The sequence below is a fragment of the Vidua chalybeata genome, chromosome 3 (assembly GCF_026979565.1).
Source record: "Vidua chalybeata isolate OUT-0048 chromosome 3, bVidCha1 merged haplotype, whole genome shotgun sequence".
Taxonomy (NCBI): domain Eukaryota; kingdom Metazoa; phylum Chordata; class Aves; order Passeriformes; family Viduidae; genus Vidua; species Vidua chalybeata.
In genome coordinates, this window is record NC_071532.1 from 64,333,883 (window position 1) to 64,478,061 (window position 144,179).

Sequence of the window (144,179 nt, forward strand, 5' to 3'; positions counted from 1 at the left end):
TCACTGGAGATCTATGCATCGTATCTTAAACTGTGAAAAAAATCAAACAATTTAAACTGACTATGCTAATTGGATGCACTTTCAGTCTGTATGCCTGAACTTACTGAGTTGAAACTTGAACAAAAGATAATCTGTAGCTCGAAAATCTTTGTGATGGACACTGTAGATAGAATTCCAGCAAGGTGGTTGAGAAGTGCAGTTTGTTTTTGTAAAGGCTTTAGGAGCTTTGTTTTAAGTGTGTTTAAACCATAAATGCTACTAAGTGTTTGTTTTATTGCTGTTCAGCACATTCAGGGTTGCATTGGGAAATGGGGACATGTCACTTTGACTTGATTACCATGGAAAACTTTATTTTGTACAGTCCTTCAGGCAGAGCACAGAAACATGAGTTCTGTGCTGGTGAATATACTACAGAAGTGAGGCTACCATGCTGTGTAATGCCACCACCAAGCAGTAAAAAGATAGGGAAAATACAATCTTTTATGACTGAACTGATGGCACTCAGTCACTGGAAAAAAAAAAAATAAAGTTTATGGTTCTTCTCTTCAATGTAATTTTCACTGCTACAAAGTGATTCTAAGCACTTTAGGAATTGTGATAAAGATTTGCTCTCGGTTTTAGAGTGGTTCTCTTTCGCTACAGTGACCCAAACAATCCCCCAAAATCAGTGTATGAACTTGTGTAGCTGCAGTTATTGCAGTTTTAGAAGGCATCAGGCTTTATTCAGAATCCTGCTTTCAGTCTCCAAAAATTCCAATTCTGTCGGATAAGGAAGGTGCTGAGCCAAAGCCCTTGAGCCTATCTTCTTGGATCTTTCTAGGGTAGTAGCTCAGTGTAAAGCTTCAGCCAGTTCTGCTCAAGCAGCTCCCCCCTACCCTTTTACTGGGAATCATTTTAGCTGAGATTGTTGGTGTGATCAGCTAATTAAGCCAGACAGAAGCAGGCAGAAAGCCAAGGCATGATTTTTCACTTGCAGCATCTAGGTCTTGAGAAGGAAATTGTTAACATGCGGTTGCTATCTTGCCACTTGGAAACGAATAGTTGTGCTTGAACTGTGTTTCACTGTGGAGGGGGACTCTGTAAATGGAATTGCAAGCCTTCCTAACAGGAACAAGGACAGATCACAAACAAGGTAACCAAAGTAACTGCTTGATTGTTGATATTAATGCCCAGAAGGGAATATGTCTATTAGTTTTTTTCCATGGCTTTCTGTTTTATCTTTCTCTCATTTAACAATGATCCATATTCAAGTAAGAGTAAGGACAATGCAAATTGAAGGAAGGAAATAACTGTCCTTTTGCTTTTGGACTAGCTGGGATTGATCTTCCTCGTTCTCAGAAATCCCGGTGTATAGACAGTGAGCAGGGTTGGCTGCTTGGTTTGAATTTCTCTTTGTTTACGGTGACAAAAAAGACCTCAGCTTGTAAGCAAAGCCCTGAGCAAGGATGTGTCCTGAAGGACAGGAACAGCTGGGCCTTCTGGAAGCTCTGCTGGGTTGTGTGGTCTCCAGGCCAATTTTGCTTACAGTATGTGAATTATCTGCATATCCAATTTTATAAATTATTCCAAAGAGGAATTAGTATAATGTTACCTCCAAACTTCCCTCCTACCCTCTCCAAGATGAAGCAAATCTGCAGGTTTTCAGAGTTTTCTTCTCACCCTTTTTCTGTTTCTCCTTTTCTCCTTTCTTTCTTTCTACTCCCTGCCCGGACTTCATGAAAGCAGGGAAGAAAAGACTTACCAAGCTACTTATTTTTCTGCCTAAAACTTTTACATCAAAGAAATTTGAAATAGTTTCTGAACTGAAGAGTTTTTGAAGAGAACATGAAAACTCCAAAACCTGATACTGTCACATTCCTACTACTTCATGGTACATATATATGTTTCTGTGTAGCATCCAGAACATTACATTTGACTGTTGCTATTTAGTGAGAACTGACAGTGCACTTCATGCTGTTCAAGAGGCAAATGAAAATTCAGACCTCCTACCAGGAGCCTGTTCCTTATTTCTGAAAAAACTAACTATGCCTGAATTTTAGTCTGGGAGTTAATGTTATTTCAGAATTGTCTTCTTAATTTCCATCACTCCTATTCTGCAGATGTGGAAAATCACCTTCTTTAGTATTTCTCCCATGTCTCTCTTCATTACCATCTGCTAAGGATCCAAAATCTGTTATGAGCTTGCTGCTAATTTCAACCCCCCTTTTTTTTCTTTCAGGAAGAAAAACAAAACCAAAACCAAACACCAAATCCCCCCTACCAAGACCCGAAAAAACAACCCCAAAAAACAACCCAAACAAAAAAACAGTTCATCTCTATAGCTGCTGAACAACTTACCAGCAGTAAGAAAGAACAACTTTCAGAGACCCAAGCCAATACTTCTGCTTAGGTCAGCCAAGAGGAATTGTCTTTTCTTGGGTACATCCTATACCTGTCTCTTCTTTCCAAGGGAAAACAGTTTTCACTAGGCAAGCTGATACTCTGACAGCCAGAAAAACCTGTACTGTTTGAAAAACTAAAGCTGTCTTTAATAAAAATCTTCTGTCTAATATAACCATTCTTTCTCTCTAAGCCATCTGGGTAGTATTAAAGGGTTCAGACAATAGTATTTAATTGTATTAAGAAAACAGTAATTTTCTAAAAAGTGCATTATTTTTAAATTTTATCTGTTCTTTGATACTTTTTCTAACAGCCATGCACAGTGTAGAGGTATCTGAACTGCTTGGATTCTCACTGATTATTTTTAAAGGAATTGAAACTGGTTAATAATAGTGACGGCACTGTTACAACAAAATCAATTTTAATCAAAATGTCAGTTCACCGAGCTATGAATAAACAGATCTATGGCTAGCAAGCACATTTAGCACTGTCTAACAGGAAAACATTAAAATTGGAGAGCCCTGGACTCCCTCCCTAACTCTCATAGTGGGCTGCTGTGTGCTCAGTTTTCATCATCTTTGAAATGGCCACAGCAGGACTTACTCCCACGAGTTTGGAAGACATGTCTGAAACTGCAAGGCAGAATAAGAGTGAAAGATTTTGGGGAGAGGCTCTATACCATGAAGGCCTGAAGGAACAGATATTTTACACCATCTCTTTGAAAGCCTCAACACACACCCACACACGGATTGTCATGAATAACTCTGATGATGCCCTTGCCAGCTATTCTGCAGATACAAGCAAGCCAGTAAATGAGTTGCCTACTCATTTGCAGTGGTTGAGCAGGGCTAAAACTGTTGGCAGTGCCTGCATCAAAGCTGAAATATGATGGAAGGATTTGTGTCGTGTCCTGAACAGGGGCAGGCCTGTCCAGCAAACGCTATTTCCTGACACTGTGACATGCTCGCAGGGGCAGGTCTCCCTCTTTGCTGTGCCGAGGAGTAAGTCCAGCCAAGTCTGCTGCTCTTCTATTTAATCTGTAACTGTGTGACCAACTGTCAAATCTCAGGAGATTCTATGCAGCTAGCTTTGTATTTAAAAATAGAGCTGATAAGAGTGTGGGTGAGGGAAGAGCACATTCAGAAATCTGGCTTTTTGTTCTTCGTGAGAACACTCTCTCTCTCTCTCTCTCTCTCTCTTCTGACAAATTTTGCAAAGAGCTCAGCATATGGGGGCTGAAGGCTTGAGAAAACCTTACCCTGAATTCCTTCAAAACTGTCCTCCGCTGGGGTAGCTAAGTATATGATTTAAGCTGCACAACTGAGTGGATAATTTGTTCTATGGTCCTAATGTGCTTATTAATCCTTCATACAATCATTGGAGTCATTACTGAGGTCCAGTCAGTCATATTGATAGGACAAAGGGTGATGACTTTAAACAGAGGGCAGGTTTAGATCAGATACTAGGAAGTGGTGGATGCCCCATCCCTGGCAGTGTTTGAGGCCAGGTTGGACAGGGCATTGAGCAACCCAGTGTTGTGCAAGGTGGCAGAAGGGCTGGAACTAGGTGATCTTTAAAGGCCCCTTCCAATCCAAACCATTCTGTGATTCTATGGGTCTATGAAATTACTTTTCAAGCCTTTGCAAGTGGGTTTGCAAACTTGCAAAGCTTCCCCACAGAGCAGTGCCACAGGACCTTGAGCCCTTGTCCTCTTCAACATGCAACTAGTAACTCTTCTATTGGCCCCTTTTTCTCTGATAATCCAACCACAGAACTTCTAAGTTCATATTGTGCTGCTCTGTATGGAATCACCACCAGGCAGGGAGGACCTGCAGTATGCAGCCTGAGGCCTGTGCTGTGGAAATGTTTGATGTGGCTGAGTTTCAGGGGCTGTAAAACCCTATATTGCAGTACTACTTGGGACAGCAAAAATAATTTCTGTGAGAAATCCTTGTAGCTGGAGATATGGTTGATCAGGACTCTACAAAAATCATCCATTTCAGTGACTGTTCACTTGTATTTTAAATAAACGAGTCTTTAGCAAAGAGTCTTTTACCATATGGTCCAGTTTGAGTACCTATATATACTTCATGTAAAATTATATTTGAAAGTCATATGAAAAATTATGCTAAAAAAAACCCCAGGGAAAATAAGGGACTCATTAGATAAGGAAACACAATTCACAGCCTCTCAAATTAGATATCTGGATCTACTTATCCAGTTTGGCTCACTTGCCAGCTCCATTGAAGTTACTGTATTTACTAAGTTATCTGCTCTTTATAAAGATGGAACTAATCTTGCAAAATTTTATTTTCTTCTCTGTTCATACAAATTTGAACTCCCAACAGATTCTGTTTCATTCATGATGGTGAGCTCCAAGAGTGTTTCAGTATATTCTTTTTCTTTGTATTTTTTACATGCATGGAGCATGTACCTGATGGAAACAAAATGTTGACAATTAATCGGTATTTTAGACCTTCTTTGTGCTTCAGAAATGAGGTGTACATTTTTCAAGGTGAAGTTTTATTCTGAACATTCAATGTGCCTCATAATGGCATATTTCCTGGTGATTTTTTAATGCTTTTGTAGAGGCAGTTTCAGCAATCAAAGCATAGCACAGCAAATACTAAATATAGATTTGAGTGGAATGGTTGGTAGTTTTTGTTTTACACAGCTCGGTTTCCTTATCTCTGTGAAAGGGAGACAGGTTTACTTAAATTGGAATGCATAAGCTCAAAGATATATACCACTGAGTACATATGGTTCTGTTGTAGAGCCTTTAGAGTTTGTAACACACTTCTAGGCTTTAGATATTTCAGTTTACTCTAGAGGTCTGTTAGAGTTAACTTTCGGAGGTTATGTGTTCCTGCTTACCAGTAACATCTGAAAGCAGTAACATAAAAATGCAGCAAATGTATTTTGGAAATACTGATTCAGTTTATAATTTTTAAAATTAGCTCCTGATTTCTACCTTAATATGATGCAACATGCATGGGGTTTTTTTGTGTTTCTAATCCAAATTTTGAGAGTTTATCCTTGCTGCAACCATCTTGGTGAAAGACAAGGAGTATTTTCATGTATTTCAAGATAATTCATTATAGCTATCTTCTTATTTCTTTCTTGATTTTCCTGTTCCATCTGTTAACTGCAGTGGCTGTGCTAAGTTAAGATCTTGTCATGGTGACTGCTGGGGCTGTGTTCCAGCAGGGCCAACACCATGAATGGCTCAGTTAACATATTGTCAGTGGTGTCATTGAACAAGGACTTCCATGAATGAACTGACTTCATGGAGCATTCGCTGGGGTAGCGTGCAGATGGGAGTAATGTGTATGACTGCCTCTTGCACTGCCTTAGTGCATTTCTGTTGCTCTCTATTTTGGCTTCCTGACTGCTTGTCATCTCCTGTTTCAGTATCTTTTTTTTTTTTTTTTTTGTAATTTTCACATTGGAAGCTTGTGCATAACGTTATTTTGGAAGGATGCAGCCAGATCCAGATTTTTAGTTAAGCTATTTATCTTTTCCTATTAATGCATTTTGTTTGGGTCTTTCAAGCTTCTTACCTTGTGAACAGATGGCAATTACTTTTCCTTCAGAAGCCTTGGAGACATTCTCATGTTCTGGGTTGACCTTCTGATGCTTGGCTCAGAAGATAACAAGACCAAGAACTAAATGGTCAAAGTATAGAGCATATTTGTATCATATTGTCCTGCACTAACCAGAAAATTGCAACTGTGATTCTTCAGTTTCATTTTAATTGATCTAACCAGATATTCTTACTCATAATATTAGAATTGTACAGCAACGCACTACATGATGTGTAATCCTTAAACCATGGGATTCCTAAATGAGTGGGACTGTCCCCAACAATTCCAGCAGCAATACTTAAACTTCTATGCTTCTTTTACTCATATATATTGAAAGTTACATGCTCACTTAGGAGCTTGATTTCTTGTTGTTTTCTAAGTGACCAAAGATCAGGTTACATGTTTACTCCTCCCAGAACAATTTGGTCACTCAAGTAATGTGTTAAAAGTAGAATGATCTTACAGCCAAGCCAGAGCTGCAAAGTTACTTTTAATAAGCACTCTTGTCTGTGTTAATTTTAAGTCAAAAGCAAAACAGTCTAAGGATACTGTGGTGGATTCATACACGTCATATACTAACTCTGAGGTCCCATAAAACAAATAGGCACTGATAGGCACTGTTGGTCAGTACAAACCAGTACAGCTCAATTTGTGTGTTTCAGTCATTTTCTACCTTCTTGGGTAAAAAGGGTTTATCTAAAAATGTGCGTTTATTAGTTTACTGTGGGAAAGATACAAGGCACAACACATAAGCAAATTATGCTTTACAGAGCCAGGCACATCAAAACCAGAGTGTTTTCTAAGGCTGCCTGTCCTGCACACGAGGCAGTTCCCAGCAGTGCCTTGGCTGATGGCTGCTGGTCCTTGCGTGTTGTACAGGAAACAGGCTGGTTCTGAGACATCTGTGACATCTTCTGAGACATCTGAGACATCTGGTTGGGTGATGGGTGGGTATAGAAGTGCCCAATTAAACTAGATTTTATTCCAACAGCATAGAATACCTCATAATTTTAGTTATGGAATTCTCACTGCTGAGAGAAAAAACCAAGTATTATAATTGTGATACATTATTGTAACATATAGTACATAATTAATTATTCTAGAATCAATGTCAGTGATTTTTGTAGAATAAAAGTCAATGGAGAAAAAATGGGGTAGGGAGCCTCATTAAGTTATAGTATTTATAGTTACAGCATGAAATAAATTTTTCCATCTGACTTTTACGTATGGGCATATGACAGTACTGAGCTGACTAAACTAAGCACTGGCATAACTCCATTGACTTTACTGAAATTTCATCCCTTTGCAGCAATATTGGGTTTGGCTCAAACACAAGAGACCAGATAATTTTCTGACTGGTAATGCTCATAGCTTGTATTTGTGACTTGGAATAAACAAACAACATATTTCAGGCTATAAGCAGATAATGACGGCCACTTGGAAGAAATTTCCATTTTCAAGTATTCAAACAATATTGCATTGCTGGCTGGTTGTGCTGTAGCGTGTTTGGCCTTCCTGTAACAGTTACTTATAATTTAAAATTCTGATTTACTGCAAAGTTATGTAATTCATCAGGGATGTTTGTTGCAAAAGGAAAACAGGACTTACACCTTTGAACACTGAGGTGAAAAAAGGCCAGGAGCCTGAACTCCATGGTCTGATCCTTTGTTTCAGTGACTGCATACAAGGGGTTGCTTTTTGATTAACCTTTAAAGCAGGTAGGTTTAAACAGGTCAGGCTAAATGCTGGTTTTATGCTTCTAATACAGCAGTTACTTCGTATTTGAGGTGGAGTTTAACATACATAAAGAAGCTTAAGAAACCCTGCAAGTTATTGTGTAGTGACATCATCCAGTTTTGGATGCATCATCCTTCTGCACTCATTTGTCTGTGTGTAACATGGAGTAAAACAAGTCTGCCTTAAAGAAAATGCCAGCTATAAAAATTGGAGCATTGTCAGTGGCAGTGGGATCAAAACCCTGAACTGCAGCACTGCTGGGGCTTCCTGGGCTTTAGCATAAGTTTTAGCACAGAGAAACAAATACTAAAAGTATTGGTGCTCCTAAAATCAGATAGTATGTTCACAGAAAGTGAGGGTGACTCAGGGGGGTTCAAGAACAAGAGAACTGGAGATTCTGTGAAAAAGTCATGCAGTAGAATAAAATAAACAATTTTTAAAAAATATTTTTTTGTGAAAGTATCATGTCTTGCAAGAAAGCTGGATATGTTAGTGAGTCCAGGGGGAGAGGCTCCCTGGCTGCTCTGGCACAGGCACTTAAACTTTATAGGAACCAAACTTGGAAGCCTGGGAAAAGACCTGCCTCTGACCTGTTGGTTTTTACATATTCTCTCCATCTGCTCCCAAACCATTTATATTTCCTCTTCTTTTCTACTCCCTTTGGGAAGAAGGAAGGATGGAGGAAAGGGAAGATAGAAAGCAGAACTCAAAAAATTTCCCCTTGAGAAAAATATACCTGGGAAAATCCTGTTTATCTTCATAAGTTACTGGTTAGCCACTCCACTGGTTAGCCATCACTGGATGCCACTCCTGCATTTGTTCTTCCTGTACTATCTGAGTTGATAACACAATGTTGATTTAATTCTCTGCTATTTATTTTAAATTAATGTGATACACACACACACACACACAAAAAAAAAGGTGAAAAATTCCTGACACCAAAGGGTCTTTTAGCAATGATGTAAATAATGTTTTAGGTGAAAATCTGACTCTGAAAGCTGGAACATGAAGAAGAATCTGCAATTTCAGAATGTTGGTAATAAACCATAGCTATGTTTATAGGTATGGTAACAGTAAGCTGCTTGGTTTGACTCTCTCCCATGGTGTAAGCTGTTAGCAAAAGTGCAGTGCAAAGCAGATTCAAACTGGTATGAACTTGAGCTCCTCTGTGAGACATGTGCACTCTCATTTGCTTGTAGAAAAGGCAAAAATAAGAACATTGTATACATAGTGTTATTTCACAATGTCTACTTTGCAGATACTAGATGACACAAATTATTGTTAATGGTGTGCAGTGCACTCTGTGTACTTTGAACAAAACATTGCAGTCTTTTATAGGCCAGCATGCCCCTACCAGCACGTGTGCAGTTCCTCAGGTGAGCTAATCTGTTCTTAATTATAGTCACTCCTAATAAGTTTAACATCTTGCTTTGTAACATACATAGGTTTTTTTTTGGGAAACAGGAGGAATTGTTCTAAGGCATCTCAAAGGCTGCTAAGACTTTGCTAGGACACAGTGTTGAACTGAAAAAGTTGTGGGTGGAGGGAAAGAATTTCTGTACTTAGTGAAGCAACTCAATAACTGAAAATTTGTGATTTTAATTTCAAAGTAATTTACAATGTAGATATGCTTGCAGAAATACCGCTGTTGTTTTTTGATAGAATGCACACATGCCTAATGTCTTAATTAGATAGGGGAAATGGTCTGCATTCTCTTAGAACGATGTTTAGGTATTTGCATTTGGGTTTTTTAATAATATTTTAATTTTATTAAATTTGAAAGCAAGTGTGTAGAAGAAACATTGAACTTATTTTTGGCTTTAATCAAAGGAAAATGCTGCTTTCACAGGTTATGCTTTAGCTTAATTCCACTTCAAGCACTATGTTTTTACTGAGGGGGAAAAAAAGGGATGTGATTTCTGAACCTGGATCCACAGACCATTGGATAAGTCATGTTCCAGCTGACTTTAGTGAGACAGCATCTGCCTAGCACCAGTGCTTACGCTGTTACTTTATATTGTCGTTTTCCTCTGTTCATTCTGCCAAGAAGGTGGAGTTTGTGTCAGAAAAAAAGAGGTGGGGAGAGGGACACTGAGAAATTGAGTCCATTCACTGTCTGGAGCATCACATTCCACAATAATTACCTGGGGACGCAGGCTGTTTCCACTTAGAATTTTATTTATGTGTAAGGTTACATGAGTTTCCCCTCATATGTGCTGCTGCTTTCCATGAGTATCAGCACCCTGATGCCCCTCTTGACTGAGGCAGCACTGGAATACAGATTGTCACGCTCCTAATTCTTATCAACCCAAGAGAGGTAAGAGGTGACAAGCTTAGCAGTTGAAATGGATGATCTCGGGTCTTTTCCAACCATAATGACTCCATGTTTCTACTCTCATGCAAGTCACCTTAGTGTAGGTATGCTCCCTTGGGACAGGGGGACAAAGGCACAGGAACTGGACCAGAGCCACTACATCCCACCCCTCTGCATGGTTGGGCCTTGAAGGTAGGACAACAGACACTTGTTAAGAAGAGGGATTTGGGGTGTCCTTAGGGCTCACTGCATTGCCAAGCTGATATCTACATGAAAAGAGGGGATTGCTTCAGCAGCATTAAATGGCACAAGCTGGGGGTTTTTTTTGTTTTTTTTTTTTTTTTTTTTTTGTGTTTTTTTTTTTTTGTTTGTTTTTTTTTTTTTTTTTTGTGGAAGGTCCAGACCAGTCATCATAATTTTTCCAGAGATTTTTGAAAATCTAAAACAAATACTGCTCTGGGTCTAGAACTGTATACAGAAGCAGACTGCAGCTATAAAATATTGCTGGATAAAGAATAAAGCATTAACACGCTAAAATTTATTTATAGAGTAAAACTATTGGCTTCAGTTTGGCCTGGTTTCCAGACAGATACACTGTGGTCATTTGTAGTGAAAAAGCTTTATTAATTACACTCAGTTTCTATAAAAATAACTTAAAATCCAATCATAACAATGAAAGTGTCTCAGATTTTGCTATCTGACTGCTTATACTTAAGCACAGTTGGTTTTTTCTTTCTGCTCTGAGCAGTAGCACTGTCAAAGCACAGATGTCCCAGTGGGGACAGCTTGGAAGACACAGCCCCGTGGTCGGAGGGGATTCAGCCAGGCTATCTGGCTGTGTTCTGCCACCCTCATCTTGGCCATTTTATCTTTTTTTTAATCTGTGGTATTGTTTATGGCTAGACAGGAGATACCTAAGAAACTAAAGCTTCCATGAATGGCAATACAAATCACATAAAACCACAGCAGTGACATTTATTAGAAGATAGAAGAACAGTTACCACACCTTTTCCACGCATGTAGCTTTCTTGCAGTCATGATGTGCCTCTGGATTTTTGCAGCTGCATTTCAGGACAGCACCATAAACCCCAGAGCTCAGCAGTCATGAGGCAATTTTTCTTCTCACCTGCAGCTAGATACCTTCCCCATCTTAAAATTCAGCTTCCTTACAGCTCATCATATCCTCCTGTAAATATGCTAAGTACTCAAGCTAATCCAACAAAATAGTATGCTACAAATGTTACACACAGTCAAGTCCTTTAAAGAGGTCTTGAACTAAGCGGTTTATGTGTTTCTTTGTCTTCAAAGTTTTGCAACATACTTTAGCTTTTATAATTTCTTCTAATGTTCATGTTCACCTATCATGCATCTCTTGCAAATATTCTTCAATATTGATGCTGGCTGGATGAAGCCTGGACACTTTCACTGAGGTGTCAATGAAAATTTAGTTCCTGCTTTGGTGTTCTGCTGTAAACCAGTGTTTGTGGCTTCTTGAAAATGCTTCTGACCTTTTACCATTCAAGGACTTCTAGCAAGAGTCTGAAGGTTTTGACAGGATCTCCTGCAGTTTTACTATTTGCGTTTTTTTATTCAGTATTTGGTAACATTTAAAGTCTGTGTTTCTACAACTCTGCCTACAGAACACCCACTGACACTCTGAAGTTAAAACAAGCTGGTGAGGAATGCACATCACATCAGGTCTTTGGTGAGTGTGCAAGGGCTTTATACAGATAAGAAAGAGGATGAAATAACATGCAACATATTTCTAGATGCTCATGCCAGTACTTCTGAGGCCAGTTTTACTGAGTACATTATGAATACCAAGCTAGACATAAATAAAACATGTCTTGTGCTGAAACAAAATATATAACTTTCCAAAGAGATAAAAGCTGTTCTGTGATCACCAGCTACTAATTAAAAATGCATTGGGTCAGCAGGAAATGTTTGAATACAATTTTATTTATTGATTGTGAATGTCTCCACACAAAACCAGAACCAATCCTGTCTCACCTCACCTCCCTAAACTATTGTGTCCATCATAATCTACAATGCTGTCTGAAGCATTGCTTTTCTTGTTTTGGTGGGTGTGCATTTTGTAATCTTGGTATAGCTATGCTGAAGTTAAAAGCGGTACAAGTGCTTTCTCCTTCTCTTTGTTTTTATCTGATAATGTAGCTTGCTGATTGAGTCAGGGTCTTTTTCAGAAAGTAGTCTGCATGGGGACCACTGGGCTGCAGTTGCAAGCAACAAGAAAGGCTGCTATTGCAGAATTATCTTTTTAAGTATTTGGAGCAGACTCAAAGCAGCGTGGAGAGGGGATGCGCCTCTTACTGGGTTTTAGTTATTGCTGACGGGAGCATTTTGTTCCCAGTCCTGCGGCTTAAAACTTTTTGATGTTACTGTGGTTCTTTTGGTGGAACTGATCGTTCAAACGCATGTCATGATTCTTTCTTTATTTCCACATCGTTTTCTTACTAAAACAAACATAAGCAGGGGAAAACAGTGATTTTATTATGAACTCTACTTACTAAGGTCTGGGCATACTGGCCTTGGGTATTTCCAATGACTCTGGAGTCAGGCATTTCACTTTCCTTTTCCGATTACCTTTACACCACGCTAAGTGCTGTCAGTTCAGTGCTTTCCCCGGGGACAGGCACACTCTGCTGCCCACCAGCCCCTTCCCAGAGCCCAGGGTGAGCGGGCAGCGAATACACGTCCAAACACGAGCCCAAAACCACCTCCGGGGCCTGAGCGGGCCGGGCCGGGTGGCCGGGCGGACTCGCCCCCCGCCGCAGCCCCTCGCTGCAGCTCGCCCCGTGGGCCGGGTTATGTAAGCGGCTCGTCCCCGAGCAGCAGCCGCCGCATCTGCGGCGCTCCCGCCCCTGTCCCCGCCCCGCTGCCAGCGCCGGAGAGGCAGGAGGCGGCGGCGGCGGCAGCGCAATAGAGCAAGTTTTGTCTCCGGCGAGGGGGCGGCGAGGTCCCACCGCGCTCGGCAGCGCCGGCAGCATGGCCGCGGCGCCCCTGGGGCGGGCAGCAGCCCCCGCCGCGGCAGCAGCGCCCCGCTGAGCTCTCCGGGCAGCGGGAGCGGCCGCCTCCGCCACCCTTCCGGGCCGCCAGCCCGCCCGCCGGAGAGCGGCGGTCCCCCGGCCCGGCCCGGCGCGGCACCATGTGGGGCGGGCTGCACCCCCAGCCCGGCTTGCGCGGCTACAAGGCGGGTAAGGAGCGCTAAGGAAGGAAGGGGCTAGGACGGAGGGGGAGGCACAGGGGCCCGCGCCGCTTCCCATCCCCTCCCCCGGCCCGGCCCGGCCCGGCTCCCTCCCGGGTCCCCGCGGGAACGCCGGAGGAAGCGGCTCTGTCCCCACCGGGCGCGGGAGGCGCGCGGCCCCTTCCCCGCGCCCGGCGCCCGAAGGGGGACGTGGCGCCCCGAGGGGGCGCGGGGGCCCGCCCGGTGCCGCTGGCGCCGAATCGGCCCCAGCCGGGGGCTCAGCGTTTCCTTAGCTGGACCTTGAAGCGGATGACAAAAGCTGAGCTTAACCTACATAATCCGTTTCCGTGTTTTGAGCTTTCTCTTGCATCCCCGATTTATGTTAGTACACCCTTAAGCAGAGTCTGGAAGCGTGCTGCTCTTGGTGCTTTTTCGTTGTAAATTTAGACCGGAAAAAATGGGTCGAGTCCTGGTTTGTTTTTTTTTTTTTTCTTTCCCTTTTTTTCTCCACCACTTTTCTGTCTCTGGGTTAATTGGAGCCTAGCTCCTGCAGGCTGGCAGGGATGCGCTGAAATGTTAATGCCTGGAGTTAGATTGTTCCAGGGGAAACACCTCTGTGGCAAGCGATGGGCTGACTTCCCCGTCACGGCTGTCAAACCGGCACAGCAAACCCGGTCCATTGGCTGCAAAGCCGTGTGAGTGTTGCTTTTGGGCAGGTAAGGCAAAGTACCGGCTCTGTAGGATGCAATGCCTTTTTTAGGATTTGAAAATACTACCGACTGTATCACCTGTCTTACTCTGGCAGGGCTTCTGCAAATATTTTGTCACGTTTTGATTTATTGAAGCAATTGATCACGAGTGGAGGTCTGTGGTTTGGCCATGCCATTGCAAGTGCAAAGTCGTGCTGTTGGAGTAATTTCTCTCCTCTAGAAATTTGGATTTATGTTTTAATTTTGAGTTCACAAAAGATGACTGTATAATGTGTATACAGTTAGCTGATATATTTAAATGTCGAGATTGTTTTGCTTACGACTGACAGGGTTTTTCTTGCAAATACAAGAGCTGCTAAGACATTCTCAGCAGCTGCCTGAATCTCTACAAGTAGGCTAATGTTCATCCCTATAAGGTGAAAGAAGGCATTGTTTTTTTTTTTTTTTGTACTGTGATTAAGTTATGAATTTCTGTGTATAATACGTTTGCCTTGTTGAAGCATTTTAAAAAATTATTTAGTGCTTCCTGCAGAAGAATGGAGTTATATTAGCTTTGTACTACAGCTTGCAAAGATAGTGGGTATTCTGAACAATAGGTGTGGAGATTTCAGTTAATGTGATGGAAACTGCAGGAATTTAGTGTGTTTCAGTTCTTGATTATTTGTCTTTGGGACAGGAATATTAAAAGGTTATATCAACACCATATACTCTGACACTAACTTCAGACCATTACAAAGGTTGTTGGTGTTAATTTTTCACTTGTTTCTGAAAACTTTAGATTGTGACATTTGATACATTGTTTTCCCTTTTGTTTGGGGTCAAATAAAGTGTTTTATTATTGCGTTGAATTTATCAGCAATTTTAGTGAATTACTGGATTAATGTTTTGCTTTGCTTGTTTGTCAGAATTGTCTGTAAGACTCGAGAACAAATTATGTGTATTGCTTCTAGTTCTTCCCCTATCCATTCTTTTCTTTTGAACTTGTATTAACACTGAGTGTTTAAATATATGTCTCTGTAAACAGTAGAAGTGTAAGGTAGCAAAATTGGTAGAAAAAAAGATGTAATTTGAGGTAAGATAAACTAACAGAAAGTGATGGTTAATTAGAAGGCAAGTAGGTAGAGGTTTTAACCTTGAGGGATGATGTGTGCGTTTTAATTTCCAACTAGAGAGTGCCCTCCCTCATCTGTCCTACTGGGAAGCAGTTGAGAAGCTGTTTTGTGTGGTTTGTAATCTGTCTGAAGATGTGCAAGTTAATTAGCTCCATGCAGGTATTTTTATTAAAAGAATGACAGCTACTAAGATCCTGTGCTAATGTTGCTACCATGTTAGGTGTTTTTATTTTTTTTGTAAGGAAGCTGTTCATGGGAGAAGTATTTTGTAGCAGAACACTAGTGTCCTACTAGGAAGCAGGAGTTTAGGCACTTATTTCTTAAGCTGAAGGAACCTTTCTTCTGCCAAGATATGTTTAATATTTCAATGGCAGCTACTTGATGTAGAGTCCTGTTGGTATGGGAGTTAATGACTTGATAATTCTTGGTAAACCATATTTTTATACTGAAAAGCCTTCTGTTTTGCTAGTTGTACTTTAATTATCTATGCATATGGATATTTAAAAGTCTTACTTTTGAAAATCACTGAAAAGCATACAATTCCCTTACAAAGCTAGGTGCTTTACTGAGCCATTCTATTTACACAGGGGAATTACCAGTTTTTTAGTAATAGATGCAGATTAATTCTGGTTATCTTAAAATGTAACAGTCAAAGGCACTTCTGGAGCATATTTCATTTGTGACCTTCAATTTTCCTCTTTTTTCTCATTTCTACATGGTACTTGCTTTTTGGTTCAATAGGAGTGCATTCTCTGAAAAAAAAAATTGCTATCTTGTTTGAATCCCACTGAGATTTTTTTTAGATAGCTGCTGCTTGTATTATCAGTGAATTTAATGGCAAAGTTTGCTGCTCATGCAAAATAATTTCAGCTCCTTACAGTCTCAGTGCCTGTCCAGAAAAATTAAATTGCTGAAAAATTAAATTTGAAATGTATATGTTTGACTTAAGTCTTTCAATCTTCTTGACTGTTTATGAAACCCTTGCAACATAGTTTGTACCTCTGTAAAGACAGCAGTTACATGCTGTAGGAATTTAACTGCAGTGAAGGGCATACAGAATTTTAATCCCTTTGCTTATTTATCTAGACAAGCCTTTGAAATGCACACTTGGTTAATAACTTTCAAGACTATGCAAGTGCTCATGTAGATGTGGTTGGGCCATGTCTGTCCAACAGATGCCTGTGGAAAGTGAAAGAAGCACTCTTTGAAATTAAGTGACACGTATTTATTACTTTTAGTAAACTGTGCCACCTCTAGTCAAGCTTCTTTCCATTGTCCCTTATTGCCTGTTGGTAATACTGGACATCAGAAGGATTTTATTGACACTCCCTAGCAATAGTAGCCTGCACCCCTCTGCTCCTGGAGCCCTGGCAGTGTGATTTGCCCTGCTTTCCTTGTACTTGAGCCTCACTTGCCAGCATGACACACGTGGGTCTGAAAGATTATTTAATGATGTCATAAGCAAAGTGGTAGCAGCAGTAAGGTCCCAACACACTGTAATGCCCATGGGGCACTGCCTTCTTGGGGTACATGTGGGCTTCTCAGGCAGCTTCCTAACTCAGCCAGGGTGGGGAGGATGGGGCTAATGACACTCGTTTTCATCCTTTGAGGTGGAGGAAAAGACAGAAATCTGGTGCTTTTGTTTTTGTATGAAGTGTTCTTGCTCTGCTATTGGAGATGTGCAGCCAGGGATGGTACAGCTTTGGAAGTATCTTGAAAAGGCAGGTTTATCTTTACAGGCCAGGCAAGGCAATAAATGGTGAGTTAGTCCAAGTGTAGATTTCAAATTGGTTACCAGTTTTAAGTGTATAAATGTGTTTGTGTGTGGTGCATTATAAAGTTTTTACTTAAAAATGTAATGATCCAGCTGCAAGACTGGCTGTTAAAATGGTCTCTGCTGTCTTTCATAGATCACTATGGGGTCAAATGACATTCTGTGTTTGAGTGATGGTGAACAGGAGCTACTTACTTCCCTTCAAAAACAACGCCTTTATTTTTTCCTCCCTCCAGGCAACTCACTTTTATGGATATAGCATCTACTCTTTTAATGTGTGCAGAACACTTATGTCTTTACTGCTTGGCAAGAATGATGGATGTAGGGGTGTATTATAGTGTTGGGTTTGGAGGTTAGCAGTTATTCTCCTGTATGTTACACATCAACTATCTTGTGGTTGCAGTAATTCTTTGCTTTTAAAATTTTAATTAGAGGAAGTAGTTATTACTTTAATCATTTTGGGAAGAATGCATTTGTTTTAAGGAGTTTTACAGAATAAATATGTAGTAAAAAGTAGCCTAAGCCATTCTGTCTGCCCTAGTGGAAGGTGGTGAAGGAAGTGCTAATAGGATTATTATATAGATTCTTCAAATAATGTCTAGAATTTATGTCAATCAAATATTGATTCTTAAGGTGCAAAAATATTTATAGTAAGATTTTACCCAGGCACTTAATACGTGTTAAAGAACCATGTATTTCAAAATATGATGCATGGTGGTAAGAATAGCTGAAGGCCTCCTAAACTGCATGCCTTGAGGTTGTAGCCAGAGGTGATAATCTACCATTGTTAAAAGCAAAGCTAGTTTGTTGCAGACAAGTTAGTTAAAGAGAAGAGAGATAGTACTATTCTTGTTCAATATCAACTACTCTGTCTTCTGTACTCTTTGGATGCTTGTTTTTAACATGCAACTTGCCTGTGGTTTAATAGTTAGAGAGTTAAACTAATTTCCTGTGCTGGTGGTCCTTTGGCTGAAAAAGTGCTGACTTGCTTGTAGTTGTCGGTAATCTCTTGGGTGGCCAAATGTGTCTTAGAATTGTACACTTACAGTGAAACAGTCTCATTGTGGTTGTGATTAGCCTTAAAACACGTTCAGGCGTATTCACTGTGATTCAAAAAGTGGCTTTCTTACTGGCTTTTGCCATGGGTTAGCCTTGGCTCACTACTCAGCTGCTTGCTGCTCCCAATCCTCAGTGAGATAGGAGAGAAAATAGGATGGAAAAGCTCGTGTTGAGATGAAGACAGATTGCTTGCCAGCCACTGTCACAGGCAGAACAGACTTGGCTGTGGTGTCAGTCCATGTCGCCTTCTCTTCACACTCCTTCCTTGTGCTGTTGCCCTGCTCCATCCTGGTCTCTCTAGGGCCTTGCAGGGATGTCTGCTCAGAGCTCCTGCTCCTCCTGCTCTTTCCTCTGGGTTCACAGGGCTGTTCCTCACACTCTTATTCTCCCTCACTCATTGCTCATGGGGATTGTTGCTCTTTCTGAGTAAATGCTTTCCCTGAGGCACTGCCATCATGGCATCCGGGCTCAGCTGGACCCTGCTATGGCTGCCTTGGAGCTGTCTGGAACCGGCTGTGTCCATTGCCTGGCAGCCCCAGACACTCCTCACGCAGGCCTCCCTGCACCCCCTCCGGCATCTGGGCAGCTGCACTCCATAAAACTTCTTCAGGAGGAAGCCATTATATTTTGATACTTCTTTTCTGGAATAATACTAAATATAGTGTCCTGAAGTTTATTCCTGCCAGCACTGAGGGAAGGTGTACTGAAGTATAATAAATTCTGGTTCCTGCCTTAGGCTCCTCCATGAAGTTTCCTGCTGTCTTGGGCAAGTTGAGGAGGCACTAAACGTGGCCTGTGGGACACTGCAGATCAGCTGCAGAGGCCTAGCGGTGGATGGCTGAAGAAGAGGAGGAGAACTTGCAGCAGGGAATAACTCATGTAAATATGCTCACAAGTGTGTTAGTCCTGACACATCATCCCTCATATTCCCAGAAGCTGCTGAGCCCTGTGGAATTGCCTCTGAGGATGCTAGCTTTCCCCGGGCACTGTGCTCCACAGCATCTGGCTGGGTTGCCTGCGTGCGAACATCCTATTGATTGCACAGCCACGCTCAAGTGACCTATTTCTCTGCAGCCGGCTGTGCCGTAAATGACACTGCATCTTTCTGTTCCTCATTCCCCAGGGAGCTCTGCTGCGTTTTGAGATTCTAAAGACCCATCTGTAAAAGGAGTCAGTAACACAAAGAAAAGAAGAGTGAGTTTTGAGAATTTTAAATTCTTTTTCTTTAAAGGTGTGATAGTCTCTGAAATATGGGAAAATATGTCAGGTAAACTCCTCTTTTTGCCTGAAGCGATGTATGCAGGTGGATTGCAGGGCATGATTTCATTTTGCAGCTAAAATAATCTAGTGGGTTGTTGCTCCCACTTTTCTGTGTACCTCCACTCATATGCCTCCCATGTACCACTCTAGCACTTGCTCAACCTTACAGCAAACTAACTGGGGAAGCTGGACCAGGAAAATACTGAAGTTAAATACCGAATGAAGGATTTACTGTTGCCTGGTGTCAGGCACCTGATAGGAATCTGTCTGTTTCACTGCAGGAAACATCTATCCTGTTGTCTGGCAGGTGTGGGATATTTAGAGTCAAATAGACTAGCTCTTCAATCAGCTGGTGGACAATGGAAAAATCTCCCAGCACAGTCTTGGTTTGCTGCTGCAGATGACATCAGGAAGTATATAGTTAATCCCCAGACTTACCAGGAAGGTCAAGGAAGGTTAAGTGAGGATCAGGAAAAAGTGACATTAATTCCATTGGACAGTGTAACTTCCACCAATTAGTGGACTCACAGGTTTAAGCAAGTCCAGAATAATGGATAATGACTGAAGAGGTGGTAGGAGAGTCTCTCAGTCTGGCTAAGGAAGGGCAGTGCAAATAGTGTCAAGTAAAGGTCTTAACTGCCTCTTCATTTCTTAAAATACCTGAAATAGACCTAGCAAATGCAATTAAAAAAGAAAAAGATGCTTTCAGCTTTCTGATAAGTTAGAGACCAGTGGTGTGGTATTCAGACGAGAAACATTCTTGGATGATCCTGGAGTCAGATCTGATCTTCCTTATAAGGTATCCTTATGTTTTTAATGTTTGTTTTACTCCTTTCCTAGCATAGTTTCCAGATGGTGTGGAAAGCTGCAACTTTTTTGAATGTTTCAAAACAAATTAACCTTTTTTTTTTTTTTGAGCCTGTCTTTCATGTAAGATGTTGTCTTCTCTCCCGAATGCCTACCTTCAGCATTTAGACCTTTTGGCAATTCTCAGTGCCTCTAGAGGTATTATAGTTGAGAATTAGTGCTTTGTATAAAAGTTCAGTGGCTAACACTGATCAAAGACCTGGTGGTTCTACGGGTAATAAGAAAACAAAGTATGAAATGTAGTAACCTAACTAAAAGCACAAAAAGACATTGGAAGTACCATTGCTCAAAACTTCATCATTTTTGTTACTTAGCAAAACCAAAGCTAACAGTTCCAGTCTTAAATCCTTTCTGTTCTCTTCATCATCTAAAATTACCAAACTGATTGAGTAAAGGCTTTTGTGTGGTTGGTAGAATTATTGTAATGCAAAGCTTTACGTTGAAACTGAAGACAGAAACACAAGAAGTGCTAGTTTTGATTGAAAGTGTCCAGAATAGAGTTGATGGTGTATTGTGTGAAGGATTTTTTTTTAACTACTACTTCTCAGTTTCCAGGGTATTGTCCGTCCTTATATTGAATAGGTGTGTGAGAGGAAGCTATAAAGGTACGTGTGGGGAGAAGTTGTGCTCTCTGGTATGGGCACTGGCAGTTTGTAAGGAAAATCTCCTCATTTCTTACATGAAGACAGAATTTCATCCTTTCCACTGAAATGTAACTATGTGGGAACTCCCTTACATAGTTGTGTTATTGTGTGCATACTTCTGTTGGCATGCACTAAACCTATAGCTGGAGACTCTGTAGGTCCTGTTGTGTTTGTAATGCACATTAGACCTATTTAACTGTGCTAAGATTTTTTCCTTCATTTTTCATACTTGAGCAAAATATTTGAGTGAAATTTTATTTTGGGGGAATCTCTGTCTTCTCCATTTATTTTAGTGTCAAGGATATCTTTAGAACTGATATGTGACTACAGAGGGGAGAGAAATTATGCACTTTTCTAAAGGCTGTTAGATTCTTATTTGTTCCACTTTGCAAAGTGTGGGAGCTACTTAAAATAATTTAGTATTTTTTGACTCATTTTAGCAGTTAGGATTACTTCACTTTTCCCCATGCACAGAGGAGATTGAATTAAGCCTTTAAACACAGAGAGAGAGGACAAAGTTAATTCTATAAGAAAAATGTTAGCATGACAAACAGCTTGGAGAACAACTTACCTGGTTTTGAATACCAATAAAGCTAAACTGTAAGAAGGGGTGAAACAGATGATAACCTATGAACATTACTTTTTTTTTTTGATAGGAGGATTCAGTTGATCAATTACAAGTGCACAGCTTTTTTAACATACCCTGGGAACTGACTGCATGTCCTGAGGGCTTGCTGTTTAAAGTTTATATTAACTTTAAGTATAACTTAATGTGTTTATTTTCCTAGGTGTTCCCCTCTTCAGCTGATAAACTCCCCAAGTTTAAAAGGTAGCCTTCTCCTCTGTAGTTCCTATATGGGAGTGAATAGAACCTAGGAATATAATTTTGTGTTTCCATGGGGTGAATAGTGCATTGAGTCCAAAAACAAAGAGGCAAGCCAGCATAGCAGGCATGAGGTAATAGTTGTAGTCTGTGTGCCAAACATGAAATAAGAAACATCTGCAGTTTGTATTTTGAAGTTCTGTTTTATGCAAATGTTCTATCTGGAAGCAAAAAACTCACAGGAGTGCCCTTAACAATTGGTTTGAGTTTTTGGTTTTGCTTCTGTCAGTGATGAAATTAGAGCAAACCTCTTTCTTTCCTGTCAAGGTTGGAATTTAATCATTAGTTTGATGCTAAATAACTACAGCTAAATGCTGTCTGTATATGAATTAAACTGTGTTATGAATTTGTGTTTGGTTTACATGCTTTCTAGAGTAGAAGTCAGGGAAGGCAAAGCCCAGTATTACATACTTGTGTCAGTTTAAGGATTTTGCCACCTTTTTAGTTAACAGTTGAACATGGGGTGTTCCCCACAACTCTCTGCTAGCTGGACAGATTTTGTCCTCCTCAGTGAAGGTAGCTAGAGATTTATGCGTATCTCGCTCCAGTTTAGAATCTGCCTCAATGTGCAGTTTGGCAATAGGATAAGCCTGGTTGCCGCTGGGCATCAGACCTCTATGTTCCCACTCCCTCCCTGGCATTGCTTCTTGTCTGACCTCTTGCTGAGCAAGCTTATAAAGTCAAATTAGCAGATAACCTTTTCTGTGAGTGAGGACAGTTTGTTCCTGAGCCACTTGCTGTAGGCTCTGGAGTGGCAGGGCTTACGCTGGGGAAGCAGGATGAGCGTGTGTCTGGCAGGGTGAGCAGCCTTTGTGTAGCAGCTGACCAGTAGGTCCAATTAGCTCTGATGTCAAACAGTGTTCCCTGCTCAGACCCATTTTAGCCAGTGCCATAAGCTGGCCAGCTGGACTCTCTGATGGAAAGACAGAGCTGTTCTCATCTTACTTTCTGTAGGCTCTGGTGAGGGGTTATAGAGAGTGAGCTACCTGATTGTATCTTTAAACTGCCATGGCAAGATTCTCAGAAGGTCATTCATCCAATTGACTTATTTATTAGTTTTTGTTGCCAATATTCCTTTAAATGGCATACTTTCCTTCATGGGATGCCTTATAACTTGTTGTATAGTCCTGTGCATGTTTGTAAAGTCATAAAAATCAGACCTTGTGATGGTTCACTTTGAAATACTGTTTTGTGTAGAAGACAAATGTTTTATAGTTGTAATTATCTGTGATGAGAGGTTGTACATTTAGCCACTTCTGTGGGGGAAAAAAATCAAAACTGTTTAACTTTTACTAAGGAATTTGAGAGGCAAAATTGGTGACATAATCTACTTAAAGTTTAGCTCTCAGGAGAGAGCTAAACTGAAGCACAAGTTTATGATCCTTAAAATATAACCATAGCCTTTTTTTTTGTAAAGGCAGTTTTAATACTGCCAGGATTGTATTGAGGATTGTATTTTGAGTATTTTCTTTTTAAGGGTTCTTTCTTCTACTTAATTTTTTTTTCCTCTAATATTTTATGTTTTTCCTCTAATTTTTTCCTCTAATATTTTATGTTTTTCTTTTGTCTAGTAGATGAATTCTTTTACACATTAGTAATACGGAGGACAGGTATAAGCCTTTGTATACCAGGCAGTGTTATCAGCCTCTACAAGTAAAAATGTTGATAAAAAGGTCTCTCTCAATATTCTTCTGTTTAAACTCTCACATTCCTATTTTTCTTCCCGTGTTTCCCTCTATATCTGTAAATTTTTATCTTTCTTCATGCTTAGGATTGTTCTTATCTGTTTGTAACTGGAAAGCTGTGAGAACTTAGTTAAATAGCTTGCAGGCTCTGTCAAGAAAGCACGCTAATAAAGGATATGAGTCCTTAGGATGAATCATACTTCAGCTATCTGACACTGTAAAGTACTTTTGAGAAACTGAAATGTAAAAATTAAATAGTTCAGGTTGTCATTTCATCCCACTTTAACCTGCTTCTTATTGCACTTTGATTAAACTGCATCATCCACCTACTCTCAGCTGCATTCGTGTGAGAGGAGGGACTGGGACCTTCTGGTATCTTAGTTCATGGCCAGCTGGTAGAGCTGTGAGTTTCCACCACCTCCAGAGCATTTGTAAAAAAAGGATCCTAAAACTGTCATCTGGCCACCTTCCCTGAAAGCATTAGAAACCTCTATTTCCAATGTTCTGCTCAGCCTGGAAGAGAAAAGTCTGCATTGAGGACCTGGAACTTGTTTTGGACGTTTATATTAATAAAACTTGCATTTTGTTTTGCAAAAGGACCATGGAGATGAAGTGCACCTAGGAAGTATATGTCTAGGAGGTTAGGGTTGGGATGCCATTTTTTAAACACTATTTTTGAAAGAATTTATGAAGTAGTTACTTACCGAAGTAAATTTTTTTTTGGTCTGTGTCTGGAAGGAGCACTGACATGCCAGGATCTTTTTATTTTGTCAGAATATCAGATTGAATGCCTGCACCTTATCATTCGCTTCACCTTAGACTGAAGGAGGCTGCTGACGCATCATTCTATTGCTAACTCTCAGCTTTTTTAAAAGCCCTATATATATGTGTTGAAGTATGACATCTGCTCTTGTGTCTACTTTTGGAAAGGCTTTTTAGCATTTTGGGTTCCCCTGCCTCCATCGCCTTTTCTCACTGTGTTGTCTTGTCTTTTCAGCAGTTAAAAAAAAAAAGAATATTATCCATGAAGTTTTGTTGTGCATGAAGCACACTCCAGAGTGAGATTTTCTTTAATCTTATGGCAGTAATGATCTTGCAGGTATGATGAGTAAACAAACATTTTCCAACTAAAGTAAGTTTTTTCCTACAATACAGCAACTGTGTCCTTGAGAGACCATTTGTGGGTTTGTTTGTAGATATTTCCTTTGGAAAGGATATGTGGTTGTGCAGCCCTATGTGACAGGAGAGAGAGCCAAAGAGAGGCTATGACACCTTAAAGAACTTAGTGAGAAGGGAGGTGTGTGTACAAGATGCAACTGGAGTAAGTTCACTAATGTCAGGGGATTATATGAGTGGATGTGGGAGAACTGGGTTGAAGGTGGGGTGACTTCTTTTAAAATACTGTCATGTGATCTTTGTGCATAATTAGCAGTGTTTTGGGTAAAGGTACAGATGGTGAGGGTAAACTAATTAACTGTGGCAGTGTCTTTGGGCTGAATGCTGACTCTCTCCTTGAAAGGGCTTCGGGCAGACTTCAGTGCCATCCTGGCGTGAAATACGATTGTACAGCCTGGTCACATCCATGATGACCAGAATGAGCTTCACGTAGTTAATTTTGATAGTACTGTAGAGAGATCTTCTTCAGAATCCTTTGACTGTATAAATTTGCACTGGCTGTCATGGGTGATTCACTTCTGGTCACAATCCATGTCAGTCATAGTGTGGAATAGAAAAATCAGTATTCTTAGTTCAGGATGTATCTGCTGTGAAATCCAGTTAAGTCTTTTCCTGTTGCTTTCCTCAGTGTCTAGGTAAAATAACAGTATCATAGCTGTCACTTAAAATAATAATCTTTACATTCAAGCATATTAGAGGTATTTTAGGAACCAAGTGTAAAGAAAGTAATGTTATTATTTTGTGTATGTACATCATAGGAGATCTGTGCATGCCACTGAAATTAGGCATGGTAATGATCCAGAATTAACTGTGAGTCTTTCTGTCAGCAATAGATGACAGCATTCTGTAACATACAGAAAAAGATACATGTTTTTCTGGAGTGAAATTTCAACAACTGTTCCCTTTTAATAAATAATCTACTTCCTGCCCGTTATATACTTAGTTGTAAGGGGATCTGTTTTAAATGCCTAGGCTGGAAACAGAGGACTGTGTTGGTATATTTAACTGACCAAATTTAAGGAGGCATTCAACCGTTTGTATAAACAAGGCTTCTTTTGAGATTTTTTGTGATCTTATGTGTATTTTGTCATGTTTGTTGGTGGAAATTGCAGCCTGGTAGGATGGCACTACCTTTTTCTCTCCTAGTGAATCCCATGAAAGGTAGATTTTTCTAACCCAGTGAAGAATGATCATAGACAGATGCTAGTATACAATTCAGCAGCACAAATATGGATTAGAAATTTTTGCTTGCTTTTCTTACAGCACTCTGTACTTTGGGCAGATGGATACTGGCTGTTGATTGGCAGGTTTGAGATCAGAGCAGCAGGGTGGGGCAGGTGTGCTGGCTGAGCAGTGTGGGGACTCCTGTGTATCTTCCCCTTTTACACTTGGTTCTTTTAGTGTAGGCTGTTTGCCGTGTGAAAGATCATGCATTTGCAGAGAGCTGTCCAAAAATAAGATGGGGAGCATAGAATGGGGTGCAATTGGGGATTCCTCAGGACTTGGCTCAGAAGGTGAGTTTCAAATAAAGAAAGTAATATATTAATTTTTAAATAATGTCTTGGACTAATGAGGTCTATAAGGTCCTATATTATGGGTTACTTACTGTTCAGGCTTGATATTTGCGTTAGTTTCTACTGTCTTGGTGGTTGTATTTGGCTGTTTATGATACAGCTTTTCAAAGCTGACTGAACTCACTTTCTCATGCAGACACTTTCATATCTGTAATGGCTTTCTTTGAAATAGAATCTCATTAGGTCTGCAAGGTAACACAATTGTGTGGATGTGCCATGAAACATTAAAAACTGTAGACTCCTGGATTATGTCATTAGCTATCCTTTTTAGGAAAAAAAAAAAAAAGGAGTATGCTTAATGTCAGGGGGCAAAGAGAAAGCATTTCTTGAAGGACACACCTGGGGTTTGGTGTGTCCCCAGGCTGTGTGTAGGTGTAAAGCTGAAAATAGATTATAGCAGGGTGTTTTGTGGTGCCTGTTCCTTTCTCTACTTACAGTACCTGCAGAGATCCCAATGGGAATGACCGTCTTCCCCCTCTAGTATGTTAACCCTGTTTGTTAACTGAGTCTAGTTGCGCTGGGTTGTTGCATCTTTTGGGGTATATTGCAACAATGTATTTGGAACGTGAGAGACTCTCGAGTTGTTTGGAAAATTTTCTTAGAGTGGCGGGTGGTAAAATGCTGAAGGGACCAGAGAGGTTGTGAAATCTGTGTCCTTGGAGGTGTTCAAGAATCAGCTGGATGGGAGCCCGAGTAGTCTGATCTAATTATCTTGCTTGCAGCTGAAGGTTAGAGTACGTGACTTCTGAAAGTACTTTCTTAAGTTACTCTCATTTGGTGGTATTTTTAACTTTTATTCCTCAAAGTTTTGCCAGAGTGAAAAGTAACTCTCCCTTTTGGGTGTTTGTGTGTGGATGGTTGTAGTTTCACATGCTGAGCGTTTCTCTAAGGGATATGAAGGGTTTGACACTTAATACTGTTTTAATGCTACCACTACTCCATATTAAATTATCTGGTGTATTTCTTTTAGTACCTGTGTAACGCCATAATAGCTGAAATGTCACCAAAGAGTTGTATAGTGGAAAATGACATAATAAAGGGTGAATCAATCTAAATTTCTCTTCTATAAATGTATTTTAAATGTCTTCTGAATCAGAACTGTCCTGATTTAATTAGCTTGGCATTCCATAAGTCAGTTTTACTCTTGCTGGAATAGCTAGATGCAGCTTGAGAGGGATGAAGTGGAATTCTTCTTTAAAGTAGCCCTGTTCAGAGGCAAGTGTGGTAAAATTGCTATTCCCAAAGCAGCCAGAGTATTAGTAAAAAGTGTGCTGGGTGGTAAAAGAAGAAGAAATGTCCCAGTTTCCCACTAGCTGTATGCAAAACTGTCACACTTGAGTACATTAGATGATGACACAGAGTGATATGAAGGATGACACCTGGAGTGGTATTCTCCACTCACCCACATGGGCAGGTGTGTTCATGTCTGGCTCTCCTGCTCTTCCCCCTCAGCCTTGGACTTGAAAGATACTCACTGGAATAGTTAAAGAGACTTCTGGAGAGGCAAAACTAAGTTTAAGGAAGAGAAGGAAATACATTGCACAAGATATGGCTGAAGTAGAATGAAGGGGAAGGAGAATTGGGTGATTTTGAATTAGGGGGAGAAAAGGTAGGCAAATGTGCTAAAGGGAAGAAGAGGTGGTAATCTCAACGGAGAATGAAATTGTGGCAAATGAGATGGACAGGCATATTTAAGGCCTTCAACCTGCAATTTTGTTTTAGATGTCATGTTACAGTTCAGTAGGACATGCCATAAGGAACTTAGTGTGTAAGTATTTACTGTGCTCCTCAATTTTCAAGTGGCTTGGCAAGCAGCTGTCACCACTCCGGCTACTAGGTCTGGTGATTTGGCTGCTGTATGGGAGCCCAGTATCTATTAATGTATGGAGGGGTGGGGTTATATATGTACCCACATATTTAATTTTTGCATTGTTTTCTGAACTATTTACTGGAAAACAAGTACAGCTGGAAATAGCAGATGTCCTTGCAGAGGCAAATTGCTCTTATGACTTCAGATGGACACTGTTGAAAGTGTTTAAATGATCTAAAAATAATTTCATTGTAGCATAAGAGACATTATATGTGAGCTGATACTTCTTCATTAATCATTTCCTGCTGAAAGTGCTATACAAAGCTAAGTGCTAGAGGGGGTGTATGTATGTGATTATATATAAATGAAGAGCAGCTATGCTTATTTCCATGGTTCTTTATGTGCCTGTGCTGGTTCAGAGTATGAATGTGGTGATCAGTATTCTGCTTTTAAACAATGCTCAGATTTAGTTACTGGCTATTGGAAATTGTAATGGTCTTCTGGGATTGTACTCTGATAAATTTTCCCTTGAGGTTGGCTGTGAGAATATGTGGCCTACTTTAAAAACTCCTTGAACAGAGGAACTAGTTGCTTTGAATTGTGTTTTAAAATGTAATATTTTAACATTATTTAAATTAAAAAAATATCCAAAATGCAACAAACCACTAGATGGATACATGTCTCACAAAGGCAGCTTGTGTTCAGCTACATAAGGAATTACTTTAGATATAGTTTTGACGATTTCATTGCTGGCTTTATCACCTAGGTCATGTGGTTTATGCACAGTAGAAAAGGACTGTATCTCTGTGGCCAAATCTTCCACTGGTTTCTGTCCTAAAATTGCTTTATATTTGAAGGCTTACAATGCAAAATTCTGTGAATTGAGAGTGAGTTCTAGGTTAGGAATCATATGATAAGTGTCTTGTTAAAGAGTGCAAGACAAGTTTAAAATAGTAAAAATACATGTGCCAGAATTTTGGGGAAACTTTATCAAAAGGATTTTACTTAACCAAAAAAAAAAAAAAACAAAAACCCAAAACTGCCATGACACATGCAAAGTCTGGCTCAAGTTTGCTTTATGAAACATAAGATTCAGTTTTCATCTTGACAGGTATTTTGTTGCTGACTTTTGTATTGTATCTCCAATGACAGACTTCTGGCTTTCTCTTCTATAGGCTCGGATTATTCCTCAGTGGGATGGTTACCTGGTGCTGAATCCCTGTGGCAGTCCTCAACGATTTCATCAAGCAGTCAAAACAATCCTGTGAGAAGACACAGCATAGCTTCTGACAGTGGGGACACTGGGATTGGTACCTCCTGTTCTGACAGTGTGGAAGGTGAGTTGACACTGCTAAGTTTTGTATGTTTCTGAGAGAGAAACAATCCAAAGGGTTTTGTAGATGTTTTTCACAAGCTAACCATACTTTTGCAAAGCTGTTGAGCGCGTGCAGTTTTTTCCTTGCTGGAGCCAAGTAATTGTTTTGGTGAGGGTTGATTAATTTAGTTCTGCATGAGTTGTGTGCATTAACTTGCATCTCTGCCACAAAGGGGGTGCTTGTGTTATGTGTTTTGATAATTACAGTTGCAAGAAGTGCCAGATTTATACAGAGGAGTGATGTCCTGTACTAGAGCACTTGATAAACAAGTGGGGAAAAAGCAGAAACTTTTGAGGGAGTTGATAAAAGGACAGTGCTTTTTGGTATTCATTGTGTGTGTCAGCAAAGAAAGTTTGCTCATCTTGCCATGAGGAAAGCATATTGTCTCTTCTCATCTCCACTTCTGGTGGGAAGGAATTCACATTTTATTGCATGGCATTTGACACATAGTTAACGATCTTTGAGAAGAATCAACAGTATCTAAAATTTGTCAGAACTTAGTTTGGATTAAATCATGATCAGTCAAAGGTGATCTTATCAGGGAGTGGTACAGCCTCTACAGTGGCAGTGTTTCCATAACACTGTCACCTTCCCTATGCAACCTGTCACTGGAATTAAGCTGGAATGAGAGAGAACTAGACTGTAGTAAAAACTGAGGTTTTCTTCTTGCATTGACTTACTTCCCAGTAAGATTTTCAAGGCAGATAATGAATGACACCAGGACTGTGACATACTTTCCTCTAGTATCTTTCTATGCCTGATAAATTTTGCAAAAGGGGTAGCTGCAATGAGGAAGAACAGGAAGAATTAGTAGAAATGAAGTATGGAATGTTGAATCAGTGTAAGACAGAAGGCTCTCTGGAGGTCTGAGCATTCCTGAGGAGAGGTCCAAATGCCACAGTTAAGTCTGTCAGGCCTCTTCTGCACATGAGAAAATCCTTTCCACCCTCTTTCTGTTGCATCTGTCAGCTCATAACTTGCTTTCTGCTTCCTTTCATTTGTAAACAGTTGTTGGCTTTGGGAAAATAAAAGTTTTGCTCAGATATTCAAATTCTTGGATGTAAAACTGAAATAGTAAATGGTTATTAATGCAGAAGTTTTTTGGTATTTTTTTCCCCCAGAGATGTAGGGGGGATAAAGCATTCTCATGGTGTGTATTTATTTACAGCTTTAATCACTCCCAACCAAATGCTGGACAATAGTATTTTAAGATGCAGCATTTGAATTAAAACCATGCCCTCCCCTCCCCCCTTTTGAGGGCTTCCCCATTTGAGTGGTGGGATGAAGGAGAGGAAATGAAACAGCAGCTCCTCATCAGATGTTCTGTTCTCCTCTGTAAGCATGAGAATAATCTGTTCAGGGCTGGGTGGGGGGAGACTGTGCTGTCAGGCAGAGTAAAATAAAGAGGGGAAAGGTTGCAACAATAGATAGTTCATGAGGTTTGTCTTTGGCAGTGCTTTACAGTGGTCAGTTCTACTGCATCCTTAATGTTATACATTTCCCACCACCTTGTTTGAAAAATTTTTAAGTAGCAGAAAAGAAAGTGTTAAAGAAAAAAGGAGGGAAACCTAATGGTGAAATGAAGATTAATGGAGGCATCATATGACAGGCCTGGAAATTGGTTGTATATGTATATTTTTAGTGGAAGGGGTTGTTGCCTATGATACCTAATTGTCTGCATCTCTCAAGCTGCCCCCTGCACACATCCACAAAAAGAAAAGAGTATCATTATCATCTGTGGAACTGTCAGGCTAGACTGGTAATTGCAGACTTGATGCTGGCCATCTGCTATCGATGTGATGTTTGGGCAGAAGCTCCTGGGGCTTTTTCAGAGGGGAATTTTTTTCACAAGTTGGAAGATTATTACACTTTTTAACGGTGCTCAGATAATGAATTGTAGCCTTGCTATTTCCTTTCTGTTATGCCCACTAAAACTAAAAAACTTAATTTGAGAATTAGCATTAACATCTCCTTTAATTCTGAAGGTTGCACCTGAGTTTGTTTGTACAGATGTATAGTTGCTAATAAATACACTCATGCAGGGAATGGACTGCAGGTGCATTTAAAATAATTTTTAATGGGATTTTTTCATAACATCTTAAGTGTTCTTTCAAATTAATCTTCTTATGCATACTTATTTTGGGCACATTCATTCTCTTTGAAAATGCAGGGTTTAAAAAAAAAGACAAGTATCTTTTATGTTTGGCTCAAAACTGTGTCATCTGGAGGGAGATGGGTTTTGACAAAGACAGGAGAAAGAAACTTTCAATGTTAAAATGTATTCAGTTGATGGTATATTATGTTGTGCAAAGGTAGGAAAATTAGGAAGTGAAACAGGCAATGGAGCTGAAATTGCATGATGTTGATGTGCCCTGTGGGAGCTGAGGACAGAAATTTATAAACCTTAAATGTGGGGATGTTAGTTTGGGTAGATCTGACACATTTAATTCAGAGTGCTCTTAACTTAAAGATTAAAAGGTATTTTATATCTGTTTAAACTACAGTTAATGTGTTTGGGGTTTTTAATTTGTTTCCTGTCAGTTTGTGTCCTGTTCTGGATTGACATGAGCTTTTGCACTTCATTTTTAACAATTGTTGTGATACCTGTGTATAACCATTGTTTCAGTAGCACTTACAGAAGAAATACGAAGTTTGTATTTTATGTATTTTTGAGACTGTCTTTATTTGGGTTACCTAATTAGAGAATCAGGGACTGGGCAGAAATTAAGTGGTCTCTAAACCCCAGCAGAGCTCTTTCCCTTGTGCACATTCTGAGTTTTGCCTTTTAGAACAGGAGGGAATAAGAGCTAGATATTAATGTGGTAAGATACAGAGCCCATGATTCTTGCAGACCAGAACATTTTCCTTTATCAGATAAGCTTGTGCTGTGGAAAGTCCCCAGTTCTTTCTCCCATATTGTTACATGCAATTAATGATTTAATATTTCTGGTTGTAAATTAATAGTGTGAAAATTCATAGAATGTTGCTTTCCTAGAAGAAAAGAGTGCAGAGAATCAGTTACTACTTTTTTAGGAGTTGATGTTCTGCCAGTTTAATAAACCCCCTTCTCTAACAACCCTCCAACAACTTCTCTGGAATGCTTAGCTGATAGAATAGGAACTTGTTTTAATGTTATGAGACTCAGAGGAGTCTCTTGTCTATAATTTTTAAGGGAATATATTATCTTTTTAAGGAATTAAAAAACCCTAATTACTTCAATTGAATTATAGCATTTCTTTATATGCCAGGGAACATGGAAAACCAGAATCAAAGTTACTTGGTTTTGCTCTTTTTGCTCTTTCAAGTACTCTTTCTTCCAGCAGGTTCCAAGCATGGTATTCTAGTGCTTTTTTTTTTTTTTTTTTTTTCTTCATTAAGGAGAAAAAGAAAAGTTAATAACTATACTCAATATAGTGAAAGGCAGAACTGAATTTCAGGAGGCAAAATCTAATTATGAAGCATCTTGCATAGGGTTTTCTTCTGCTGCTAAAGATAACGGGATTGACAATGCGTAGGTCAGACATCTAGATTGTGCTATCGGTTTGGGTATCACAAAAGTGCAATAACACTAGGATATTAATGACAAGGATCCTAGATCTTGATTGCTGGCAGTGCTGACTGTCTACTGTGTTCTGTGATTTTGGAAGATGATGGATTTTCAGAGAAGTTCCTGATTTTAATTGAGTTGAGGTTAATCTCTATGCCCCTGGATCCTGGCAAGTACTGGCATATGTTTGGTGAAGTAGCTTGATTATTTGGAGGGTAGAAAATAATCATATTTGAAGCATTTTTCCTTGTTTCCTTCCTTTCTGCTTGCCAAGTCTCACATTATGAAGCGATGTCCAGCCCTCTGTGAGTCAGAGTTATTGTGTTACTTGGATATTATCTATCCTGACAATCAGAAATGTGCACTGCACTTAAGCCTGTATTAGTCTCTAGTCCTTGTAAGTGGTATTGCCATGGCTTGCTAGAATGAAGTGTCTGTATAGCTGATGGGAATATAAAGATTAATGCTCAGAATTTGGCTGTTTATTTTGGGGGGGGGAGGTTAGGATTAAAAAAAAAATAATAAGCATTGTTTTAGATTCTAGTCGCCTATTCCCAGGATTTAACGAATAGGAAAAAATTATGCTAATAATTTCCCACTAAAATAAGATTGAGAAATTGCTTCAAGCAACAGTGATATACTCCACGTGAACTGATGTACTCTGAATTTGAAACTGTCTTGAACTAAACCAAACTAGTTTCATACATGAATGTTCTGAGAGAGAAATAGCTGCTGCTTTAACTTCATACTTTGCCTTCTTTTGTGATAATTTCTCCATAGGAACAAGCTCTTACAGTATGCTCAGTTTTACTCACATAAAAAATACCAGCAGGACTTCTCTCCGGCTAGTGGGAGTGTTCTGCGCAGTGAACTTGGTGCATTTTGCCTTCAGCTATCAGTAGTTGTTTCTGAGAAAAATAACTTCCATTATTCTAATTGGAAATAACTCAGTGAGAATAAGTTCTACTTACTTAGAATTTAGTGGCATTCTCTTGGTTACTGTGCAAAAAGTAATTTCTCTCATATGATGTATTTTGGAGCTATGTCACTGAGTTGTACCAGAATGTTTAAATAGTGAGACTGGGGGGAGCATCAGAAGGGCAAAAAAACAAGAAAAAATTCCCAACCTTCAGGGTTGAGATAAAGACAGTTTAATAATGAAAGAAAAAACGAGTGAACATTGTTATGTAAAAGCACCACGAGGAGATTGATGCCCAGCCAGTCTCTGAACAAAAAATACTTTGGAAGAAACCTGCCCCTCAGTTTCATTGCTGAGCATGACATTATATAGTATGGAATGTCTTTGGTATTTCAGGTCAGCTGTCCCAGCTGTGTCTTCTCCCAGCCTCTTGTGCACCCCTCACTGGGGTGGCAGAGGCCGTGGTGCCCTGTAAGTGCTTCTCAGCTAAAGCAGAGACGGTGCTGTGTTACCAAAACAAGCACCATAGGGGCTGCTGTGAAGGAAATTACCACTCTCACAGCTAAACACTACAATTTCTGCCTCTTACTCCATGTCATTTGCATCATGCTCAGGTGAAATATCAGGGAGATGTTTTTAATGTCCTGTAATCTGTATTTTTGGAGCATGGTGGATATATGGCATTCTGATGAGGAAAACAAGGAGCATCATACAATTCTCTCACCTGTACTTAGGTTAATATCGTGACACCTGGGCATGCCAATCATTATGCGTCTTTGCTGAGAGATTTCAGAGAGGAGTTTTCACTTTTCCTTGTTACTATAATATCAAAGAAGACTTTCTGGCCTGCATTCAGCAGTTCAGTGAGTTCAGGATCTCACTAAGGGGAGCAGGAGTGAGATCAGTTTCAGAAAAGCCGCAGAGAGGAACTGTTGTAGCCTTAGACTATTTTTCTTTGAACACTGGAAACATTCTGTAGCTAGTCAGTATTTAATGCACATATTCAAGTAGCCTTTGCAGCCTTATCTGAAGAAATCACAGCACTCATTTTTAATACTTTCCATTATAGACAGAATAGTGCACTTAGTGAGAGACTGTAGGCATTTGGGATGTAGGCCACAAGTTCCTTGTAGTCAGAAAAAACCCATTGCCGCTGCTGCCTGGAGTTCTAGCCTGGGGCTTGACAGGGCAGATTATTTGTATCCCCCATAGAAAAGTTTGTAAATCTCTGGTTTTTAAAAGTTTAACGAGACTGTTTCCAGAGGGCTTATACTTTGTTCTTTCTTAGTTTTTATTCAGCAGACCTGTTTCTACTATAATGTATGCACAGATGAAACTTTTTTTCTTAGTGTAAAGTCCAGTTAATGTATTTAATGACACCCTTTATTTTAGCCATGATTTCAGTGTACTGATAATAAGTAATTTCTGTAAAAGCTCCCTTTGAAGTAGAACATAAAAGCTCATTGTTACAGAAAACCTTTTTCAGGGCCTTGCTTGTGTTCCTGTGATAAGTCAGATGGAGTTTTAGTATCAGTTTTGGCAGCATAAAAGCAGCAGTGAGGAAGAACAATGTGCAGAGACCACTTGTGCCTGAAGCATGGTTACTCCATCTCACTTCCTTAATCTCTGACTTTCTTCATATAATGGGAATTAGGAGTCTGTAAGAGGAAGTGAGAAATATGCAGCAAACGACAAGTCTGATCAGTTAGCCCAGGTTTGGGGTAGAATGAAGCAGTTTGAATAGTGGGGACTGGTAATCGAGGGGGCAGGGGTAAAGCCTCAGGAATGCTTGCCTGTCTGCTCATGGGGCATTTGTTTGCAATAACCTCACTTGAGTGGTAGTTGTTAACAGCTGCCCTGTTTTTTTCAGGCAGAATATGTGCAAGTTTGTTGCTTTTGATATGTTAAATTCCTTTGAGAACTGTGATTGGTTTGTTTTAAAAGCAATTACTATTATTATAACGGTGCTTTTTTCTTCTTTTTCCCTTTTTGCCATTTTAAATGCTTCTTTCCCCGTCAAATTTAGAAAGAAAACTGGTGTGGGTTTTTCCCAATGCAAAACATGGTGAAAGAAATCTCTTGGGTTTTTTTTTCTTCCTCTTTGAGGGCTGACAGATAAGATTTTGCTATGACAATGACTGTGTTTGTGTCAGCGGCAGTCATGAAAGTCAGCACTGTAGAAGTGTTGTCAGCTGCACAGAGGTCACTTCTTTGCCCCGGAGCATGTTCTAGCATAGTTATCCTGTACAATAGGTTAAAAAGATTATGCCTTATTCGGCTTATATAAGTAAATACAACTTATGCAACAAATAGCTTTGTAGTGAATGCTCAAGCTTTGTCTGCAGAAAAACACTTCTGAGGCATCCCAAGTAGGAAATGTTGGTTGTATACATCTAAACAGTATTTTCTGTGTATGGGTGTATTGTTTTTAAAATGTCTGTTAAGTAGCAAGATCAGAAAAAAACTAGAAAGCAACTTAGGTGTTTTTGTAGGAATAAAATGAAGTCTGTCCTTAAAGGCAGAAAGACGATTGGCTGGAAAAAAGGCAGTGTTCTATTCCCTCTAACGCAGAAAAATGTCTCTGACACCAGTCGTCTTTGCAGCTCTTTCTAAGTTTTTTGTAATAACACTGGAAACCGGAAAACATACTGGAGTAACCTTTCTAATTATATGTCAGTTTCTTCTTGGTTAATTTCCAGAATTGCTGTGATGTTCAGGAATTGCACCCTCTTCTGTTCCCTGTTCTCTGTGCTGCTGTTCTTCCCGGCGGTTAATCCTTGTCATAGAAAAAGTGGTGAAATGAAATGAAATATGTTTGGAAGGAATTAGTTACATTTATGAATGACATAAACATAAATTAGCACCTTCCTCCATGTTAACTGTTCTTACATTACAATTTATGCCTTGTTCCAATATGACTGGATTTTTTTTAAACTCTTATGGCATTGAGTAGAAAGTTTATAAGGATGTCGCTAACAAATGGAATGAATTGCAGAGGTTCCTGGGGTTTTTTTTTCCATGAGCTTAGTGTCCCAGAAGAAATGGCATTCCTGTTTTGACATGACAACATAATGCCTTTGATAATATGGCCCTGAAAAAGGGATAGAAGTGGAAAAAAATTTCTTTCATCTTTCCAGATAATAATACAAGTATGACATGGCAGTCATCTCTTAAATAAATGACACACCTAGTTCTGAATGCCAGTGTGAAATTCTACCTGGTTGTGGGTTGACTCCTTGCAGCTCAACTGGTATTTGATAATTTAAATGCCACTGCTTACCCTCATGTGAAAATAGGAAACGAATAGTTTAGTTCAGATATTTTAAATGCAAAATTAATAAGAATTTTAGCCTCCTGGGGAAAGAATTAGCGCTGCATATTTTCATTCTATTGAATCTTAGAGATGTGGTTTGGAAAAGACTGCAGGAGGTTTCTGTTTCCAGCCCTATGCTCAGAGCAGGATCATCACCAAAATAGACCAGGTCAGCCCTGGCTTTGTCTTTCTGATTCTTGAAAACCTTCCCAGGTACCTCAACATCTTTGAATAACCTTGTCCCAGTGCTATAAGATGTCCTTGTGAAGAATTTTTCCCTGATGTCCAGTCAGAACATACCAAGCCATAGTTTTTCTGTTGTTGGCCCTTATTTTTTCTGCTACTACCAGGAATAGTGTGTCAAATAAATGTAACTAATTTAACTGTCTTACATTTATGTATTTTGGGGCGGGGGGGGTGGGTGGAAGGTATGAGAGTGGATCGTTTTTGGTTTTTTGGGTTTTTTTCTGGCCAAAACTGTATACCAGTTCATATTGTCTCCTGTTGTTTTTTAGCAAGTCTAAAGACTATAAACCAGAGTTTAAATACATGTATATATTTTGAGACATCTTGAATTGAATGTGTCCCTGTGTTTGGGCTGCTATTCTTAAGCATACAGGATGATTTTAGTCTTGATGTTGGTCATTGAATCAGAACACTGTATTATGTGTATTTTTTTCATTTGTATAACTATCTTAAACTCTTAGTGGCCCATCCTTTTCTATCAGGGATTAGTCTATCCCTGTCAAAGGCTAAAATATTTTGTATTTTCAAAAATAGAATTGTCTTTCTTGGTTGATTTCAACAGTGGCATTTATTGTATGAACTGGCAGGAGGTTTTCAGTTTTCCCGTTTGTAAGTTTTGTTCTGTAGGAGTACCGAGAGATTCAGGACAGGATTATAGTTTATTGTTCTATCTTACATAAAAATTCTAAAGAAACAGACACTTTTTAACTGGGTGAAAGGTGTTTCTGCAGTAAGCTTTTCTTTAGAGAGGTGATATGGTTAAAAGTACTTCTTTCTTTCTCATTGCATCAGCCATCTGCATGCAGTCATACTTTGCTGTTGAGAGTGATGGCAAGGTTTTAATTCTAATTAGCTCAGCTAGAAAACTGAACTAAAAATATGTTCAGAGTGCATAGAAAGGGAAATGGATTCACCAGGGCATCCATAATGGAGTTGTGGTTCTTCTCATGTGTTAGAGAAATCTTTGTCGACAAAAGTCTAGTTGAAAAAATTTTAGACTGATGAGAATTCAAATAAGATGTGCAGAAATTTTGATTTTTTTACAATTATGCCCTATTTAGACTAGGAGAAAAAATGTTCATGGTAAAAAAAAAAATCTCATGTGAAGAAAACACACTTCAGAGAGGTTGGAACAAGATCATCTTTGAGGCCCTTTCAGACCAAGATATTCTCTGATTCTGTGAAAACAAGTGCAATTTTTTTGTGGTGGTTGCTTGGATATCTGTTGTCTGATACAGCTTCTGAAGGATTTTGAGTGAAGTGATTAATGGCTCCTGTAAAACTGGAAGCGTGCTCTCCCTGGGACGTGTCTGAAGGGGATCTTAGGTTGCTTTCTCACTCCTCAGTTCATATCAATGTCCCCCAGTTTGGTATTCCTTTTCAGGTCTTGTTATTCCCCCATCTCCTCTCTCCTAGTGGAGTTCAGGAAGAAGAGAGAGAAAACAAATCTGACTTCAGGCAGCCCACAGGATAGATATGCTTTCCACGTTCAGGCCTTTACATGACATCCTTCTCACCTTGATCAGGTATTCAGATGATCTTACTAGTTGACACCGAGGAGGCTATGACAGAGGACTTCAGTACAGTAGGCCCACATGGGTTTAGTTTTATGTACACAACTGCTCCAGTTTGTTATTCTTCTATTTTTTCAGTGTCAGTCCCAAAAAAAATAAGAAAAAAAATCAAAAAAAGTTAAGTACTATAAGAGTGTTCTGGCCAAATTCCTGTTCTAAAATCTCTAATTTCTGCTGTTCCAAATGGCTCAATTCTTGTAACACTAGGATCTTCACTTAAAAAGAACAGTATGTTATGTAAATAAAAGAAGGAACAGTCCATGATTTATACTGGTAGTATTTCAGCTTCTAGAATATCTTTATGGGATGGTGCAGTAGTACTTTCTTCCTTCTGTTCCTGCTGACTTTTTTCCTTATTTTCCTTTGTGAAATAAGGTCTGGGATAGTGGCATTGTTTTCCTATGTATTTAGAATGATATTAGTAAGTGATATAACCAAACCTTGTGGAATATGAAGAAGTGGTCTGTATGTAGACATGATGAGTGAACAACAAAAATTGAAGGTTTTGTGTTTACCCATGAGTGGAATTTAATTTTTTTATGGAAATTAACATTTATTTAATCCTTAATGGAAATTGTAATGGATTATTTTGGAAGGAGGTGAGGAATGTGAAAAATTCATAGTCTCTTAATTATATACTTCTGAAGTTTTGGAATGAAATGGGAATTCAGAAGTAGGTGGGAATATTATGACTATATATGAATATTTACTTTAGTTAGTTCTGGCAGGTAGCATAGTTAGTAGAATTAATAAAACATGTGCCTTCAGCCAAAAGTTCGTGTTTGTGTGGTTCTAAGAGTACAGTACTCCCATAAGAGTAGTATACCCTTAATTTAGTGTAAAAACTAAAGAACATTAATTAGACTGATGCTTACATGAGTTGGTTTTATTCCAGCTATTGAGAAGTAAGCGTGGGACTTGATGGAGCAGGATATTCTTGGTGGAGTTCTGTATTTCAGAAGTCTGATACCAGACTTGAAGAAGTATGAATTCTTTTTCTTTTTTTTTCCTGGTGTCTTCTGAGGCTTACTGACTTGTAAGGCTGGTTAAATAAGTTTATTTTATTACATATGCTTATATAAATAGATTTATTAATATGCTTTATACAAGATTTTCTGTTTTCATATATATATATATATATATATATATATACACACATAACAGTTACCATGCTTGTTTTTCCAACATCATTAATGTTTTTGACCTATAATTACCAAAGATATAAATGAAAATTTTAAAATAAAGTGCATTACTAAAAGACAGGGTAAATAAAGATATTTGGAGGTTCTTTTAAGAAGCCATTCTTGCATTCAGTGTTTATAATCATGATTGATACAGTTATTTCTGCTGCTTCATTGTTTCAATATTGTAATCGTGTCTAATTTGCCTGTAAGTGTTAGCCCAAGATGCAAAAAGGGAATTAAGCAGTGTGCAATTATAAAAATACTCTGCAAGGTGAAGCACGGTAGTTTTGATTATCAAAAATCATTTGTGTTGACCTCTCTTCTGAAGCTGAAGTGCATCATCAATAACCTTATACCACTTGAGCGGGGATTGAAGATCTGTGTGTAGCTTCTAAAATTGCTACCCTTTGCAGAGTTTCAGATTTCATCCTGGGATGTGGGCTGAATGCCATTACAGTTTGCTATGTTAGGGATTCACTGGTGCTATTGGGTAGCTCTGATGAACACTCTGGATACCGCATTGCGCAAAATTACTGTCTTGTGTTTCTCAGGGGTGGAAGATGACTTCACTTATTAACATAATTAGACAGATTTAATTTTAATTTTTTTAATTTAAATGCTTTCTGTAAGCATGCAGTTCAGATTTTCTTAGCTAGTGGTTATGGAACTGACTTTATTTCAGAACCAGAGATCAGGTGTCATGTCTACCACACCAACTTTTATGACAGACTTTGGTCCCTGCTTGTTCTAATCAAAAAAATAAGATCTGAAATTGAGTCTACCTTTTGAAAAGAGTTCTATTTCTGATTTCTAAATTGTGCTGTGCTAGCAATACTTTAACTGAGGTGTTTCTTAATAGGCTGGAGAGGGGAGAAGAAACAGTTTTGTTTTGTTTTCTTTGTGGGGATCAGAGCACTGCTAATGTGATTGGATGCCATAGTGATAAGTACTATAAATATCCAAATGTATGAGCCAACAACTGGAAATAAATTTGTAAACACTGAATTCTTTCCATTATCAAAGGCAGCAGTTGAAACATTTTCTGCTCTCCCACCTCTTGCTCTGTACTTTTAATTGTGCATGTCGCAGAAGACAAAAAGGGCATAAAACCCTCTGTCTTCAAGTATCCTGGGGAGCAGAGAGAAGTGATCGCTAAACCCATTGGAGGAAAATATAATTCAGATTGTTTGTGTTCAAGCTTGTTAGTTGTCTGTGAACAGTGAACCACTCTTCTGTTTAAATAAAGTTTAAAACTGGGTAGCAGTACAGGTAGTAGCACCTAAAATAGCTGCAGTTTTTATGTCATGTGATATGCATGTGATAGCATGATGGGTTATGTTCAGTAGTGCTGGAGATTCCATGGGTACTCAGGGAGGCGTGTTGGCAGTGAACCAGCATCCCTATTCAGGTGCTAGGTAAATTTTGCTGTTGGGAATTGAGCTGCCAGATTGATTTCTAAAATTATGGCAATCAAATCCCAAACTGCACCAAGAAAGGACGACTTCTTTTGTCTGTGTGTGTTATAGCATCTTCTTTTTGTTTTGAATGCTTTAGCGTGTTTTATCTTAAATGACTACAGAAATCATCTCAAATATCCAAGTTGTAGTTGGGTTAGAGCTCTATTATCTACAATAGATCAAGTCTTTTAATCTAAGACTGCTGATATAATTTGTAGCGAGTGTGTTTTTATTCCAGGGAGGATGAATTCAGTGGACCAAATGGTGCCTGACATATATACAATTTGGCAAAGGAACTTCTGGTCTTTCAGGATAAGAAACATTCTGTTAAAGCATTTTTCATAATTAATTACTCATATTTTCTTACTTTTATGATTTAGTTGAATTTATTGCTTTCATTTAATTAGGGTGCTAATCATAAAATTTTCCAAGTCATTGTGATGTCAGGGCACTAAACCCTTTTGGCATAGGAAATGGGGGAAAAAACAACTTTAGAAATTGATTGCCAGTGAAAGAATGGGGAAGCTCTAAACTGCTCTTAATTTTACAAAGCTAAATCTCTTCAGTAGGAAAAGCTGTGATAAAAGACTCTACTGGTCATTATGTGTTTCTCTCCTGATTCACTATCAGTTTATTTAAGCATTGGTTATAGTTAAAATCAGATCTTTCAGCCAGTGTTGTAAAAGGGTACAAATGGCCTTTAATTTTCAGGATACTTCTAAAGAATGTCACATACAGATTCATTTTAATAGTATAGAACTGTCTTTATGTTAGAGACAGACTACTAGCAGTGAAAACATACTCTTAAGAATTGATGCATGCATGAAGTTTGGGTTTTTTTTCCCTCCAGCCTTTAAAATTATCCTTCATGGCTTCTTTGTGGATGGACATATAAGGAAGTAATAGTTCCCTTCTGGAGTGGAGGCTTGTTTTTTACAGTACAGAAATTCTCTGAAGAGTGTGAGATTTGGTTCTAAATACACCCTCAGAATTAATGCTCCTAATTTCACCTTCATAACATTTACTTTTGCTCAAACTGTCCTCTAAAAAACACCTAAAATTAAGTCCTCAGGGTGTGTGAAGATTGGGGGTCCTGGAGGAAGAGTTGTTTATGGGCAGTACAGAACTGTGAATCCCTCTCCTTTGTTTTCTGCGGTAGGTAAATTCTGTATTAGAATTGGAACAACTAGTAGTTTTAGTACCATGGCTCCAGAGGTATGCCTGAAAAATAGAATGTTAAAACCTGGAGTCAAAACAGTGAAAACCAAGTGGTGCATGAAAGCAAAGGGTTTTCCACATCTGTTTATTATAGTGTAATCAGTTTTGTGGGATGGAATATTTTCTTGTTGCCACTGTGGCTTTAAAAATGTTTCTGTTAGTAATAAGAATCTTGCTGTAGGAAAATGCTGGGAGTTCCAGGTGGGTCTTGCACTCTTTTCCCCTAAGTTTTTCCCCAAAGTATTACTACTTTGTTTTGCTTGAATTTGTGAAATTTAAAAACATAACCAGGGTAGCCAGTACCACTGAGTGTAAAGAGCAGTGGGAGGAAGCAGGTAAAGTTTAATTGTTGTAAGAGTTTGTCTCCTGTTCTTCACTTGGAAAATACAATAATGATACTAAATTTTGAAGTATAAAATGTCACTTCTGTAGGCTATAGAGCTGTGCTAAAATCCAATTTAAAGTTAATCCTCTGTGACCTGATCTGAGTTCCAGATGGTGACCTACATGTGGAGTAGGCTGTTAATTTGTTATCAAAGCCCTGATGTGTCTAAGAAACTTTAAGGGAAGGTGAGATTAGTGTATGGTAAATGAAAAGTACAGCAGCAAAGCTAGGAATATAAAGGTTAGAAAATAGTGTGCTAAAGCTGCTTCTGCAACATTGTAGTTTACTTCTTTCTGTATTTACTTTACAGGGTTTTACTAACATTTTTTTTCTTTCTTTCCCCCAATTTCTTATTTAAATTTCCCCAATTTCTTATTGGGGTTTTCCCCAAATCTTAGTAAGTAATTAAGTTGACTGCTAGGTCTGTGACAGACCTACTCCAGTTGAATATTAGCTACTCTTAACATATTACCATCTCTTTTACCATTTGGGGATCAGCATCTGAAGGAGAGAGACTTCCCCTGTGAGTTAAGTTACTCTTGAGGTAACCGTTGAACTTTTGGGGTTGCTGGGGATGATTTCTGGCCCTTGGAAGGGATTACTGCTCGATACAGGCATTCCCAGAGTGTGTTAAGTAAATTGCTTGTGGCCCATGAAGTGCTTCCAAGAGGTGCACAGCAGCAGCAGTGCTGCAGCAAGGCAGGCTGGCTGTGCTTGGCGACCTGGGCTGACCTTGGTCCGCAGCAGGAGGAAGGAGTCAGACAGGGACAGTCCTGCTATGAAGCAGTGAAGGCCAGCAAGAAGTATCCTCCTGCCTCACTGGACCCATGGCAGCCTCGCTGCTGTAGCTGCTCACAGCACCTGCTTCTGCCTGTTAAAGGACTTCTTTTTCCATCTGAGTGATGTACATGTGTTCTAATTGTACAGAAGTCTGTGTGATACTTGGAAGAGTTTCCAATTAAAGGGCTGTCAGATATTGGAACAGGCTGCCCAGGGAAGTGGTTGAATCACCATCCCTGGAGGTTTTCAAAAGATAACATGTAGATATGGCATTTGAGGCCGTGGCTTTAGTGTGGGACTTGGTGGTGCTCAGTTAATAGTTGCATAGTTTAATGATCTTGAAGGTCTTTTCCAACCTAAAGTATTCTTTTCTATGATTATGGGTTCAGGCTGGGGCTCCCGAAGTGAGAATACAGAGGTAAACTAGGGGGATGACTACTGTGCAAGGCTCAGCTGAGGGAGATCAGTGGAGGAAATGCAGCGGAAGTGTGAGATTGGGAGAAAAAATGAAGGTGTGTTCTCTCTTCCCCACTTGTGTGGCCTGGCATAAAACTGAAGGGTGCTGGTCCTGTTTAGAGCTATTCCTGGTGGGCTGTGAACCGAGAGACCCACTGCTCTGTGGTGAGGAGAACAGGTACCAGTTGAATCTAAATATTTTAATATTTAATTAGTTTTAATTATTTCAAGAGAAAGTCTTAGTAGAAAGAGGGATTAAATTGGCATTAGTGGATAATTATCTCAAAAACATAAACAGAAACTCCAGTCTCATTGAAAGTCAGATTTAACCTTCTAAAGTTACTCAACATTAAATTGAGGACTCTGTTTCTACATGTAGTTATGAAGAAAATGTGAGGTATTGATACATACCTTGGTCAACCACAGAGTTTTAACTCTCTGGAGGGATAGTGATCTCTGGGACCCTTCAGGTTTTGCTCTGATCTTTTGTGTTAGAGAGTATCTCTTAACTCTCCTCATGTGAGTTTGACTTCACTTGCACATCCCTTGCCCTTGACATCTTAGGTGAGGTAGTTCTGCTGCTGAAAGGTATCAGCCTAGCTAATCTGGGAATGTTGTTGTAGGGGATGGTATCAGAGGCAAGTTAGAGAGTTAGGATAATACAAATAAGTTGCTTGTGGAGACTGAGAAAGCACAACTTGCATCTGTCTTGGTATAGGAAAGGGTAGGTATGTACCTGGTACCGGGTGTTCTCTTGCAGAGAACAAAAACACCTAGAATTATCCCCCTCTGGAGGGCAGGGGTGGATTTCTGTTCTGATGGGCTAAGTTACTCTAGTTTTTTTGAATCATCCCTAGCTGGGGATGGAAGAATAATGCCAGCAAGAAGTGGTATCTAATGGCTGTTGAAGTAGATGGTATTTGTGGCATGGGTATCTTGCAGATAGAGAAAAGAAGGAGAACAGATATGTTGTGGCATCCACAGTATTTTTCCCCTTTAGCCATTACTTTTAAAGAAGGTCCTAGGGGGATATTTGATTTCTTCATGTCTTCACTGTTAAGTGCTTGTTGTTGGAAAATGCAATTGGAAGCTGTAAATGGCCTTCATAAAAGGGCAAATGCAAGTTAAGATCTAGACCTCTAAAAAATGAGACAACCAACTACAAAAGAAACTCCCTGTGGCAGTATAGATTTTCACTCATGCTTCTGTTTCAACAAAATCAAGTTGCCTGTTTACGTGACTGCTGTTCTGGAATATTACTTTATCCTCTTATCTGGGGGGGTGAAAATAGAACCTGTTAATCTAAAAATTGTTCTACTTAGTTATATAACTGTTTCTTAAAAATAGCTTGTAGATGGTTGGAGAAGATAGATGCTGTGGGATTCAAATTTCGCTTGGTTTTTGCTCTTTTTCATAGAGCATGCATAATACTTTTTGCTATTTTGTGGTGGCCAGCTGCATGTAACTCACATGTACTCACATGTGGTTTATTTAAAGAGAGTTGTCCCACTCTATGGCAGCCTGTGAACATCCTGCAGCACTGCTCTCTCTCTCAGGTGCTGTACATGTATGGCAGCAAAATAGCACCAAAGCTGAAGCTGAATGTAGAGAGGCACATCAAGAGAACATATTGAGGATGGGATGTTTCTTTGTGTGTGTCACTTACTGCTGGGAAAGTTTAACTTTTTGAAAATGGTTGTTCAGAGCATCCTTTATTCTGTTTTATTTCTAGAAATCACTATTATATTTGACTGTGTGTTTGTGATATTCTTGGTTGAAGAGGCAAAGTGCATAAATCAAAAGGTTTATTGTACTCTAGTAAAACAAGTTAATTCTTTTAAGACAATTCTATCTTAAGATGCTCAGTTTTCTCATCTAAAGAGATTTTTATGTAAGTTAGGTTAGCCTTTCTCTTTACAGATTAATTTAGCTGATGGCCATTGCAAGCTTGGACCAATAGCAGTCATAAATAACTTGTTTTCAGTGACTGATATGGAGTAAAAATTTGCTCTTGGGCTTACCTGCTGTTTGCTTTAGACTATTTGCTCAGATAAAATCTGTGAAATATTTTCTGCTTCAGTTAAATATCCCATGGTATTGTATTTGTCACTTGTTCTTTCGATGAATCTGTACTTTCACATTACCATTGGCATCTGGAATAATTGAGTAGAGTAGGGAAAACAATAGTAGAATCTTGCAGTAATTGACTTTGCTGTAATTTATTTTTCTCTGCTGAATAATCTTTTCCTGTAAAACAAATTTTGCCTGCTGCTATTTGAAATGTGTGCCTGTTTGTCAGAGCTGGCCTTGTTGCACAGGACCGATGCCTCCCTTCGTTTTGGAGTGGCAGCATCTCACCTCTGTACACTGCTACTTTCCTTTACAGTCCCCTGTTATATCATCTTCTGAATCTGGGTTTCATTTAAATGAGCTAAGTTGACCCAGATCTGGCTCAAGAGTAGAAGTTACTAAATTTTTTCGAAGATGCTTTTCTTTTGGAGTGGTGGATTCCCCATCTGAGTATTGTTAGCCTAGATATTACTGGGTAAATTGGCACTTCACAGAAATATTAATAGGCAGTACTCTTTTTTTGTGTCCTGAAATACCAGTTATGCTAGATCCCTTGGGCAGGACAGATATACCTGGTGTGTATCGGGTATGTTGGGGGCTTAGGGATTTTCTTTTTACTCTCTGCATATATATACCTAATGAGTGTTAAGACCTCAGGTTTACTATACCACTCACATGCACTTGCCTTCTGTTTGTTTGTGGAGTTTGTATTTGTTTTCCCTTATCAAAAACTGTGGCACTGCCTTGGTGCAGTCTCTCTGAAGTCAACTTTCACAAAACACAAACTGATGTTAGTTTTTGTTAAGTTTCATTTGTTGAAACGAAAAATATAAAATTTTATTATTTAAGTCTTATAATTGGTGCTGCCAAACAGCTAGTTTAAAGAAGTTTATTTTAAAGCAGAATGTGGATCATTTCATCCAGTATTTTCTTGCACAAAAAAAAAAAAATGAAACCCAAACCAGCTATATAAGTCAGGGGAATGTGTATTAACTTTTAATGAGGAGTGTTTTGGATGACAGGTAATTCTATCAAATGTATTTTAATATCAGTTAGTACTGAGAACTTTGACCTCAAATCTGACTGCAGTGGCACATAGGAGTAAACTAACACTTTCTACAGAGCTTGTCTCCCATGCAGTATTTTTTTAACTGATCATGTAGGATCAGAAAACCAAATATTATATCTCTGTGTGCTTCATTTTGGTAGTGATTTTGTTTTGATCAGTGAAATTCTTTGGGAAGATGCTCAGATTGCCTCTTGTCATCTAAATTAAGTGATGGAATTAAGAACTTCGGCTCTTGAAATGGGATGTGGAATACAGAGATTGATTTGTAGTGCTAAGGTGAGATCATATGAAGGTGTGGCCCACTGTGTTACTTCATTGTGTGTTCTCCTTGCTAGAATCTTAAGAACTTTGCTAATGAGGTTTTTGCCAGGTCTGCTATCTCAGAAGCTGTGGTGGGAACCCGATGTTAAGGTACAGGGATGACCTCTCAAGCATGGGACAACACTCTTTAAATAAAGCTGGTGAGTGTTGGCTGTGCCCTAATGAGACTTGATCAAAGAGCGGATTTGTGAAAGAGTATTTCAGTACAGAAATACTGCAACTTAATACAAAGTAGTAGCTCCTATAAGGCACGTTCCTTGTCAGTACTGTTTTCTAGGGAAAATACTGTATTTTCCAGTAACTCTTAAGTGAAGCAAGGCAACCTTTTACATGGCAAGCTGAAAACAGGATGTGAATAATGCATAAATAGGGAAATACAAGTTATTTTCTCTGAGTAAATATTTTTCATTTGCTCAGTGAGGCAGTATAATTTTCTCTTGATCAGTGACAGTTTTTTGTAAAGCTTTAATAAATTTTAGAACGTACTTGTTTCTCACTGCCCTTTTTTTGTATTATTTGCAAATTGAGAGTGTTGTCCTCATTACTTACTCTGAGTATGATTGTTGCTACCCTATCACCTCTGTAAAACACGTGAGAAGGTGCGTTTGCCTGAAGAGTGTGGAAAAGAATGAGAAATCACAAGAGGGGGAAAAGCAAATTCATTAACCATAGAGGAGAAAAATAAGGAAGATGGATGCCAAATGGCCAGGTCTTAATAAATTAGATGGGATATTTCTGTTCAAATATGTTCATATGTACATAGCATTCCCTTTGTTTGTAAGGATGTCTGAGAAGCTGTTTACCATTTGCTGGAACTCAGTGTTACCTCTGCATTTCTTTCCTTGCATAAGTGTGGATGCCATCCTGGTACTTACGAGTGCAGCTTTTACTCTTTCCAACATGGCTTTCTCCTCTACTTACTAAAAATCCTCTAAAATTGTCTTGTAGTGTTTTTTGATATCTGTACATTGTAGGAGACCTGTGAGGCTGTCATACCATTTATTCCTTCTTCCATCTCTTTATAATAACATTGGTCAGGGATAGTAGCTTTACCAGTATTTCATCTGAAAAAAAGTCCTAAAAGCAACAAAATTGCTTCAGTTCTTGAAAATCCCATCTCAACTTCAACCTTCTAAGTTCACATTCATATTATTTAGCATCGTGCTGTTCAAGTTATTTGTGAGTTACATAGCTTTTAAATTCCTTCACCTTTTAAAACTAGTGAGTTTTTAGGTAAAACTTGCATTCCTTTGGTATGTAACACAGTAGATTACAGAAAATCCCATACAATTAATGTGAAACAAAGTAGAACTGACTTGGAGTTTGCAACCCACATCTTATGTAAAAGAATTCTGATTGATACTGGCAGTACAGTGATGGTGATGGTGGAAGGCAGTGAACTTCCTTCTTTTTTCCTGTTGACATTAATTGGACTTGCTTCTAAATACCACATGACTGTTCCTGCTTTGAAGGCATAGATATTTTACTGGCAGTAAGTATTTTAGCATTTAATATTATTTAAAATTAACTTTAGTTAGTATTGTGTTTTTCCTCTAGTAAGTTTTTTGTTAGTTATTCTTTTATATTAGTTCCTTGCTGTTCAAACATAGAACCTTATAAACAGATAATGTTTTGGAATTCTTTCTCATACAAACCTTGTTAAGTGTCTGAAAAGTTCCCTGCTTTGTCTGCAGTGCTTCCTTTTCTGCCACAGCTTTCTGTGATGCATGTTCTCATGTGTTCTTTGGAAGAGAGTTATTTGCAGAGATTCCTTCCTTCATTCACCTCAGATTTCGACATAGTAAACTTGAAGTAATATGCAAAAGGCATGTAAAGAGAATGATGAAGAATTCTAGACAGTACAAAAAAACCAAAAACCCAGCAAACCAACTAAGCCCAAACCATTCCTGTGAGTGCTGCTGCACCCTGGAAAGGCATGCTTTTGCTTCCAGAGGATGATGAGTCAGTCTGCTTAGGACTTTTTACAGGAACTGGCCTCCTGCCTGGCCACTTTGAAATGTCTCATGTGGCTCATCAGATTAGCTCTGTTGCATTAGGGGCTGTCCAGTTTGTGAGTAGGTAGGCAGGGAGGAATGCACGTGTAGCATCAATACTACTGTCATGGCACATCATCCCAATGTCTCTGTCTTTCAACCAGCTCCCAGGAGAGTTAGATACTTCTGTCGTTGAAAACAGCTGTTTTGCAGATTATGGGAAGCACTCACATGTTTGCATGGTAGATGGAAGACCCACGGCTCCTTCAGTCCTATGCTGGATGCTGGAATTGTTTGTAGCCTGTTGCTGGGGACCATGCAGCTAAGAGGTACAGAACAGTTCAGAGGAACTGAGGTCCTATAATGAATACCAGAGCTTTAGTTCACTAAACTGCAGCCAGAATCAAGACCTTCAATTTGTATAATGGAGGCTTGATTTCCCCTGTTTATCTTTTGCTCAGTTAGTATAGAATAAGAACAGTTCAGTTTATTTGCCTGGGTTAGGGTAAACTATGTCAGTATTTTGGGGGGTGGGTGGGAAGGGAGGACAGGAAGAGAAGGTCAGCTGTTTTATTAGTAGTGTTTTTCTCCATGATCGAGGCATTCTAATTATACCCTGGATAAAATATCAAATTTCAAAGTCCTTCACACAAGGAGGGTTCACTGCTTTTCAGTGGCATTAAATACACATGCATCCTATAAACATCTGTATCAAATACATTTTGATTTTGATTAATATTGAGTAACTGCAGTAGTTGATTATTCTGCTATTGTTTGATAATATCTTAGCTGGAATAGTGAAGAATTTGTCAGAGGTGTATCTTACATGGGAATTCTCATAGCACTGGTATCATTTTGCAGCTTCAGAAGTTGTTGAGGGTTACAGTGAACCTTTTCTGACTCGTGTGTTTTGATTGACTTTTGGGCAACAGATAAGGATTTTAAGTAGCTACATGAGGTAATGTGTCTGGCCTGAGAAATTACTTCAGAGGTTTTTCTTCCAGTAATTTAAAAAGCATAGCACAGGAAAATTCAAATGAGTAAGAGGTGTTCATTAACTTTATATTGAAAAGTTTCTTTCTTCTACCCCCCTTTCAGAAGAAAGTGCCTGCTGTGCTCTCTCTTTGTGATTACTTTTTATTAAGACCAAAATTGGTTCTATTACATGATTTTCTATGCCAGATAAGCATTAATTAAATATTTCAGAAGTGTAACACAAGGTGGTAAGAAAGCCATATGAAATGTTCCTCATTTTTTTTATTCCATCTGCTGTTATTATATGGTAGAAGTCTTGTAATGTGTTTTTAAAATAGCGTTCTTTCAATTCTCTTATTTATGTGGCTTTGGAAGTTCTGGATCAGGTATTAAAATGTCATGCCTTATTAGAAAAGTACTCCAGGGAGTTTTGTGGTGGGACCCAGAAAAAGTTATTAGGATAAATGAAAAGAAAAAATTGTCATATAATCTTTTTCTAATGAAAGGAAAACCAGTAGCATCTAGCTACTTTTTTTATCCTCGTGTCTCTTTTGGCTTTCATTAAAGAGAGCAGTTTTAAGCTTTGAAAGACTCTGGAGACACACAAGCCATGTTTGAGAGTGTTTGTAATCTTCAAATAAATACCAGATCCAAGAAGTAAACCCCAAGTAATCCCAAGGAGAGAGCACTTTCAGTTCTGAACTGGCATTTGCGTACCCCCGCCTGTCTGCAAGGGAAAAACCTGCTGCTTGGATAAAGTTGTCTTTGGCAGGATTTGGCCAGATGGAGCTTATTCCTGTGTCTACAGAAGAAATAATGTCTCTTAACTTTCATGATGCTTTCTGTATTCTCTTCTATTTTCAATGAAGTCTACGAATTTCCTGCTTTTTGTGTTGTAAGATGTTTCCAAAGGCAGACTGGTTCTCTTTCCAGCTGAGCCTACAGGCAAGGCAGACTTGAGCAATATGCTCTAAGAAAAAGTGTGAATTTTCTCATATGTTTCAGTGAGTGTTAATGGGAAGACTAATTAGGACAACTTGAAGCCAAAATTACTGTGTTCCTCTTTGAGACAAATTATTGGAGACATCCATCAGCTGTACTTGGATATAAGTGGCATTCCAAGTTCAAATCTGCTTGAAGAGTTTAGAATTGGAAGTGAAGCAAAGAAATTTAAATCTTAACTCAAAATTAATTAATTTTCAATTTAATTAAATTTAGAAGAAGGAAAAATAAAAATCTACCACATATTAATAAGTCATTTAATCTAATAAACTAAGGAGATAATGTATTTTTAATTATTATTGATTTTAATTTTATTTTGAAAACCATGTATGAGTAACAGTAAGTCAGTATTTTAGATGGAAGATGCTATATTAAATACTATTATATATTTTTACTATATTAAGTTTTACAGATACATGTATGCAGGATTTTTTTTACCTTTCTCTTGCATATGTAACATTTCTACTCCTAGAAATCTGCATAGCCTAAAACATAGGTCAGTTATTTTTGAATCCTAATACACTCTTATTTAGTCTTATTTTCTTTGGATATAAAAAGGCCTGGGACTGCTGCCTTTGCTGGACTGACTTTGTGCTGTGTCAGATTCAGCTTCTAGGTAAGGTTCAGTAAAAGGTTAGTTTTCTTGAATGTTATAAAGCCAGCAGCCTCAAGCTAAGGAATTACCTGAACAAGAGGAGATGCATTTCTTTCTTCTGTGCATTCCCATCCCTGCTTTCCCTGAGAGTCTTTTCCTGAAGAAAAACACTGTGAGAAAAGTAACTAGAAATAAGAACCAAGAAATGCTGCAAATGAAAACAATTGGTCACCACCAGCTGACTGTTGCCTCAGTAGCAGCCCCCCAAACCAGCCTTCTCACTAGTTTTATTGCTGGGCATAGTGCCATAGGATACAGAATATCCATTTGGCCAGCTGGGGTCAGCTCTTCCAGCTGTGTCCCCTCCCAGCTCCTTGTGCACCACCAGCCTCCTCACTGGTGGGGTGAGAAGCAGGAAAGGCCTTGACTATGTGTAAGGACCATTTAGCAAGCATTAAAATATCCTGACATCACCAACACAGTCTCCAGAACAAATCCAAAACATAGCCCCATACCAGGTACTGTGGAAGAAATTAAATCTTTCCCAGCCAAACACAACACAGGAAGCATACTTGGAAATTGGTGAGATCCATAATGGATGAATAACTCTGTCCAAGTGACTTGTCTACAGCACTGCCATTTTACAAAGTGCATTTATTGAATTGTTCTGCCTTCAAAAAATGAGAAGAGGGGTGATGGAAGAAGAACCAGTCTTGGGGCTCCTGAACACCACCACTCTTCATGGTATAGAAGTTCCCTAGTGTATGTGGAGTGGGGAAGAAATCCATCCTGCCACCTTAAAGCTGGCAATGGTTTCTTTGGCTCACAGGCTGGGAATTTTATCTAAAGCTGCTGTTGCCAATGCTTACTGCACTTTTCTTTTTGTAATCATGACACCTGAGCAAAATAAACTTGAAAATCTCCCACTTTAATTAGTTTCCATTCTCATGGTTTAGAGTGATCTAGAAGGCCTGATTTTGTCAAGAAACCCCTTTCCTTCTATTTTTGCATTTCACCTTGAATTTGATATTTTGTCCAATCTGAACTAATGTTAATGAGCTCTGTGTTGCACTTATTTATGTGATAAATTTCTCTTCACAGATCATTCAACTTCAAGTGGTACATCATCATTTAAGCCCAGCCGATCACTGGTTTCTATTCCCACTTCCCATGTGATGCTGTCTAGTGCCAGCTCTTCACTTTCCAAACACAGGGAAGCTTTCAAGTCTGATGGCTCAAAATGGAGTACAAGCTTTGTACGGTCAGGAGGAGGCAGAAATCAGGGAGCCCTGGACAATTCTCTTGACATGAAAGATGCGAGACCTGTAAGAAAATGGTCCTCCTTGTCTAAACTCAGCTCACCAAATAATTTCAGCCAAGATGGAAGTAGTCATTCAGTGGAATACAGGGCTGGTACAGACAAAGCTGTACCACCTCAATTGAGGACAAATGGGCCAAGTTGTTTGTGTGACAGCATGGAGTTGCTAAAAATTGAGGACAAAGAAATGGGGAAAAAACGATCTTCTCTACTGGACTGCAAATACAAATTTGAAACGTGCAGCAAAGACGACTTTGTTTCAGATTCCCCAAGTAGGAGACATGCCTTAGACTTGACCTACAGTGCCTTACCTGAAAGCAAACCGACGGCAGGCGGCTGCGAAGCTTTCGGCCAGAGATACGCGACACTGGGACAGCAGGCTGTGAGCGGAGCTCCCATACAGCCGGCAGTGAGGACTCAGATGTGGCTCAAGGAGCAGCTACGGGCAAACCCCCTGGACTGCAGGCCTGCTGAGGAGCCCTGCGGTGTGCCTGCATGGCACATGCAGCAGCTTGAAGACTTTCGAGTAGCAGCTGACCAGCCTATGCAGGTAAGGCCAGAGCTCGGTGTTTGCTGCCATCATGTGGCACCCTGTGTTATACCTGAGGAATAACAGGCAGTTTTAAATGGAACAGAAAAGGGAACAGGTCCTCCTAACCAGGTGATGGTTTTTTTAAGCTTTGGTTGGGGCTGTTGCTGCTTGTTTCTCAATATTAATTGTTTGTTGGGTTTTCTTTTATTTCTGCTGTCTGCTTATGCTTTACTCTGATTCATTGTGCCTGTCTGCATGGGACTAACAGTTTCATGTGAAGCTGGGCACGGAAAGGGATTTACCTTTTTAGCCTTTTTAGTCATTTTAGAGTAACTGTATAGTGGGAGAAATGTGAAAGTATTTTTATCTGAATGGGATTACAAAGAGGTTGCATTTAAGCATTCAGCAAAATAAGAATGACTCGTGTAGTGCAAGGGTGAATGAATATTAAATCTCCTTATGCCTAGCACTTAAAAACGGAGTTCAGTTTGATATTACTGCTTATTTCTTAACTAATAAAAATCAACTAACAATAATCAACAAATCTGGTTTATTTAAATACGATAGTATGTGTGGTTGAGGCGTCATACTTGAAATATTTTTATATCAAGGTTATCAAGCACATAGTGCTTAAGAGGTAGGTAACCCTTTCTAACATTGCAATTCACAGTCTTTGTTTCCAGCTCTTTCCCTAATGGGGAAATACAGTTTGTGAAGGATGGCAGTATTTAAAATCTACATGTTCACGTTTACCTGTGTAGTAAGTTTGGCTTGGCTTGACAAAAAAATCCCAGTTTGCAATATATAAATTTCTCTGAAATTTTTAGGTTTAGACTAGGATATTATAATCTAGCAGTATGTTCAGATTTCCTGTTTTCTTCAGACTGAAGTACATGAAGTAATTTACAAAGAGTTATGCTATTCCTTCTGTTGTATATTGATGGAAAGAATGACAAGTTTAGAGATTCTTAACATCCAGTTTTGCTCTTAATGATGATCTGGTTTTGGTTTTTGGTGGTGTTTTGAGTTTTTGTTGTGTTGCATTTTTATGGAGTTGGTTTTTTTTGTTTTGTTTTTTTTTTTAACTGAAGAAAATTGAAGCCAATTAATATGGCCAAACGAATAGTAATCTCTAAGGTTTTGTCTAAAAACCTGACATTGTTGGAGGTAGCCACCTTTATTGTTGCAGAAACTCTCATTTTTCCCTAAGCTCTTCAAAGATTCTGATGCTGATAAATTCCCCAGGTAGGGAGCCGAGGCTGATGGGATCCTCTCAGAACTGAATTGACAGAGATGGGCTCAGTGCTGAGGTTGGGTCCAGGGTACTGCCAGCTGGACTCTGGGCAGCTGACACCTGCTGGTGTCATTGAGGAGCACATGAAAGGTTTGGGAAGCGACAGCAGGGTACCATCAGGGAGCTTGGTCTATCCATTCATTCAGGTCTTCCCAAACACTTGAGATGTGTAGCTGGCTGCAGCCACCAGTGGTGCTGTCTGTGAGATTTATGATCACATAACTGGTGCCTGGTGGTTCTCTTCTTGGATTTAAATGTACAGAATAACAGAATATTAAGGGTTGGAAGGGACCTTAAAGATCATCTAGTCCCAGCCCCCTCTGCCATGGGCAGGGACACCTCCCAGCAGACCAGGTGGCTCAAAGCCTTATCCAGCCTGGCCTTGGACATTGCCTGGGTTGGAGCATCTGCAGCTTTGCTGAGCAACCTGTTTCTGTGTCTTACCACCCTCACAGTAAAGAATTTCTTCCTAATATTCCGCCTTACATTTCCCCTTTTTCAGTTTATACCCATTACTGCATATCCTATCACTACAGTTTCTGTGAAGGAACTCCAGTAGGCCCCCTTCAGATACTGGATGATTGCTATGAGGTTTCCACTCAACCTTCTCTTCTCCAGGCTGAAGAGCCCTGCCCTCCTCAGCCTGTTTTTGTAGGGGAAGTGCTTCAGTCCTCTTACCAATTTTGTGGCCTCCTTTGGACTTGCTCCAAGAGTTCTACATTCTTCTTTATGCTGGGGACACCAGATCTGTATACAGTACTCCAGATGGTGTCTAACAAGTTTTATTTACTTATTTACTTCATTTACGCATAGGTCCCTTCATCATCTTATATGTGCCTTTAAAACACTTTGTTTAGGATGGGTGTTTTAGAAATTTATTTTTTAGATCAAAAGAACTCTCAGCTTTTGTCCTTCATGTCTCAGAAGTGCTTTCTCCCTCTGATCTTGTTCTAATGCAGTATGAAGGCAAAGTTAAATGTTTGAAATGGATGAAGCCCTGTATGTGTTATTACAGTTACTCAAAAACTTTGCTACCAAGCTGTGTTTGAAGGATAGAGCCAGCAGGGGGAACACAAGCATTATTTATCTTTGACTTTGATTTACAAACAGTGCTACACCTTTTAAGGTTTTTGATATTTGACAGTTTGCCTAAAACTGCCTTTTGTTTTTTTTGGGTTTTTTTTTTGTTTTTTTTGTTTTGTTTTGTTTTGTTTTGTTTGTTTTTTTGTTTATTTTTGTTTTTGTTTATTTTTGTTGTTTTTTTGGGGTTTTTTTGTGTTTTTTTTTGGTTTTTTTTTTGGTTTTTTTTTTTAATTTGGTTTTTGTTTGTTTGTTTTCTTTTTTGTGGGTTTTTTTTGTTGTTTTTGTTTGTTTGTTTTTCTGTTTTGTTTTTTTTTTCCACCTGTAACTTTTACATCTTTTTGGAGGAAATTCCTGATGGCCTTAGCAAGCACTTCCATCAGCATGATCTGGAGTCATATTGCTGGGCCTTTGAAATGGGATCTGTTTTAAAGCATGTGCAAAAGCGGTGAGCCTTTGGGCTCTTAGAGCCATCCCCTGCTGTCCCTCGCTGCCCTGCTGTCTTTCTGGCAGAGGTTACACCTGTAAGGAGGAGAGATGCCAGAAGCAGTGAAGAAACGAGAATGATTCTTCCTGGCTTGACACCTGTTTTTTAAAGAAACCTCAGCATAGTTCTGGTGCAGCCTTTTTCAGAGATCACATGTACCTGGGAACTGCTATTTTATTATTTCTGAGAAACCAAGAAAACTGCAATCCCAAGTGGAATATATATCTAAGAGACAGATTAGAAGGCATAAGAGGAAGCTGATAATTTATAAAAAGGGCAAAACCCACAGCTCTATATATTTTTTTATTATTTTTCTTTTCCTTTTAATGAGGATTACTTTTGCTTTTTTTGCTTTTAATACGTATATATATCCTGGTAGAAATGTAGTGGATTTTCTAGGACTGAAAAAAATCAGTTTATCATTATTTTTCTTTAAAACTACTATTGCCATGAACAGAGAATACAACAAACTTTGCTTTTAACTGTTAATCTAGAGCAGCTTTGTGCATCTTTAAGATATCTGAACTCTGTAGCCTTCCCTTCTACCAGCCTACCACTAATTAAGTAAGAATAGACAGCAACAATTTTCTGAGTTGATTTTGAGGACCGATGGTTCAAGAACAGCTGTTGGACTTAATAATACACACTACAAATAAGTTTTTATGTCCTCACAGACTAATATAGACAGTTAACCATAGAAAACACTAATTCAGAGTTGATTTTTCAAGCTTTCTATTTGTTTATTCTAAAGACTAATAGAAAGTATAATGTAACACCCCTCAAAAGCTGTTCTAAGGTTAATTACTTTCAAGCTTAAGATTCTTTGCTTCCTTAGTAGTCTGAAGTTGACTGACTCAGTGTTTTTTCTTATAACTTTGTTCCCCAAATTGTAATGCCTATTATGTGGCTTTTCTATTCCAGTTGCAAACCATGTGTTATAAAACAAAATTTCCTGTGCATTGTAAGGGAAGCTCAGAGTGTTGGACAGAAGACCTACAGCTACAGTGTGATTGTCCTTCAAGATCTGGTCAGGTTTGCAGAAAATGTGCAGTGGAACAACAGAATGCCTCTTAGAGAAGGCACATCCTTCAGCTGTGGGTGTGATGTTTGTACATTTCAGAAATAAATGTGCAAGGAGAATCTGGTCTTTGGTTATTATGTAACATCATGGAGTTGCATCTGAAAATTCATTTCCTTAGCTAATGTGAGTTATTTAATGTATGCTTTTTGAAAATAAACATTCTCCTACACATTTCCTAGGAACTGATTTTAACAGTTCTTCAGTTTATGGAGTTCAGTTTATGCACTGAAACAAAGAAATATTGCTTTAATGAAAACAGTTTCCATGCAGAATTTATATTTTACTATACACTTAATTGTTTAATTGTTTTCAATATACAGCTGATCTTTGAATAAGGAAATGTGTGATAAGGACTATATTAAGAGAAAAATATGCTTATAACACACCACAGCATTTCGCTTTTACTGAACTTGGAGGCCATAAAATCTAAATTAAAAGGCTCTAAGTTTTCAAGCAATGGCATTTCTTAAGGTCTGATCGTATTATATATCCTATTTTCTGAATGCATGTAGGTACATGCTGTGTGCTAGTCCAAAAATTAGATTTAAAATGAAAGCATGCATTTAAAATTGTTGGAGATCATATAATAATAGGGAAAGCTTCAGAAGATTGCATATCTACATATAAACTTTGTACAGTATTTTAAATATCACAGTATGAATGTCTTTATTTCATTGTACAGACCATATGTATGATGTCTTCATGGTGTGCTAAATTGTGTCAGAATATTGCAGAGATAATAAGTGGAAATTACTTAAGTGCATCTTTTCCCTTTAATGTACCAGGTTTAGTTGGTTTTTTTTTAATGAGGACAACACTGGCTTGATCATACCATGTATATAAAAGTTGCTGGAAATTAAGTTTTAATGCAATGAGAAGTTTAGAGTTATTAGAACAATTTTCATTGCAAAGCAGAAAAGGAAGAAAGCAATATCTAAAGATCGGTAAACAAAGCTGTAAAACTTTAATTGAAAGAAAAGCCATAACATTTGTCAGATGACATTGTTGCCACAGAAAATTTTATTCTTAAATGTCAACTCAAAGCTAGGGTTTTTTTACAATCCTGTCAGATCAGAAAATTAAAATTATTAATATCAGCATTTTTCCTAGATCACATTTTGATGAAACTTTTCAGGAATAGAAAACTTTTTAACATGAGAGATTATCACTTTTATCTAGCAGAGTGTGAACTCCTTTACTGTGAGCCATAACTAAGATTTTATGATCTGTTCCTTTTGCTGTGAAGTTCGTAGCCCAGCAAATGGGATTCCATTCATTATAAGGTGCTTGTAGGTTCAGTCTGGAGTGCTAGCAAATGATCGGAAACCAAACTTGGACTGTGCTTGATTGCAAAAAGAGCCTTGGCATTGGTTAGCTGCTAACTTTGCCAGCTTTATATGTCATTTCTGGAGAATGCATGTTTCAGTTTCAGCAGCGTACTTCAGCATTTGTTGAGGATTCTGTCATGTTCATTGCTGGCTGAGAGGAGGCTACTGGAATTGTATCTGGGGATTGTTTCTCCATGCTCTGACGGCAAAGTTTCTCACAGACTTCTTTGGTATGTAATTTTTGATCTGGAAGTACATGCTCATTGTTGGCAGCAGGCACATCTTCCTCAATTTATGAAAAAGGAATAGGTGATTTTATTGTTTTGTCAGGGCCAACTGGTGTCACAGTGGTTTCCCTAAGATAGGGAAAATTCTGAATATAGAGAAGGTCATATAGACATTAAGCTTTGCATAGTCCCAAGCAGTATGTCAGTGAAATACCATTTTGTTCCGAAAACTGTTCTTATTCTGCTTTGGGCTAGAGTGAGTTTCCTGTTTCTTTCGGTGGTTTTGGTGTGCTTTGAACCATCTATGTCATGCATCAGCAGGAATTCTCCTAAGTAATATAAAACTATGTAACCATTACCACATATATCTCTGGTATATAAATTTACAGATTTTTTTAAAGCAGAATATTTCAAGATTATAAAAATAAATGATGAATTGCTTATTGTGATGTAGCTGTGCAAAGTTTTCTGCTTTAAATGCAAACAGGTTAGAATTCATACTACAGTAACTATCAGCTTCAAAAAATACAGTTATGTAGTTTGCAGAAGCAATTTCAAATGGTTATTGCACGTATTTCAGAGCAAGTGAGAAAAAAGCTTTCATTTTAACTACGTGTGCTGCTCTAGGCCATTGTGCTGGTTTGGCTGGGGCAGAGGCAATTTCCTTAGTAGTAGCTACACTTTGTACTTATACCAATCCATAGACCCATGCTTACTACTATACCATGAAGAAAATTAACTTTATTCCAGATAAACCAGCACACTAATGCTCTGTAAGCTGTGGAGCAGGTAGCATATAGTGGAGTGTGGATACTTATTAATGGCAGGACTTGCTTAAGTTTTTGGGTTTGCTGGGCATACTGCCTTGTCCTGTGAAAAGTCTATTCATAGATCCAGTTTAGATTAGTCTCCTGCAGATAACTGAATAACAGTAGTGATCATTTGGAAGTTCTGTGAACATAAATAGATCAGCTCTTTAATACACTTAGCACTCAGCAGTATATGTGCTGAATCAAGGATGTGCTGTTGGCAATAGGAAGCTGGAGCTGGGGCTTCCCCCGTCCATGAAACAACATCTGCCTCTTTGCATGTGTGTTAATATGCATATCTGTGGCAATAAATTTACTGTATAATATATATATATATATATATATATATATATATATATATATATATATGTATTTGGTGCACACTTGGTGGTTCCTGTGGTTGGTTCCTGTGTTTCACTTGGGAAAGTGAGATGCTAAGAGAAAGTTGTTTGGCTCCAGTGTAATGTATGAAAATCTGCTTCTGGTCTGCTCCTTTCCCAGCACTTCTCACGTTTTTAGCTCTGCCTTCTGGAAAATCATTCTAACAGAAGTGTGCTCTTGTTGATCAGTGTCCTTCCCAGGACCCTGTGGGAAAAGTACATCACCCTGTAAAGAGCCACAGAAGAAGTTTTTTCTGTATGCCGAGAGGTGAGGACAGGCTATGAACTGATGATTGCACTGGCAAGTAGCAAGTGGTCTGTCAAATATGGCCAGAGGGCTCCCATACTGCTCACTTGACCTGTGCATAAGTGGTAAATCCTCTTACTGAGGCTGTAATGCATCTTGGGTTTGTGCAGCTGTGCCTGCTGCTGGTGTATGTGCTGGTGCTAAGGGTTTCCTGGCCAGAGTTACGATAACCTTGGGTAATGACCCTTTGTTTTTCCGTTGTTTTGACAGCTGCTGCTTTTGATATGATGGGTAACAGAAGGCTTCTTGCTTTTATGATGTTGCAGTGAACCACAGGTGGTCAAAAAAAGGTCTAAATAATAATAATGTTTTCATATTTGACCTTCACTTATCCCCATCTCTGCTACTGCAAGCTGCTTTTCAGGGATATTTTTGTTTCCATTTACAGCATCTGTCCTTTTCTCTCCATAGGTAATTTGATGTGTGCTGTCAACTCAAAGCTGGCATTTTGGTTTGCCTTCCTGCTGTCATTTCCCATAAAGTATATGTTCTACAGAAATCCCATTTTAAAAATTTGATTTTTGCTGTCCCCTTTCTGCAGACATTATGTTCCTTGAATGCTGCAAATAATTTGTAGGTCTTTAAATAACAATCAGCTGTATCAATGAGAAACTACAGTAGGTGTCAATGCATTCTTGGGTTTCCTCAGGTACTCAGCGGGGCTGTAGGTGCTTTCAGTTGCAGGTGCACAGCCCTTAGGACTGCTTTCTGATAAATTTGGGGTGTGAACACCTTCTCTTTAACTGTTGGATATTTCAGCCTCTGCAGTCTTCACATACTTATATTCAGGTAGTCTAAAGTGTCTACATTATCATTGCAAAATCCACAGGGCATAATCTGAGAAGGAAGCAGAGCCTTGCAGAGGTTCACATCAGCTTCACAAGGATAAATGCAAGCACTAGGACCAAGACAATGAGCAGAAAGTTAAGTAGCAGGTTGAGACCTCTGTTGTTGGCAAGATCCATAATGTGCATCAGTCTGCCCTCTTGTGCCTGTAGCAGACTCTTAATTGTAGCTTAGGGTTGCTCCTTCAGTACTAAGCCATGTAGGTTCACATAAATTGCATTGTGTCCACAGCTCTTTCTCTGGTTTTTAGTTTCTGCCACTTAAGAAAAAAATGTATGCTTACAATAGCTAGTTGTTTGGTTGTTTTCTGGAAAAGTATTCTGGATGCTCCTACAAGCCTTTTTTCTCAAAATACCTTAAAAATGAAATGAAATGAAATAAAGGTTATTGATAACTTTCATTCCAGTACTGAAGAAATTCTGAAAAACTAATAGTTGGAGGAAGGACTTGAATTTTCTTATACAGTTTGGCACTTCATTTATTAGTGTGTATGGTACTTCTCAGGCCCATTGAATTTTCAAAAGAATGAATGTTCGCAAGACTTGGTCTCTTTCAGCAACAGACTGTTGAAAATTTACTTCTAAAATACCTCTATGGTTGAAACACCCCTCGCCCCCAGCTTTCTTATCTGGGTAAAATGTCTGTCTGTTAATAGAAGTATTTCCTACCCTTCTAGGGTTTGGCATCGTGCACTGCAGTTGTGTTTAGCTGGCAGTGTGCTTTGTAAGGTCCATTGCAGTCTTGCAAATGCTTTACCAAGAATCTGGTTTGAGCTGGCAGAGGATGTGTCCTTAGTGCTTTTAATAGCACATACGCAATTACTTATTTTAAGATAGCATTAATAACTTAACAATTGGGGTTTATTTATACAAATATATATACATAAGTGAAAGGAGCATATAAACCCACTCAGCCCCAATACTGCCAACAGTTGCCAAAACCTGCTTTTAATAATCAGCTACATTTTTAGGGAAGATCACAAGAGGGCAGTGTTTTATAGTTTTACATTTTATACAAAGGTGTAACTTCTGGCATAATTTTGCCTTAAAAAAAAAAAGCTTATAAAGCAATCAATTAGAATTACTGCAGTAAATATGGGACCTGTGTTAATTTAAATTACCAGGGTTCTTATTGAGGGTAGCATCAGTTTTTAAAAGAATCCTTATAAATATGTTCTGGGTTTTGGTTTGTTTTTTTCTTCTTTTTTTCCCCCACTTTTTATCATGAAGGTCAAAGCTAAAAGGATTACATTTGTTGTTAAATAAGACATCTCTGGATCTTGCAGGATTTCACCAAAAAAATTTCCAATTTTATTCTCCTAGGCACTGTTCATTAATAGCCATACAAATACAGGTATCTGGTCTGTAATCTATAGTGTGTTTATATGCTTCCAAATATAAACGGGAACGAACACTCTCTAAATGAATGTGTTCAATTACTCTGCTCTAATTTTGGCAGAGAGGATATAGTTAAAGTATGTTTCAGCATACATTAAAAAGTGTGTGCATTTTTTATGATTATTGTTCTGTGTGTATCCCAGAATGGATAAGATTGGAGGGGACTTCCATCTTCCTGCTCAAGCAGGGTCATCCTAGAGCACATGGCACAGGATTGCCTCCAGCTGGTGTCTGAGCATCTCCCATGAGGGAGACTCCACAGCCTCTCTGGGCAACCTGTTCCAGTGTACAGTCACCTGCACAGTAAAGAAGTTCTTCTTCACATCCACATGGAACTTTCTCTGCATCAGTTTCTGCCCATTGCCTCTTGTCCTGTTGCTTGACAGCACCCAGCAGAGCCTGGCTCCATCCTCTTGGCACCCCTTTCAGACAGACATTGATAAGGTCCCCTTTCTCAGTCACTTCTTCTGGAGGCTGAGCAGGCCCAGCTCTCTCAGACTTTCCTCTTAACAGAAGTGCTCCAGTACCTTAATGATCTTTGTATCCTCTGCTGTACCTGCTACAGGAGCTCCATGTCTCCCTTGTACTGAGGAGCCCAGAACTGGACACAGGACTCCAGCCTCACTAGGGTGGAGTAGAGGGGCAGGATCATCTCCCTTCCTGCCGGGAATGCTCTTCCTAATGCATCCCAGGATACCACTGGCCTAGTTACACCATTGGCCATTGGTGTAGTTGTAGCAAAACTTACATTAAATTTTTTTGTGCGGGGGGGGGGGGGGGGGGGGGGGTGTGGCAAAAATTTTGTGCATGTCTTGTGAATAATTTTGTTTAAGGCTGTTTTACTCTTGTCTGTCCAATGAGTGGTTCAGTTCTGCCAGGAAGGGAAGTTGCTGCTAAATTGATGTAGAACAGTTATTGAAGAAATGCAAGTATCTACTGCATTCTAAAACACCTTCTGACTAGTCTTGGTCAGAGCAAAGTTTCAATTTTTAAATGGGTCATGTTTTCACATAGAGAATAATATCAATTATTCAATTATTAAATCAACTGTTATATCATTTTTTTGCTGACGAGCTGGCTGAGAAAACACATCTTTAAAACCACCATATTATAGTTCCTCAGCTCCTTCCCAGTACAAAATTGTCATGGAAGTTGTTAATTTTTTTTTTTTTTTTTTTTGGAGGAAGAGTAATACCAGACTGTTGCCTGTTTATCTGTCTTTATTCACTACTAGTGTGTAAAATGACCTTAGGAAAAAAGATTTAGGCTTGGGTGGAGTGGAGCAGAGAAGTAAAACCTTAATCCAAGCTATGTGCTGTATGTGATTACTCTTGAAAACCAAAACAGAATAAGTAGAGATTTAGAGAATTAGAAAGCTGTGTGATGACTAGCTTCTTTTCACATAACTTTAATAAGTAACTAATAGAATGAATGCTTCTTTCTAAACAATTGGATATATTTTATGCATTAATATTTTTCAAGAAGTCCTTTTATTAAATAAAAATGCTGTAAATATTATTTTTAAAGCTTGTATAAGTCTACAAAGACTAAATTTCTGGGTTCAGTTGACAATTAGTGATAAAGAGGATAGTAACAGATTTTTTGATCAACAGAAGCCTAAGACGCAAATGAACCATACAGTATATGCAATATATCTGCATTGCTGTAAAATAACAGTAAGGCTTCCAGTTTATTGATAACTTGGTTTTGTTCCTGTTTGGTTATTGTTTTAAAATAAGTTACGGGTTTTCAGGTACATAAGAGGAAGTTGGAGGGTTTGTTTTTATTGGGCTACATTTTTTAGCAATGCTTTACTCTGACTTCTTTATATTATTGGCTTGTGAAACCTACAACCCAAACATGTCCTCAGAATGTAGTGCTGATGCTTTACTCTTAACACTTCTCTCTTCAGCAAGTTTTCAGTACTGTAAAACTGTTGTCTATTTCCAGTTGAAGTCTCTTGAAACACATCCAAAGCAAACTAAAGCTAGAAACTCTATCCATCACAAAAATACAGATTTGAAAAGAGAAGAAAAGTAAAGGAGAATTAAAAGGGGAAATACTTGCTAAAATCTCATGTGTTTGTGAGAGAGGTCAGAATGCATGAAATGCAAATTGAGATTTACACTGACAGTTCAAATCAGTAATGCTCATATACTATCTTGCAAGTGTGAGGGTCTGTTGCCAGTCTCACCAGTGCTTGCCCTAGTCCTCATACAAGTAGCTATCTTAATTTCCTCTAGTGGGTAGCCTTAATTCAGAATCAGGTCTCAGCATACCTACTCACCAGATAGGAAATTCACCACTGGATTTGCTTGCATTCCATTGAATACAGAGTTTTTCAAAGATTTCTTCCCTTCCTGCTCAGCTGTTCATTGTCAGTTTCTACTCAAGAAATATTAAGTCTTAAAGGCAGAATACAAGATAAATTTGTTTCGATTTTCTGTATTCATCAGTAAGAATGTTTACATAGAATGGAATAGAAGAATATCTCTTTTAAAAATGGATGTCTGTTTGACTTCTGTCTGTTGATTCTTGAGCTATCTTTAAATTTGAAAAGTGTATCAAATTTCTAGGAATTTTGCTTAATATCAGCAACATGTAATAGGGTTAGTAGGGTTGGAAGTCTTCTTGTTACTCACAATTTCTGGAGCAGAAGTGTTATCTTTTAAGTGTATTATAGCCTGTGGTTTATATGTTGAAAAGATATTTCTGCAGTGCTTTCCCCTCCTGTGCATAATTGTTTACAATGAACTTTATCTGTCATTTATTTTAGTAAAGTACTTGCATGTTCTCTAGCAGGACTTGCAGCTGAAGATAAGGTTGTTACTTATATTTGTATGGTGCACTTCAGTCACACCAGTAATGATGACCAAGACTTTTCTCTTTGCCACATCAGGTGTAAGCCACCTCATGTGACATTGACAAGTTCTGAGTTTTTTGTAGTTTTAAATGAAGGAAATTATAACATAAATTAGAGCAGGCCTTAATTAAGTTGTCTAAAGGCAAACATTAAGACCTCTGAGAATCTGAGTTGTGCTAGTTGTCATGTCAGTCAAATGACTATGGAAAACAAAATTTTGTTATTTCAGTTATGGTAGTGGCAATTTTTTTTCTGCAAAACATAATGAAAAATCTTTCCAGATGTGACATGTGTAAGATCCCTTAAATAGGGAGAAAAACATATGAACTAGTTTTTCCTTTTTGAGTTAGAAGAGATTTTTGGTTCATTCTCATATTCCTTTGAAAAACGCTAAAGCGATTTGAATGCCTTCAGTTGATAATTCACAGAATTCACAGAGATGTAGCACCTTGAACTAAGATGCAGCACCTTCAACTAAGCAGAGCAGAAATTTTTCCCAGGATGTGTTGAGGGCTGTGTACCTGTAAGCTGTTCTTTGGGGGGGCATGGTCCAAATTTGGAACCCTTCCAAGGGCTTAAAGATTTTCAGAGAAACCTAAAAACACTTAGGCCCCCAGAAAGTGATGGTGGTGTTTATATGACTAAAACTTTGAATTTACCAGCTGCTGGCAGTTACTGATCAGAGCAGATAATCTGATTCTTTACCCCACGTAGTAAAGACGTATCTTGATTCAGACGGACAAATTGAGTCATGCACAATTTGGTAACTACAGGCTCTAAACACTGTTCTGCACAGAAAATGTGTTTTTAATTCATGTAGTGGGCAGTAAGATAACAGAGCACTGGTTGGCACACTCTAGTCCAAGTGCTAGCCACTGTCACATGAGGATCCTTGCACTGGGAGCTGCATGTGTAGGTCTCTCTTCCCCCTGGGGTGACTTTCCTAGAGAACAGGGCAGAGGAGTGCTGGAACTTCAGAGAAGCATCACAATGATACAGATCAGCAAGAGGCAAATTAGAATCAGGCAGAAATTCACAAAGAGCTCTTGGAGCCTTTGGCGTGCTTGTGGGTTGACCTCAATAGTTGAGGCTCTCCTCAGAGCGGAGCGGGTCATGTGTTGGACCTTCTCCATGGCAACAAGAAAGCAGAGGGCACAAATCAGAGGTTTTAGGAGTGCAGGAAAGAAGAGCAGTGGTCAGGAACAGTGCAAAGTGCCTAATATCTTCTCTTTGTTTTAGACAGCCTTTGTGGAGCTGGAAAGCAGGAAAGCAGAGAATTAGAAGTGCAGAAGTGTTTTTGAGTGTAAATAGAGATTGTAAAAGCAATCTGTTTCAGACTTTTTAGAGCTTTAAAATAGTGTTTTTAGGTTAAAACGGGATTTTAAAATTTTGGAGTTTTAAGTTTAAATTTGTGCTGTATTATGCTTCTCCTCCTGAAGTCTACTGAGCACCTGCTTCTTAGCAGTGTTGATTAAGTGTACTATGGAAATTGTGGATATCTGGGTTTTGCCCAGATTATTGCTTTAGATCCTAAGCTCTCTATCTCACACAGTCTCTGAAAAGGCTGTGGCTGATTGCCTTTCCACACACACCTCTGCTTTATTTGTTCAAGTACTTGTGAAGGCTTGATGATAAGAGTAGGGTCACAGACCTTTCAGCCAGGAGATCTGGATAGTCCTGCTGGCTGGTACTGACAGGGCAGATAATCTGATTTACCAGTACCTTTTGCTGGAAGAGAGGAAAAAAATTCTTGTTGAATTATTTCCATTCCAAGAAAAATTTCTTTATGGTGAGCAATTAAAACCTAATGCATCACTGCTGTAGGGAATTTTAGTAGCATAGTTCTCAACAGACAAGACAGAGTAAGGACTAAATCTTTTTTTATGCATGTAGGATAGACAATGTGTTACAAACGTGGGTATAAAGGCGGAGGACTGCTGTGAGGAACTTTGTTTTTTGAGTGTTACATTTAAAGTGTATTTTTCCACCCTTTTAGTGGCAGATGGAAGGACAGGGTATCAGTTGTTTTAAAACTCTAAATAAGTAGTTGTAATGTAAAACTCTCCTGTACAAACCTGCTATGGCAAGAAGATGGCTTTGGTATATGCTTGTTTAGCTCATGGTGAGTTGGATTCTGGATTTAGGTGCTGTCACAATGTGAAAACTTCGTTTTTAAAATAATGATGATAATGATGATCTGTCAAACCTTGTTCCTAAAGCTGCACTTAGTCCTAAACATTTTATGAATTTATATTGTGTTCATATAGTTCACAAAAGGCCTCTCCTCGTCACCACTTTTTTTTTTTTTTTTTTTTTTTTTTTTACTTTTTTTTTTTTTTTTTTTTTTTTTTTTTTTTTTTTTTTTTTTGTCCTGGAAATAAGTGAAATTATATATGCCACATAGAGGAAAACAATTGCTTAGATGTCTGCTGCCCAAGTTACATATGATCCTGACTGAATCAGAGATACTTTGCCCATGAATTTGTCTTTATATGTGGCTGAAATGGAAAAACCTTAAAAGGAAATGAAAGGTCTTCCAGACTTTTTAATCCCTCCATGTTGGGCTGCAGAGTCAAATGTTACTGTATGAACAGAATGTATGCGTTTTCAGTGGCAGTGTTGGTGTTTTAAGAGAGACTTTCAAAAGCAATCAGATTGCACATGGTTATTTTAATACCCTTAAATATCCTTAGAGGATTCCATGTGATGACATCTCCTTTTCAAACGGAACTTCAGATTTTGTTATGATTTTTTGAGCTTTAGTTGATCTTAACTTTATTGTGAAAAAAACATACGCCAGAACATACTCTTGTAGTGACTACAGTTTTTCGTCTTTGTTTGACTTTTGCTGTACCTGTTTTCATCTATTTAAGCAGTTAAAAGGCTTGCCAAGTATATTCTACCTAGCTCTTCTAGTCACGGTCTGTCTCAAGTGCAGTAAAAGCAAGACACGTACAGGAATTCTAAAGTCTGTTAGCTGAATTAAATTCATTCTCCCAGCCCAGTAGAGGCTGGAGTGCATTAGACTGTTTATCTCCTTGCAGACAAGTCCCAGTAGATGAATCACAAATGGATTTACATGGATAGAAAGTAGTTTGTGTAACCAGCTTCTGTGACAGACACTGCCCAGAGAACAGCATTTCCTATGGATGACTTCATCATGGCATTTTATGTCATTTTTTTCAGTGTCAGGTGTCTGCAATTCTTGGTCTTTGGGCTGTGTGTAACCTGCTGCAGCAACATTTATCTTTCCTAATTGTGTTTTTTTTTTTCTTTGGGGGTCACAGAAAGATTGGAACATCATCAATGTGTACCTTTATTTATGTACGGAATGTACATTTATTCCGTTTCATTAGGAACTAATGCAACCCTACTGCATTAGCAGTAACTGCACTCATGCTGGCACCTGCACTGCAGTGTTGCTGCATATGTTTCACTTGCATGATTCAAGAGGCAAGGCCCTGAGGCTCTGAAGTGCTTCCATAAAAAGCACTATTATCTGGTTGGGCATCACAGATGCAAGGCCAAAATAGATATTTGCACATACATAACCAGAAGGGGATACAAAAGGATCTTAAGAAGTGGAAGGTAGCGTATGTTAAAATTTCTATACATCATACAGCTAGAAGACATTGTAGAGAAGGGATGAGGAGAGGACAAAATAGATAGAGTTTCTTGATTTAATAGTTGACGTGGTTTTGGAAGTTTTTGAAACATCTATGTGTTGTTTAACCTCCTGCTCCTATCTGTGGGGTAAGTTTTCTTGTAAGCAAAGGAAGCCAGTTCTGTGTCTGTATTTCAATGAGTTTGTCTTTACAAGTGTTCAAGTTCAACTAATAAGCACATACCTTGCTTGTTAATCCTCCATGGTGCTGTCACCTACCTAAAGTGTGCAGAAAGAGAAACAGATTCAGTAACACAGCTGCATACGGGCTATCAAGGTCAAAATGGACAACTTGGAAAATAATTACACAGAAACAAACATTGGTCATTGTCACAAATAGCAGGTGCTCTCTGCTGTTCAGTGCTCAGTGTTTTAGGCCAATATAAAGAAGAATTGTGCATGCACACACCACTTCTTGAAACAAAAGTGCAGCAAAAGAGCAAATGATATTTGATATTTTTTAGAAGTCACAAAGTGTGACTTGTGTGACAAGACTGAGCATCACACAAGAGGAGCAGTTCGCTGCATTGCTGTGCAGTTTAATGGGTGCTGTTAATGGATGTGCAAGGCTTGTCTTAGGCACAGAGTGAATCTGCAGGAAGACATCTGGTGGCTGACCTTGTATGTTACTATGTAGGGAATCCCCTATACCCCATACTTCAGAATGAGTCACTGATCACAATTATTGCTTCCCACTTCACTCACATGTGACTGTTTCCCTGATTTGTATTTGGTTATTTTTATCTTTGTTCCTGTGTGCCCTTCACAATGAGAGGGGGTATGTGACCAAAGTGAAAACTGTGGGCCATGCTCATTCCTGGTGTAGCTGCATTGACTCCTTTGAAGTCACACGGGATAAATTTGGCTCCCTTGGAAATGCCACAGCCTGTTTCCTGTCATATGTTCACTAAATGCAGCAGTGATATCAGTGGAATAGAAGAAGTTTGACTTACTTGAATTCTTGCAGTTCCACATGACCAAGTGAAGCCCTAAGGGGCTATTGAAGTTATGTTGCATAAGTCTATTGCATAGATTTTTACAATGAGATGTCCCAAAACCCCAATAATTCACTTCTATCCATTGAAAAAAAAGTCTTACTAACCATGAACATAGTGATAGAAAAAGTTATAAATAAAGTTACGTTGATTGAAGATTTAGGTACTGACTTGTGGTATATAATATCATTTTTCAGTCATACGGAGACAACATTTCCTTGGGATGAGGGAAAGAAGCAACAATTCAGCTTGTAGTTTGAGAAGTGCTGGTAACAGGAAAAACAAACTCATTTTATCTTTCTCCTTACCTTTTGTTTGTTTTTCAGAGAGCATAGGGGAAGACTCACACTTCAGTTTATATTTTTCCCTCCCTTACAAATTCATTGTTTCTACAATCTTCCTTCTGAGTAGCTTTGATGTTTTTGGTGTTCTAAGACACAAGACCAACAGTAAGAGCCTCTGCTTGTATTTCAAGTCCATGAGAATGTGAACAGTGTGACAAGAAATTACACTGATGAATAGTTGAACACACCAGTCACTCTGGGTTTTGAACTTTATCTGCATATCTTGTGGATAACTGGGACTTATATGTGTGCTGGTCCATTAGAGTAGCCTGGGAGCCAGTGCTTTGGACTAGTTTTAAGTTGGTTAAATTCCCTGCAACTGCTGCAGGACCATGCAGTGGGGTCTTGGGCAGGTTCTTCAGTTTCCATACTCATGCGTTCCCCTCATCAAAATAAGAGATAAAATAACTGTATACCAGTTCCAGTCTGTTGATGTGATCTGCCTTTTACATTGTAAATTTCTTTTAGAAAATGAACCCCATCCTCTGCTGCGTTCACTGATTACCTAACAAGTTGTTTCATGTTGAGTTTTAGCTATGGTGGTTCATAATGTCCCTTTAATAGGAAATAGTCGAAATGCAATTTGAATTAAAGAAACAAATTGAAATATGTCTAGCATGTATAAAAGGTAGAAGTGGAAAGGGTGTTCCGTTTTTAACCTTCTAACATGTCAGGAAACAATGAAATGGCATTGATTGAGAAGGAAATAATAGATAAATTCAACTTCTGAGAAGTTACTTGATGCCAGGAAGGTCCTTTTTAGCGTTTTTTCAATCTCCAGAAGGCAAAAACAATCTTCAGTTCTAAAGTGTCTTGTAGTTTTAGGGAACAGAGCTTTACTTCCCTGTGGGATTTTTTTATTTCTCCAGCTGGGGTGCTTTTCTATTCCTAAATCAAATTATTCTTAAAGCAAACAAAAAGTTGCTGTTGTAGTTCTGTGCATGTATCCTATACATTTTTGTTTGCTGATGGTCTGAAAAAGCAGTGAAAATCAACTTTATACTACCACTTACAAACTGATGATTACAGTGAGTTTCCTGTTGTATGGAGGAACTAACTTACTCAGAGGATGAGAAATAAATGCAGCTTTTAAAAATAAAAAAGTTTTAAAATTGGTAATTTTTAAAATTAATGGTAATACATGAATCTGAATCTCTCTTAAATAACAGTTGCATTGTTGTCTTGACAAATGAGTAGCAAAAACAAAAGGCAGAAAATTGCCTGCTGTAAATTAAATGCCTAATTTCACATTGATTTGTAACACTTATCACCTGTCCTGTAGCACATGCCTCTGTCATGACTGTATTTTGTTTCTCAGGGTTTGGATGTCTGTGACATGGGATGTTATAAGTGTGAAATTCTTAAATTTAATTTAACAGCTGAGCTGCTCTCTCATCTACATTAAGTTACTGAACTCTTAACTGGATAAAACTGAGATGATGGGGCAGCTAACCTGCTGTAGCTATGGGATGCATTCCAGCTTCCAGTGAAGAGCTGCCTACAGCATTTAACAGTGCCTACAGTCTGTGTGTATGTTCAATCTATATCTGTGTTTTTGAAGGTCTGCATATGCAATATTTGTGGTAGAAGAGAAAGATTCTCTGGGTGCTAGAATAAACTTTGACTCTTCTCTTCACTTGAAAATACATTTTATGTATAATTTCAGCCTTAAAAAAAAACCTGTCTTGGAATCTTCTTGCTCTTTGTAGGCACTGGATGGTCTGAAGTGCTGCTTCTGCCTACTGAAAACAGTTCTAGAGAGCTTTGTACCAGATTGTTTGCCTTAGGAGTAGCAGTATGTCCAGATATTTTTCTCACTTGAATATTCAAAACTGGCACAAGGCTGCTGAGCACAAAACCAAGCATCTGGATGTATCTTTGCCTGATGCCTGCCAGTCACTAATAGGAAAAGGAACTAGTATCTGTTCACTAACAGGGAAAACAGACCTCACAAAATTACAAGTCTATATTAGGTTTGTCTCTTCTGTAACCATATGTAGACACAAGTAGTAAGGTGTCAATTGATGAAAGGAGGGAACAAAATTGTAAGGAGCATAAGTATGTTAGAGACATCCATATTCAAGAATCATATTTCTTTTTAAAATATTTGTATATGTAAATATTGAATGTTCTCTATGGGACATGTTTCTCTGAGATGCATGTTATTTCAGTGACTTTAAAGCTGGGGTTGTATTTCATTGTACAACATGTCTGCGCTTCCCTTAGAAATAAATGGGTTCTTTTCTGCATTTGAAATTCAGTTTATGATGTTACAAATCCTAACTGAATTATTTCTCAGTTATTAGAAGCAGTCTAGGACAAATGTGTTAGTTACAATGAACAACAGGAGAAAATAAAATTTTAATGGATGTCAAAGCAAAAACACTACATGGATTCTGTAGCTTGAACTGCACTTAGAGTAACATGGTATAATTTCAGTTCTAGGAGTGCAATAAATCACTTAAATTTTTAAATTAAGGGTAACTTTTCATCATACAGCAAAAAAAGTTTTGCTCTCTCAATGTGTTAGATCAGAAAAATGGTTTACAGAGTTAATGGTGAAAGAGCTTCTTTGCTCTTGCTGGTCTGTGAATAGGCAGCTTTGGGAAAAAGAATGCCTCTACAAAACATTAAGAAGATTATTCTCTTTGTAGATTTTGAATTAAAAACCAAGACCAAACAGACAAAAGAAAAAGAAAAAAAAAAACCAAACAAAAACAAGCAAAAGGTATTAAATTTAAAAGGAAAGACAAAGGTGTGAGAATCATGATGAAACCTTCTCACCTTGTTGTGCAATACCACCTGTATAAATCATCTACCCAAGGACAGCCGGTGTCCTATGAATATATAAGAAATTACGTTGTCTTTACTGTTGCTGAAAGGCTCCCTGCACAGCAGTATATTTTTGACTCAGAGCTATAATACCTATATTTCCATAGTTTTGATGAACAGTTAAAACCAGCTGCTAATTTGAGTAGAGAAGTTTTTTTGTAGAAAAGTACAGCTACAGTGTGCCTTCCTGCAAGATTTAAAAGATTACACAGAAGAGAGGTTCCTTACCCCTGGTGTGACTTAGTGAAGCACAGAGGAGCTTGCTCCGGGCTGTGGGACGTGCCTGTAGATCTCTGGCAACTTTTCTGAGTCTGTGACCAAGTTGTGGAAACAATTGAAGTAGGCTGAGGGGAAAAAATAACAAAAGTTTCAGAGGCAGGACTCACGGTGTCACTCAGCAGCTCACAAGTTGATTGGTCCCATTTGCCTTCTGACACAGGCAGTGGCTCCTCTAAACTTGTTCCCAGCAGTAATGTATTAAACATGGGCAGCACCTTTCCTTTTGTGAAAGGAACTGTGTGCCAGGGAGACCACCTGCTCAATCACAGGATGAGGGAATCTGGGAGGCTGCCTGCCTCAGTAGGGTAGCAAAGGGAGCTGCTCCCTGACACCCTGCCTTTTTTTAACCAGGAACTTAAATGGGAACTTACTCGGGGAGCTGCTTTGGATGTGTTACTTTTGCTACAGCAATGTTTCTTCTTTATAGAAAAACCTAAATAGTGAGGGCTGACACATTTCTTGTGGGTGTTTGACTTGGAACGGTTTTCTTCTGTCCAAGGTATTTTTTAAACTACACTTTCAGTATATATGGTTTTGATAATTCTGTTACATACCTGGTATTCAGTTTATAGTGTATGATGAATGCTTCCCAAGATAATCTTTCTTCTCACAGTGCTTAAACTGAAATAACTTTTCTGTATTTCAAGTCTCTTCCAAACACTAATGGGTGGGTTAGAGGATTTTTTTTCCAAATTTGACATCTGTAAGTTCATCTCTGAAATTTATCATTACTATATATTTTGAAGTATTTATCTTTCCTTTAAAACACACTTCCACATTTTTTCTTCCCTTCCATTTTCTGTGGCTAGAAACTATTTAAGTGAATTTTTTGAGAACTCTCTCTCTTGTTTGGATAGGAGTAGCAGCTTGATGCTACTTACAGGTTATCTTACATATGCTTTCCTGTGTTGAGAAGTGACAACATACTGCATACACAGAGCAGTTTTTGTGCATTGGGGAAGTGAAGGATTTACTGGATGCAGAAGGATTAAGCTGTCAAGTGAGAGCATCCAGCATCAGGCTTTCTGTGTGGATACAACTTGACAGCATGTGCCTTTTCCTGATTTGGAAATTGCAGGCAAAAATACAGAAGCTCAGCCAAACTCTGAACACTTACAGATCCAGTTTTGACAATAATTGTTTAGCATAGATGAGTGCTTGGGTTTAAGCAGGAGCCCAGACAGGGTGGAGTTTTTGGTTTAGTTTGGGTTTTTTGTTCCCTGGAAGCCCTGCTGTGGTACGTCTTTCAAACCAGAGACAGAAGGGCTTTGGGAATGATGTACAACCCTGTCTCAAATTGAGCCCTGTTTTTATTTTTGTAAATATGGTTTAGCTCTTCTGCAAATTGGTTATATCACAGTTGAAGTTAACAACTCGGTTTTAGTATCATAAATCTGCCTGCTTTCAGTTGTCCTTTAGTATCAAACCCAGGAAGTCTGGGGTCACATATTTCAGTTGAAAGTTAATTGAATATCTTCACAGTGAGGAGTGATGATTCTTTACTGGTGCAAAGTGTTTCATAATTTACTTATAATGGCATTATTAATGTTATAAATCTCTCACAGTCAAGCAAACTGTATCTGGCTTTTTTATGAGGGAAGTTTCATGTTTTTATTGTATGCTGTCATCCAAGAAAAGTGCTAGCATTGGATTGTTTGCTTTCTTATGAAACTTGTACTATTGAAATTCGCCCTGTGTATTTTGTTATGAAGTCCAATCCCAGCACTGCAACAGCTGCAGTGCCATTTTTTTTACCAAACTGATGAAAAGTTGTCATATTATTTAGTTACACTACCCCAAAATCTTGACTCTTTTTGTTAATGAATTGGAGCTTTTTAGAAATGAGATGCCTTAAGAGAATTTGGTTTTGTTTGTGAGCTGCTGACACAGTCATAGCTTGGTCTCTATTTCAAAGAGTGATACTCAAATGTACAAATTAAGGCACTGAAAAAATGCTAGGATTTCATGAGAATCTTCTCTAAATGTCAACTCTGATAAGAAGATGGAAAATGTATTTGCCAAATAACAATAATGTCTACAAGTTCAGACCATATGATTGTTGTAGATCTTGTATTAATGTCGTTTCTCTAAAAACAAGTTTGTTTAGGAACATCCACTTGAGAACATTTTTCTAGTTCAGGTTAGTTATATTCCCTCAGTAACTCATGGAGGTTTTGATGGGGTTCTGAGGCAGATGCCAAAGTACAGCTTTTGGAACATGTCAAGTCTGACAAGTACAGGCACGATATATGAGCACATCATTGTACTGTTTTCATTCAGTCCTGGCTGAACAGGTCCAGACACCCGTGGATATGTGAAAGGAAAAGCTTTAAAAAAGGAATCTGTGTTGAAGGTTTTGGTCTGCTGCATTTTGTTCTGGGGAACAAAAATGTGCAGCTGTTGCCTGCTTGACCTTAAATGGAGATAATCTGGGCTTTCTCCAGGGGGATTAGGAATCTACCACTAGAACATGTTTCTTCTCAGAAGTTATTTAGAGATCCGCTTGATGTTTAGGATAATGTCTAAAAAGAGACGTGTTCTACTTCAGCATACGAGCTCCTTTGTTGAAATAATAATTGTAAGACTTCTATGCACATTGGTAATAATTTCCTGGATTATTTTTGCCTTTCTTGTGCTAGTTTTCAAAATTCCAGCTGTAGACACTGTCCACCGTATAATCTGTAAAGAGTTTGAGGTGTCACTGTCTGGCCCTCTGATAATCATGACTCTGTATAGAAATGGACTGCAACCCAAGTCCAATTATTTATAATATACAGGTAAAGAAATGCAGCAACAAGTCTGAATACTCCAGTTAGTGAGTTTTTTCATGCTGCTGCTGCAGTTTTCTCTCACACTGCAAAAGTGCCTCTGTGATCTCACACGGCAGAAGGTCTTGTGTTGGCACATTTGGCTTAACAGTAACAAAAAACACACAGAAGGGAGAAGTGAATGCTCCCACAAATGCGCATTAATTTGTGTGTATGTGGGACAGAGTAGCAGAGTTTGGTATTGAAGCTGAACTCTAAAATGAGATCTTTCCTTTTTGTAACCAGTAGTTTTCTGGCCTCATTCTGTGATGGGTAATTGCTTGTAGCCATCCAGGTATTAGCAAATGTGGCTTACATGACCCTTCTTACCATTCTCTAAAGAGAAAGGATCCAGCTAATGTATCCTTCCATTACATTTGTGCCGCGAGCCTAATACACCCTAAAGGGAAACATGAGTTTTTCCCTCCTTCAAAAGTACAGAAAAATCAGTATTTTCAGTGCTGATGTGAATAGCATTCCAGAATCACACCGGATAGGGTGACAGCCTAATCAATTGAGATATAATAACTTTTTAAATGCATTTAAAGTTTTTAACTTCAGTTTGATAGACTTGTGACCCGTTTGCTTATATGTTTTACCTGATGCCTCTCCTTTAATGATTATCTGACTTCAGTGAATCTCGCTCACATCTGTAGTCTCAATACCTATCTTCTGGATTTATGTGGAGGAAGTTGCCTTTCTAAGGCTGCAGATGTTCCTGCTTTTGTGTAGCGAGACTTATGGTCTTTGTTAGTGTTATAGGAAACAGCTCTGCTGAGAAATCTAGGCTTTGCACCATGTTATTTTCCTCTGGGACAAGACGTATTTACTTCTCCTAACCATTGGATGGACATTAAATTAGTTTGATCTTCACATTTTTTTCTTCTTTACAGACAAGGTGAAATTACTTTTTGAGGCAGCAGCTTGTAAAGCATACTACTGCAAAGTGAGTAAGAAAAAAGTACAAAATAAATTAATAGAAAATTTGGTCTGAAATACTTCTCTTTTTGGGAATGGTGAATGCTCTGGTAGTACTAGTTATCTCATTTGTTACTGATCAAAGACATTTTTTAAGGTAATCTTGAATGTTTTCGTTTCAGCTGCTGTTATTGGCACAAATCTTAAACTATTAAAGGAGATCGCAGAAGTGTGTCCCGCCTGTTTATTGTCTTTGGTGCTTTGACCCAGTGTTAGAAGAGAAGGGAAACAAGAAGTTTTGCCTGGCTCTTGCTCTGAAAATTGGCTGTGTTCTTGCTCTTCCCAAAACCTGTTAGGAAGCACTTATTTCATGTGGAACAATACAATTAGCATAGACTTGACCTGTGTAGGTGGTTTATTTTGCAACAAAATATTGACAGCACAAAAAGCTGTGTTCTTGTAAATACTTGGTGGCTTTCACAGCAATGAAGTTTACCTTTTTACTAGGTTAATGAAGGTCAAATAATTTACTATTAGCAGTTATCTTCAGTGATGCCAAGTGTCTTTAAAATAGCAACATGAGACAGGATAGGAAATTCAATGGTCTTCATTACAGGGAAGATTCTTTATTTCTATGAAATGCCTGGGAAAGCTGTATTTTAGTGCTTACTGGTGTCCTCAATTGATTAAGCTGAACAATGTGCTTTAGGTGGTGTGCCGAGATCCTTATACCTAAGAAACTGTGTTGAGTGTCTTTCAGATAAACTGTTCTGGGAAGCACAGAGATTAGTTGTGTTATTTGACATGTTGTGAGTGATAGATGAACAGCGGGACAAAGGCACATGAAGGAGAGATAAAGTTGGAAGACCAGGTTTCAGTTGCCAAGTGGTGGTGCTGGATTATCTCCACTTGAAAGTGTAACTGCAGAATTGAGGAGAAATGATTGGGCTTTAGCTTTTGCTACTACCTATCTTCAGCTGAACATTGTCCTTACAGCAATGCATAAATATTGCCCAAATGATGAATGTTTTGGCACCATTAAGAAGTTGAAAGATCCTCTTGTGCAGATTATTGTAGTGATCACCCTTAGGTAGTGTGGAGGGGCAGCAGGTAGACCCATGGCCTCAATGGGGACCTCCCGTTGCCATCTCCATGGCAGAGATGGCATAAATCAGGCTTTTAAAGAGTTTTCAGGCTAATTTTCACATGGCCCTACTTTGAGAAGTGGCAACCAGTGACACCTTTCTTTCTCTTGCTTGGTGTTACAGACTGGTGTGTCTTTTCTTCACTTCTTCTGTCCATTGCTCTGAAGTTTGAGGCTTTTCTTCCCCTTCCCTCTATTGAGTGACTGTAAATAAGACTAATTCCTATGATGAGTGTCAGCTATCTATTGCTTTGTACCTTTGTTTCATGCAATTCATAGCTAAAACAGGGGAAAAAACATTCCGCAAAAAAGCACCCCAGAAAATTAGGATCCTGAATTTCGTTACTTGAGAATTTGAGGTATAAAACTTTGTATTTTTCTTTATTGTGTTGCAGAATGTGCCAGATAAAAACATGACTCTACTTCTTGGTTCAGTCCAGCTCTGAGTAGCAAGAACAGATTTCCTGATCTTGACGATGTTTTCTGATTATGTATTCTGTTTCAGGCAGCTGCTTTCTCATGGAAGTTCTGTTGTCAATGGAAGCTTTGTCAAGTGTAGCGTCAGATTGTTTTGTCTGTAGCTTCCTTACCACTGAGGTGATGAGGAGAGCTTTTTCTCCTGCTTTTATGACTCCATTCTTATAGAAGAAACTATTTGCCTTTTTCCTCTTTTTGTGGCCTTTATTGAAAATTAATTGATTCTACGGTTTTGGAATACAGTCCTCTGTATCAATTGGTTATGTGAGTACTTAGTATAACATTATTATTGACATCTCTGTGAATTAGAAAATGAAAACAAAGGTAGTTTGTTCTGAAACATGAATTTTCCCACCTTCTAAATGAGCCTCCTTCAGTCAACACATATTTATTTTTCTTTAGGCAGAGATAGTCTCATTTGTGTCTGTTAAAACCAGTATTTTGCTTACAAAATGGTTTCCACACTAGAGAATCTGCTGTGTTTTGGTGTTCTTTGAAGAGACCAATTATCTTTGTTCTTGTTTTAGTTTCCTCTCTGTAGAATAGAATAAGTCTAGTTTCTTTTTAAGAAACTTGGAGACCTATAAGTGACAAGTACTAATTGCTGGTGATGAAAGTGATTTTTTTAGTGTGAACTTCTACCTTTTCTGCCTATATAAAGAAGGTGCTAGGGCTCCCCTGAGTTTATCTTGTAAGGAAGGAAAACACCTTCACACACTGACACGGATGTTTGGATGCACCCTTACATCATACTGCTGCTTTTGCTAGAGACAAGTGTGTTTCAAGTACCCCTCATAAGCTCAAGTGGAAAAGGTTCAATCTGGATTGAAGCCAAACAGTTCAAATATCCATCACTTACTCCACACACAAATTATGTGACTACCTTCCATGGTTGTGTGGTTGCTGCTTTCACACACAGTCCAGTGTTAAATTAACAACATTTCTTCTGTTTATCAGTGATGCAGAAGCTTTAGGCTTGGATTTTCAAAAGTCTGACTTTTGAGATTCCAGGATCTGATTTGCCAGAGGTGCAGGGCCTCTGTAAATGCATCTAAAATTCAGATAGTCATGCAAGTACACGGTGTCTCCTTGTGAGTTAAAAAACATACATAGAAAATTCCCTTTTTTTTTTTTTTTTCCAAATTTCTGGGGCAAGTGACTGAAATGTCTACGTGATGATATATCATATATGTGATGCTGTACAGGGATGATGGTAGAATCCCTGCTTGAAGCAATTTAATCTTCACAGTCAGTCCATGTGCTGTTCTGCAGTTTGCTGGCTGAAACAGCTAGTTCTGTTTGGGAAGAATTCCTGGAGTTGGGACAGAAAACATGAGTATGCCTCTAATTTTCCCATCCATGGAAGTTTTTCAAAGTAGTCACCAATAAATGTAAATGAGTACTGTACTCACATAGTGTCGTGCTCTGATGGCCACAGATCTTATTAACTCTGCATGAGACTGTTTTAGTAGAGAACACGGTTTGGTCTTCCAATCCCCACTAAGGCGGCTTTACTAAATCCCCCATTTGCCACTGTTTATAGAGTATCCTTGTCTTTTTTTCCTCGTTTTTTAAATCTGTATTTGTGGTAATAAGAGTTGGAGAAGAACAAAAGTGTGTGTGAGGGGATGTCTTTGTTATTGCTAACAATTTTGGTTTGTCAGCCTAAAGGGAAGTGGAAAAGAGTGTATTATCTAATCATTCCTACCACCAGCTATAACGTGCAGAAGTTGCATGTGCAAAACTTGAAGTGCACAGGTTCCAGTAATTTTACTCCATTCTTTCTGCAAGTGCTCATAGAGATCAGTTCTGGATTATTGTTTTTAAATAAAATGTACTTTCTTGAGTTTGTGGGAATACTTGGATTTGTTCTAATATAAATATTCTGAATGTTTCTGCTTTATTTTTGTGGGATTTTTTTTTTTTATTTTAAACTTCAGTTAATTGTGCTAAGTATTACACGTATGGCTCATGTTTCTTGTAAAGTCCTGAAAAGCTAAAACAAATGGAATGCAGGAAAGGAGAGGCTCAGTTTTCTGGTTTAGGGGCCAACACCCTTCACAGAATCTCTACAACTTCGATTTGAAAAATCAGGACCCTTGATAAAGAAATTGCAGAGCATCACTTTTCCCCAAATGTATGCTGCAACTTCACGTTAAATTCACAGTGGCTTCTCTCTCTTTCACTGTGTTTGCATGTTTCATTAATAGAATTTGGTGATCTCTGCTTAAAAGGTTTTTCTAAGTTTTCTTCTCCAATTACTGCCTAAGTATGGGTTGTTGTTTTTTTCCTCTAATATTCACTCAGGTTGCTCTTTCTTTTTGTTACCTTCTTGTTATGGGAAGACTCTTGTTAGTTTCTGTGCAAGATTGATGGCCAGCTCTGCTCATCCTTGCAAAGTTTGTGCAGGCTGGCAAGAAATAGATGCTTTTTTGATTGCTTTCTAGATCACTTTTTGCATCCACTTTAGCCATGAGCAGGCATAGTAAGTAGTCAATGAGCAATCAAGACTGGCATTCACTAAACTGGTATTTGTAGGTATTAGCAGTGTACATTTAACTTAAAGGTTTTTATAAACAATCAGAACTTGGTTGAGGATGTCTATTTTACATGTCCTTCATGATTGATTTTTGCCAACTATTCCTTTTTTCTAAGTTACTTCTGTCTTACTTGTACAGTTCAGAAGTTTTTGTAGTGGATAACATGTCCTGTATTTATTGAGCACATAAAACAATGGTCTTTTTGAATACCTATGGTCACTTTGCTTTCCAGGACAGAATAAGAAACAAAAAGAAATAAAGAATTTAACAGTGAAACTTCAACTAAAAGTTAGAAAGAAAGAAAGATAAAAAAAAGGAAAAAAAAAAAAGTTGTTCTTGTGGAAGCTCCCTTTCATCTCCAGATCTTTTTTTTTTTTTTTTTTTTTTTTTTTGTAGTAAAGAACATTTGAATTTCAATGCAGTGGGAAGATAAAATGAACACTTAATAAAACAAGTGCTTCTATACTTAGGAAAGACTCAGTTGTTATCAGTGGAAAATTCCAGGCACTGTTGCTTTTAACGTCATATTAAGTGGCACCTAGAAGTGTTTTGTGTTCATAACATTTGCCAGAATATAAATGGAAAGGATTTATGACAAAAATAATATTGGTGTTGCATGGGGTATGAAGGAATGTTATAACAACACATAAAAGCAAGCGAAGTGTGGTTGTTCAGGGGAAGATAAGCAGAGGAGGGTGCATCATTATCCCGTGTGCAGCTCTGGGAGTGCCAGTTTCACCCTTCAGGAACGTAATAGCTTAGGGGACGGAGATGAGGAGTCAGGAAAGTCAGGGAGGACTGCTGAGTGGCTGCAGCCTCTTCTAGGAGACTGCCCTTGTCTCTGCCCTAACAACGTGCATCCCAAGGGATCGTGCAAACTCTTTTCAGAGTTAATCTATTGACTTTGTCATTGGAGGCTTTTGCACAGTACCATCAGGGATGCTAGAAGGAACAAAACCTTGCAGAATTCCAGTTCCCTTCCCTTGCAAATCCCCTGCTATATTTCTGCTTTATTCAGGATCCCCTGCTGAATGCATATTCTGAGCACATAAGGATCTTACACATACAGTCTCTGACTGTAGGCTAGGACTGTGCTGCTGGTCCTGTGTGTGCTGTCATAATTCATAGACCCAGCACAGGGAGGATTATTTTGAAAATAAAGTGCATGAGGCTTTTGGTTTTATTCTATTATGCCATCTTCATGTGCAAGGTCCTTTTCTTGAACTGATTGTTTATCTAAACACCAGGTCTTGGTCAGTAACTTAACAATGTCATAGGAACTGCATAATAGGTTTTTTTCTGAAGCTTAGAAAATACTCAGTCTATACACTGATACTTTGGAAGGGTTTGGCAGTGCCTGTAGTTGAGATAATTCGGCTTGTGGTCATGTTCATACTAATCCAGCACAAAGCTGTGCCACTGCAAAATGTGTTGTCTTGTACACTGCTTTCCCACTTAAGAGAGTGTGTGCCAGTGCTAGATCTCACATGGCCTTCAGTGCAATGAATCTGATAAGAGTCTGACTGAGATGCAAATAACCTTCATGTGTGTGGGATGGAGGGAAGAGTGTAGGACTGGGGCTGTCAGGAGGGAGCTGAGAGGTATGAATGTTTGAAGTGGTGAGAAGAGGCAGGAAAACAGGCCCCCTCCCTTTGATAGCAGTGTACATTTATGCCACATTTAAGTGACCACGTGGTTGCTATCAAAACCCTGTAACTATGCCATCAGTAAAACATCTCTGCTTGTTTTTTATTTATATAAGATTTTTTTTCCTCCATGGTGAATAGCTACCTGACCTTAGCTTTTGTTTTCTCCCATCTCTTGTCGTATCCCAGCAACCGTGTACTTACAATGCTTTGCTCTTAATTAATTTGTAAGCTGTTGTGCAAAGGGATCATGTCTGCCTCCCTTGTTGTGATTATCAGACCTGACCTTGATGAAGTTCAGAAGCCTCAACTGCAGTATAAACAGTGCTGGGGAAGAAGTAAATATACGAATAACAGTAAATTGCAGGACCGTCAGATTCCTCCCAGGCTTATGAGAGTAAAATCTGTGAGGTCTGAATTAAGTGTGTTGCCCTGTGTGCAATGGGGATTTCATTTGTGAAGGAAGTTTGATCAAATGTGTTCGTAAAAGTGTAATGACTAGAGGGGGTGCTGTCTTTAGGAGGCATGTGAATGCTGTTGCTGTTTATTCTTCTCTATTTTGAAAGCTTTCCACTTTCTCAAAGTTTATGATGATAGTGATGGTGTCTGTAAATAGCATTAGCCTTTTTATTTTTTATTGGAAAAGCTTTAAAAAGTCATACAACAGTCATACACCACTTCATCCATGCAGTTCAGTTCTGGCTATATATCTTTGAGGTAATGCCTTTTAAAATGAATTTAGATTCTTGAATTTTTGTTGATGAGGTTGGTGCCTAACTGTGATTATTCTGCTCATGGCATAGTGTAGTCAGTGTGTCAGTGTGTAGTCAGTCACATGAATGCTTAATTTAATCCTAACTCAAAGGAAGTCCTGACGTGTCATCAATTAATGACTGGCTTGCCCTTTAATTCCTAAACTTCATCCAGTGCAGATTCTAAAATCTTAAAATTTGGATATTTTCTCAGTTGTTTGTGATATGCTTTTGCTACTTTTCTCCGTCGTGTTAGTTGGTTTGATGGATTTTTTTTTTTGTTGTTGTTGTTGTTTGCTGGGTTTTGTTTGTTTTCTCCTGATACTCTTATCCCAGATTGCCATATCTCAATTTTCATTCCATCAACCTTAGTTTACATGGACTCTCAACCTAGGAAACAAGGTATTTGCTACCTGATTTAATGTCTCTTCATCCTTTGTGATATTTACTTCTTCATCATAAATCATTCTAAGCTTTTTAGCCATGAAAGTTTCTCTGCTTTGAACATATTTTACTGTTCCAGTGACTTTCTGGTTCCTTTCATTGTACTACCAGACATACTCTTGCAACTGGGTTTATGCCAGAGCTGTTTAAAGTCACTGCTTTATCCTTTCCCTCACCCCCTTTGTCTGTAACCTGATGTCCCCATCTACAGGCAATCCTGACTTGCATTAAGCTGATTTTCAGGCAGGTTAAATTGTCAACTCCTGTCAAGTGTATTTTGCCTGCTAGTTGTGGTCTCTCTTATATTAACTGCTTTGCAGGCTGCATGTTTATATAAAGTATGTGTTTGGGTTTTTTTTCCAAACCTTATTGATTTTTATTTTGCTGTTGGCAGTGCTAACCTCTGTACAATACACCTGTATTTTTGAGTCCCTCACCATTTGATGGTGTTTCAATGTTGATTTTAATGATGTTTTCCACATTAAAGAAATTCCCCAAAGAACACCACATACCATGGCTGGAATAAAAGTGCAAGAGCATGATTAGATGTTCTTTCCCCCGTGACTGCTGGAAATTTGTGAAAGCATAGGCAAAATGTGATACAGCCTAGGTGTTGCTGCCAAGAACTGTAGTGATTATATCCTGCTGAGCAGAAACACTATCTTCCCTAAAAGGCAAAGATGGAACAGAGTAGAGCAGTAGGTGGTGAGATGTAGATAGCACAAATAATGAATTCTTGTCTGTAGTCTTTTTTCTACCCAGTTCAGAATCTGTTACAGTGTGGAGGATTCAGCTTTGTAGCTGTGTTCATAGTGCATTTCTGCAAGGGACAGCCTTTCTCTATAAACTATTCCTCAAAATTAGGGCCTTATTCCATGGTTGCATCCTTCTGTAGCTTTTCCTCTGTGACAGCCACCATCCCTGTCATATTTCACCTGAAAAGGCATGAATTTGAGGTTGTCTAAATTATGGGAGCTGTTCTGACCTGAAACTGATGTTAGGAAGAAATCTGTGTGGGGAGGAAGGGATGGGTGAATCGTTTTTCCTTACCCAGGGTGGGGAGCAGTTACAGAGCTCCTCAGTGACTGCTGCTCTGCCTGTGCAGATTTAAACCTTATCCCATCACAGGTCACCCATAGGCAGGAGGCATGTCTGTGACAAGAGTGCATTTGGGCTTGCTGCTGCCATATCTACCTCTTCTTTCTCCCACATTATCCATGCAGTGATGTCCCTGAGGCACAGCCTGAGCGGTCACCCATATTTATTTCCTCAACTGTCAGTCAAAAAAGGAATCCTTAGCTCCTGCTAACATTGCTTGTGTTGATTCTTTGCCTTGGATTAGCTGTGGATGCAAGGAATTCTCTTTCTGTTGAGTAAAGCCTGTTAAATGCAGCAAGAGAAGAATGATCCCTATGGACAGGAGTTTATGATAGTGTAGGGCAGTGTAAGCAGTTGTCCAGAAGGACTCACTCACCTGGCATACTTCTTGGTGCTCTGCTAGTTGTTAGTAATGGACTGTGAAAATTTGCAGCTGTAGTATGGACAGCACTAAATTATTTAAGTTGCAGCTTTAATGAAAAAAAACCCTTTCAAATTGATTGGGGTTTTGGGGAGATTTGTTTGGGTTTTGGTGGGTTTTTTGGGGTTTTTTTTTTTGGTGTTTTTTTTTTTTTTTTTGAGATTTTTTTGAGATTATGTATTATATTGACATTTTCAGACTTCACCTTTATTTTGTGATGTAGTAAATGACATCATTTGACATGGTACAGCATGTTACACATGGAATGCTGGGCTACTTTGTGTGTTGAGACCCTCATCTGCTTCAGGCAGAAACTATGGGCATGTTTGAGAAGATAATTTTAATTAGCACAATTAAAAACCCAGCCATATTTGACCTAAGTTATCTAAATGTTGTTACACTCTGTCCACAGAAAAATTGTTTTACCACTGATAAAAAGCATGAAACTATCAGTCAGCAATGTCTGTTCCAGCAGTAAGTATCTAGGTTAGTACAGCAAAGATTTCTTATTTTATTTTTTTCTCCCAGCAGCTGACTTTGCCTCAACAGTGACTTGAAGGTTTGCCAAGCCTCTGTCACAAAACAAGCTAGTGAGGACCTTTGGATGTCACTGGGCAAAGGATACTGTTCTAACTGAACACATGTTCTCAGGACAAGGCTGATACTCTCAGAAGAGGTGCCAGGTGACAAAAATAGTTGTATTTTGTAGGACAGATAGAAAAGAATGCTGTGTCTTTCCAGATGGTATTTTGTTCTGTAGTTGTGGATGATTCAAGTTAAGGGCTTGAAGTTGTGGATGGCTTTCTAAAAATGACTCCTGGAAGTGTATCTGGTCTCACTATTTGGTTTGATATCCTTAGGAGACAAGATACTCAAATGTAAGGGGACTGCCTGTGTGTTACCACACAATTCAAAGCAGCTAGAAAGCTGTTTGTAGTAGTCAACACCATGTGCACATAAATGAGTGAAGTGTCTTGTTATTTTGGGAAGTGCTAAGAAGTATTTTTAGTATATTATTTTTCTTTTTTTTTTAATTGGATGAAACATGATCTCAGAATCAAACATTTTTGTTTCTGTTTTCATTTGTTCAGAGTGAAAAAATGAAGCACACAATCTTAATACAAAGTAATATTTTATTTGTTGTTACATATGTGTATGCAGCATGTATATACTCCATAGGATTGGGTATATTCCAAAGTTAAAGCATCTCAGTGAGTAATCTATGGAGGCCTTATGTTTTAGATTTAATAAAACTCCCAAACTAACACACTATTGTTGGCATATAATTTACAAAATATCTGTTCTTAACTTTGCAAAACTTTTTGCATTGCTTTTGAGCAGCTAAATATTTCACTTGTATAATTATTTACTGTACCAAATTTGAAGGGTTTTTTTCCAACCTCATTGCAAATTAATGTTTGCAGAGGTGCTGGATTGAAATAAGGGGTATGCATTGAAGAATTCTCCTAAAGAAACCACCAGTGACTTCCAGAATGTGTTCATTCTTAAGATAGGTTTGTATTTAAATTGCTGTCTTTAATCTCTTCATTTTTATAGTTCAGTTTTAAAGACAAAATTAATCATGCTCAATAAATTGGTTTGGCTTTATAAAGCCATATATTTCCTATTTGTCATGTCAAATGCTTCTGAGTTTTCTCTTGAGTAGAGAAAGAAATTCTGGCTCTGAAAAGTAAAGATCAAATCCCAGCTGCAATAAGGAATTGTTTCTTTCTTCTCTTTTGACTGTAATGTAATGGTGTTGAGGTGGATGTAGGAAAGCATTCATCAGCACTACAGTGGGAAAAGCCAAGGAAAAAAATGCATAACATGAAGTCCAGTGATAGTTCCTGATGTTGTCACTTTGTACTGCATGATATGACATGGGTCACTAAGAGAGACTTTTACTGGAATAAGTTTGTGCTGGTGACTCTCAGTTCAGCCAGTCATATGTATAACTAATACAGAACAGTATGTGAGAATCCCAAGGTATTCTGTAAGCACCAAAGACAACTTTGAAGTGATGTGGTCTGGATGGAGCAAACCAGGCAAAATAAACTTCAGGTTTTGTAAGCCATATAGACTCCACATATGTGTTACTTACAGGAAGAATCATGACTAGGTGTCTTTCCTGAGTTTATTAGATCAGTGCCCAAACAAACAAACCAAAAAAAAAAAAAAAAAACCAAAAAAAAAAAACCCAAAAACTTTAAATCATCAGTTTAGATTTTGTTTTTAATTGGCATACAGTATTTAATGTGTAGAATGGTTGATGGCTTTTGTGGTTGGTTTTTGTTTGTTTTTTTAATCATTCATAACTGATCTTACTATTGAAGCTATCCAGTTTGTCAAGCAAAAGAAATATCCCTGAAGCAGATAAATTTGACCTGGGGGGGATGGAGGGTGAGGTGGGAGTCTTCCAGTCTTGAAAGATTTTTAGAAATGGTAAGTCTTGTCATCTTATCTGGTTTTAGGTTATAAATTAAAAGAGAATAAATGTGCAGAAACACATCAGTGGGCAAGCTGGGGATTGAACTGACCTAGACTGAAAGGGAAGAAATACTTTTTAAAGTTACAGAAGAGATTACAGTTGGAAGGAATTGGCTTCTGACTTTAGTACCTCATGGTATTGGGGTTTAAGGGTGAATTCTTTCCATTCAGTGTTATAATTCACAGTAAAACTTTGACCAGAAGCATGGAGTGCTTGACAATTTTTTAACTTACTTTAATTGTTGATCATGTGTCTTGGTCTTAATACAGTTTGTTGTAATTTCAGATGAAATTTAAAACATTTTGGAGCTATAAAAGAAAAAATAGCCTAAAGTTGTTTGTTTTTAAAAGCTATGTTTTCACTTTTTTTCCTTCTGCTCTTTTTCGAAAACATAGAAAGACAGCATTGTCCAGGATGCCTCTCAGATAATAAAAAGTTTTCTTTTTTCAGTGATTAAAAAAACTGGTGAAAGATTAAATGATACCTCAGCAGCTGATGCTGGGATCCTTCAGTTTGATCTCAGAAGTTTTAGTTTAAACCTTCCCTTACATGAATTCCTGATGCAAATATTTGTAATAAATTTGTAATAAATGCTTTCTTGATTAAATGTCCCAGTTTTTTTTTACCTTTCTTCCAAACCATGATGTTGTTGGTTCATATTTAGTTACCCTCAGTTTGTTGCAAGCCATGAAGCCTGGCTTTTGTGAAAACTAATAGAAAGCCTGAAACCTGTTACTTGTGAGAGTTTTATTCTCTTAGAATTTAGCTAGAATTACGTTCCCATATTCTGTATTTTAAGTGCACACAAAACAAAATCAAGGGAAATTCTCTTTCTCTGTAAAGCAACCTTACAGGTGGGAATTGAACTGGGCAGTGGCAACTGTTACCTGCCATTACCAGCCGGCCTGAAGTTACCCAGCCCTGTTACTTGAAGTGCCACAAGGATTGCAACAGGATATGAGCACTCTGTGGTCCTCCTCTTGATGATGTAGTTAATTCTAAATGAGCTTTTCATTCCAAACTGCTTTCAGAGCTATGAATTGTTCAGTAGAGAAATGATAAAATCAGTGACACTGGGCTGAAGTGTGTTTCCAGAAATTTGCTTATAAATCCAGTTGTTTTATACAAAGCAAATCTGAATTAAACTGAAAAACAGTCCTTAGGTCTCTGTAAGAGCAAACTATTTTGTAAATGCCGTAATATGTAGGACATTATTTACTTTTACTATTTTGGGGCCTAATCCTACAATTATTTTATGCAGGTTTCACCTGGAACATCTCGTTCAAGTTACCCAGCTACCAGTTATCAGGACTCCAGCAACTGGGAATCTCTAATGAAAATTAAAGAAGGGCTGCTAAGACAGAAGGAATTTGTGATTGATAGGTAAGTACCCAGCTCCTGCTGCATTAATTAGATTCGATGAAGTAAAAGCTACAGTGTAAAAGCTGGCTTTCAGGACATCTACTTACTTAGTTAAGTTGTTAGGTTTCAGTCCAGCCACTATTTATGCACAAGTATGTAGGAGCTAATCCTGCTGGGAGAGAAGACTGCCAGCTGGCCTAAAGTCTTACACAAGGTTGGAATGTATTTAGGAGGTTTAATGCCTCTGGAGTGGAAAAGGAACAGTGAGACAGCCACTTCTGCTGTCAGGTTCCCCTCTTAGCTTCTTACCAAGCTACAGGTTTGTATAGGACATCTTTCTGTTTGTAAGGTCTTGGAAGTGACTTCCAAGATGAAAATTGGTCAGCTGCATTGTGCTGATTTTCTTTTCCATCACAAGTACAGAAATGCAATACATTTGAAGCCAGTAGATAAAGCTTTGAGAAACGGACTTTGTAGTAATACTCAGCAGTAAAATCCTATTCAAGTCCTCATACAAATTGTTCTGATAAAAAAGAATTAAATCATTAAATCCAGAATCTTTATGTCAATAAATATATAACCTCATATTAAAATTCCTGTCAATCTGAATGGGCCTTAATAGCAACTCACTGCCCAAACTCACAGTTTCTAGTACCAGGAGGATTATTCTTGTGCAAGATCTGTTAATTCCTCTATTGCAACAGAATGAGGAATTGCAGTGGTTGAAGGTGTTTCTGCCCCTTAGCACTCTGGCCAGTACCTGTGGTGGTTTTTCAGCGATGGAAGTTGGCATTGGGTTCCCCAGTTGGACGTAGGATGTTAGTGTGTGTTTACCTGCTGCTGCAGCAAAGGTGGGAACAGTTAGGAACCGAGGCATGGGCTCACCATCCCTCTCCACCAGCTCTCCTGCGGAGGTGGTGATCTCTCAGGGGGGTAAGAAGTTAAAATGGAAACATCTTTAGCTGTTGTTTATATCTCCTCTGTCAGAGCCTTCTGTCAGCTGCTTAAAGGCCATTTAAATTACAGTGGGTTTTTTTCAGGCTTGCTATGTCAGTAGTAATGCTGCAGTAGCAAACCTGCCCCACCTCCTGGGGCCCAGGCTGTCAGCAGTGTTTGTGAGTGCATTGCTCATGATGGCTGGGGTGGTCTCCAGTGCCTGTGCTGGGCTTATCATCCTATGCACTCTGCATGAAGGCTTGTTACACACTGGCAGCTAAAAATACAGTTGTGTTGCTCTTCTCACACTGAAAGTGTGTTTACAGTCACGGGAGAAGTTTCTGAAGCAATTGTTTGCAGCCTGGCTGCCTGTCCATGTGGAGGAAGAAAAGCTATTTCTTGATACCCAGTGACGGTGTGCTGGTTCTTTTTTCGTACAAGTAATTTCTTTGTGTGACTTTCTGATAATGAATACAGTTCTTTCAGGATTTCTCACCAGAAGTCCATTTAGATAATTTCTTTTCATTCAGCCGAAAAGGCAAAATACAGTTTGGAAGCTATTGAACTGGAACAGACCACTTAGTGATACCTATTGAAGTAGATACTTGGTGTTAAATATTGTAATTTGTAATAATGCAGTGTAACAATGCATCACAGAACAGGCTCTTCTTTGAATATTAAATTTCCATTTGAGCAAAATATTTGCCTGAAAATGAAATAGAAACATCAGTGGATTTGTATTTTCAAGATTAGTACAAATCGATGTTGCATATTTACAAAGTTTTAACGACAGATTGTTCATTTTCAGTTTTTTTTTTTTTTAAGAAGAGGTAGTGCTTTCTGTGATGAATAAAAATACTTTGGTTTCACTCATTAATAAAATGGTATGTATCTGCTATGCAAAAACCTTGAAATAGAACTCCATTAAAAAGCACTAGTGTTACATTTCTTATTAGATGGGGTGTTAATAAGGCTTAAGTGTGAAAACTACCTTTCTTCAAGGCACAAAGCAGCACTAAGTGAAAATGTGGTATTACCTGTATTTAGCACATGGGAACAAAGGTCCTTCTTGCACTGAGCTTCAGAATGGTGTTTGGGAGTAAACCTACGTATTCCAGCTCTTGGTCTTCCTGAGCTTAATTTAAACTTCTTTTCAGAGTTTGAATTTCTTTGGGAACAGTGACCTAGAATTAAAAACATAAAGTTTGCTAAGGTGTAGTTAATTCAACATTGTGGTAGTTAAATTACAGAATTTTTGCTTTGGGGAAAGAGAAAAGAAAGTAATTTGTTGAATGAGGTTAGGTAGGAGGTTGCTGAGAGGGCCCTTTGTACATGTGGTTTTCATGGAGTTTTAAAAGGTGTAGTCTCCTTAAGTCATATGCTGAATTTATAAACTGGTAGGTGAGGGGACAGAAGCTCAGGAGAGATGGGTTAGCCTCCTGCTGCCTGGTAGCCAGAGGAATGGGACAGCAGCTGGCATGGTGCCCCAGACCCAGCTGTTTGCTGCTGGCAAACAAGGAGCAGCTGCATGGAAAGAGGTACACAGGAACACCTCCCTCTTGCCCGTGTCACCAGCCTCCCTTTCACGCACAGGGTCATGAACCTTTTTGTTTAAGGTTAAACACTCTTTTGTTGGGAATTGTACTAGTGTCCCACTTCTTGAGGAAGTGGAGGAGATTAACATCACACACCTTATTTTTCATAGCAGTGCTTAAATCAGTTGATAAGTAGGAAGTGGATGCTCGGTACATGGTAGTATCTTCAGGCTGTTGTACTTTTATCTTGTTAAAAAAGGGAGGAAGAGCAGAAGAAAAGTGACACATGCTGCTGCCTGCTTTTCTACAACTTCTCTACAAAAAGATAAAAGGCAAAAAAAAAAAAAATCAGCCCTTTCAGATTAGATTATTAAATTTCCTTCTTTTGCATTGGAAATCTACCAGATAGGAATAGTAGCAAGTAAGTTTCTAATAGTTACAAAAACAATTTAAGGAGTAATGCTTAACAGTGTGAATTTGGATACTTTGGTGTATCACTAGAAATGCAAGCATTTTTGAGTTTTTAAAATCCCAAAGAGCCACTTGAGCCTGAGAATAGAACAAGTACCTTGATTTTGATCTGTATGCTGTGTTGAACAGCAGATTTAGTAATAGATAAATTAAATTGATGTATTTTGTGTAGTCTGTAAAGCAATTATTTAAGTAGTACACAGAAGAAATGAATGGGTTTAAAAGTGGTTTTGGTTTGCTTTTAAAACTACTCTAGGAGTCCCTGCGAATTTAATACTAGAAACCAGAAATGCTTTTTAAGTCTACTCTTAAGAAAATGAGGGGAAGATTCTACTTTCAGGAAGTGAAAACATGGTGCAAGAAAGCGAGTCTGCTCTGTGTGTGTGTACCAGAACACAGTGGCACTTTTTTAAGGTGTGTCTCATGTTTTTTCCACATAAGAACTGTTGCACAGGCCATGAATGAGGACTTAAGGATTTAGTCTGTAAGAGGAAATTTCCTGCTGCAACAGTACTTGCTGCAACACACACTACTGTAATGTCTGTCACCTGCTGTACTAAATAATTGGATTATATCATTACCTTATTTCTCTGGCAGTGTAGTATATAACACTGCATTATATTTAGCGCCAGAGGGAGCCAGCAGTGTTTGCATTGGTTTAGAAAATCACAGCGTCACATTTTAATTCTTCACATTGCTCCTCTGTTCAGTACATTAACAGCACTGGAATTGCAAGTGAATGCACTGAATGTGCATTGAAAGTGTTTGGTGCAATGCTGAATGTCTCTTGAGGCTGACCTGCCACTGTAGATGTCTCTAGTGTGGTCCTGGCAGAGTTTGTGTAGCAGGGGCTACATGTGGTAGGTATGTGAATAAATGCCAGATATCTGGACATATGATACAAGCTGCTGAGAATAACACTTGTGCATGCAGTGTTCTCTTGCAGACAGCATAAGAGCATTTGAACAGCTTTTTAAGGAAAGGTAGATTTGGAAGTACAATTTTAGTGAATAACTGTTATCCCTCAGACTGTAACAACATGTACATTCTAAAAGCACTTGCTAAATCATTAACTTTTAAATCCATATCTGAATTAGGATTAGATGCTTTCACTGAGACAAGAGGAGTAGATTTTCTTCTCCTTGTATCAAATTGTCCTGACTTCAGTAGATGACATGAAGCTGTATATGCTCTGATAGTGCTCATTTTAATGCTAGTATAAAGCTGTAACTCTTTTAATTTCGACTGGCTTGTTAAGATCTGCAGCATTAGCATATCCACCTGAATGATAATTTGATGCCATTTTTGAGGAACCTGAAGCTTTATACTGCCCATGTGGTGAGTGCATGTGCGTATAACAGGGAGCCCTGTGCAGGGAGTGGAGCTGCAAGGAAGCTCCTCAGACTGCTTTGCTGTGTAAAATACACTTTGTTTCCAATAAAAGCGTGAAAAGGATGCCTTTATCTTTTTCCAGTATCACCGATCACCCAGGTAACTTGTGGATGAGACTTCTGTATGTCTTGAGCTGGTAAACGTTCTGAAAGGTTTTGTTACAGAGTAATTATTTTAGCTGTTTTAAAAGGTCACTTTTCCAGATGTGAATGCTAGTTACATTGATGAAATGAGTTTTCATCTAATAGCCTAAATCTTGGCAATAATGAGAGGATGTAGGGCTAGAAAGGACCTATTTAACCCAACTGCCAGGCCCTAGGGAAGGCAAGCAGTAGTACTGTCACTAGATGCTTTACACTATTGTATGTGCAATACCAGGTATTCTACAGCCTTTCTGGGTTGGGCAGTTTGGTGATTAATTAGCTCAAATGTTAGAAAATTTTTCCTGATATGACTTAGTCTCTTCTCCTAGGTAACATTTTTTAGTAATCAATTTTGTTATTCTTTGAGATCTCTCCAGCTGATGAGCACATCTTCCCTGAAGTGTCCAGACTGGCCATTGAGGCCTCCCTCTGGCTGAGCACTCGTCTCTCACCAGCCATGGTTGTGTGGTGTTTGCTTTTTGCAGTACAACATTGGGGAGTTTTGGTCAGCTGCAGTCCCAGATACTTCTCTGTGGAACTGGTGCTAAACCATTTCATACTCCAAGGATTTAAATATTTGTAGGAAGTCCTAGTATTTGGCAGAGAACTACAGGGGAGGTGCAAGAGTTTCTCTGTGTTTGTCCTGGCAGGAGACTACAGAAGTTGAAGAGCTCCCACCATGGGAGGGAGAGTGCAGTCCTCTCTCCAAAGTGACATTTGTGTCTGTGTCCCTCTCATTCCTCACCCCCATTTCAAACTCCATGCAATTCAGAAAAGTCATTCAAAAATACCAGGAAAAACCAATCCATACAGATCAGAAATCATGTCTTGACTCCCAAAGGTAGTGTTCCCCTCTTTCCTTCAAGATAAGTTCTGCTTTGACTGGAAGAAAGGTTCACTTACAACAATTTCACAAAAAAAGGAGACTTTATTGCATAGGAAATTTGAGATCTTTTTTCATAAGCTTTGCTGATGTTGGTGTTCTTCGGCATTATCTTCCAAATTCCGGAAAACTTATTCACATTGTTTTTAGGACTTTGTGTACTAAGGATCTCTTTCCCTATCAGTACTCTGCACGTTTGGACTTCTGGTCCCAAGAGATCATGCCTCTAAAACAAAGGGATATAAAAATTTGCATCCAACTTCTTAAGCAACAAAACAAAGCAGCGTACCTCCGGCTGCAGTATGGAATAAATTTAATACCTGTAATTCAGAGAGATCCATGTTGTATTTTACCTTGTATCCTGATTCTGAAGAAATTTGCTCAGACATTTTCACCTAAAGCAGCAAATTCTTGTTAACTTGTGACTTTTGACGGTAAGCATCAATTACCATTTGGTTTCTAAGAACTTACCAGTGTCCCTGCTGTGGTGGAGGAAGCTCTGTTCTGAAGTCCCTGAATTGTTTGAAGATACTGATCTTACCTTGACTTGGAGTGTGGAACTTAGATTTACGCTAATTTAAAAATTAAAGTTAAGAAAAATAACTTAGAAGTTGGGGTGACAAAGTGCTTCTCTGGTAGATGTGGGTTTCTAAAGGCTCTTTCGTGTTAAAGTAAGGGGTACGATGAGCTTATGAAGAATGGGTGAGCTGGTCCCAGATTTGAGAAATACAGTTTATTTCCAGATAAATGTATATGTGAGTATCTGTATAAGCATGTGCCCACACTTGTCCTTTGTGAATGTGAGAAAATTACGTGAATGTCAGTTATGTCATACAAATATTTTTGAGACTTAAGGAGAAGCAGTTTGTATATTAAGCAGTTTATTAATGCTGGTCTCTGAAGACAGTCCAGGCTTGTGCACATTGAGCTAAGTGCTTTTCTCTGCTATCACATCCTCTGTGCTGACTTGAATTTTCAAAGGGAATTATTTGAGCTAAAGGACAGAACTGCAATTGAATCAAAATAGAGACCTCCCTCTCTTTCCATTGATGCTTCATGGTTATGGTTCCAACTTTCTTTTTTGCTTAATCAATAGATTAAGTTAGGGTCAAGTAGCAGTAGAAGTTTTCCTCTGAATTCTAGACTGTAAGTCTAGAATTTGTAAGTAGAGTCACAGGATGGGGGAATTACGAATGGAAGTATCTCTAGCAGGCAGAAAGACAAGTAAGGAATTACTACTCCACTTAAATGCCAAGGAGATAGTTACACAGAATCAGCATCTTTGATAGCCTAATCTCTAGTGTTAGGAGTTCATTTAGGGGTGGTAGTTGGTAATTCTGGGAGAGGTGAGAGAATGGAACAATCTGCCATGACAGGTTTTTAACTTTTCCTTCCTAACAAAATATCATTGATTTGAAATAGTGAAACATGACTGAAGCCTTGAAATTTTATTTACAGAAATAAAGAATCTTGAAGGTAATGGAAGAAAAGGGAGCAAAATACATGTTTATAAGACCTGGAAATAAGCCAAAGTCATTACTTCTTGAAAATGATACGGTTATCTGTAAATAATCTAGCTAGAATAGCTAACAAGTGGGAACTGGGATATAAAAGCTGGTTCAGGAGACCACAGAGCAGCACATAGTCACCACTTAGTCTTGTATGTTGGATAACCTGTCACTTCTGTGGAGTAAGCAGGTAGCTTCTGAAGGGAAAAAAAAACCCTTAAATCATTATACCTGAAGAAAAAGACAAGATGTCCTCAGTGCAGAACTCTTCTGTGGGTAACTGTGACAGTCTTCTGTGTACCAGGCAGTCTTTTCCTACCTTGAGAGGAGTTTAGATTCTCTTTTTGTCTGTTTCTGCACTGCCACCCCCCGTTTCTGGAATTTTACACCTTGAGAGACAGCTGGAAAGGTTTGTGTCAGAAGTGTTTGTGGAAACAATGTTATTAGTCTCATGTTTGTATTAATCGATTGGACAGAATATTTACAGTTCATGTATCTTTTAATGCCATTTCCTTCTGGAAGATCAGTTTAAGTAAGGAACACTAAAATGTTCCTTACAAAAGGATGGTTTTTATTCCTGCCTTTTCTAATTTCATTTTTTAACTTTTATTTATTTTCTTTTTAAACAAAATTCTCAGCTCTGTGTCCCTTTGGACTTTGGATCAGGGTCTTGCCTCCTGTTTTCTTCTACCTTAGTCTAAGGAGAAGGGATGTGTCAAGGCAGACACTTTTAAGTAAAGTAGTGATTTTTGCATTTGGACAAAGGGGCTAAATGAAACCATGTGAAAAGTGCCATGACACTGACATAGTACACCAGTAACTCTTCCTTTGCTGTCAGCATAAAATTGTAACACTCACTTATGGGGAAAAAAAATAAGGACGTTGTGAAGGAAAACAGTTTCCATGGTGCCTAGGTACAGTATTTTCACTGAACCCAGATGTGTGAGGTTGAGGTCTGGTTTCTGTGCACTGAAGTCTGGATTCCTGTCAGATTCCCCCATGCCCAGAGCTCAGGCCACAACCTGTGCCCACTTGTACTCAGATGGCTTCTGGAAGCACTAAAGGTTGAGAAGCTTGACAGAAACTTGGAGGCACCTAAATGCTGATTGTATTTGGTTTTGTTTTTTAAAGTGCTATGCTGCTAGATTGCTAATAGGCTTCTGGGGACAGTGTTCCCACTGTAATAGGCAACCTGTGTTTTTGAGAGCAACTGGACTTTCTAAATTCCCTTTAAATAAAGCTCAGAGTCTCTGGTTATGCAGCAAAAATGATTGTTTCTGGGTGCCATGAGGTTAATGTTGTTTTCACAGAGGCAGTTAGTTATGTGAAGAAGTTGTGGGGTCTACACATCTTTAAAACATTTCTAGAGTGTGTTTTGTTGGCAAGGTTATATAATGATGGAGAGTTTCATGCTTTGCAGAGTGAAAAGAAGCAAGCTATTTAAATTCTATATTCTGTCTCATCTTGGATTAACTTGTCTCACCTTTTGTGCAATAGGGATTTGGTAGGGTAGGGAAAGGATTATGAAAAGAAATATGGTAATGTAGTTCAAAAATATTTTAAAACATATTCTCTAGGCTGTAGTGTTCAGACTCCTGAAATCCTGCCTGGGAAGGAAGGCACTGCTAAATTACAATCAGCCATAAACAGAAAATCATATAGTGCTTTCAAGGAGTATGTGACAAGTGGATAAATAATTTTGAAACACATAAATAATTTTAAAACAATGAAATTTTAATAGATCTGTCTAGGAAGTAATAAGGTGATAAAAAATGAAAATTTGCTTCAGTTCATAGGTTTGGATAAGTCATACTAAATAATTTTGTTCTCTGTGACCAGGCATGCACAGAAGTTATTGAGACTTCATATTTTCTCATATGATTATACGCATTCTTGGGCTTTTATAAGGTCTCTTACAAGTTAAGAGTATATTCCTTTACCTAATCTTCCAAAATAAGTTGGAAGCTTTTTGTTTGTAGTGCCATCTTACAGATGACAACCAGAATTGTACACAGTCCTCTGATGTCACATACTCCTTTTGTATTTGTACAAGCTTGTTCAATCTAGATAGTAGAGGGAACAGGGAAGCCTCAAAATCATCTCAGCTGATACAAAATATTTTAAGACTTTCTATGGAGTCGCATAAATACATTCACTTGCTCTCTCCTTATTCATTCATGTTGAATAAATTGTTCTAAGGTATCAACAAATGGCAACTTATACAGGTTTTCCGTTCATTGCTGTCCTTTATAGCTATAAAAATAGAGAAACAGAAAAAAAATGTTCTTATTATGTTTTCTTCAACACATCTGGCTGAGAAATAACTTCTACTATATTCAATATTTTTAAAATATAATCTTGCTCTTGTAAACCAAATAATAGGGATACAGTTGGCTGATTACTAGCCAGAAGAATGTGAGTAGCTAAAATGGTCCCTTCAGCTCGGTTTTGGCATCCTATTAAAATTTGCAGTTGGCATCTTTTCAACTAATACATATTTCATGTTAGTTTATAGCGTATATAATGCATATTTTGTGAACACCTGCTAATGTTCCCAAGATGCTCTTCCTAAACACAACCCTTCCAAATTTTAAAAAAAGCAACAGATTTTTATGTTTTCTGTATACTTTGCAAGATTTGCTTTTCCAGTGTGTGCATAAGCAGGTCTTTTCTCTTGAAGTTAACCTATATTTGCTGTTTATCTCCTCTGAATATTGGGTTTAGTCACCTGGGTTCAGCGTCATCGTTTTCAGAAAAGCCAGTCATGCTCCATGCTTAGAGATTAAACTTCGAGAAAAAAAATTTCATGCTTGCGTGCAAACATATCCTAGAATAAAAAAGAAGGAAGAATAACGGAGTACACAAAATTAGTTTTAAGTTTATTGAGAAGGTCTCTGTATATTTCTGGTGGGTGCTGACAGCTCCACTCCGGGGTCAGGTTTGGAGGTGCCTATTGCTCCATGGAGAGTTACTGCACAGCTCATGGGGCTGTGACTTGTGCTGGGGCAGAGACCTGGCAGGTGTTTGCCCTGCAGTCCTACCTAGTTCAAATGCAGTCATGATTTAAGCAGTGATATGATTTGTGTTATAATTAAATAATGACACAATGCTGGTACTGTTCCTGCTGTGCACTGGCCAAGCAGCTGGTGCGTGGTACTTGTGCTAGCACACAGTACTTTACCCCAGGGGAAGGTACATCTTATGTAAAGCAGTTGATTGAAAAAGTCTTAAGGAAAGCAAACAGCAAGACCTTGTAGGGAAGCTGTGCTGACTATCTTATATTTTCTTAAGTTCTTTCTGCTCCCTTTGATTTGTAAATCTCTTCAACTTTTGTCAGAAGTCAGCTCTGGTAAAGAGAGGGGCCAAGCAGGAGAAGTTCAAGTGAAATGAAAGTGCCATTTTTGTTTGGTTTTGTTCTGCTTTCTGTATGCTTTTCCCTGCTTATACTTCCAACCCTGGCAGAAGATGGCAACAGAAGCCTTCCTCAACCCACACAAAATTGTTAAGAGTTTTCAAATTGTATTTCTACACTTGCAGTCTTGTTGCAGTGGGAAGAAGCCCACAGCTAGTGTAGATCCTGGATAGTTGAATACCATTGTTAATATATTCTTCAGTATAAGTCTTAAGATCTCTGTTTTTCTAATCTCTGTTCCATTCCTTTTTTTTTTTTTTTTCCTGAATTTAAATTTGTGTATTACAGGCAGAATCAGCAAATTAACAGTTTACATCAGAAGATAAGGGAGAATGAAATACGAGCTCAACATGCAAGACTGAGCCATCTTGTGAACTGCGAAGAACCATACCTGACTAACTTACAGGTAAGATGAATACTTTTCTTTCAGCAAAGCTTTCCACTGCCCCAGTACCTGGCACCTAAAAGCATGTTCACATTTTTTGCAGGCCAGAGTGTAGAGCTTTCGTCATTATTGATGGCTGTGTAATTGCATAGCTGCAAATTGTGTAGAGAAAACGTCCTCTAAGTATTGTAGTTTACCTTATATTTGCAGAAATCTAAGTTTTGTTAAAATCCTGTACATACTTGAAATCTGATAAAAATAAGATAGCAATGAAGAATTGTGACACTATCAGAGCAAGAGTTTAACAGCATGCATGTATGGTAGACCTACGGGGAGATAGGAGAAAAAATAGTTTGATAGGAGAGTATCTGAAAATAACTAATGAGAGGTTTGCTGAAGAGGAGGAAGTACTGCCCTCCTGGTTAGATGGCTAGATTTTATGATTTTATAGAACTGATGGAGGAGATATGAGAAGGCAGACTGGTGGAATACCTTTTGACAAGAACCTGAAAAGGATATGGGCTAGTACGCCTAGGGAGCACTTAGTCTGAAAGGGAATGTCTGGTGGTATTTGGAGAATACTTGTCCTACGTTTCATCTACCTAGCACAGGTATCAAGTAGCATAAGGATGAGGTAGCAAAGGTTCACCAAGAAATGCAGATCAGTGTGAGAACTGTGGCTGCTTATAGTACACAGATTTCATCTCCAGGCCTTGGCATATCTAAAAGGCAATGCAGCAAAGGATTGTTAAAGGCAGATATGCAGAAAAATAGCTTTTCTCTCCCTCTTTTATTATGTTATCTTCTTCTGTCACAAGCACTGCACTAGGATCTCAGCTAGGGTACTTCAGCCTGACATTATTTGTGTACTTTGAATAACACAGCTGTACATCAGGTGAGACTGTGGCTTGTGTGACAGCAGAGAAATTCAAGTGGAGCCTCAGTTGGAGTTAGGTGTACAGAGACTTTTGAAACATCTAGGAATGTCTAGGCTTTTGTTGCTTCCAGATTGTCTTCTGCAAAATACTTTGAAATTTAAGGTTTTAACTGAATTTAATCTTAACCTAATTTGTAGGTTAAGATTTTTTTTTGAGGGGGGGGTGGGAGGGAGGAAGAGAAGATGCAAACAAAAAACCCAGAAAAACAAAGGAAACAATATTGAAGAAACTGAAATTTTAATGCTCATATCTTAGTATGTTATGCTTCAAATAAAGCAGCAGATGCATTCATCTTTCATAATTTAAAGAAGTTTGAAAGTTTATAATGTATTTGTGTTTCTGCTTGATTTGTATTTGATTTTCTGCTTGCTTTCTATAAGACAAATTTATAAAAGCAAATCTAGTTTAATGAAGGTTTTAATATTTTAATACTTTGCTGAAGGAATGTCACTAGTTAAAGAAATTATAAAGACAGTATTTCTAAAGATAACCAATTTATTTTATTTAAAGAATTTTGATATTGAAAACCTAATGGGATGCATCTCCTTTTTGATCCCACATGCAGCCAACTTCCATTTTGTGCTTGTCTGTCTCTGAGCAGTGGAGATGGAAGTTTTGCTATACAGAACAGAAGATAGGAGACCTGCCTTCTGACTGTAGCTCTAGTCTCAGGCTTGTTCCTGCACCCTTGAGTGATAGCCCTAAGCTTTGACTAGTACTGATGTTCTTCTTTAGGAGCATCTTGAGATTGAAGTTTCTCTTACTTCAGTAAATTCATAGCAATTTTAAAGTGTTTTTCTTCCCAGGAGATGTTATGATAAAGCAGTGGTAGTGATTTGTTTTGAAAATGCTTTTTATTGGCATTTATAGGGATTCATTTTGGGATCACACATCTTCCATAAATCTGAGGGGGAAAGTAGCCACACAATGTTTTTGTGCATTTATTATGAGTGCAAAGGTGTCTAGCTTCTTTGTCTGTTTGCTTCAGAATCCTGAAACTCATGCTGTTGCCATGTATTTCAATGTTTGAAAAAATCAAACCCCACCCTTCCTGACAGCTAAAAAAAAATGCAAGACTGTTTTCTGCTCTGCAGTTCGAATGTACAGTGGTGTGTGTGTTCATTTGTGTGATTATTTTATTTCTTTTCACAAGCAACCACTGTATGAGAGCACACCACTGCAACCTCACATTTCAGAAAGATCAGCATCCCACCTCGAGGAGCTTGAGCGAAAGATTGCAGCAGCTGAGAATAAGGAATTGCAACTCAGTGAAATTGTGAAACAACTTTCAAACAAATCTAGTGAGGAGAAAAAGAAGATGGAGGAGAAAGTAAGTGTCTTCCCTGTTCCAGAATTCTTTTTGTCACTGTTACAGCAGCATATACTTGCTAGAAAGCAACTCGGTATATGGGTGTCTGAATTATTTTCAAAAGATCACTAAACTATCTGTGATAGAAAAAGATTAATGATTTCAGGCATTGGTAATGGATAAATCTGGAGTTGTAGAGAATATATCCTAGAAAGTGATACTAGGTAAAATGGTAATCATGGTAACAGTTTTAATCAGGTAGTGGTTAAGCTTTGGAAAAAAAAAGCTGTTCATTCTTGTAGCGTTTATTATGTAAACAAAATATAATTTAAAAACATATATTGTGAAAATTAAATCCTTATTTTTAATGTGGTTTGTAAATGTAGCCCTCAAGCTTTGAGATGCACTTACCAGCCTGTATGTGCCTATTTAGCAGGAATGATTCTCTTGTAGCTTTCTTAGAGTGTACAGAGTGGACTTTAGACTGAGACAAAGATAGCTTTGTTCTTGGAACTGTTTTGAGAAAGGGTTTCTCTGCAGGCGTAAGGAATTCCCAGGGGTAGTTTTGAATGTACTCACAGCCTTCCTTTATTGCAAGCAGGAATGTGCCATTGACCAAGGGGTTCCTAATTAATGTTACATTGCCACTGTTACCTCATCTACTTTAATTACTGGGCTTAATTTATATTAAATCAGGTTTAAGGGATACAAGCAATCAGGTTTAAGGGATACAGTGAAGTGTCAGGTGGGAAGACAAAGAAGAATGCATAATTCATCTCTAAATTCTTCCTTACTATTTCCTTTGAAACCCTCAGTATGCTTTTCACTGAGGCAGGAAGAGCAGAAATTGGATACTGGTGCTTCCTCCTTTGTGAGCTCTTCCTGCCTGGATTGCTCACTGTGTAGGAACTGGCAAGCAGTGGTGAGGACCTGTGCAGCAGTGCTTGTGTTAGCAGCACGGTCTGTAGGTTGGACCCTGGTTTACTGCACAGTCCTGATTTGCCCCTTAACACCCATCCATTCTGTGCACTGAACAAAGGAAATCTAGAGGAGAGAGAGGGCAGGGAGGGACAGTGGAAAATACTCCTTTTCCCTGCCTTTCCTTCCACTTTTTTGATCTAGGTAATAAAGCAAAAGAAGTACCAGGAATATAAAGAAATGTAACATAATACAAAAAGTCTTTTCCAGGCTTATAGAAAATTAAGTCGCCTACAGAAAAGGTATTTAAGAAAGCAGCTATTCTGATCTGATATCCTCTGATGTGATTGTCAGACTGCATCAAAATCAGGGTTTTGGCTTCCAGTTTTGGTAGGTTAAGTTCTTGGTCCTTATGTTTTAAGTTGTTTTCCTAGTCCAGAGAAACTCAAATGTATCCTGATTATTTGTTGCATATGAACATCTCAGTGGGTGAAAGAATTAACAGTATTTTAAGTGTTGAACTTTGTGTTTTCTGTTCATAAGGCACATGGATTGTTCTGGGCAGAGGTGAAGCAGCTGTAGTTTGAGGACACATGGGGGCCTGTAACTTGAAGCTGTTGGGATTAATAGTTTTTGGTTTTGTTTCCTGCTCTTAGCCAATGCATGCAGCTGAGAATACAATTCTTGGAGAGTTAAGAGCCTCTGCTTCCAAACTTATTATTTACTGTTATCATAAAGCATGTACTCTTTCTTTCTTCTAGCTTAAAACCAGAGACCGATATATTAATAGCTTGAAAAAGAAATGCCAAAAAGAGTCTGAGCAAAACAAAGAAAAACAAAGACGAATTGAAACGTTAGAAAAATACCTGGCTGACCTTCCAACACTGGATGATATAGAAGGGCAGACTAAACAGGTAAGGTAAAGGGAGGTTTGTTTTACATTTAAAAGATATAAATAAGCTCCCTAATATCTGTTCTCAAATCTTTTACAGTTTCAAAATCTCTTTTTTTTTCACCCTTGCGTTTAAGAAGAGAAGTAATTCAATCTTTTAGAAAGCACTGTAGGTATTAGGATTTTCTCACAGTCAGATAAGTGACAATGGTGTGAAACTATGCAGCAGGTCACTGCAAGGCTGTGTTCTGACACAAGGCCTTCTGCTGGTGTGACAGTGTCTGACTAATGTAAACTTGTGTTAGCTGCAAATTCTAGAAGAGAAGAACAAGCAACTTCAAGAAACCATGGCTGATTTGGAAAAGAAGCTTGGAGAGGCCCGGTCACAATGCAGAGAGAGAGAATTACAGCTGGCATCTCAGAAGAAAAAAGAAAAAGAGCTGGTCACAACAGTGCAGAGGTATGAACAGCTGCTCAGGCTGTGCCCTGCAATGGGTGTGCTTCCCCACCTGATGTCAGGACCTAATGCTATTTGCAGTCTTAATCTATTACAATGCTAATGACTTTTTATGGTAAGAGTTTTAGAACTTGCTTTGTGGCAAGTTGTAATTAATACCACAGAGAAGGGTGAGCCTAGAGAAGAGTGAGCCTAGGGCGTTCTTTGCTATCTGGCTTTAAGGGTGTGGGACACTCCAGCATTGACATTGTAGCCTATTGGCAGATAGAGGATGGATCAAAATGGTGTGTCAAAGGGGCATTGTATAGAAGCTGTCAGTAGGGCTGTGTAATAACTGATCCTGTTGTGAGCTGTGGAAAAACTGGATATTGGCTGATGGGTATATCAGGGAAGGGTCAAAGATTTCGAGAAATTCCAGCTATTTCTTACCTTTTCATCGAGGGTGCAGGTATTTACAAGAAAATTTAGCTGTAGCTAATATGTTCTCATTGAACTTGCCTAAGTATGAAAAAACAAATGGGATAGGTATCCAAGAATACCCAGGTAAGACATAGAGACTTTGTTACTATGTTCTATTATAGATTGGGGGACCTACTTAGACAATTTTTGTTTTTATTAAAGGGAAGAGGGTAGCAGCGAAGAATCACTTTTAAGTATCTGTGGATGTTCCTGCAGTTTGTTGTCCCTCCACTGGGTAAAGGTGCATGCCACAGGAGTCTGAAAGGTCTCCATGATGAGAGATGGGACACCTTGCCAGCCAAATTGTTGACACATTGTTTCCATCTTACCAATGGAAGGCCTTCGTGCTCACCTAATCTAGAGAGGGATCATTCTGTCTTTTCTGAAAGCCTCCAAATAGTTGAGGTGACCTCTGGTTTCTAAATTAGACAGCAAGATTAGCACTAATAAAGTGCATTTCCTTTCTGAGAGAAGGAGAGCAGACAGAGGCTGTAGCTGCACATATGGGTTGAGTTGAGCAATGGAGGTTCTGAAGGCCATGCCCTTGTGTGGGAGCATTCCTGGCAGGAATGGTCTTGTGCTCCCCATTACAAGTCACGGAGGGTGTGATGGATGGGGTACCAGCACTGGGCACAGCGTCTGATTCTGGACTCCACTTGGAGTTGTATGTGCCCCAGTGAGACAATCTGATTTAAAAGCTGTGAAGGTTCACAGATGCCTCTGATCTATGCTTTGCCTCCCCCTGTAGCACAGAGCAACTGTGAGCACTGCAAAGCTTTGCTTTGCTTCTCTCTGCCCTCTCTTCCTACATGGTACTGCTGGAGCTGTGCCTTTTGGGAGACTCAGCACAGAGTATGGCGCATAAAACCTGCATTCATCTGCATGAATCTGGTCTTGTCAGTGTCATGACAACTTGAATAGTTTAGAGTTTTTGCATTATTCATGCACTGTTGGTGCATGAATTACTTAAGGCTGGATTCTGCTAGGTACAGTTTCTGGTTGGGAAGATTGTGCTAGTTTCTAAATTTTTCCTAGAACACACAACCCTCTGGTTTCTATTAGCCCACTTAATCTGTCTTTCATATTGCATGGCAGTTTACAACAGAAAGTAGAAAAATGCCTGGAAGATGGTATTCGGCTTCCGATGTTGGACACAAAACAGCTTCAGAGTGAGAATGAAAGTCTCAAGGAGAAGAATGAGAAAGCCAGTAAGGTTAGTCTGCAAATAATCTGCTGGTGGCATCTTTACCCTTAAGTCCTGCACTTTTTTTTTTCTCTAATTTAGAAATAAATATCTCACTAAAGAATTACATATTTGTTGCTAATTCAGATGGCTTTTCAAGACCTGCCGTCTCTGTTCAGAATATTGATTTTGCATTAATTTTCTGTTCTGTCAGAGTTGAACTGTCTTGTTTTTTTTTTTAAAGATGCTATTTAGAATCTATGTCTACACATCTGTAGGCTGGTTTTTAGACAACAATCTGAAGAGATTCAAGCCTTCTAAATTGCTCAATTTTATATTCTAGATTATAGACAATCAACAAAATCAAATAACTGGACTGATTTTGGACATGCAGGTAAGGAAGAGTTTATTTCTGTTTACTGTGTGCATTTCTAGCTCACAAGAATGACATAGCTAGAGTTGAATTTTATTATTTTATCTTTCTGAATAGGAGTCAAAGGGAGAAATGCTAAAAACATAATCTTACAGATGGACTGTAATCAACCCATGTTCTCTTGCAGGCTCTTGGTGTAGTCATTATGAATCTGTGGTTTAGCACTTCACTGGAACTCATAAAAAAGTGAAAAACTGTTGCTGTGTCGCATCCTTATCCTGCTGGTCTAGCAGATCATCCAAAGTACAAAAGCAATGTTGCTTAGGGGCTTTATTGTTCAGTCTGTTAGAAGAGGCAGGTGCCTTTCTAAATTATTTCACTTCACCCTGTTCGACTGGTTTCTGACACTTAGATACCTTAACTGTCCTGCTGGATGCTGGGCACCCAGCTTGCAGCCAGAGATTTTTCTAGACAGCAGAGGTTGTCAGCTAGGAGTCAGGTGCAGCTCTATAAATCTGATTGTAACAGAGTGTTGAAAGTTACTCAGTGACTGCTGTTTGTTGTGGAGAAAAAGAAACATTATACAGCTTTTAGAGAGGAGGGTATTTCTTGCCATAGAAAAACCTAAGCATTTTAAAAAACCCAAACATCTGTTTTCAGCAAATATTGAAGCCAAACTCTAGTTTCCTCATTCCTCCTCTAGAATGTCATTTGTCTGTTAAAAGTTTTCTCCCTCTGCCATGGTAAATAGGAGGCCTGATTCCTGTCAACAACCATATATTTGTTTGATTAGATTGCAGTGTATGAAATATATCTATAGTAGGATATAGTGTATATATAGTAGGAGAATTTAAGTTGCAGCATGAGGAACGTATGTTAACTGAAAAGGAAATTGACTTATTTAGCTTCTCAAGGTTTGAAGAAGACTGAATTTATCAAACTGAGATGTTTTCACAGAGCAGACTGGTATGTGCAAAAATTGTAATACAGGCAAATGTTGTTTCAGGTGTTACATAATTAAAAAGAAGTTCAGCTTGAACTTCATAACCTTTTTGAGGTTCTCTGTCCTTTTTGTAGTTAAGATTATTTACATATGTACTCCGCATATATGTTGTGCTTATCAGAGATACACACAACTTGCTAGGTGCATTATCATCAACCTAAATATGTCCATGTTTCCTAAACTTTCTGGTCTTTTTCTCACCATCACCTTTGTCTTGGGACTAGTGTGCTTTCGTGTGCTTAGCCTGACATGACTTTAGAGAGCTGGACTGGGAAATGCTGAATAGTTGTGACTGTCTGTGAACAGGGTACTGTTCTATTCTCCAGGACTTTTCTCTTACTTTTCCTCTTGAGGTATTTTATATGAGGACAGAAAATAAGATTTGAAAATGGTGTCAGCCCTCAAATTACTTGTAGACTATAGCAGCTTCTGTGTATCCTTGATCTCCCTGGCTTTCCATACTTGTGACCTGGGAAGCATTGAAAATTAGGTCATTAGAAATTGAAATCCCTTATCAGCACAGAGATGCAATTTATCTTCTGCAAAAATGATCTCATTTTGTTCCCTGTCTTCTGCTACATTGTAAACTTATGCTTGAGAATGTATTTCAGTTCACTGGTTTTAACTTGCAAGCTGAAAACAAATTCTCTTTCAGACAGCAGTTGTATAAAGCTGTATTAGTTTCTATTTGCTCATAATCCTGGTGAAATTATTTTGATCTTCCTTGTATGGTTTTACTTCATTGATTTGTTGTTCTGAGTGAGAGGAAATAAAATTTTTGTTGGTCTTGGCAAAATGCTGTGCTGCATATATAGTGCATCTTTAGAAAGAGGAAAATTGTAGATGGCAGTAGTGTTCTAAAAAGAAATTCATATTTACATTATTAATTTAGATATCACAAAACTAACAGTTTTGGTACAAAAAAAAGAAAGTAGAAGTAAGTCAGATTGTACAATGCCTATGTTACCCAAGGTACATCTGTCAATCTTGTCAGTCACAATAAACCACAACTGTGCCAGACTGGGAATATTGCCACCAAATTGTAACTTTGGAAAGCATATAGAAAAATTAAGGGTAAAGTATGAGGAATTAATAGCACCGTGAGGAATGTGGAAATCTTAGCACTATATGTTCAGTCAAGCTGTTAAGCATGTGGTTTTTTTCCTGAGCTTTAAGATGAGGGTAACGGAGAATGATAGATCTTAGGTGTATCTTTTGAAAATAAACACTGATTTCTACTTCTAGTAGTTCCCATTACATGGAGCAATTCTTGAGCTAAATATGTGCACATTGCTTGCAATATTCTAAAAGTTATTTTTTGCTTAGTTTGCAGAGTCATGTAAGTTTAGTGGCAGATGTAGTTCTGAAAATACACTGGGGAAGGTTGTTAATATTTCTGTCTTCTCTACCACCTCCCCCCTTCCAGAAGGCTGCACAGTCAAACCTTTTTTTGTCTGTTGTTGACATGAACATGAAACATGTAAGTGGTAGTCCTAATGCATCTATCATAGCTGGAGCACTGGGTGTCCCTGAATTTGGTCTTCATCAATGACTGTTAAAATTGGAAGATATTTGGAAGCTGGGAGGGTGTTTTTGGCACTGTATTGCCCTGTTCACTTCATGCTTCTTAAGTATGACATCTGTATACCACAGATGGAGTTTGAAGGACCTTCAGTCCAACCTAGTAATGGCAGTTTTTCTCAGTAGATAATGTTTATAAAAATCTAAAGGCAATGATTCAACATCACTGCAGGTTCTGCTCATCTGCATGCACGCAAAGGAAATGCCTGAAGCAGTTATTTCCTGCCCTCTCCTGGCCCAGGGTATTTCCTTTGCCTCCTTCCTCGCACTGGTGTGTGTAGCTGTGCTTTCTCAAAGAGCTTATCTTTAGGATACACATTACTTCAGCACTTCCTTTTGAGGGGCATGCTGTGGGTTAAAAGAGCAGGAGGTCAAGTGTACAAGAATGGTTTTAAAAACAAGTAATCATATCTGGTTCTACCTGCTCATTCTTACTGCTGCCATGAAAATAAAGTGTTGGGGGTTTTTCAGTCCACATTGTCTGTAAATGTTAGCACCATTATTTTCCAGTTTTGCAAAGAGTATGACAGAGTACTGACTCCCCACTGCTTATGTGGTGTCGAGCTGAATGTGCAGGGAAATTTTGACGATGCTGCAACACCTCCTGTGACTGGCCCGGCCTTTTAAAACTTCATGGTGTGTTGGGCCTGTCTTGCCTCTCACTACTCTCTGCCTTCTCATCAGTACTGATGAATCTTAAAGGTGGCAAGTCACAGCTGAAGAGATCTCTCTGTTTGAAAGCACCAGGAGTTTATATAATATTTATTCATTGTTAGTATTCAGATAAGATGGCTTGAATATTCCTCTTTCTGAATTTTGCCAGATGACCTGAAAAGACATACCTACAGATTTAAAAGCCAAGTAGTGGAATAAATATGAGTACTTTCAAGAGTAAAGGCACCTGTGCTCATGCTGAATTCACCCTGAAAATTCCACTTTGGCAGCATCTCATGATTTCTCAGTTTGAACTCTCTGGTTGAAAACTGGGGAATGGACAACAGGTGATTTCATACTGCAGCAGTTTTTTTATTTGCTATTCTTTAAGATTGTTAACTTGTGTTTTCATTCATTTCAGTCTATGCAAGAGAAGCTTTCACAAGAAAAGCTGATGATTCAGAAGATGACAAATGAGCTAGAGGAAAAAGAAAGACATATAGAGCAGCTGAATAAAACTCTCTCTGAAGTAAGTAAAATAGCACCAGTTAGCCAACCCCTCACCACACCAGAGCCAGGAAGAACCTTATAGAATGATTAAAAGATCCCTTGGTAGGGCTTTATGAGCTTAATTACATACTTAAATATCCTGGCTCCCATGCACATATATAATGCATACCACCCCTGTCTAAAGAAGTGAGAGCTTAAAGGGTGAAGATGGCTAAGTAATGATAACATGAAATAGCCATATAAAAGCTGTCTGTATGCTGTTCTTTGGAGGGGTACAGAAATATTGATTATATGTTTGGAAATTACTTGAATTGTACTATTTGTGGCTTGAAACTTTCTGCTACAGTGAATGCTGCAGACTAACTTTCCCCTTTTCTCCATTTGCTTTTCACAAAGAACCAAAGACTGATGGAAGAGAATGCCTGCCTGAAGGAGCAGATGAGGCTAGTGGAGCAGTCTAGGCAGCCAGTATCTGAGAAGATGCCTGTAGCAGACCAGTTGTTCAAGGAAATGTCCCACTGCTTGTTTGACTTGAAAGCACTGTGCAGTATTCTTACCCAGAGAGCTCAGGGCAAGGAGCCTAACCTTTCCTTACTGCTGGGAATCAGATGTAAGTGATGTTGACTTTCCGGTGTTTAATAAATGTTTTGACACAAAGGAAGAACAGTTTAGCTGATGTGGTGCTTGAACCTGCCAGCTGGACAAGCTTGTGTTCCCTTGCTATGCAGATGGAGCAGTGGTGTATGAGCTCATGTTGCTCTCTGGAAAAGTTGGACTCTTAGTGCCTCTGGGCCACTAAATGCACGTGACTGCATAGGTCCTTGCCAAGTCAGGAGAGCAGATAGCTGGCTCTTCATGTGGACCCAGTCATGGATATGTTCACTGCTCTAGAAAAGAAAGGTGTGTAGTAAGGTGTCTGTCCCTCCTGAGACACACTGCAGTCACTATGAGGGTTAACAGATGCTAAACACATCTTGTGCTTTTGTTTTAAAGCCTTTTTGGGGTCAAGTGATAGGAATATCCATCTACTGTTTGAATATGTATAGGTCTGGTTTGGGCGTGGGGGTGTCCAGGTGTTTTAAAGAAGCCTTTTGCCTGGTAACTTCATCTCTTGTGCTGTTCATCTAGTCTTTAGCATTTACTAAGCTTTTAAATTTAACCAGGAAATGAGAAGCATGCCCTAAAACCAGTCAGACAAAGTTTATGTCAGGTCTTCCCTTCTAACAAGCTGGTTGTGTTGACCTGAATGTATCATAATCAGATGTTTTCTGAATGTTAATTAGAATTGATCAGGTAGACAGGTTGCTGAACTGAACCATCAGCAAGGTAGAAAGGTAAGAGTACAGTGTTTGTGCAGCAAGAGCTGATAGACACCTGCTAGCCCTCTTTTCTGAGTGACTAGAGAAACCTCCGAAGTCTCTAGAGATGCTCTATTCATTTTTTTCCACTGCTGTTCTGATTCATCAGACTTCAGGAAGTCTAGATCTTGGTGCAGACAGAAAAGCATGTCTTTCAGAGAAGCACTGATGGGCTCTGGATTGAGTTTAAGTTCACATGGTACCTTATTTTGTAGACTTTTCATCACACCAAAGCATGATTTGTCCTGATGTAATTAAAGTGACCTGCCTCTTATTTCCAAGGAGGTGACTAGTTGCAGTATTCACAGGACACAGCTGCTGAAGCTTTAACCTTGAATATTGTTTTTTGTAGCACTGAGCTGCTCATCTGAAGAGAGTGAAAATTACCACAGCACAGAGACCCTCTCAAAGAAGCTCTCGGACGTTTGTCAGCTGCGGAAGGATATTGATGAGTTAAGGACTATCATGTCGGACCGTTATGCTCAGGACATGGGGGACAACTGCATCACTCAGTGACAACTCTCCGTCCTGTAGCAAATGATTTACTAGGTCCTGCTGTGTCACAGGTCTTTGCATTTCCATTGAGGAGCCATATGGGAAGGCTGCAGATAGCACCAGACACACATCTCCGAGGGCTGTGTGTAACTGATACCGGGAGTCTGGTGTGCAGGGGGCAGTCATCGTGTGAACAGTGGTACAAACTGCAAGAAATCTTTTCTCCAAACTACTGAATGTAGGAACAAGCTGTGAAGAATGATTCAGTTGGACACTCTGTTTCCTTCATTTGGGCTCATTTCGTTACTTTGCCTAGTTTTTGGAACCAGAGCTTCGCAACAGCTGTGCTGCTACAACTCTCTGTCCTTTCCTTCATCAAGGGTTTGTGTGGCATTATCTGAGTTCAGATCTTAGGGGAGAGGGAAGAAGAACCTATGCATGTGTATGTCTGGCTGTACATGATGAAGCCAGAGGCTTCTGCCACTGCACTTCACTCTAAGAATTGCAATTAGAACAATCTTGGAACAATCAAAAGTAATTGCTCTCCAAGTTGTCAAAAATTAGGATATAAGAAAGATGTTTTTAGTAATGGATGTCTACCTTGTTTGTCCAGTAGCAGAAAAACCCCAGGTTTAACTCCTTTAATGCAAACAAGTCCATAAAATATAGCTGTATCAGATTGTTTGAAGCACTCTCATGTTGCTGTAAGAAGTTTCAATAATTCAAAGTCTGTGACAAACCAGAGAAGCTGTAAGACATAAAACTGCAGCATACTCCGTGGCTATAAGAAAAAACCCCAAAACAACCAACAACTGCATTGTAGTGTTTGTACTTATTTTTCCCCTTAGATCCTTTCCATTTCAAAATGTCGCTCTATTTTGTTCCTGAAGGCCTCTGATAAGGTCTGCACCACTTCAGCCATTTTTACCACAACTACAGAAAGGGTGTTTGACTCTTGGCAAAATTAAGGCTCAAAACAGAATGTTTCCAGTTAGCAGTATAAAGTACTTGGTTATCTGAGGACTGAAAAATTTTCCACATTGTTTGGGAAATCTTGATTTCTCCATTTTTGTAGGAAGCAATTACATAAAATAGTAAGCTCATGTTCCATAGCTTATTCAACGAGTGTCACTTGGCAGTGCTCTTTAACTCCCATGAGACAGGTGACGTTTCCAGGAACATCACTGCAAGTTAGTTGCACAGTTATCCATGGTGGAAAATAGTATTTAACTGAAGGAAACGAAAAATTGGAAAGAGTAAAACTGCTTTTAAATCACACTGTTAAGAAAAATACATGCATCGCTTACTTGTATGGTATTGCAAGAAGGTTTCAGATGCCTTAAGGTGCAAGTCAGTCAACTGATCTGGAGTGGGGATAACAGCCGAAATCTCTTGGGAAGCTTAGCAATTCAAACCAAGTTAATTCTAGGGTAACATTTTTATGGCAAAAGTGAATATCTTCAGTTTTCTGATTTGGTAATGTGTTGCTTTCTGTTCATTGTTTAACAGTTACTGTTAATGTTGTTTTTATAATTTAGTGGTTTAATTGTTTTTGGCTGTATAGATTTATTTATTCGACAGTTTTCTCTATCCTGAAAGTAGACTTGGACTAATTTGTGAAAAGTAGTGTTGCTATTTATATTACTGCTACATGGTGTTATCAGATAGATTAATCTGACTGGTTCAGCTCCTGTGAGCATTAAAGCAGTGTCTAGATAAAATCGCAAGAGAGGTTATCTAGAGTCTACTTCAAGAAAAAAAAAAGAGGCCATTTAATTTTAAATTTCTGTGCTCTTTCTGTAGGCACACTTCAGTCTCTCCATCAGGGCATAATTTGCTCCAGTCTTCCTTGTCCTTCTTGGTGGTTTGATGTAGGTGGAGTTGGAAGTATAATTGAGCTCTTGTCATTGATATGATGAGTTCTGCTATGAGTGGGGAAAAGATGTTCTGAACTAATTTGCATTCTTAGACTGCAAACTGATCAATGGTTGTTATCTAAAGGAATATTTTAGTCTGGTAGCTCATTAACAATGTTAATTCCACATTAATACACACCTGCATCAGAAGTGTACTTTTATACTAGTGCAAAACTGAAAACAAGATCTTTGTACCAATGGGCTTGCACAGTTTGCTGTGCCTCTGACAGTGCTGGCTTTTGTGACTAAGGTTTCAGCTCATACCTCTGGTGTGGTTGGTTGGGTTCATCCCTGCAGTGAAGTAGTCTTTAGTTTATGGCATCTGTCTCTTATCAGAATTCAACAATAGCATTTCAGATAATAAATTAGAAATATTAGGGAGAGAGGAAACACACAATTTACAGATTATTGCTTCCTTAGATGGCGATGTTGTACCTATAAAAAAAATCACCAAAACCCACATTAATCCACATTTGATAAAATAACAAGGAGTTTAATAGAGCAATTACAGGGTAGCAGGAGATCTTTTGAGTCACGTTGAACTATTAAGCTTGTCACTTGGCTGGTGTTTCTCCACTGTCCCTCCTGCTAAATGGTGATACTGTACTGCAAAGTTGAGATGACTAGTTTATATTTGCCAAGCACTTCAGAGCTTTTATGCTCTTCAGGTATTAGCTGAAAGTCCCTCTGGGAGGAGATCCCATTTTATTCATAATACTTTTGATTGCAGTGCTGTAATCTGTAATTGTGTTTTAATGTTTTTGTTACAGAACCTGTAATATTTATGTTGACTTGAAAGCACTTGATTTAAAACCCCCTGAATTTATCTGCCTCAGTCAAATTAAAGTAGGGAGGTAAATGATGGATGTGTGAGCCAAAGAAGCAGACTACCAATTGATTATTTACAGCGATACAGTACTTTGCTTTGATTTCTTAAAATTTGGCCTGTCGTAGTGGTAGCAATTACTATATATGCATCGATTTACAGATGCCTCTAAATGGAATAAGCTTTGTCTAAGATATGCATGACTGTTTAATTGGTTAAAATGTAGTGTGTGTGGTCTCATTCAGCATATTTAATACAGAGGTGATTAATGAATGTTAACATTGGAATTGCTTCGATTTAGTCATGACAACTTTTTGCTGTAGCTATTAGACAATCCCAAGGGCTGAAAACAGCTGCAGATGAAGGGATACTGTACTGTTCTGACTGTCAGCAAACTGTACAGTAACATTTTGTACAGTTTCAGGTAGAATTTATATGATCCTCTAGAAGATACTTACAGTAACTACTGTATTTAAGAATGTATTTGGAAAAAGACATGAAAAGTAACCGTCTTCCGGCAAGCTATAGATGATGTATTCACTATATAGAAGTATTTACTATGTAGAAGTAACGCAGCTCGGTCATGTAAATGTGATTTAGGTTGCTGAACTCCTCTGTGCAGCTTTGTGGTATGACAGGTGTGTGAAATTGTGGAGATTCGCTGTAACCACCACTCAGGCTCCAGCATTTGACACTGACGGTGGTCATGAAGTCATTCAAGAGCTGAAATTCCGTCCTTTTCACTTCAAAAGGTTTCCTTCCTTCCTTTGCTCTTGCTTGCCTGTCTTTTGTTTCATACATTTTGGTTTTTCTTGGAAAGGGTAAGAGCACACGGAAAGGAAGAAAGCAAACCCCTTCCTCCATGACCTGCTGCCAATGCATGGGCAGTGACAGTAAGCTGCAGTCTCTCCATCAGGGCATGGTTTGCTCCAGTGTTCCTTGCCCTTCTCAGTGGTGTGATGCAGGTGCAGTTGGAAGTATAATTGTGCTCTTCTCATTGGTATGACAAGTTCTACCATGAGTGGAGAAAAGATCTGAAGTAATCTGCATTCTTGGACTGCAAACAGATCAGTGGTTGTTATCCTAAAGGGATGATTTATCCCAGTAGCTCATTAGCAATATTAATTCCACAGCTGCATACCTTTGTGCCTTTTTAGCCTGAAGTAAATGTATGTCCCCCTGGAACGTCAGATAAGTTGTTAGCGTGCTGATGACTGCACCTTGTTTTCTTCTCACCTGCCATTACTTTGTTAATAAGCTTTTGTAGTAAGAACTCCTGCAAAATGTCTAGAAACAGAAATGCTGAAACTAGGTACTAGGTGTACACTTTGAATGTTAGGCTGGTTGTTGTATGCAGCTTCTTTGAATACAACGTGTGAGCAGGAAACACAAATCATAATGTGTTTTTTCTGTGTATATTAATTACAGTATATCATTAGTTCAGTGGGGAGGAGTGTCTGGAGCTCTCTTTTAAAAGCACAGCTGACATATGTACTGGATCAGTCCCTGAAGACTGGTAGTTTTGTAAATTGGGTTCAATTTTTGAACTGCTCAGAATACCTCATATGTAAATAGAGTTGTCATGACTTAATCACAATGTGTTCATTGTAAAAAGTAATGGAGCCACTGGCTGGCTCAGCTTTAGGCTTGTTGTTCTTGCCTCTTTTTGTAATTTTTTTTAAAGTAGGGTTTACAGCTAGAATTTTGAATGCCAAAGTTCTATTTATTAAAAAATAATAAAAGTTTTCATTGTTAATGACTGGTATTTTTCCACTGGAATTTGTTTGTTGATGTTTGGGATTTGTATCCACAGAGAAGAAATAAATTTTGTTACAAAAGTGAATTTTTCACGGTTCTCATTTGTCCAGTATCTAGCATGTGACAGAAGTGATCAAAGCTGGAGGCAAGAAAGGAATCATGAAACATCTTCCCAGCACCCACCCCAGCTTCCCTTCAGTGGTCTGTTCTGCTGAAATACCACCTTACCAAGCTCCCTCTTCCTGGCCATATGGGTTTTTTTGGGGGTGTGATTTTTTTGGGGTTTTTGTTTGTTTGTTTGTTTTGTTTTTGGTTTTTTTGGGGGGGTTTTTTGTTTGTTTGTTTTTTGGGGTTTTTTTGGGGGGTTTTTTTTTGGTTTTTTTTGGGTTTTTTTTTTGTTTTTTTTTTTTTTTTTTTTTTTTAAATCAAGGCCTTGATATAAAAAGTATTATTCCTATATGATAAAAGGATTTTAGAGCAGCTTTTCCTGATGCTTTTTTAGACAGATGCTGCTGTTGGCCATCTTGGATGCTGATTGGAGAGAGCACAGGTAGGTCTGTTTAAAAGACTAAGCACAAAATTGTAGGCAGAAGTCAGTACTCCCTGCTGCATGAAATACTGCAGGTCACTACAGCCCAACGCAACCAAGCAGCGTTGACTTCGTGTCAAGTTACTCTGAGGAAGAGTCAGGATTTTAGTCAATTGACAGGAATCTTCACAAGTGTAGAGGGAAGTGGGGTCACCCAAAAGGGGTTTTTTCACAGTTCCCCGTGATAAATCTTGGAACCTGTTTGGCACATCAGGTGCTGAATGAGCTTTGCATGTAGTGTGATCTTCTCCTCCCCTCCTCACACTCCATTGTGCAGAGCTGGCACTAGCTTTTCTTTTCAAAGACACTGAGAAATGCACTCCAATTAGGTAATGCATTATACATGGTAGACATCACTTCCTTTTCTCCAGCATTGTGACTGAAGGTTGCATGATGGGCTTCTAACTCAATTAAAAACATTCTGTGCCTTGTGTAAATATGTGTAACAGGCTGCACAGATGCCAGCTTTTCCTAGATTGCTGAGGGTTGCCTTTTGTGAGCTGCTCAAAGTCAGGATTTGTTTCAAAGTACAACGAATAACACTGCACTGCTAAAAACAGTAGTGGTAGAAAATGTTCTATTGCCTTTTATTTTTTTGTATTTTATTTTTGTATTTTATAAATACAAAAAATTTTGTATTTTATTTTTGTATTTTATAAATAAAATACAACTCCACATGTGGGTAAAAATGAAGCCTTAAACAATAACTCTGCAAATAACACCGCAGCATCTTGAGCGTACAATTTGCAACAGGTAAATCTGGTAGATTGCCTTCCTTATGTAAATTAAGTCTGCATGCCGGGTCATTTGTTCGTAAATGAGTGGGTTCAGTATCATTGGAAAATTTCCAAGTGGCAAGGGAAATGGGGAGTATGAACGATGGTTTTTAAATTACATTTTAGTATGTGCATATTTCTTTTCTGGCTTTGTGTCAGTTACTCCTCCTTTGGGGGCAGCTGCTGCTTTCCTCCTTTTCGTGGTGTCACAGGTCTGAATTTCATGGAGATAAAGGCATGCTTCAAGTCATGGAGTTGGAGCCTGACTGTGGGAAACCTGATAGGTTCAGCTAATGTTTTGTGGTGCTTTGGTGAGCAGTTTGGCAGCTCCCCTGAAGAATGCAACCTTGTAGGTATTGATAGACCAGAAAATGGATTTAATGGCCTGTGTGCCTGCAAAAGCATTGGCCTGAAGGAAGGCAAAAGAAACCATTGTATAGCTCTGGTTGGAAAAAATGGTGTCTCCTGCTGAGAGACTCAATTGTGACCCTAAAGGTGGTTGTAAGAGAGTTTTCTGGCTGAAAATCCCTCCTCGTGTGGGACCTGAATAGAATTCAGTATCAAAAAAGCGTGTCTCCCCTACATTAATACATGGGAATACAGGTAACCCCTAACTGCTGCCAGGGAGATGCCAAAACCCCCTCCCAGATGGAATGGGTTGTACTGAGCTTCGAGGTGGCCCCAGGTGCCAAAGGAGGGTGTTTCTGAGCCCCACTGCTGTCAGCCTCTGTTGGGCTGGGGGCCCAGCCGTGTCCTGCCCCAGTGCTGGGCCAGCTCGCTGCCAGCCCGGCTGCCAGGGCTGAGCTGTCCCCTGGGGAGCATCAGGAGCCACTGCCAGCCCCAGAGCCGGTCACAGTGCTTCAGTGGGTGCTGGGCCAGAAGCCAGATTTTCCTGGTGTCTCAAGAAGCCACCTCACCCTTGGCAGCCCTGCTGAGATGCATTCCCAGGAGCCAGGCAATGGGGACAATAGGACTTAATGGACCGATGCATTTTTTAACCTTCTGCTATTTTTGATCCCATAATGGTTAAATGAGATGATGCCTAATTTATTGTGAGTTAATTGGGGGCAATCCAGCAACAGGGAGGGAGAGAGCTCTAATCAGAGTGAGTGATGACACAAACTTTAAGATGATCCATCTTCCATGAATGCAGAGACACTTGAGCTGTTCAAAAAGCTCTGTTTTAAGGTGCCCTGAAAGACATGCTGGTTCCTGGAGCAAGTCCAGACCTGCAGGGCAGCCTGCAGAGGACCTCTGTCCTGCTGCAAACACATCCTGGCTGTGAGATGGGCCCTGGTGTCTGACACACCCCACACTGGTCCTTGAAAGCCCCACTCAGGTGCTTTGAGCACAACCACCCAAGTCTGCATTCAGCTGAGCTACTTGAAAACTCCCATGGGATTTTAAAACTGAGCTTTCTCCTCAGGAAGCTCAGGTGTGGCACAGCAAGTTGATGGCTGTCACCCTCCTGTTAATCTGGACAGCACCTGGTTACCCTCTACATCAGAGCTGGGGTGGCAGGACCCAGTTTCTGGAGCCTCCTTTGCTCAGTAACTTTTTCAATAAATGGTTTACTGGCAAGTTAAAGCCACAAAGCAGCCATCTCCCAGAAAAATCATCCCTGAAACACTATAACCCTGTGCAGATCATCAGCAGTTTTCAGCCCAGCTTCTGTACCCCTCGTGGGAGTTCCTCACTTTGGGGAGAGACAATTAAGGTCACAGTGGGGAGGGAGCTGGCACAGGCATACACTGCCCTGCTGAGAGCTCTGCTGTAGGAGGGAATGCTGCAAAGGGCCTTGATTGATGGCATAATCCCATCAGCCCCCAGACACACCTCATTATACAAGTCAGTGACAATCAGATCATTAGTTACATTATCACCCACTGCCTTGGCGCCTAGGAAGTATTGAAGATAAGTAATGGGACATTCTTAGTTTAAATTGTGGTTTGAACATTTTAATTAAAAGCCTATTATAATCAATCTGTTTCTAACATCCTTTCCCTCACCCTCATTCATAAAAATTAATTATCACCATGGAAGGCCAGCAAGTGCATATCCTGCTGCTGCCCAGTGGCAGCTTCAGAGCCAGGATTTCCACTGCCTGGGTGGCTGTGTGCACTGAGCCAGCCCAAACTGTGTGCAGTCACCAGGGCAGTTCACCAGCCCAGTGCTGGCCCAGTATGGGGGCTGTTGCTAGGCACTTAAGCAAAAGCAATGATCTACTCAGACCTGGCTCTCTCAGACATCCATTTATATCTTGGAGTTGAGAGCTGAAAACACATAGACTTTTAAAAAGAAAATTGTCTTCTCAAAGTGCTAGCATTTTAAAAATGTCCCAAATCTTCCCCAGAGTTCTGATGCAGTGGCGATAAAGGTCAGCACAAAAAATGACCCCCCTCAAATGGCTGAGAGCAGTTAAGAACATGGGGTACCGGGCAGCTTAACACTATGTATTTGCAGTGTCACTCCAAAACACATTGAGAGTGTAAGAATAAGTACAAAATTGCTCATTAAAAAAAAAAAAAGAATGATTAGACTTTGCCTTGACCTTCTCAAGGCTCATCACTGATCCCAGCCTTTATAAAAAAAAAAGGAGACTTAGGCCTTCAGACACCTCATTTGGGCATTAAACTTTTTCCAGCAGCTCTGGAGTTCAAAGCAGAAATGCTTCCCCTGCCAAAGAAAAATAAAGAATTTTAACTGAGGACTTTTCTTAATTGATAAATATATATATATATTAAAAAAGTGTAATTCTAGTATTATTATCTCCTGAGAAATCCACACAGTGTGGTGTATCTGTAAGCAGAGCTCATGGTACAGTACTTACAAATGGTACAGTTTTCTGAAGTCCCAGTAGATTGGTTTGTGCGACGTGGAGTTGGCAACAAAATATTTCCACAAATTAAATAAAATCAGATTGTTTGTAACATACATTGCAAGTGGTAACTTTACAAAGCAAAAGAGTAAGTCAAAGACTTCGATCACATAAAGTAAGAACATTTTGCCAGCTGCCTGTTTGCCCCTCTGTTCACTGCTCAACGCTGGAGCAAAGCCAATCTGAACCTTTGAAGGAGGCACACTGTGTTGTGGGGCACTCCTGACATGATTTGAAACAACTGTGTTTCTCCAAGGAACTTTTCTTCCTTCTTTTAAGGGATGGGAGTTGTGCTTATGAGGCAACATAAAACCAAATCCCTGTGCCACCTTCCACTGGTGGGTGCTCACAGCAGGCAGCCCATCTTGCTAGGTTGGATATACAGGAAAAAGGTGAATTGCTGCTTCTCTCCCCAAGCCTGGGATGGAGTGATTAAGGAAGCAGCGAATCAAATGCTCCAAGCACATTTGATTGCTTGTCATTGCTTGTTGCACAGGTCCTTTTGGAACATCACTTGGTGGCTAGAAGTCACACACACAGAACCTGCTTTGCAGCTGGATTCCCTACAGTACTCGCATTATTTGCATTTTGTTGGTGCTTAAGCTAACATTTCTCCGTGTTGAAGAACGTTTCTCCATCTCTCATCTATGGCAGGCTGAGGGAAGTTCCCTCAGGCTGTGTGGAACAGGAGGCTTGGATGGATGCTGAAACACAGAGCCAGGGGAGCACAGAGGAGCTAGCAGGGTCTTTACCCAATGAGAAAATGGACAGGGAGAAGCCTTCACCCATGATAGATGGGTTCCACAAGAAGAGCGTGGCAAGTCAAAGCTGAGCCGTGCCTTGGATATTTGGAACCAAACCATTTATGTGGCAAGTCAGTCTCAAATGATTAAAATGGGGATAAAAGGAGCTCTCATGGAAAAGAAGTGTGAGGCATCAGTAGTGACATTTTCTGTGTCTTAGGTCTAGGGTTTCACACCGAAGTCCAGAAAGAATATCTAAAAATATCACACCACCATAGTACAATTATTTATGTGCACATTAATACAGAACACAACATAGTCTCTGTCTAATTAAAGCAAAAAAAATCTATTACATAAGCTGACATTCAAATAAAACATATTCAAACTTAACATATTCTAAATCTGACTTTGGAATGCTTTGGATTGTTTCAGTGTACACAGTGAAGAATTTGTTTCTTCTTGACACAAACTAACCAACCTTGCATCTGTGGCATGCCTGAAATGTACTTCAGAGGCACCGTGTCCTGGAAAATAGGCACAAAATGTGCAAATGCAGTTCTGGCTGTTCTGTTTGGGCTGAGCTGGACAGTTTTGGGCAAGTAGCTCCTCAGTGTATGTGTATGTCAAGTGGCAATTACACAGGCTCCCCTGGAAAGCACCTTGACAGCCCTGGATGAAAACTTCCATGAGAGCTAGACAGCATCTCCACTAATGAGCATTTACACAATAGTCTGTGTCAGTGAAATGCTGGAAAATTAGATGCAAAAAAAATTACTGTTTTCAATCTGACCACAAAACTGAGATACTCCATCTCCTGTCTTGAGTCCCCTACCACCCCACTTTAGTAATCCAGGAAAACTGTCCCACTTCCAGAAATGAGATTACTGGAGTTGCACAAAACTAAATCCATTCCTCATACAATGAACGGGGGAAAAAAACTTAGGCTTTAAAAACATTCCTGACTAGTACCCAAAAAAAAGTTGTCATTTCATTTACATACAGCATGATTTTTCCTGAATCCATGGGTTCTTTTGCAAGAAAACCTGGGATTTTTTTTTTTCCTGCTGTAGATCTAACACAATACTCAAGTTTTCTTTCATCACCTACCAGCCTGTTAGTCATTCAAATCTCTGCCAGATTCCCCACATTAGGGTCTGCATAGCCGTGGTTCAGAGATTGTCACTCTGTGCTTGTGCATCATGGTGGAGTGTTGCTGCCTCATGTGCTTGCAGAGCAATGGTCAAGGGAGTGGAAAAAAACTCGTGCTTTGCTCAGGCATCTGGCTTTTTTTGGGAACTGGCCCGCTGGGAAGGGAGTGTTGAGGGAGAGAATCACTCAGCATCTCGGGGCTGTGTTACAGGGATTTGCCTCCTGCCCACTGCAGGCAGCTGACACTGCCTTGCCCGCCCTCCCCTTCTCTCCATCCGCCTCTGAATTTACAGAGCAGCAGCTCCCAGCACCCCTTCCCAGCTGGACCACCGTGGTGCTTTTCCTCCCCATCCTGTGATGCTTCAGCTCTCAGTGTCAGTGTCACTGAGGCAGGGACAGAGCAGGGAGCTCCACCACAGCCATGGCTGCTGCTGCCCACTGGTGTTGTCTGTGATTTAATTCTCCTGATTGAAAGGCCCCTGCTCACATGTTCCGTGGTCTGACAGTGCTTCAGGCTGTGTATGTGTAAATGGAAAATGAACTATAAGATATTATGAACCACTTCAAAAGCTCAGGCACAGCTGTTTGATCCCTGACAAAGAGTGGACAGATTATACTCTTTCATTCCCAACCAGGAGAAGAAACATCAGGATTGCAGAAATACAGTAGTTTCACAGGGAAGAGTCCTAGCCAAGCACAGAGATCTGCAGCACTGATGGGAACAGAACAAAATGTCCAGGATTAGTTAAAGTGAATAGATCTTGGATTGTGACAATCACAGGAGTTTTATTTGCAGTTCCATTTATTTCCTTCCAATAAAAAAAGAAAAAGGCAGTTGGCTTTGTCCCTTTGTTTCACACATGAGCACCAGCTGTTTGGGATATTATGCCACTCCATGAGTGCAAAAGATTTAGCAGGAGGTCCTTCTACCTGTGTCTCTTACTCTGTTTTAGGGTCCAGTCTTTAGTTGTGGCAGATGAAGAATTCTATCCCTGTTGTAAGCTAGACTTCCTGCACTCCCCATCTAAATGGTGTCTGATGCACCTCAGCAGCAGCAGAGGCTCCCATGCATCAGTGATTCCTCACGGTGCAGGAGCATCATGAAGACAAGGGTTTGGCCTCAGTGCAGGCAGGTGACACCACTCATCTTAGTCCAACAGCCACAGTGAAAATACTCCTCAGCCATGACCCAAAGATTTTTATTACTACTTAGTAATGCTTTTCCTAAGCATTGGCACCCTTCCTCTGACTCCATGCCCTTGCAATACAACTGAGCGCAGCCAAGCCTGAGTGCACATCCCAGTCTCACTGCTGCCATCCTCCCTGGTGCCTGCCAGGCCCTGGGGGTGTACACCAGTGTGACCATTACCTCTGCTGTACCCACTACAGGAGCTATGGGGAGAGAGAAAGGAACATTTGACTCGATCTGGCTTGAGCCAAGGAGTGGAAAAAAGCTGTGTGAGCCCTCAATTCCCATACTTGGCACAGACAAACTGAAAGCAAGGGTTGAAACCAATCCTGACTTAAATCCCTGTGCATTTTGCTCTCATGCACCTTTTTCTTGTCCTATCAATCACTCTTCCCATCACTTGACATTTTGCTAGCTAATGAAAAATATGTCTGGCCTTCTCCCAAGGCAGACTCAACAGCACAACCCTTTCCATTTACCATATGCAGAGGGAAAAGGTGACACTCATTTTAGAAACATCCAAGTGTCTCTGAAGTGTCCCTTCACAGAAGGGTAACCTTGAGGAGAACATCTTTTATTGGCCAATCTAGCCATGAACTGCATCTTCAAAATGGAGATTTTTATTTTTGAATGCTTTCAGTTCAGCATTCAGCATGGCACTCTTCACTGTGCTGCCCAGCAAGGAGTCTGTCCTCACTGCAGACCACACTTCTACCACTGCTTCTTAAAATGGTGTCAGTACTGACCAGGAAGAAGAAAAATTCCTTGGTAAGTGAACTATCAAGTTATTGCAAAACAGAATCTGGAGAAATGACTATGAAGTCTTGAAGACTCATGTCAATTTGCTAGCCTGTAAGCATCTGTAACTAACACGATCTTTATGAGCTGGTGGTACTGCTCTTTCAATCACTACTACAAAGTTTCTTTAAAGCAAAACAAACAAAATTAGACTGGAGAAAAATGTTCAACAGTACTACTAGTAAAATACTGGATTGGATTCAAGAGGAAATAAATCAAATTCACCTGAGGAATAAAGACTATCCAGTCATGCCAAGACAATCCTGCGCAGTACAGATTCTTCATTCAAGATGCAGGCAGTACATTTCTAACGAGCAGATCCTATTATTTCACCAAAGGGAGAACGGAGAAACCTACAGACATTTCAACAAACACATCACCAACACAGATATTGCTGGTTCAGTGCATGTCAGAATTGCTCATGCCTGGGTGCCTCAGTATGGCTCATGGAGAGCTTTGAAGCACAAGGGACCTTCTTGAGATGTCCTCTGTTCAGGGAGTTGTCACCCGCAAATGAGCACACTTCAGGACAGAAAGGGAGATTAAACAAAGGGAAGAAAACCCCAAAACACCCAATTTCAAGAAGAACCTTGAAAATTAAAAAACTGGATATTATAAGTCTGATGTTTGGAAAACCCCAGACTAAGGCTGAATGTGCATATGTAGCTTCCTTTCTGTCTTTCTGCAATTTTCTCTGAGTACCCAGTAAAACTGTTCAGAGTCCTGGACTTTGCAGTAAGAAAAAGAGGGATTGGATCATCCCAATGGCTTTTATTGTTTTTACTTAGTCTTAATTTTCTGGTTTTAGAATTTCATTTCTTCTATTAGTTCTCCCATCTCCTTTCTTACCTGATTTTGGAATTTTAGTGGGAAAAATTTTGGCAAATTTCGGTCCTTTTCACTGTATCTCATTTCATCTCAGTATATTTGGTTGTAGTCAGTCCATTTGCAAATTTTCTGTGATTTTTAATTGAATTTCATTTGATCATATCTCCTTGCCAGAGAGTTTGTTCCACTTTGTTGTTACTTGTCCAATTTGGAAGAATTTCCTGTCAGGAAAGGGAATGAAATCTTGCCATTTCAATGAGGATCAGTTGGGATCACCTTTTATCTTGAGTGAACATTTCTCTTTATTAGGGATTTATAACCAGTCACAGTTTAATCACCAACAACATTTACCCTACCAATGGGCACATCAGTTACTTCATTAATTTGGGAAGAAATTTGGTTCCCCCACCCGCTATTCTCTTTCTCTTGCAAAGACAAGAAAAAAAGTGTTTAAACCCAGTCTTTTGTCTTTATTTATCTCCATAACAACAGCTGGAAACTTATTTATCCTGGCAGCAGAGGGGGGTGCAGGGTGCAGCTGGCCAGGCTGGTGTGCCCCGTGCAGCTCCCAGGCCCCTGCTTCTGTCTGGTGCAGAGAGGGGATACACAACTAAAGCTTTTTCATGGTGACAGAAAATCAGCACTTCAGGCTGGGAATTTCTCTTGGTTGAAGATGGGCAACACAAAAAAGTTAATATATTTCACTAAATCATATATAGGAGAATGGTCCCATCTCAGTCCTTCATGAGGTGCAGTAGCTTCTAGGCATGTTTGGCACCAACCACCATCCATTCCCACCACACACACCACAACCTGTTTTCTGCAAGCGTCTTCGGGGACTGCTATTGTTTAGCAGTACTGTAAAAAAAAAAAAATCCACATTTAATTGCAGCAGGCTATTTATAAACCTGTACTTTCAAAGCCAGGTGCGCAGCAAAACAAATTATGCTGGTCACTGCTTGTTCCTGGGAGGGTTCAGTCTCTCCTACATTACACTTCTGCAGACAAATATTGGAAAGAAAGCCACACCAGCCTCGGGAGACCTTGGAGAGGGCAGGAGCTGAACATCCCACCTATGGCTTCTGCAGCTTCTCCTCATGCTGCCCTATTCCCCATTGTCCCAGCCATCCTGCCCACCCCTGGGCTGAAGGGCAGAGCCCAAGTCCCCATCACTCCACCCACACCACCAGTGGGCTCGAGGAGACCTGGTTCTGGCAACAGCCTGCCTTTTGGTTTTTGTCGGGAGGGAGTGCAAGAAGGGAAGAGAAGCAGCTTGTGAGGGGTAGGCACAGCTCATACACATTAGTATAGCGAACAGCATTTCTCCCTCACTCAATTTTTGACCCCTCTGATGAGGCAGGGGATGAAGAAGGATGATGAAGGACAGAAAGTTGTTCCTTCCATGGGGGCAAACACAATGCTTTCTCTAAAAAAAAAAAAAAAAAAAAAAAAAAAAAAAACTGCAACATCTGTGCAGGATGACCCAAATTTCTCTTTTAAAATATGCATGAAGCTTTAATCTTGTTCTTTCCCCTGGCATATCATTTAAATTCAGAGCAATGAAGGTGTCTATATCCTGGCAGACACTCAGCCCATTTCACTTCAAGTATTCATAAAATATTTCACACACTAAGGATGGCTGACACTACAAAGAGCAATTCCTACATAACTCTAGAAGGCATGATGATAGCATTGACATTTGTATATTATTTGGCAATAATCTTTTTTTACTGCCAGGGCAGGAAATGATAAAAGGAAAAAAAAATAGTATCGAACGTGAATACAAACAAGTTCATGTGAAGTGCCTAAGCCTTCACCCTGTAAGCTACTGACAAAATATAATCTGTGTGTTTGCTCTACACATTCGTGACTGACATTTCTCTTTTTCAGGCACCACTTGACTAACCCTACTGGGGTTGCACTAGCCCAACACTGCCTGTCTCAAAGCACTGCCAAAGCCACAGAAAGAACTTGCCATAAGATAAGCCACAGCGGGACCATGAGATAAGCACAGAAGGGAGGAATTTGCAAGAGGAAGGTGCTGATTCCAGGCCTGATGGTGAGATCTGAGGTGAGAACGTGAGGCTCTCCATCACTCCTCGTAGCTTTCAGGAACTCTTAAATTTTTCCACGTACTACACACATTACCTGGGCAGCATCCACATTTTTAAAGCAGAGGAGAGAGGAGCTCTGAACTGGTATGACTGTCTTGACAGGTCTAAGTCCAGTCCATCCAGCCCCCATAACCATGATCAAAAAGGCATCTGAAATCCATTAATTAAAAATCTGCTCTCTTGCATCAGTGCCATTGAAATGCAAATCTCAGCAAAACATGGAGGCTAAACTGATGATTTCCCCTCTCAATCACACAATGATGCCATTCTTAGAGAACAATTTGTTTGACACAAAGCACCCAGGCTCTGGAGACCTCAAAATCTACCAGTGCTTAAGCTTATGAATGTTAAAATTGTCACATCAAAACATGAGAAATTAATTGCTACTAACTGCAGGACTTGTCTGATGCACTCAATTTAAATATCATTAATTGCTCATTTAAGAAAGTTTTATGTGGGGCACCATTGTAGCAACACCTTTATGATGTCAAATATTCTCAAGAGCTTCAGTAAAAAACACACCACTGCTGAAATAATGTTTGGGACAGCACAGAATTCGTGAGATGGGATAATCTTAAACCTAATTTCCAGTCCAAACAGAACCAGAAATAGACAACTATTTCATTTTTCAACGCATGACACCAAAAGCTGAAATGTCTGAATTGCTAAATATCAGCATTCCAAAAAGTCCACTGCAAATAAGAATAAAAAATCTGGCATAGATAATACATTTACAATTGTAATATATTATTTACAAACACGTAACCTAAGTGCATGTATATGTGCACATATATAAGTAATTATGTAGGCATAAAAATGTCTAATTTAAAAAAAAACCAAACCAACAAACCAGCCACTTGGGACACGATTTAGAGATTCCTGGCAAAAAATATAAATATGCTTCAGTACCTGTACAAAAAGCACATTCCAATTTGATCTTTGATCATTCTGTATTTATCTATATGCTTATATCTAATAGACTTTTTCTTATTTTAAGGACAGGATTTCTAGAGTTTCTCCAATTCAAGTTCTTTGCACTTTATCTTACAGAGGACTGAACCACATGAATCGAAAAACTGAGAACAAGGGCCCTAACCCAGTGTGCTTCTTATCAGTTTGGGCCTTGGAGTTTCAATAAGCTATTAAAGTGTTAGGAAGCACCACAATGTGTCCTACAAGCAGGTTTCTGCTTGACCTAATGCTCACAGTCACTTTTTGTGAGGACAGGGATGAAGCAAACAGATATCAGTAATTCCAACCTTTCAGAAACAACCTGCCACAGCAACAGAGAGCTTCTGGGTGGAACTCTGACCGTGCGGAAGAAATACAGAACAAGACCAGTGAAAAGTTGCCACGGAGTTCCCAGCCAACACCACCTCTGTTCCAAGAAAAATAGTACAGCTGTCAATCTCTGACTGATGACATCTCACATCAGAAGCACAGTGTAATTCTTTAAATTCTACTTCAAAACTTCTGGGACTTTTTTTGACTTCTGAAAAGCAGGAAGTAGATCAGGGCAAATTCACCTGTGGAGTAAACCTATTTATTTCACTCGATTTAGATTAGATATGAAATTGGTTCCTACTAGGATTTTAAATTATGATTAGATTTGAAATGTCACTATCAGGCTTCAGAAAAGCGAGTAGAAAGGAAGTGGTGCTGAGCCACCTGGAGAGCAGCCATCTATCTTCCTGAAAGAAAATCATTAAATTCTTCGACCAGAAACCTATCAAGGTAGAAGACTTCTAACAGAAGGACTTCTAAACTTCTGGATGTCATACTTTCTCTCCCTGAGAGTGGCAGGACTTGCCAAATTTCATTCTGGCCAGGATACAAAAGTTGGACCATGTGTCCAAAGATCTGTGGCATCTGTATAAGACCTGTAACAGCCACTGCTTGGAGGAGGGCAGTAATTTCTCTCTTCAGTGCTGCAGCTGGCTGAAAAGTTTGTGACACCATTCCAGCTGTTCAGCAGCTCTCCAGGTAGTATAAAATGTGAAGAGGTTCTTGTGGCTTGAACAACTAAAGCCCTGACACCAACCTTTGTCCAGTCTCAGCCAGGTAGCTCTCACCACTCCAGTGGTGCTCATCAGCGGCACTGGTGGGAAGGAAATGCAGTTTTGACTTATTTAGAAAGTTGCTCAGCATGATCTAGACTTCTTTGCATTGTAAATGAATCATTGTGGGGAGGAGGAAAATATTAAGACCTAGTGACTGTCTCCCTGAACCTTGTCTGGAAACACGTTCTACTTTAACAGCAAACAAAAACAATGATAAATCTTTAAAAAATTGATAAAACTCCTACCTTTAAAGCCTTATGAAACCACTACACACCCTAAGCTTTTCTGACAGGCAGTATTGGAAACCTGATTTCAGCAACTCCTTTGACAAAAATCAAAATTAATTGCTTTTCTTGTGCCAGCAGACTGTTACAGTTCCCTCCCACACTGATGAAGATTAGAGGTGCTTTGGTGTGGATACCTCCCCCAGGTGATGTCATTGTGGATTTGTGCTAAGCTCCATGTTTCATTAGCAGTGCCCAGCCTCACTCGCAGCACTAAATACTCCAGTGCCCAGCCATGATCCACCTTCCCTTTCCCACAAAAGGGCAGTGTGTGCTGCACAGCAGGTTAATGAACTGTGGATTCAGATCTAAGCTTACTCACAGCTGGCTTGTGAGCAACAACAGAGATGCTTTTCTTGCCTGAATTCTATTTTAACCTTGAAGAGTGCTGTTCAGTGGGTGCATCTTCTCCGAGTGCTGCGTGGATGGTAACGAAATGTTTTGGAGGCACAAATGCCCCAGAAGGCCCCCAGTGCAAAATGGATTGTCTGGGAAGGAGTGCACAGTGGGCATGTGGGAATGCTGGGAGAACAGCAGTAAAAGGGGAAACACTGTTCCATCAAAGTTTGGGTGAGTAAGTTTTCAAAACATATTTAGGGACTGACAAATTACAGGATCAATATTTGGGCCAGAGGTTTTTAAAAATTACTTCAAAGTTTTTCTAATTTGGCCCTCATAAAAATGAAAGCTTTCCCATAACCCATGATAGGAGAAAATTTTGAGGTTAGTGCTTAGATCTCTTTTGAAACAGCTTAGTGGTGTTTTGAAACAGTCCAGCAATGATATCTGGTACACTGAAACCAGAGTATTATCACACTCTCTCAAAGAGAGTTATGAGGTAGGTAAGAGCAGGGATAAATTAATATCTGGAGTATTATGCAGCATTCCAGGGTGGCAAGGAGAGCAGTGGAAAAGTTAAAATCAAATCCACAGACAAAAGACTCATTCTACCTCATTACACTTAAATTTAAAGGGTTAGAATAACAATATTTACCCAAAGAGTCAATCTTGTCAGTAAAATACAGTAAAATAAAAAACCTTATCGTCTCCTCTAGGCATTTGCTTCTAAAAGCAGGAAACCTGGCTATATGTGTCTTTGTTCTTTCTGGCCAAGAAAAGAGTCTCTGATTAGTCTAGCAAACAGGAAGAAAAGTACAGACCTGTCCTAAGAAGAAAATTAGAAGGTGCTAGGTCAAGTTAAAGAAATCTTTTATCCAAGTGCAAGACAGAAGTTCGTATTGCACCTGGGTATGAAACACCATGTAGGCAGTTTCTGTTTGCTTTTAATCTGATCCATTTTCATCTTTCACTTTGGAGTCTCAAAGCCATTACTAAATTTCAGACAGGGCGCTAATCACTGGAAGCAGGCACCTGTGAACTTTTTTTCCCAAAAGAGATCAGAAACAAGCACAGAGAAGGCTAGAAGTTGAGATGTATTAGTCTTTCCAGTGGCAGCCTTATCCAGAAGATGTCACCAAAGCACAAGTAGTGCTCATAATCCCTAGAACAATGAACATAAATGGAAGGACTTCGGACTTATACAAAACCCACTGAAAAATCAAGAAGGATGTTGAGAGAACACCTCAAAATGTGTGATAACTGACCCCAAGTCACAGCAAAAACCAGGTGGCTGGGCAAGGTGAAACCAGTGCCTGGAGTAAAGGCTCTCAGTGCTTTAGAGAGCTTGTTCTAGATTGGCAGCAATGTGAACACTGCTGCAACCTCAAGCAGATCAGCAATTACCAGATGATATCTGAGAGGTTTAATATCATTTCACTTCTTTGTGACAGCTGAGTGCAGGTATGAGCCAGCATGACTCATCCTGATTAATGCACCGTGGCTCAAAGCAGATCCTATTGCGGGAAAAAGTTCAACATAAAGAACACAGACCAGGACATCAGCCAGGAGGAATTGTCCTGAGTCTTGAGCTTCATGTTTAAGGGTTTTCTTGATCCTCTCTGGTAGCAGGAGATGAGCTGCATTCCATCACTTTTATCCTTCTCTAAGAAGAAACCAAAACAAATCCACCTGATAATGGTAAAATCCACAGGTGCTCTAGGACTGACAGTGTGTTGGAGTGCATCACCACCTGAGTACCTCTCTCCACAGACCTCCCTGACAAACGTGTTCTAGGAGCAATTAGAACATGAATAACCCAGCTTTTAAACTCAACAGACCTCTATTCAGATCTTGTTTATGACTGCCCAATTTACACCATTTTGAACAGAGGGTTAAAAGTGAGACTTGCTTCAGTGGTATTTGCGCTCTTATGGGAAAAGATTTTGTAAGAGGTACTCCTAGGAAATTGTGCATAATAGTTACATAGTATGAGAAATCACATTCTCTTATCATTTGGCAGGTTTAGCCTTATTTCTAGGAAACAGGCTAATGGAAATAGTGTCCTTTCAGATTCTGTATTAATCAAAACAATGTAATGAGACCAGGTCTACACTAAAAAGTAATCAGAAGGTATATCTATATGGATTTCCAGTGTTCTGAAGCAAACTGTAGTCTAAATAAATTTTGTTATATGCATCTATACTATATATATACACACACACACACTATTAGCAACAATCCATATCCATAATTAGATTTTCAGTCTACCCAATGCTGTAAGGAAGTCTTCCATAAAAATTAATGCTACTTTAAAGTCTGTACATCTAGCCCCTGCATCAAAAACATTTTTCAGTTTCTAAAAATTTACAAAAAATAAATCAACAAGGAATGAGGCAAAAAGAGAACTTCTTTAAAAGCAGAATTAATTTGGGTTTCAAAAAATGAATAGCATGCTTCTTGGCTGAAGGAATTCAAATCACAGAGAGGGATCTTAAAAAAAAATCAATTTGTGGCATCTAGCCTTGCTGCTCATGTCTGAACAATCAAGCCACTGCTTCGTTTCAGACAAAAAGAAACAGTTTTCTTAACAATCTCAGAAAGTTAAAAAACACAGCAACAGAAGAAGAGGTTTAGTTGCATGCACATGCTTAAAGCAGTAACAAAACTCCTTTTCTACTGCTGTATCAGACCCCAAGTCATGACAAACAGACAAAATCAGCATCTTAGACACCATATAGTCTTGAAGTGCCCTACAGGGTTTAGTCTCAACAAGGTAAGAGGGTCTGGGAGTTAAAAGCACTCCTGGGAGAAGTTAGCTGTCTGGTGATTCTCCAGTCTTGTGGTAAGGACCTGCCTGCTTCAGAGAATCCTTTCCAGAAAGCTACTCTGATTTGCCTCTCTCTGTAAAAAAGGGATTTGCTTTCTATTTCTCTAAGTGAGAATAAGCAGAAATGGAAGGAGTGGAGCAAGTTGATTTTTTTAGCATAAGCTAAAACTGGATATCAGGTCTGGTTATGAATAAAGATCCTTCTCTTTGTCACACATTAAGAAGGTCATAAAGCTTTGCATAAGGGTAAATTGACATCAAAAGCAATGCCTGATTAGACATCATTTGAGAGATTAGGCAATGTAAAGAGGCATCCAGCCTTTCTGTGTAGAGCAAAATCAGAATTTCAGCCTCTGGGAATCTCTGTCGGCAGGTCTACCAGGCAATAACTCACTGGGAAAGCACAGACTTTTTTATGACAACAATCCTCCTCCATTACATAAACTCATTTCTTGCTCTTTTTGTCATAAACTAAAAGAGGATGCTTAGCAATAAACACTCACAATTCTCATTTATTTTCTGCTGTTTGTGCAAAACCTCCCTTGTTACACATAGACCTGGGCAACCAGGATGATTAAGGAGTAAGATGATATTAACCAGGCAGAACCAGCATGATTCAACTAGGTAACTGAGGAGATATTTACAGTTTTCAATTTGAATAAGATTTCATTGTATACTTCTGTGAGCAAGGATACCTACAGAAAAATTAAAACAAGTCAAGTGATGCTGAAATCCACTTTTCCCTCTTTTGGTAATTTGCAAGTAGCTCCAGAGCCTATTCTGTGTAGACATCACAGATGGTAGACCCCAAGAATAACTTTTTTTTAAGTACTTCCAAATGCAGCTGGGAGCTATGAAACTACATGCAACTGCAAAGTCCCATTTTATTTCACATGCTGATCAATTACTCTACTGCATTTTCAACCTGTGCTTAGCAGAGTTTGCAGGTTGTCACACATATAACAATTAAAAAGAAGTCCTAATTAAGAGAAAATTATTAGTTCTTTACAGCCAGTTTTATATTCTGTTCTATGCTATTGTCTATATTCCTAGAGGATATGACATTACATACTGCTCCTTTATGATGTTTTATCATACATAGCTGCCTGTTCAGATTTCTCATAGTCTAAGGAGTTACAGTCTTGGAGTTTCTGTAGCGGGTGTAGCCACAGGACAGACTGCTTAAAAATGGCATGGGAAATGGAAGTAAATAAGTGTACCTTTGATTTAACTCAGAGCCTTCCTTCTTGAGGAGGATACATTGGAGCTGATCTCAGTTTCTTTTCTGAGTGCAATTGAAATCTCATTGCAGGCAACAAAAGAGACACTTTAGTTCAGAAGTCACACCATCGTGGTGATGGTAATCTACTGCCAAATTTGGCACTGGTGCCAGGAACAGAGATTTGAGCTGACACTAAGTCACAATGCCTTTTAAATTAATTTGGCATCAAACATCAGGAAGGTTTGTCATCACTTTCACAAGTACAGCAGTCTGATAGACACAGTAAAGCTGTGGCATTTTTCTCTGTCAACCTGGCTTCTCAGTGTTCATTTTTTCAAACATACCTCCATTATCTATGTTGCTCCATTGGAGCTCTTGGAGGGTGCAGAGACAGTTCCTACTCAAAACACAGTGGGTATGAGACTGGGTGAGCTCTGCCTCCTGGTCCTGGCTGTACAGTGTGCTCCCTTAGCTGAGACATCATAGCAGTGATCAGAAATAGCAGAACTGAGGGTGATATGAGAAGAATCTGTCTTTCGCCGGTGAAGAACATCGGCCATGTCTCTGATGAGATGTGGCTCTGACAATTGTCACCCCAGCAGCAGCAGCACACCCCAGCAGTACTTCTTACTCCAGCCTTTTGTCCCTAAATCAGGAATTTCTCGGGGACAGGTAGGTATTTTCTCTCAAAGTGCAGCGAGGAAAAAGAATTCTGAGCAGCACCATAACTAATTAGAGACTACTATTAGGAAAAATGGAAAAGAAGGTTAACTGAGTTCCTGTGACCATTCAGGTGCTTAAGGAGTGGTAATTAGGATAGGCTGTGGATAACTCACAGGCTTAACCTGAAGTATATAGTTAAGTACATGACTGCATGGAAGCCTGTATTGTCAGCCACTGAGACACTGGAGCATTTTGGTATTTAAAACATTTTGTGGTACAGAATCCTGTCTACTAAAAACTGGAGTTTTTATGGGTCTGAACCCATAATTTATAAGCAAATTTATGAAGAAATGTATTTGCTTTATAAGCAAATCAATGAAGAAATTTAGATTTCCATAATTTTCTCTTAGCATGAGTGTAGGATGGTTTGAAATAAATCATGGTAAGCAGGAACATACTAGACAACCTATAGACTTTGACATCTCAACTTACACATCTGTCTTTTAAAAAACCAAACAACGAAGCAGAAATATGCATGATTGTTACTTTTTTATTTGGTAAATGACAGCATCGTTTCATATAAAACAGATAAAGAACCATGCTGATCAGCCACCCACACACTTTCCTTAAAGCTCTCATGAATTGGATCAACATTTAGAAAGCACAGCAAGTACTGGCATTTAAGTGATATTATACAAACAGTCAAGCTGTGATAGTGAATGCGTACCCAGCCCTTGTACATTAGCTTCCCTATGCGCACACAATGTTACGAAACACCGCTCAGAAATACAGGAATATGATTTTCATGGGAATTTCACAATTAGAAATCACCTCTTCCTTTACATACATGAGCAAGACAGTTAAGCTCCCCCTCTCCCCAGCACCAGCTATTCATGGAGCTGCTCCCTCATCCTGTCTCTGATTACACAGTTGTGCTCCAAGCCCACCATCTGCATCTTCCAATGCAAAAGGCTGGCCCCAAGCTCCTGTGCATAGTCTGCTTGGTCCTTCCACACCTGAATTTGAACTGAATTCAATCCTGACATAACTTGGGAATAGCTACAGCTGTTGCCATGCTGTATCCCTGCCTCCACCAAGGTTCATTTCTTTTTAGGCGATATCCTCTGCTTATAGAAAATGACAAATTAAATACTATAAATGCTTTGTAGGATTTGCTCAACACCAAAACATAGAGTTGCCATTTCATTCTTTTTCATATAAAAGGCAGCTGTTAGTTTTGTATTCCAGGTATCTCCAGAGCCACTGTCGGTTTCTCTTTCTGCTGATCTGGCTCTTGTTTAAAGTTTGTGTAGTGTTTACATTCTTCTACACTGTTTTTAAATGTAGTTTTATCTTGAAACACATACATACACACAAACTCAGCTTTTAGGCTAGTTGAGATGCATTGTTATCCTTTGCAAGAACCTCAAGTGTTTAATGTTTACCCTTTTTATTGCCAATTCCTCTTTAGCACCAGTCTGATCTTCTCCATTCGATGGGATGTTGTGGAAGTGAAGGGGAGGAGGTTTTGCCTTGAATTTTCAGTAGAGACTAAATTTAGTAAGTCACTGTGATATCGTTACTGGTCCAGCTGGAGCTCTCCGAGCCAGCGCGGGTAACCCTTGTGAGATGCATTGCCCAGGAGTGTGAGCTGGCTTGCCTGCTTCTGAAGCACCCCAAGGAGGGCAAAATCTTCCCAAGAAGTCACTTCATGCCTGGCCCAAAACCTGAGCAGCAAAGCATAACACACACACACACCAGCATTAGCATATGCAATCAACTTGAGTCTTCAGCTCCCTCATATTTCAAAGCTGGGATACTCACCCTAAAAAATGGACCTACTGCAATTGTTTGGGTGGTCAGCTTCCCACTGACATCCTTGTGCTCCCCTCTGGAACACATTGGCTCCTAATACAAGGTAACTACCAGGTTTTTCAGTGAAATCAACCTTACTTTCAGTTTGCATCCCAGCATCATGAGCATCAGAGCTGTTGTTGAGCTGTTATTCTGATTTCTTTGATCTGTATTGTTTGCCTGCATAACCGAGAGACAGGCAAACACATGCTTGGTGAATGAGCAATTGCAACATACAACTTTTTTTTTTTTATTCCTTCAGGGAATGCCATGGCATGAAGCAAGTTCTTTGTAGCTCTTCACGCCTCCAGGATGTGGGAATAGCACACCCTTGGCTGGCTGAAGAAGGAAGATGAACCCACCTGATGCTGAGGCTGGGAGGAGAATGCCCAGGACTGCAAGGCTTCTCAGGGGACAGAAGGAACCCCCTCTCCACACTCCCCAAGGGTGGCCAGTGGGTCTGAGCAAGAATATTTTTGCTCCCCAACACCCAAAGAGGTGCACAAAGGCTTACATGTCTTACAAAACACATCTCATGGGAGTTAGGGAATGGCTGTGGCCATGGCACATTCTCTCTTTAAACAGAGGTGGTGATGCCTTCAGTGGGACACCAGATCCTATCATCTGCACTCAGGGCAACATCCATCCACTCATTAGGTGACCCAACAGGTTTGATCTACTTGGGCTAAGCAGGGACCATGCAATTCCTTTTGCTCAGAAGCTGAATTTAAAGTAGAGTTTAAAATTGCAGACCCAGAAAATTGATCTTAAAAAACCACTCAGCTCTGTGAAGAGCTCATAAACCTAAAATTAAAGCTTTAAAATAAATGCAAAAGCCATCATCTACCGCATTATGTTTCTCAGTTATACCAATTTAAAATTTTCACACCAAGATAATCCGAGTAGCCCAATTCCATGTCGGTAATATCACCTACACTGACACCCTGCAAGCACAGCAGCAAACTCTCCCAGGCAGGAGGCCAGGTGCCAGCACCAGCCACTGAACTTGAAATCAATTTTGTCTCTCAAGTGTAACTTTATTCTTGTACTCCATGAATATATCACTGTGTTCAGGGACAGCTATACACACATTTCCATAGATAAGTAAGATGAAACCACTGACTTAATAAATTCATTTTTATAGACATACCGTACTTCTGTGCAGCTGTGTAACATGGAGTGGGACTGAAGCAAAGTACTGCAAAGCAGGAAGAAAAAAAAGATGAGGAGATCTTTAAGATCTTTTAGAGTTTCTCTGAAAAGGAAATCTCATTTCTATCATGTGAGCTTTATTATCTCATCGAGGGGTTGCTTTGAGGGTTTTAACCAGTGCTGCCTGAAGGGGATGGCTACAGGCTTCATTTCTCATCTGTCCCCTTTGCAGGTAAACCATTATTTGCCCTTTGCAGGTAAACCATTAAACCTGGTTCTTCCATGTCACAAAAGTTTAGATTTACCTTCTTCAAAGTGTCCTAAGATAAGCTGAACTTGGAATAAGTACTCTTTGCAGCTTCCACAAATAGGGGAAATGACATTATCCTCCTCTGAGTTAATAGATGTAACTAATTGCTTCTAATACTGAACAATGGCATATAAACTCACTCAAATATTTACTTGGAATTGAAAAAGAAGACAATAAGGAATTAAAACAATTTTCAGAATTAAGATAAGAAGCCAGAAGGTACTACTCAGGTGGAAGCAGGCTGAGGTATCTGCATTTATTTTAAAAACTAGCAAAATGGGAACTGCAAGTTTAACATAACACTGAAGTAGTGGAAAATGCCCGCTTGCAGTCTTCTGTTTACAGTCACGCTGTTAATAATCTAAACACCACTTTCCCCCCCCACATTAGACATTTTCTAATTCACCACGAGAGTTGGTTAATGGCACCCTCTAACCCTGGGGTCACACATCCCAGCTCGAGATCATGCTTTCAGCAGAGGCATCCCCCACACGAGGCAGATCCCTCAGCATTTGCTGTGACCATTTGATGCTTTTAGAGCAAGCAGAGGCGTTGTTCAGGCAGAGGTTCTATGGCCATCCTGCTCTAATGGCGCCGTTATCTGGCACCGTGCCTGGCATCTTTTGATGCCTCGTTATCTTGTAAAAGCAGAGCAGCCTCACACGTGGTGCAGTTTTTCCAATGAACAAGTCACAAGACTTTCAGAGGTACAACTGGTGAAAGGCTGTTGAAATGCTCTTAGAATTATAATGACAACTTATCAATGCTTGGAACAAAATCCTCCTTTTACTGATTAATTTGCAGGCTCCAGGAAGAGTGTTTGCTTGTGAAATCTCTTCTGTTTTTTTAGTGTCATTTTTTCTTTATTTTCTACTGGTGGTCTCTAAATGAGGGATCTTAATTACAGCAGAGTGCAGACTCTTCTCAATTTAGCTTGTTATCAGATAGCTTTCTTGGGAGACTAACAGATAAGAGCAAAGCATGACTTTTCTCACCGAATAACAACTGCTTTGACATGCACAATTTGAGAGATAAACTGCCTGTGCATGTCATCATCTGCAGACCTGTGATCTGCCCAGCGGGTAGCCAAGTCTAAAATGTGGGTGTCAGCCCTCCTGTGACCATGCAGAAAAGGAAGCTCTTTAGGTATCTTCAGCTGAGTAGATATTCCTTCATGTGAGAGCTGGTAATAAAGGAGAACTCTACATAAAACTGCACCCAGCTTTTATCCGCAAGGAAAAGGGAGAGTCTGTATTTCAACCAGTAGCCATCAATTAGAGATCCCTTACTCAGTGCAGCTCAACCTCAGGAAAAAAATAAGGTCTGACTTGTGCTGCTTGTTAGCAGATGCTCAGCTGATGGACTACTACCTCTAAAAATCACATGCTAAACAAAAAGACATGATGAGCAGAGAACACTCAATATTAGATAAATTTACACAAGGAAAAGAACTTTTCTGACAGGCCTGAGTCACACTGTCTGAGGACAAACAACTCCACATCTTTTCCAAATAATCTGCAACACAGCTTGCTTCAAGCAGAGGAATGACACAGAGGGTGCCACTGTCACCACGTCTGGCTGTGAGTCCTTCAGAAGTCACAGTGATACCCTCCCTGGCTTTGAACTCTGGATGTTGAAAGCCAGAGTGAACGTCACACTTCAGGGTGCTGGACAGCAGGCAATTTTCATATGCATTTAACCCAAGAGGTACAACAACAGGATTTATATATGGTAATTAAAGGGTCCTCTATGGTAAACAAAAAAATGCCCAGAAACCACTCCTCTCTGTTCAAAACCCAGGATAGGGAGTTGTTGCAGAATAACTCCCTTGTTAGAAAAATCCTGTATGCTGAGACCTGGCCAGTGCCCAGGCTTGTTCTGTTTGCAAACAAATCATTGACAGAAGGAAAGGACACAATGACATGTTTCTTGGAAGTCAGATTAGAGTCCAGGAGCACTGAATCAACATTTGCCTTGGCTGGAAGAGGAGGTGTGCCCTAAAGACAAGTTGCCAAGTTTTATCTGGAGCACTCGTGTCCTGCTAGGGGAAGACCTTCAGGCCCACACTTTATGACAACACCATGGTGGCCATGAGGTTATCAGAAGTTTCTTGTTTTCAGGAGTGCTTTTCTCTCCAGGTCTGGCTACAAGGCAGGGTGAGGGCTGGCAAGAGATCATAGCATCTAGAGGAACTCACTTCTTTGAGGAAAGAAGCCAGTACACAGTTTGCCAGCCTTTTGAAAATACATTTCTAGAGCGGGACAGAAAGCAGTTTGCACTGTCTCCCCAGGACAGGGATGAGCATATCTCAGTGTTGAAACCTTTGGATCACTCACTGCTCTGGTTACAACTTTCCACCTTTTACCGTATCTGAATCTGAAATCATCTCTCATCTTCACTTGTCCTTCCAGTTACAAATATTAAACCTTATATTTTGGTTTCTTTGCAGAATACCCTCTGCTTACTGACCATTATTTATCAATGGTAAATTGTCTGCAGATGCCCAATATGTGATTATGAAAGATTAAGCAGTATGGGTGCAGCTTGCAGAATCCCAAATACCAATGCTGATGATGCACACAGTCATGGTTTACCATTGAAGAGGGCACATCAATAATGCAGCTGGTACTACTCAAAAATTCTCTGGTAATTAACAAATCCTGGAAATATCTTGGAAGTTTTGGAAAAAAAAAATCTCTAAAGATCTTTCTTGATGATATCATTCCCTAAATTTAAAGGTTTCTTTAATTTCTAAATTCCCACAAATCTTAAATAAAGTCAGCATCTTTCTCAAAATCCAAACCTTGTTGCTAAGACTTGAATAACACTCTCAAAAAAAAAAAATCTCCACTCATATATAAAAATAAGCAAGCAAACAACTCTTCCATCTCTAGGATGAAGGACAGGAGTTTCTCCCTAACTGGTTTGATCATTATCTTTCCTGGCAGCCACGTAGCATGGGAAGCACAACCAGTGCTGCTTTGTGCTGAGCTCTGCAGCAGGTGTGTTTTGACCCACTGCTCACCTTCCACTGGTTTCTTTGACATTTTGGCCAAGTGGATTTTATGGAGTTGTCTGCAGCCTTTTTTTTTTTTTTTTTTTTTTTTTTGCCTCTCTCCTCCTTTACCTTCCTTATGCAGCCTTTGAAAAGGCTATGATAGAATGATGCCATACTGGTAACAACTATTCTGTGGTTGTTAGCTGTAGTGAGCTCTTTCATCTCAAACTTGTTTCAAAGAACTGAGGTACATATTGATTAAGAACATAAATTGTACACTCTCATTTGAACACTGACTGTGCAGTTGAGAAGACAAAGGATGTACTTTATATAGTGAAGATTGATTTTGTTTGCTCACACTACAAAATACTTCACTCAGAAGGATGTCTTGCCAGTACCAGTAGGATACTTAGACTTTTAGTCCCATTAGATCAGGCACTGGCTTCTTTCTAAAGAGAGAATGTTGGAAGAGTCCAGAATGAAAGGACTCAGGTGTGTAGTTCCAGAAGCAGCTCCACATGTTGGACAGATTCTTACTTGAGTCTAAGCCTTTTTTTCTTTTTAGCGATAATTGACCTCAATTAACTGCAAGAGTTTTCCAACTTGGTAAAACCCAGAAAGAGTGAGGTGGCATTACTAATGCAGGAAGGTAAATATTACATTAGGATATGAAATACAGTGAGCACCATACTCATAATCCGAAAATCACAGCTCAGTGCTGACTTCCAATGAGATTTTGTAATTGTGCCAGAAGAGGCTTCCCCAACAAGGGAGTAAAAACCTGAGCTGTTTATCATTTACTAATGCATTCTACAACAGTTAGAGACAGCTTCTTCAAAATCTAATATTGCCATATCTATTTTGACAGCTGTAATCTTAGGTAAACAACACTGAACATAATGTGATTAGCAGTTATAATTTCCGTTTGATGTGAATGTAATAACCCTAATTCAAATCTAAACCAGAAAATGAGGAACTGTGAAATTTTCACCCTGACAGCCCTGGAAATAAAGTTAAAGAGACAACCCCTCTCCATGGTAGGAACTGTCTAGGGCTCCTGAGACTGGATCACTTGAACCTCAAGAAATACCACTTCCAATAAGGCCAATATAAGCATCTAATATAAATTTGACTGTAAATTACAAAAGGTGCCTGTGTTAACACAATAATGAATTTTTTTACACCGCATTAATTAGCATAGGAAGAACTGTATTTCCCGAGTAACAAATGTGTTATTATTGCCAAGCACCACTATTGGAAATCAGAAACATCAGGTAGGTTATTGACAGTGTGGTCTAATAAAAAATATTTTCTTATTCTTTCTTTTATTCCAATTTCTATTTTTGATGGTTTTTCTTGTGTTGCTTTAAACAACCTACCTAAGTAATGCAGCTTCTTCATCATGTTTTTGGAAACCATTCTAATTTGATAGGTAATCATTACAAATTTACCTGAAGGCTAATTTTTTTGCAAATTAGTTTACTGCTGCTGTTTTCAGAATCTCTCCCCTCTTTGACAGTCAAACCTTTCAGACACAGTTATGGGCAGATAATGTTATATTACCTACTTGTATAAAGACTTTTTTTTTCACAGAATCAATTTTTCCACATTTCAGACATTCCTGACAATCCCTCAGAACTTCTTACTCTTCCTGCAATTACACAAATTTTCCAGAATCACTTCTTTATAGGTCAGAG

The 144,179-nt window shown here is 39.2% G+C and overlaps 2 protein-coding genes across 3 annotated transcripts; one reads left to right on the plus strand and one right to left on the minus strand.

Annotated features, from left to right (window-relative positions):
* Positions 1–25,848: 25,848 nt before the first annotated feature.
* CEP85L (centrosomal protein 85 like) lies at positions 25,849–117,794 on the plus strand. Its single transcript, XM_053937520.1, has 13 exons — positions 25,849–25,903; positions 28,949–29,110; positions 53,356–54,122; positions 90,314–90,435; positions 100,983–101,100; positions 103,171–103,347; positions 105,006–105,158; positions 105,442–105,596; positions 107,148–107,265; positions 107,579–107,629; positions 111,268–111,375; positions 111,753–111,966; positions 113,067–117,794. Exons 1-13 carry the CDS (start codon positions 25,849–25,851, stop codon positions 113,228–113,230), a joined length of 2,364 nt encoding a protein of 787 aa, XP_053793495.1. The 3' UTR covers positions 113,231–117,794.
* Positions 66,867–74,351, minus strand: PLN (phospholamban). 2 transcript variants are annotated; one of them, XM_053938706.1, is made up of 4 exons: positions 74,267–74,351; positions 70,052–70,086; positions 67,855–67,931; positions 66,867–67,457 (listed from the first exon to the last, which is right to left on the minus strand). In XM_053938706.1, exon 4 carries the CDS (start codon positions 67,334–67,336, stop codon positions 67,178–67,180), a length of 159 nt encoding a protein of 52 aa, XP_053794681.1. In that variant the 5' UTR covers positions 67,337–67,457; positions 67,855–67,931; positions 70,052–70,086; positions 74,267–74,351; the 3' UTR covers positions 66,867–67,177. The 2 variants fall into 2 exon arrangements, with proteins under 2 accessions (XP_053794681.1, XP_053794682.1); XM_053938707.1 differs by lacking the exon at positions 67,855–67,931.
* Positions 117,795–144,179: the final 26,385 nt, after the last annotated feature.

Bases quoted from the DNA above. Each gene is read 5' to 3' on its own strand.
- CEP85L (XM_053937520.1), top strand. From the start codon at position 25,849: ATGGGGAGCATAGAATGGGGTGCAATTGGGGATTCCTCAGGACTTGGC. The intron at 25,904-28,948 runs GTGAGTTTCAAA...TCTCTTCTATAG, and splicing joins CTCAGGACTTGGCTCAGAAG to GCTCGGATTATTCCTCAGTG. The intron at 101,101-103,170 runs GTAAGATGAATA...TCTTTTCACAAG, and splicing joins CATACCTGACTAACTTACAG to CAACCACTGTATGAGAGCAC.
- PLN (XM_053938707.1), bottom strand. From the start codon at position 67,336: ATGGAGAAGGTCCAACACATGACCCGCTCCGCTCTGAGGAGAGCCTCA.